Source organism: Schistocerca gregaria, chromosome 2, assembly GCF_023897955.1.
Source record: "Schistocerca gregaria isolate iqSchGreg1 chromosome 2, iqSchGreg1.2, whole genome shotgun sequence".
NCBI classification, from domain to species: Eukaryota; Metazoa; Arthropoda; class Insecta; order Orthoptera; family Acrididae; genus Schistocerca; species Schistocerca gregaria.
The window spans coordinates 515,080,773-515,224,951 of NC_064921.1; positions in this window are offsets into that span (position 1 = coordinate 515,080,773).

Below are 144,179 nucleotides of genomic sequence, written 5' to 3' on the forward strand. Positions count from 1 at the left end.
TGAACAGCATCTTCTGGTGGGGAATGATATGACAGGCTGTAGAGGAGCCAGGAAAGAAGAATATCGAAGATTTTGAGATGTCCTGTTGTAGGACGATGTTGAAAATTAGATGGACTGATAACGTGGGTAGCGAGGAGGTTCTCTGCAGAATCGACGAGAAAAGAAGTAGGTAGGAAACACCGACAAGAAGGAATGAAAGGATGATAGGATATTTCTTAAGACATCAGGGAACTGTAGAGAGTAATAGCTGCAGACGAAAACCGAGTTTCGAATAAATCTGCGGCTCGTCGTCTAATGTTTAGGGTCACTGCCTTCGGATGGTGTTGTCCTCGGTTCGATTCCCTGTCCGGTCGAATAACTTTCCCACACGAATACTGGTTCTTTTTAATTGACATTGTCATATCATCTCATATTCATCACAACGACCTCCATCTCACTGAAGTGCCGCAAAAAAAAAAAAAAAAAAAAAAAAACCTTAAGAGAACAGTTCCAATAACCCTAGGTGCACTGTGCCGTCCAGTAGCTCGATACATTCATTTTCTGAGTCGAAGAGGTTGTCTAAGGAGAGGAGGCCGCCATGGTCGGCATCAAAATAGGCAGAAAACTGATTAAAAAAAATGAAAAATAAAAATCTGAAAAGATCATCCGTAGCGTTTCTAAGGTTTTTAAATTCGTTCTGCCTGCCGAGGAAGATTATTACTAAAATGAGGCTACAATTTCCTTCCGTATGCATGGAAATCAATACGATTAACTTGAAACTATACCTAATGACCGGTCAATTAAAAGAGCTTCCGTACTCTGTTAACTGCTGTGCGCAAACTGCTGTAAATTTAAAACGTTTCGCAGTTTTCCAACTAAGGAAGAGAAATCTGAATGAAGACTAAACATCTTGCAAATCTGCAGAAAGTAAAGACGTAGGGGGTATTTTTTGACAGTGTTTTTATTCTCTTGTTCCTCTTTGTTCATATACTGTCCACGGTGTTCCATTTACTTAATTAATTTAGGGTAATTAAGAAAAGTGCGCCTTTGTCATCTATTTAATGAAATACATCCCTGTCAAACAACAAGTCAGGCATACAATTACACTCCATTATTTGATTTGAATATGTTGAAGCATAGTTCTACTTGCTTCGTTCAGTGCCATATTAATACTGAATATTGAATGCGATGTGAAACTAAAAATTTGGTGAGCGTCGTTTGTAATTTAAAAATAGTTTGTCAATGACGCAGTTGCCATAAATCACAGTTATTGCGAGATATGAGGTGCTCTAATATTTAGTTTCGTTATGAAAAGTTAATTATTGGTACCTGGCTTTGACCACACTCACATAAAATGTTACATGCTTCATTAAGCGTAAAATATTAGCGGCATTAATTGCAGAAACGGTTAGAGTTCGGATAAAATACGCAGACTTAACGAAGCGGAATGATGTCAAACGGATTGATCATAAAAGTTTAATTGCATGAAAAACATATACTGCTATGGAAACAACTACGCAGCTTTATAAAATTTATTATTCGCCTTCAAATAACCACGTTACTCATGCAATAATATATCCAGGCATTATTCCTAATTGAACATGTTTTACTGTTAAGTGCTTACTTCCGTTTTTTTCATATTTTACATCTAAGCACAGTATTATTCTAAACACTAAGGTACACCAGCACTTGGGGAATAAGTATTGAAAACATTAGGTTAATTCCTCATTGACATCCTAGATCATGTCATGGGTGTGATTTGACCGCTTTCGAAGCGTTTTGTATGTATCTACGATTTGTGTCCAACTTGGATGAGTGATAGTAAACCCGAATCTCAAGCAATCAACGTCTTCCATCACCTTGCCATTTAAAAAATGATGGTCAGTTTTCTTTCAGTTATTTTACTTCTGCTGCCCAAATAATTACTCAGTTACATTTTACTTAATATGGCTTCAAAGTACAAAATAATCTCTAATGTTTATAGTCAAGCTTCGATACCTCACTGTCGCATGCTTAACTACATACTTTCACTTCAAATAATAACAACACACAATTTCTTTTTTAACAAGTGATATAACTCTACTGTTCTGTGGATGTTAATAATTCTCAAGCATTTGTGTCAGTCTTAACTTCACAGAGTTCACCATAGGAGATCAAAACCGAATATGGAATAGAAATTTGTGAACAAATAACTAGTTAATAAATAACTCAAAGCGTAACGTTGGTGTTTTTTCTGCATGTATTCTAATCTTTCTCTACAGTTTTTGCGCTGTGCATCTCCCTCTAGTACCATGGAAGTCAATCCCTCATGTGTTAACAGATATCCTGTCATCCTGCCGCTTCTCCTGACCAATGTCTTTCTCTCCGACTCTGTGCAGAAACTCCTCATTCCTTCCTTTATCAGTCCACGTAATTTTCAACATTCGTCTGTAGCACCACATCTCAAATGCATCGATTCTGTTCTGTTCCGGTTTTCCCACATTCCATGTTTCACTACCATACAATGCTGTACGCCAGACGTTCATTATCAGAACTTTCTTCCTCAGATTAAAGCTGTTATTTGTTATTAGTAGACTTCCCTTGGTCAGAAATGCCCTTTGCCATTGTTAGTCCGCTTTTGATGTCCTCGTTGCTCCGTCCGCCATTTCTTTATTTTGCTGCCTACGTTGCAGAACTCTACTTATCTTCGTCTTTCTTCGATTTACTGTCAATCCATACTCCTTACTCATTAGACTGTTCACTCCGTTCAGCAGATTATGTAATCCTTCTTCACTTTCACTGAGGATAGCAATTAGCCAATCGTAGCTCTGATATCCTCTGACCTCGAATTTTCATTCCACTCCTGAACCTTTCTTTTATTTCAGTCATTACGTCCTCGAAGTACAGATTGAAGAGTAGGGGTGAAAGACTACATCCTTGCCTTACACCCTTTTTAATACGAGCACTACATTCTTGTTCGCCCACTCTTATTACAACCTCTTGGTTGTATACATATTGTATATGACCCGTCTCTCCTTACAGCTCACCCCTATTTTTCTCAGAATTTCGAACGCCTTGTAGCATTTTACATTGTCGAGCGCTTTTTCCAAGTCGACAAATCCAATGAACGTGTCTTGATTTTTCTTTAGTCTTGCTTCCATTTTTAACCACAACCTCAGAATTGCCGCTCTCGTACCCTTACAATTCCTACACCCAAACTGATCGTCTTCTAGCGCATTCTCAATTTTCTTTTCAATTAATTTGTGTATTATTCTTGTAATCAACATGGCTGCATGAGCTGTTAAGCTGATTGTGCGATAATTCTCGTACTTGTTACCTCTTGCCGTCTTCGGAATTGTGTGGATGATGCTTTTCCGAAAGTCAGATGGTATGTCGCCAGACTCATACATTCTACACATCAACATGAATAGTCGTTTTCTGGCCACTTCCCCAATGATTTTAGAAATTATGATGGAATGTTATCCATCCCTTCTGCCTTATTTGATCTAAGGTCCTACAAATCAGTTTTATATTCTGACACTAATACTTGATCCCCTATCTCTTCTAAATCGACCCCTATTTCTTCTTCTATCACATCAGGCAAATCTTCCCCTCATAGAGGTTTTAAATGTATTTTTTTCCCCTATCCGCTCTCTCCTCTTAATTTAACAGTGGAATTCCCGTTGCACTCTTAATGTTATTACCCCTGCTTCTAATGTCACCGAAGGTTGTTTTGACTTTCCTGCATGCTAAGGCTGTCCTTCCGACAGTCATTTGTTTTTCGATGTCTTCACATTTTTCCTGCAGCAATTTTGTCTTAGCTTCCCTGCACTTCCTAATTATTTCTCTATTCCTGAGTTTCCAGCACATTTTTGTACTTCCTCCTTTCATCGATCAATTGAAGTCTTTCTTCTGTCACCCATAGTTTCTTCACAGTTACCTTCTTTGTACCTATGTTTTCCTTCCCAACTTCTGTGATGGCCCATTTTAGAGATGTTCATTCCTCTTCAACTGTAATGCCTACTCAGCTATTCCTTATTGTTGTATCTATAGCCTTAGAGAACTTCAACCGTATCTCGCGATTCCCTAGTACTTCCGTATCTCACTTACTTGCATATTGATTCTTCCTGACTAATGTCTTGAACTTCAGCCTACTGTTCATCACTACTACATTGTGATCTGAGCCTATATCTTCTCCTGGGTATGCCTTACAATCCAGTACCTGATTTTGGACTTTCTGTCTGACCATGAGGTAATCTTACTGGAATCTTCCCGTATCACCCGGCGTTTTCCAAGTATACCTCCTTGTCTTGTGTTTCTTGAACAGAGTATTCGCTATTACTATCTGAAACTTGTTACAGAACTCAATTAGTCTTTCTCCTGCCTCATTCCTTGTCCCAAACCCATATTTTTCTGTAACTTTTCTTCTACTCCTTCTCCTACAACGGCATTCCTGTCTCCCATGACTATTAGAGTTTCACTTCCCTTTACATACTGTATTACCTTTTCAATATCCTCATACACTTTCTCTACCTGTTCATCTTCAGCTTGCGACGTCGGCACGTATACCTGAACTATCGTTGTCGGTGTTGGTTTGCTGTCGATTCTGATAGTAACAAACCTATCACTGAACTGTTCACAGTAACACACTATCTGTCTTACCTTCCTAGTCATAACGAGTCCTACTCTCGTCATACCATTTTTTATTGGTGTTGATATTACCCTATACTCATCTGACCAGAAATCCTTCGTTTCACTTCATTTCACTGACTCCTATTATATCTAGATTGAGCCTTTGCATTTTCCTTTTCACAATTTCTAGTTTCCCTACCACGTTCAGGCTTCTACGCCCCGACTCGTAGAACGTTATCCTTCCGTTGATTATTTTGTCTTTTTCTCGTGGTAACCTCCCCCTTTGCAGTCCGCTCCGGAAATCCGAATGGGGGACTATTCCAGAACCTTTGGCAATGGAGAGATCATCATGATACTTCTTCTATTACACAGGCGACATGTCCTGTGGATACACGTTTCGTTTCTTTAATGCAATGGTTTCCATTGCCTTCTGCATCCTCATGCCGTTGTTCATTGTCTATTCTTCCGCCTTTAGGGGCAGTTTCCGACCCCTAGGACAAGAGAGTGCCCTGAACCTCCGTCCGCTCCTCTGCCCTCTTTGACAAGGCTGTTGGCAGAATGATGGGTGACTTCTTATGCCGGAAGTCTCCGGCCGCAAATGCTGATTATTAATCAAAATATAAGCAGCAGCAGGATTCCAACCTGGAACCGAAGGTGTTTTGACTGTGAATCAAAGACGCTACATCCTTTTTTTATTATCAGAGTGACTTAGTTCTATCATGAAACTGCTGTAGACCATAGTCGAATCATCATGTAATGTAAACTGCAAATGGGAGAAAAAATTACTTACGATCTCAAAATAATAGTAGAAGGAGAAAGGAAAAAAACCGAGAACCTAGCCGAAAAACAACCAACAAGCTGTCATGATTTTTATCTATATATACAATTTTTTAGATTTTTAATTTTTTGTTTTTGTTGAATTTTGGTTTATTGTGTATATTAGTTTTTATACGAGTATATAGTCCGAAAGCAAAAAGACAAACGAAGCAGATTATATTCTAAATAGCAAACTAAGAAAATGTCAATATGATTTCAAGGAGTGCATACGCCCACGTTTATACATACTTCATCTATTCACATTGTACAATAGAACTGGAGCGACACTGACTCAAAACACTGAACAAAACGAACAGGTAAACTGGGAGAGAACAAGTCGAAGCAAATCACATGGGAAACATACAGAACAAGGAAAACACATATTTTCAGAGCAATGAAATTAACAAACACATTGCCTACAGTAAAAAATTCAACATGTTAGCGAAGAGGTCTCGATATCGAGGCATTCCCAAGCATATCCAATAGGCAGTGGTCATGTACTGCATGAAGTTCATTTGATCTTGCCCCTCGCCTTCTACAACATAATGAACAAAGTGCCCCAGTAACCACATAACGGTATGGATTTTCGACCGTGAAAAATAGAAGAATCTGGTGGCAATATGATGTCCGTAACGTACAAAGTCTCAGAAGATGCAGTAAGGAAGACTAATTGCGTCCTAATCCAAGACCAATTTGTCATACGGCCTCCACAAGTAAAGCTATGTCGAATCGTATCTGTAGACGTACAACGACTACATAAATCTGTGTCGCTAAGACCAATACGGAAAAATCGCTCGTTCGTTGGATTCAAGTTACTGAGTACCTTATACCAAGAGGACGCGACGCGCATCGGCAAAATAGGAACACCGATAAGGCACGAAACTGTCGCCCAGTTTGTTTGCGGCGATACTCTTTCAACGAGGTTCGGGCAAGGTACTGCTTTCCAACGAGTTTAGGAGTTACATGGTGAGGACGGGTCTCCATAAAATGTCAGCCCCTAAATAGCTCACCGCAAGATAAAAGTCGCGAATGTGTTTTAACTTACAATTTATGCGACCAACATCAAAAGCGGGTTCAAGACTAACAGGACAGACACAGAGAAATAAACGAGACATGAATGTGTGAGTTTCTTGAGTTATCACAACAGTACGTCGCACATATAGCATCTACGTCATCCTTGGTATATCAGCCAGGCCCGTTCCCCAAAGGAAGGAGGCTTCGTGGTCACCTCATACCATTAGCGAAATATGTGGCTTTTCCATTAGAAACGACGAGACAGTTGCTGTAGTTTCTTCGCCATCAGCGAGGGAAGCGGGCAAACTTTGGCCACGTAATAAGCTTTGCGTAAGACGCATGTATCCAGTATTCGAACTTTCTGGAGCAGAGTAAGAGAACGCCTTTCGCGTTCTAGTATCGCTCCCTGTATTTTGTCCGCAACAAACTTCCAGTTGAGCGTCGCCATTTTGAGTGGACAGTGATCAATGATGATACTGAGAGGCGTATGCCGATCCACCACAGTACCCCATGGAACAACAGCGTCATCAAAACTTCGCAAATTAAGAAGCTTGCATTTACCTTCATTAAGTGGAGCAACTGAATTCCGACAATAATCGTCGATTACAGCCATCATTCGAGGTATTTCCGCAGAACTGCGGAGTAGAACCATGACGTCATCCGCGTACGCCCGAACAGCTATCGTCCCTCCGGAAAGAGTCCAACCTTTTAGTTGGGATGCCAACATCCGAAGCAGGGGCTCCAGAGATAACACAAACAGAGTCATTGACAGCGGGGCTTCCTTGAGGCACTCCCCGACGGATATTTATAGGGGGCGTCAGTTGGCCATTAACAACCACCGAAGCTGAAATACCCGTAAATCGATTTGAGAGCACTAGCAGTGTGTCAACAGTAAAACCAACAGCCTCCAGAACCGAAGCAAAAAGTCGAGGTTAAAACTATCAAATGCCTTTCCAACGTCTAGGAAAGCAAGGGCACAAGGGACGGACATGACAGCAACAACCGAAACCACTTCACGATACTCGACTGCAGGAGTAAGAATGGTACTACTAGGTATGCAGCTATGATCTTTTTAGTCGGCATCCTGCTATCAATTGCTCCCGTCACAGTCTTATTATCAAATGTGAACAAAGTAATTGGCCGATAACTATCAGGAGAAGCTGCTTCATAGCGTTTCCAGATTAAAATAATTTTTCCCACTTTCAGCGAGGTTGGAACCACTCTACCCTGTAACACGTCGTTCAAAAGAGTAGTAAAGGTAGCACCCAACAGCGTCCAGAAGCGGACGTAAAATTCCTTGGGAAGTTCATCTGCACCCAGAGACTTGAGAAGGCGATCCCACAATTTATCTGTAGACTTCCTCAGGCTGAAATGCAGCTAACAGCGTTTCATTATGCTCAGTTGTAATTGTTGTATCCAAGATGCTGGCTAGTGAGTAACAAGGGGTTGTACTGACATCATCGACGTCGTAGATGTCTACATAGTATTGTTGTAAGACACGCATTATATCGGCTTGCTTCCATACGATACGTCCACTATATGTTGTGAGAGAATGTATACAAGCGCCTCGGCGACGTGTCTGATGCCAAAGCAAATGATGTAAGGAAGTCACTTCTTCCGTCATTAATGGTCGTGGTTTGGATCGCATTTTCCACCCTTCTTGTATTCTTTTCAAGGTCATGAATTTTGCCTTCACATGCCTGACATCCGCTATCCGCGTGATCCGCAGCATCATAAAGTTCACAAAGGATGGAATAATAATATACGTAGGATTTCCGAAAGTCTCGCGCTTTGGCAGCACAAAAAAGCATCGAAATTTGCCTGAACCTCTGGTTTGCCAGCTGTGTCCAGCAGTCAAGGACAGAAGAGCACTTCCCAGAGGACCGTAGAGTTCGCACCCACACGGCTCGCATCACGTCATCGAGAGAGGGCTCAGCTAGGTGAGCGAAGTTTAACACCATGGAATGCGAAACGATTTAACTGGTTGCAGTTCTAGATTTGGGATTGTAGTCACAGCACGGTCACCCGTAAAGGAAGATGGGATGACTTCAACATTAAGAATGCAATCACGCAGGTAGTCTGACAAGTAAACCTATGAAACCGATTACTAGAAGCGGCTACTGGAAGTCGCAGTAAAGTGAGTAAATTTACAAAGGCTGGGTATTTACATATCCACACGTGTTTTAGGCGTAAGGAGCGGACCAAATTATGTATTTCACGACAGAAATTAAATTTTGGAAATTGATATGCAGGACGCAACACACAGTTAAAATCACCACCCAACAGAATACTCAGAGGACTCTTACGTAACATATAAACCATCCACTGCGCGACCAGAGCCAGAAGGATCAAGATAATATTATAAAGTTGACAACCTATGCCCCTGCCAGAATCCAAGATTTCCACCTCAGCGATATGGATGCATTCGCGAAGTAATAAGGGGATATCCACAGAATATTCGGGTGCTACATTAAAGATCACATGAAAACCAAGTAAGGAGAAATGCCTAAAGAACACATCCTGTAAGAAGACTATATCCGCACATGAATCATAAATGAACTGACGAAGTGTAGCCAATCGCAATTTTGATTCCACACTATTAATGTTTAAGGAAACGAACGTGTAGGCTTGGGTCGTTGATCACAGCTTTACAGGGATGTACGGAACGTCCGAATAGAATTAGGTAGACAGCTGAGAGTCAAGGTCCATTGCGGAATCCACAGAGGAATCCGACATCGGGGGACAAGAAGCCACGTCAACGCAACTGTTTTCCTTAGATGTCTTTCGTGCCACAACACAGTCAGGTTGTAAACGCCGTTTCTGTCGGCTAGAAGGCATGGCGGCCTCTGCAGACGGAGGTGTGGGAGGGGTCATAGGCACAGCTTCCTGCCCTTCAGAATTAGGGTCATATAATGCAGTTCCAGTAACTAAGACGGAAGCATTCTCTTGAACTGCCAGTGCAACAGGTGATAATTGGTCGCTAATTTTATTCTCCTTGGTAGTTACTGTTGAGCCGTGCTGCAGCTCGCATTGGTGCTGTTTTTAGGTTTCTGTCCTCTGTTGGAGACCAGACCGTTTCGTTTAGCTGACATGGTTGCGGTTGTTTGTCTTCTTCTCGTGTTAACTGGCGCCACTTGGTTTCGCAAGCGTTGCCTGTCCACTAGTGGCACCAGCGGCAGTTATCGACAAGTAGTAAATGTGGCCCCATCTTTACAGTGACGTTGTTCTTCTGGATCGTGGCATTTTGCAGTTCGGTTGGGGACTCAGGAGGAGCCTGGTCCGCGCAGTGCAGGAACACGCCGGGACCGCTGGCGGCGAGCATTGACTGCCAGATCGAAGGCCTGTGGTCACGAAGGTGCACGGCCTCGTAGCAAACCGGATCCTGCAAGCTTTAAGTTGAGTGCATTTGGATTCAAGTAGAAAAACCTCGACGATTGCGAGATCTTGCGATTCTCTAGTGATTGGGCCCGTGTTGCTGCTTGTAGTGTTGCCAAGGTGAAGACCAACGAGTGGAGTGCTTGCGGAAGGCGGATCTGATTAGCTTTCCTGGACTTTTAATTAATATTTATTGCGTTCAGTTTGTTACTATTTGTTACGTTCAACCAGCGATATTTTTCCTGGCTCATGTCCGCTAAAGCCCTAGTTACCTGCCCTGTTGGTTAGTGTATGTAATGGCAGTGTACGCTTTCTCGGCCTGCCACTGCTGTCCAGTTAGGCGCGTAGTTTTGACATCTTTCTTGATTGTAGGTGGGCTCGCGAATCTTATTCTCTGGTGGTAGTGATTCCTTTCTCGTTCTGGGCGCTCTAAGCACAGTATTCTGTGGGCGGAGTCCAGACTGCCGGTTCCAGCTTTGGCGTGTTTTTACATCTTTGCATCTGGTTTATTGGACATCAGGTACCCTCAGCAAGATTAACGTTAGTTATTCGCTAGACTGCCACTAGTCTGAGTTACCATTCTGTGAAGCGAATGCAACTTTTGGCTGCCTATCTCGTCGCTCGCAAAAGTGTTTTTTTGCCGGAGCTGCTCAGATGTCGATTCCTCGTGCACCGTCTGTGACTGGCCTCTGTGTTTTATTATTGTATTTGCTGTTTTATTGTATGTTTCTAATTTTTTTTATATAATTTCCATTATTGGTGTTACAGCAGGTTTAAATGGTTGTGCTACCAGGTTCATCATCACTATGTCCTACCCATTTGGTGATCAGTTGCCTGTCTTTTTAAATTAACGTCTGCTATGGCATTTTTTTTACAGTATGTTTGTTAAATTTTTTATACATGCCGTTCTTAGCATTAAAGGCCGTCAATTGTGACTGTGATTACTTGCCTTAAAATTCTAATTGGGATAACATTGGCTTGTTTTTGAAACATTATTTGCTGTGTCTATATTTTATGCTTATTTGCTAAATTGTAATGCACTGAAAGCACTATTAATTACACAGTTGTTTATTCCTTCATTAATAACGAGTTATATATTGATTTATTGTTGAGTCTGGAATAAACATGTTAAAATAAATGTGATTAATTGCTAAAGGGAACCAATAGTAGCTGATTACGGCTATATCTACAATCGTAACCGAATTCTGCCTTCCTTGACCAACTGTAGTCGACAAATTCAAGAAACCATCGGCGGCTGAAGACGAAGTAGCAGGAGGACATTGTATCGTCTCAGACTGTAATGGAGGACACGAAGACGAAGAGGGGAGCTCCACTCCCTCTCCGACACAGGCAGCTCAGAAGGAGCCACTACGCGAACAGGAGGGATGCTGGAGATAACTTCTTCCCCACTCCCTGTACTACGTACGGGAGGTATCGTGGCATCGAGAGAAGCAAGGGACACAGTCTCTGCCGAAAAGGTTGGTGCAGAAGACACAGCCAAATCCTCACCATCACCATCCTGAGTGTGACATCTCTTGTTTATCACTGTTACAGGTTCTCTCCTGGGGGCAATGGGATTCTGAACCTGTCGCGGAAAAATGGTTCAAACGGCTCTGAGCACTATGCTACTTAACTTTTGAGGTCATCAGTCGCCTAGAACTTAGAACTACTTAAACCTAACTAACCTAATGACATCACACACATCAATGCCCGAGGCTCCAGACTGTAGCGCCTAGAACCGCACGGCCACTCTGGCCGGCTATCGCGTAAGTAAAGGCGGAAAATCATTGACACGATTATCAGAACTGACTGTATGTTCATAATGATGCGAAGCAGAGGAAGATCCGACGGTGGGAAGGGAAGAAACAAGATCAGCAACCGTAAATTTGTTACGCTGGACTAATGGCGGCTTTAATACAAAAACCCTCCGCGGGCAATTAGGCCGAACGTGTCCACTTTCATTACGTAGGAAGCAGGTTCCCTCTTAACTAGTCTACATGACACAAACGCGGTAACCACACAGTTGTAAACGTGATGGAATATTGCGTTTGGCATGCATTTCCACGGAACGAATCCCACTATAACACTGTAATCTGTGTTGAGTAGACCAAAGTTAGCGACGGACGTTTTTCACGTTGTGATAAGGAGTAAGTATGTCCTTCAAAAAGTTGTCATCACCTTCTGGAAAGAGGTTGAACACTCGAAGTTTAGTACATTCGATTTCAGCATCTGCGAATGACACCATACTGATGGAATTATCGCGATGCTGGAACGGGACTTGAGAACCATGTGGCGGCAGTAATCTTTCAACGTGCAGGGGATCCACAAATTTCACGTAAAGCACGTACTCGTCTGCATCAAAATAAGCGGTGATCACAGTTCGCACGAATTGTATCGACAAGCCAATCGTGGATTTCTAGAGACCTGTGCTGCACGTGTCGCGATGTTTTATAGTAAGTACAGCACACAGTACATTTTTGTGGAATACGCGTGGAAATTGTGGTAACCATATCGGAGCGGCCGACGCCGCTGCAAGTAGACGAACGCAAACAGACAGTAAGGTGGAGCGTAGGCGTTACGACTCACTCGGCAGACAGAACAACACTAACGAGGGAAAGTTCACACAAGCGACGCTGCGACAAGTGAAATAAACAAGAACCTTCCCGCTCGTCGCTCGAAGCGGAACTGCATAGGCCACGGGTGCTGGTTGTAGACCACCTGTACTAGTATACAGTGTTAATTAACTGCAGGGGCGCTTATGGTAAGGTCCCAGAAACATTCTTGCTTATAAATGTAAACAGTGCCCAGATAGCACAGGGAATAGATATATGGCTGGTACCAGGTACTACTAAGAATGAAAATCGAATTTGAGACTGTAATGTAGAAAGATAGGCTGAACGTTGGTTGCGGAGACATGTTTACAGCCGTGATAAATATTTTGTTCCTTAATTAGCATTTTTTTTAAATCACGTGTCATGGAAGCCTTTTTGTCAGTATTTATATTAACAAATTCCTTCAACCAGAAGCGATGACTGAGCAGGTGACTCTTCCCAGTATTAGCTCCAACATGGGACATTACTGGTTCCAAAATGTTGAACACAAGCATACAAACGTGCGTGCATTGTGTTTTACTGGTACCGGACATCAGTTTGTGGGATGGGATTCCATGCCCGTTGCATTTGGTCGATCCCCACAGGGACGGTTAACGCTGTTTGTGAATGACACTGGAGTTGTCGTCCAATGGTGTCCAATATGTGCTCGAATGGAGACACTTCTAGTGACCGAGCCAACCAAGGCAACATGTCAACATTCTGTAGAGCATTTTCAGTTACATCGGCAGTATGTGGGTGAGTGTTATCCTGTTGGAAATAATCCCTCGGAATGCTGTTCATGAATGGCTACATAATTGATCGAATCACCAGACTGATATACAAATTTGTAGTCATGATGTATAAGATAACCACTTGAATCCTCCTGCCGTTATTCGGAATTGCACCCCAGACCATAATTTCAGGTGTAGGTCCAGTCTGTCTAGCAGACAGACAATTTGGCTGCATGCTCTTAACTGGCCTTCTTGTAACCAACGCACGGTCATCACTGGCACTTCCTTTCACCAGAAAACACAATAGACGTCCACCATGCCCTCCAATGAGCCCTCGCATGACATTGTGGAAGTCGCAAATGTTGGTGGGGTAGGGTCTGTGAAACGCAAACTACAGGACATCTGGCGCGGAGCTGTCCTTGAAGTAATCGATTTGTAGCACTTTGTTGTGTCACTTTTGTCTCAACAGCTGCTCAAATTTATGCTTCAGTTGCGGTATGATGCGCCGGAGTGAAACGCTAAACACGTTGGGCTTACCTCTCCCTAGTGCCATGTGGTCGTTCGAAGCACAGTCTTCTTGCGACCCCACTTTCTTGTGTCCACCACTGCCAGCAACCATGTACAGTGGCTACATTTCTGCCAAGTCTTTCTGCAGTATCGCAGAGGGAACACCCAGTTTCTCCTGGCGCTATTCTACGACCTCGTCCAAACTAAGTGAGGTGTTGATAATGGCCGGCCGGTGTGACCGAGCGGCTCTAGGCGCTTCAGTCTGGAACCGCGCGACCGCTACGGTCGCAGGTTCGAATCCTGCCTCGGGCATGGAAGTGTGTGATGTCCTTAGGTTAGTTAGGTTTAAGTGGATGTAAGTTCTAGGGGACTGATGACCTCAGATGTTAAGTCCCATTGTGCTCAGAGCCATTTTTTGTTTTTGCTGATAATGGCGTCTTTGGCGCCTTGAAGGCATTCTTGACTAACATCAACTCACCACGTCCAATCTCAAACGAAACTAACGCGTTACTTACAGCGCCAGTCCTACGCTACTAGTATGAAATTTGATTAGACATCAACTTCCACATGCAAAAACACGCCTACCAACTTTCATTTATGTCGCATATCTCCTTCTTGGTGTTGGATCTTTTTTTCCATCCGTGTACGCAGATTTGGGTTACGCCTTCAAATCTATCGCCGTCCTGGTCTCACGTAGGGAATTCAGTACCATTATGTTTATAATACTCTTTAATATTATTCAGTTGTGATTTACTTGCACATTCAAGATGTTTTCCTCTTGCATGCCAGAACCACCGTACAAAGAGATTACTCTAGTTACTTTGAACATTATCAGCTGTATCCACTACAAGAGGTAAGTGGAGCAGCCCATGTAATGGATCAAGCACATGAACATAAACTTGCAAACACGGAGCCCTACTAGGAGCTTTTGCAGTATCTCTTTCTTGAAATGCAGCGTACACAGCCTACATTAACTTCTGGGTATATTTATGAAATCACTCAACAACTGAGGTACCCCAGAATATCAAACCATTATTACCCCGTAAATGTACAATGGACTGCATAACATAACACTACACTTAATTGCAGGATACTGTATATCATTTAAAATTTTGTAAAGTTCACTTCTGAAACGAGTGGGTACATAGGAAGAGTATCTGATGAGGATACCTGACTGTATTAGCGACGTGGGGATATGATATCCTGTAGCCAAGTGCACCTCAAATCACAGAGGATTGTAATGATGTGTGACATTCCTTATCTTCTTTATCACTCACAAAATAGGCTGAGTGGTTGCTGGTAGCCGGTAATCGAGCTTTATAAAAACTACAGTGACCTCATCGATATGTCGGCAGCCCAGGCGTCTGTGATGCCCATGATTATCTAGGAGTGTTGATTGCGCAGGTGACAGGACGACGTTTACTAGGGTTCGACCACTGATGATATCATCAGAGGGGGCATTTTCGGCCAAAAAGACCCAAGCATGTGTGTATAGGTGATGAAGGCAGTGCTGCAGTATTGAAAATACGACCCAGGAGCAAAATCGTCCGTAAGTTCGCATTTGCGGGAAACGGGTCAATATATCATCGGTATCCAGAACAACATGTGGGTGTTACACTATGAAAGTAAGGGCAACCCATTAATTTTTAGGGAGAGGTTGAAATCTTCGGAGTTCTAAAGAAATCCCCTCCCTCCTCACTTAATGACAAGACTGATCTGAGGCACAATGGACTTTTAGAACATTTTTGATTACTTAAACAGATAGCCTTATCCCTATAGCTTACTTGTTAGTAGGTTCCGTCCAATATATTTTTATGCGTACTCCGGGCCTTACGCATTCAGAGCCACTACATTTATTACTTTATTGACGACTCCATGGAGTGCTGTGTGCACCACGATCATATATGTTATATTAAAAGGAAGGTCAGCGTTGGTTGTAGTGTTCATGTTTTCTTGATAGGAGAATCGATTTTCGACCACATTATGATCATCTTTGGTGCTGTACACATTAAACTCAGACACTGGCGATTTTGATCGCTTCTCAGTTTTGGGTATTGATAACTTGCAACCAGTGTCTGAGTTTAATGTGTACAGCACCGAAGATGATCACTATGTGATGGAAAATCGATTCTGCTATCAATAAAACATCAATATTACAACCAACGCTGACCTTCCTTTTAATACATTTATTACTCTTATGGTTTTAACTAACTGCCCATTTTTTATATTGGCCACCTAGTAAGGTATCAGAATTTAAACAAAAATAGACATAAGGAATGGTTTATCAAATGTTCAGCATCCTCCACTCTTCACTCCTTGTACACGTCATCCGGCCTTGGCGATTCTCGCGCCACTGCGTAAGCGCTTTCCGGGTTTCGGCCAGTCAGCCAGGCCGTGTCCGCTGCCGCGCGGCTCCTCTCAGCTTGCACGTCATGTTATGATATGTTTACATGACCCAAACTCAACTGTTTGTTCATGCTCATCTTCCGCTCTTCGTCGTTCGTGTTTATGGGAGTTGTATCAGCATCGTATTTTATTTTTATTTTCTAGGTCATTTCTGCTACCATCATTTAAAAAAATTTTAAATAAAAATTTTAAATTTTAACTACCGCTTTCTCCAGATGACTATATTTTGGACGTGAATGGTAGGGAGTGGCTACAGAGCAATGTTCAACGTTACTATGTTATAAATAGCGTATGTCAGTACTTTCTTATTTTATTAAAAAACGTGGCTATTTAAAAGTTTAATTTACACCTCAGAATTGGGGGATCGAATAGTTTATATGAGCTCTTATTATATTATGTTTTGTACAGATTGCCTGAGGATGCACAGATAAGTGGTGCGAAACCAGACGCAGATTTAATAAAAATCATTCATACGGTCAATGCGGAATTTTCCGTGAAAAATATGAAAAATAAATACACACAATCAGAGGGAGAGAGAGAAATTCAGCCTTTGCTTGATGAGTCAAGGATGTAAATTCTCCCTCGAGCTTCTCTTCTAGCATACACAAAAAATCGTCAGTGCCGTCAGGAAGCAGGCTCTGATTGAAGTCATCGTCTAACGCAGAGCCCTGTGATGCTGTACACAGGCTCACCCGAATGTAGCAGCCCATTGCAATATGTATGTATTATGTCTGCCTCACATAAAAAGAAAACCAACCACACTCGTATACCTGCACGTCCATATGCATGCACTTACCATCATCATCGCCAAATGAGAATCGTTAACTGTGGATGGTCATCTTCATCATCATCATATTCAACAATACTAAAAAAGTCAATCAAAAAGTACATCAGAGAACAAAACACACACACACACACACACACACACACACACACACACACACACAGCCGGCCGCGATGGTCTCGCGGTTCTAGGCGCATAGTCAGGAACCGTGCGACTGCTACGGTCGCAGATTCGAATCCTGCCTCGGGCATGGATGTGTGTGATGTCCTTAGGTTAGTTAGGTTTAAGTAGTTCTAAGTTCTAGGGGACTGATGACCACAGCAGTTGAGTCCCATAGTGCTCAGAGCCATTTGAACCATTTTTTTGAACACATACACACACACACACACAACAATTGGCACTTACGCTTGAATTGGCACTTACTTCCCCTGAAACATATTTCATTAAAATTTTAAGTTTATCATTGCCAAACAGAGATGTTGAAGAAACGCGGCTGTGTAAGCCCCCACTAATTCCTTATTGCTTAATGTAAATTTGTAAATGTGTATTTCTTTTCGTGTCTCAACCACCTTCCTTTCCACATTCTCTCAATTTCCATATATAACCTATGCTTAGGTAGAAGCCGTGATCATATGTGTTTAAATCTACAGGTGTGGGAAGCACAAGTTTCTTTGTGTGATCTGTGCTGTACAATGTCGATTTCAATAGTTTTTTTCCTAAGTCAAGTCTAGAAAATTTGTTACTTCACGAATCAGAACATTTCCCACATTTTCGCAATAGACGATTTGAGATACCCAGTCCCCACTACCTTAAAAAAATGGTCTCCGGAACACAATGCCTGTGCTTGGCATTTTAAAACAGTATTCGGGTTCTAGATACTGTAGTTGCAACATCTGATGTTCCTTCGGAACATACCTTAAGATGACTTTATTTCTGGTGATTGAGTATGAGCAAACAATTTTCTCCGGTTCTTAAAGCATTCGGAATGGCTTTGTTCCGTTTTAATTTTCGTGAGGAATGTGCGGAACTTTGGCTTTCTTGACGCCAGAGGTGACAGTGAGCCCTTCTGTAATGGTCTCTGTTTCGATTGACTGGCAGATGAGTTCAGTAAGTAATTCAACACTCTTTTGTTTCGAAAGCCGGCTGGTTTTATTGAGCATTCAAATAAACCATATTATTCCCGAATGTTTTGGTTACAAAACCCTATTTTTCAACACAATCTCCGTTCAATGCGACGGTCATACGTCGCCTTATTAGGAGGGCCTGTATACCAGTATGGTGCCACTCTACTAGTCGACATTGGAATCAACGTGTTAATGCATCAGTAACCTCTCCATCATCCATGCACTGCTTCCACGCAGAGTGCATCCTTCATTGGGCCAAACAGGGGGAAGTCGGATAATGCGAGATTGGGGCTGTGGGGAGGATGAGGAAGGACTGTCCAGTGGCGTTTTGTGAGCTGCTCTGGGCTGTGATGACTTGTGCGAGGCGTTGCATAGTCATGGAGAAAGAAAATTCCGTTTGCATTTTTTTGGCTATAAACACGCTGAAGGCGGTTCTTCGATATCCTGAGAGTAGCAAGACGCACTGCACGGTTTATCACTGAACCATGACGGAGGACGTCAAACAGAATAACCCCATCGGAGCCTCATAAAACCATCGCCATGACTGAGGGTGCAGCTTTCAGCTGTTTCCTTGGGGGAAAGTAGTGTAGCTCCATTCCAGGGATTACTCTTTTTTTTCCCAAAGCTATGAACCCCTGTTTCATCGCCTGTGACGATGTTCGACAGAAAATTTTCACGGTCAGCCTTGTAGCGCGCAAGCAATTCCGCACAGTCGGTCCTTCGTTGCACCTTGTGCTCCTGTGTTAGGCGGCGATCGGCGATGTAACCAGCGGGCACACACCTTCCAGTACACCAAGTGGTGGACGGGTGTTTCAGCACCACCAGCAGCGACGGTTGTGTGGCGAAGTGTTGATTGTGATCTGTCAGTTACCTCGAATGAGAGAGTCCGCACATTGCAACATTACATGTGTGACAACTGTGTGCGGCTGGGCGGCATGTGGGAGATAGGAAAGGTATGTGCGACCTTGATGGAATGATTACTGACTCCTCTCCCAACGACTTCCGGTGCTTTTTTCACTGCCAGGTCTCTGTAGACATTCTGTAAGAGCCTATGAATATCAGCGACGTTCTGCTTTTCCGTTAAAAGGCTTTCCTCATAAGCGTCTTCCAACCAAACTGAGTGCCTATGGAATATCGCCTCAGGTGTGCGACTGGATTCGTGATTTCCGGACAGAAAGCTCACAGTTCGTAGTAATAGACGGAAAGTCATCGAGCGAAACAGAAATAATATCCGGCGCTCCCCAAGTAAGTGCTATAGGCCCTCTATTGTTCCTGATCTATATTAACGACATAGTAGACAATCTCGTAGCCGTCTTACATTGTTTGCAGATGATGGTGTCATTTACAGTCTTGTAGAGTCATCAGATGACCAAAACGAATTGCAAACCGATTTAGATAAGATATCTTTATGCCACTCAGAGAGCCAATTCACCCTGAATAAATAAAAGTGTGAAGTTATTCACGTGAGTACTAAAAGAAATCCGCTAAATTTCGATTACGCGATAAGTCACACAAATGTGATGGCTGTAAATTCAACTAAATACTTAGAGATAACAATTAGAAATACCCTAAATTGGAACGATCACAAAGATAATGTTATGGATACAGCCAACCAAAAGCTGCGATTCATTGGCAGAACACTTAAAAGGTGTAACAGGTCCACTAAAGAGACTGCTTGCACCACACTTGTCCGCCATATTCCGGACTATTGCTGTGCAGTGTGGGATCCGCATCAGATAGGATTGATGGATGACATCGAAAAAGTACAAAGAAGGGCAGCTCGTTTTGTATTATCGTGAAGTAGGGGAGACAGTGCCACAGACATGATACGTGAACTGGAGGGGCAATCATTAAAACAAAGGCGTTTTTCGTTGCGACGGGATCCTCTCATGAAATTTCAATCACCAGTTTTCTCCGCCGATTGCGAAAACATTCTGTTGGCACCAACCTAAATAGGGAGAAATGATCATCACGATAAAATAAGAGAAATCAGGACTCGCACAGAAAAATTTAAGGGCTCGTTTTTTCCGCGCGCCGTTCGAGAGCAGAACGGTAGAGAGACAGCATGAAGGTGGTTCATTAAACCATCTGGCAGGCATTTCATTGTGAATAGCAGAGTAATCACGTAGATGTAGATGTAAAAGGAACTCAGTGACAGTTCTCTACTTATAATGCACCTCCGCTACATATGCCATTTTGAAGGGATATATAACACCACCATCTACATGGATTTCGTAAACCATGTCCCAAAACAAATTCCTCATTTCTTTCAAATGAAAGTGGCCGAGAAACTAAACGTGTGGCGTTACTTATTGAATGCCCCTCGCACATTCCGTGCTTAGCTTGATCATGGTGTACTACATTGAAATTGCCAAAGTTGTGTTTTAATCGGAATAATTTCGATGTTCTGCACAGTTTTAAGTTCGTTGACCTGTGCGAAGTATAACAGTTCCTTTGCCGCTTTTATTATGCTCTTATTGCCTTCAGCAATGTATTGCATCTACGATGGTGATTAATATTAAAAGCGCGAAAGTTTCATAAATTTGATGGATTTGTTAGGTGGCTGTAGTGCTCCTTAAGGCTCAGACAGTGATGGACATGTGTCAGAGTGAATCTACAACGCAGGAGAAGGCAGTCGTGTCCAAAACAAGATGGCCTGTTAACGTGGTCAGCGGGTACCATAATTGAGCAGAGATCTGTTGTGCCTTTATTGTACAGTTAAGGTGTCAAATCAATCGATTTTTATCACAGAATGACAATACAGCATGTTGATTCGTGTTTGACGTTGCAGCAAGTGTACGAGTGTTGTCGGAAGTTTAAAGGCGGTGTAACTTTTGTCAAGCATGTCCAAAGACAAGGCCAGGCCCACCGCGTTGTGACGTACGGGAACATTTGAGTTATTGGAGGAATTTGTAAAGGTCAGCAGTCGCATAACTCTGAACGAAACAGCCACAAGTTTGAAGATTACTATTGGCCTAGCCAGAATACTGTTCACAGTGTACAGCACTTTAATAAGGTGTCTGCAAGATGGGTGCTACGTCACGGGCGAACTGGAAGACCTTCGCGTCGGTGACTGTGAAGAACTTTGCGTTTACAGGTCGAAGGTGGGACATTTCTGGTAGAAACTGTTCCAGGCCATGAGACGTGGGTCCACTCTAACCAACAGAAACGAAAAGGTCAAGCAAGGAATGGCCCACAGCTCACCACTGAAACCAAAAAATTCTACAGTCAGCTGTCTACAGGAAAAATCATGCTCACTCTCTTCCAGTATGCAAGTGGACACATTTCGGAGCATTACACGGAGAGGGGAGTGATGGTAACCAACACATCTTATTGAGACATGCTGAAAAGTCCACTTTTCCCTGCAATGAGGAGTAAACGACCAGGACATCCAACTTCAGTATTGCTACAGCACAACAACGCATGACTGCGTACAGTCCGTAAGACAGTTGAAACTATCCAGGGAATAAAATCTGAATGTCTGGTATATACTCCTTGTCCACCAGACTTCGCTCCTAGTGACTTTTATCTGTCCAGAGTACTCAAAGAGTTAGTGGGAAGCAGGTATTTCGGAAGTGACGAAGAGATGAAAACCGCAGTACACGACTAGTTACGCACATGACCAACAGAAATCTTTCATCCTGGTATGTATGCAATTCCTAAGTGGTTGAATACGTGCATTCATCGTCAGGAAGACTATTTCTAAAATTGACATATACGTTTTTTGTTATTTGTCACAATTAAAAATATCATAGCGCTTTTAATATTTTCATTTGAATCACCCTCGTGATAATTCTACTGTGCGTATCAGCTCCCTTAACTTGGAATTTTATTCTAGCACTTTGAGGCACGAATTTCTGTGCAGCTTCACAGTCAAGTATGGGTGAAATTATGAAATTACAAGTGCAAACTATTCAACAGTGCAAGACATTTAATGTGATACAGAACAAACTTCATCTCGTGTAATAATTCTTGATTAGTTTGACAAATATCGATTTTACGAACTTCAATGTGAAAGACCTGATTCAGACCTTGCGACCTATACAGCTCATAGTTATAATGGTCGTAGAATGTGATGTTTCCTTCACCTATTGAATACTGTTCTGCTTAGAAAAATAATTTAATGCAGGATTACTATCCTTTTCCATGCAACCGCCACTTTTCCTCCTACCCCGTCTCAAACGTTCTAAGCTGGTTTCTTCCTTACAATTTTCGTTCCACAAACAACCATTATAAGTAAAAGACTGTAATTTCACTAGTGGTCACTATTAATTGAATTTTTAATGTGTTTTACTGTTCACTATAGTAAATTGTCAGTCTCAGTGAGGAGTGCACTTTCAGAATATTTTCAACTCACATAATGTTTTCCCACTTCCTGAAATTAATCCTTCCAAAATACTAACGGAAAAAACATTCAGGTGCAGTGTGAAACAGTTCTTCTACATTCAAGTAATACATTCCATGTCAATATGCAGTCGGACTTGATCACTGGGAGCATTTCCATTGCACCATTTCTTTTACCAGGGTTTCTCACAACTCAGTTCCAGACATGCTAAAACAGGACATGTTTGTCGTATTTATTTACCAATACTGCAATGACGTTCTATTACCCTCATCATTAACACAAGGCCATTTGCAGTGAATGTTGCCAGTGCTACTGCTGTTGCTAGAGTGTTTCATGATGCTCATGACTCTAACGATGAAACGAACAGACTGAACTAATGTAGCGAATGCTGGGCCACCTTATACAATCCTGGCCAGGAGAGTGATGAACTCCGAGATAATTTAGACTTAATCACAATGCAATTTTACATATCTTGATGCATTTCACTTCTCTTAAGTGTTCCCTCGGTGTGATGAGTGTGGATATTGTCGAGGTAGCTCATCCCTTGTCTGTGAAGGCGATAAGTACATCTTGAATATCAACAGTCCATACACATCGAGGAAGCCATGAATGTCAATTATAATGTCTGTAGTTTGAGGAGCCATAGTGAAATAGTTAAGATGTGATAACACACTAATTAATGTATGGACTCCCTGCAGAATTATGATAAGTGATAAATGATGAAATCATTGAGTATTAAGCCTAACGCTGCTGTGTTTGCTGGTAAGTTTCCAGACGGTTGAAATTCAATATGGATTTCATTTTAACACCGCTATTAACGTATTGACGCCCTGCAGAATTATGATAAGTGATAAATGATGCAATCATGGAGTATTAAGTCTAACGTTGCTGTGTTTGCTGATAAGTTTCCAGACGGTTGAAATTCAATATGGACTTCAAATGATTCACTGTTCACACTCAGTTGAAGGTAACTCCTTAAAATTCTTTGGACCAGGCAAAAAGCCCCGATTGTCTTCAGCCTTATAATCAGGTGGCTGAAAGTTTGCACACAGCCCAAGAGGAAGCTGTAGACTTTATCAAACCATTGTTGTCGTAAATTCTCATATTAGTAGAATTCTAAATTAGTTTATCCCTTGTTAAATTACGGTTGTCAAATTATTTTGGTCATACTTCATATTGGCTTTCCTATCAGTTTGAAATGCAAGTACAATGAATGAAAGTGCTTTTAGTTGAACCCATGTTTTAATATTCGACGGTTGTTGATATGTGTTTGGAAATGGAGGATATTCACACGGCTCCTACGATCTGAAACTTGAAGCAATTGAATACCAAAACCAGGTTTTATTACAAGTTTTAGGCTTTCTTCATCAGTTACAAATTAATTTGTCAAATAAGAACTTATTCTCATCAGGACAGGAACCTCCACCTCGGATATACGCTTTTCCACACTATAATGAGTTCTCGCTTTACGTTAACTAGAAGTGTTTCACGTCATGTCAATCACCCATCAGCATGTTGAGAGGTATGCATGCACGATACTGTTTGTATACATCTGTTGATTTTGGTTTCTCCATAAACCTTCCTCCATTTTCTACAGAGCTCAAGTCTGATTGTGATTCAGAAACATTTGTTTTTAAGGCTGATGTGTTAACTACATCACGAATACATCATATGCAAGATTAAACCTTGCTGTGTGACCTTCAACAGCCTTTTTCACAAATTTCCCTCTCAAATATAGAAACTTCTTGCTTGGAGTGGCTGAAGAATATTGGCACTGGATCACAATCCAAATCTCACCATTGTTATCGAATGTTGGTAGAGCAAAAGGTTTTCTTGGGAAGTAGCCCTGACAAGTGATGACAAGTGATTTGTTCATAGTAATTAACTGAGGCAGTTATGTTTAGTGACAACATTGTACTTACATGGCTTTAAGAGCAAATATTTAAGGATTTGACTTTCGTTTGTTGTTAATACATCGATCTTCCATCGTAATGTGACACGCTGTTGATTGCGTGTGCTGGTTTATGTACGCTTCACATGTAACCATATGACGACTTCTTCATGAGACATCTGTGCTGGTGCACAATATTCAACGTAAATGATATAATTTCTGAAAATTCACTGGGAGGCAAATAGCGTTTCTTGGTGTTTCTACAATTTTATAACGTGCCCCCCCATAGGGAAGAATCTTTAGATTTTGTGACTCAATTTACCATTGAGGCAAAAATTCATTGCAATAAAGCACTCAACTCAATTTGTGCTAACCGGTAGTATATCCACTTACTGAACTGACCAATAAAACGTATTCTGACCTTCTGCTAAAATTTAATCTTTTGATAAACCTATTACTGATACTTTTGAATTTTCCTGTGTAAACTCTATTATCTGCTTAGTTGTTGTTATTTATGTATTAAGCTTACTCACGATCATGCTTGTTTTAAAAATGCATTTAAATGATCTATGCCATTTGTACTGTGGGGTATTTGCACAACTCTGGCACATGCAGTTTACAGTTCTATGTGACGATATTTGGGATACTGTTGTATGTCTTCAGCCATTCAATGCAATATTCCAAATCCTTTTGCTAAATTCGATTCATGGAAAGTAATTTGCGCATAGTACTAATGATTGCTCATTGTAGTTTTTATATCTTCTTCATAACTCTCAGTATGAACAAGGGACATAAACGTCCACAGACGTATGTATTGAACTTCTGTAGCATTTAAAATTGTTGAATAACTGGTTCGTTGGTTCTTGTTGCTGGTAAACAAGAAGTATAATTGTTCTGATAGCCGTAATTCGCTGGATGAATCACATTAATAGACGCTATTTTTTAACCTATGCCATCCAGTGAGTCCAAGGTCCTCCCTAAATGTCTAAATGTACAATGCCACCTTCGTTAGATATCCACATCGTCTTATATACTGTATTTCAAATAAATACTGATAAAAACCATAGGAAATCTTTGAATGGAGAACTTTTTGACAAATTTAAGCATATCAATAGCGGCAAGTGATCTGTTGGGCAGTACAGCTAGTAGTTTTTCCTATGAACCATGCAGATCCTTACCTGTGTGTTTTAAGAAATAATTCATTCCCAAAAACCATACATTCCATGAACCTAGTATGTCTTCCTGTTCCGTCGAGATGCTTTGGGTGTTAAACATTTTTACCCATGCTCTGGTGATAGTTACATCGCCACCTGTGAAAGAGCTAATTGCTGAACGTCCTTCCAGTGTGAGAATTATGAATGGGAAGAATCCAGCAGACATTCTGGATTGTGGTGCGTCTCAAAGCAGTTTCATCAGTTTTCCTTTCTGAGACTCTCTTAGTTACCACTAATAGTATCTGAATGATTTGTAAACAGGTTTCTTTCTGCTTATTCTTCTTGTTCTTCTTCTTCATCATCATCATAATCATCATCATCTTTTTCTTTTTCATGTTCAGCAGGCGATAAGCTGCATTCATAACTCGGCCGAAATTTAGCCCAACACCCAACGTAAATTTTGCACACATCACTCTCAATTAGAAATGCCGCTATACACTGAACTACGTCGATATTCCTTCTCGAAAAAAAGAAAGGAAGAAGGAACCTCCACGAAGGAATTATGCAAATCGGTCACAAATTGACATTCATATAGGTATCGATGGGAAATGCAAAATTTGTCTCAAAGCTCTGAAATTTCAGAAATGATTTCATTTGAATGAGCTGTTTTCCTGGCTGTGACAAGTGCTGTGAGCAGTTATAATCGTTGAATTTTTTCTTTGAGGTAATTTCAGTTGATGTATTGTGATAATCGATTCTTAATTTTTTTTTATTCTGAATGTCGATAATTCCGTTGCAGTGTATAACCTACATCTTTGGCTTAATAATATTTTTGCATTTTGAAGTGCTGGAGCTTTTTGTTCCTATTCCGTTCTGTTTCTTATATACTTAAGTCATATTTAGTATTTGACCATACATTTCTGTATCTTTTGAATGTTGGGCTCCATAAGGTTCCCTTTCTGTGCAGCGACCTTGGAATATAAAATTATAAAGAATGTAGCAACCAGTGCTGGAAACATAATTTATCTTGTTGCATTTTTCTAACCGATACATGCCATACGTAGAAGAACTGTCCTTGGCAGTTTTCTGTCATGAAGTCATTCAGTGAAACTCTGTCTAGTTTTGAACTTCTCATGAATATCGGATTCATTAAACCAAGAGTTCTTTCACACTATCTATCACTGATATAAGCATATTTGATTGAAACTGTAATCTGTGTACACAATCATATATTGTGTTTCACCTGTAGATTATTTGTAGCCCACTATCCAGAAATACCCTCGGAAAATGAATCTAAAATCGCCGGCTTTAAACCAAGTTGATGGTCCCTCTTGATTGTCTTAAATTTTGAATGACCACCTCAGTTTTACATGTACCGTCCTTGAATCTACAGACAACAGAAGAATAACTAATCAGTAAGTGCTCAACAAAATACAAAATCTTACTTTATCAAGCCAACATCAAACATCAGATACTCCAAAATGTACCTGAATCTATCGGTCACAATAGTAGCCTACCAAACTGTCAAAAAATTTGCTTGCTATGACAAAAAACAAAATAGTTGTTTGGTGTAAACCGTGCTATTGACAAAGCCACAAAGTTACTGTTGACAGTGGGCGTTTGGTACGTTTGGCACTTTTGAATAAAATATATACACCCACACTATATTAATAATTATTTTTATTTTCTGGTAATACTGTTCTTTGAGATTATTAATATATGTGGTTCGTCAAGGTTAAAACATTATAATAATGTTGTAAAATACTTGTGATTTTAAAGACAGACGGTGTACAAATTTGTGGTGGAGCTCTGGGCCCGTCTTTATCGTGCCTTACTTCCACTGTCATAGCTGTTTTGGTGCAGCGCTGTGAGCGGACCATTGTGGGCAGAGGGCAGCACTGGAGGGGTCCACCTCTGATATCAAGCAGAGCACGTATCACCCATCTATCGTACCATACGCCTGCAGTCACATTCAGATGCAACAATGACACCTTACTAAATGGTCATGAATATTAAAATAGACAATGTTATTCAATTCTCTCTGTTTGCTCTGAGAGCTTGTGCGATTCCTGAATGTAGTTTCGAAGGTCTCCCACTTTTCCCCTATGTACTCTTTACTACAGTCATTGCAATTGACCCTGTACACGCCTGACTCGTGAAACGTATTCCTGCTACTAAGAAGTTTATGGTAGAGCTGGATTTTTTTCCTTATGTACTCTTTACTACAATCATTGCAATTGACCCTGTACACAACTGACTCGTGAAACGTATTCCTGCTACTAAAACGTTTATAGTAGAGCTGGAATTTCAACATGTTATTTGTACTACTTTTATATCTGCTTTATGAAAACATCTTTCAATTTTATCAGAAGTCTGACCATTCGAAGACATATATTTTGTTGTTGCTATTCCCAGCTGCAATGTGACTTTCTTTCACGCATTTTCTTAACTAAATATTAAATTTCTCTGTGTCCGTGCTCCTGCACCAATTCGCCACGGCCTCTTCCTTCAAAACACTCACTTATTTTTCTGCTTCCTGCTGGTTTATCGGCAGCCTTCATAATCTGTACACCATGACATTGAAATGCGTCCACTTTTATTGTTTAGGGTGAAACGATCGCTCATTAATAACAATATCTGTACATGTGTGTTTTCTAAATGTGCTAAATTCATATATTTATTTCTCAATGTTATATTCAAGCAGTTTATTTTGCTATTCACTTACAAGTCTATAATTAATTTGATCTTGGATTTTATACTTAAGGCAAATGAGCTAGGCCACTTGTCTATGATTTTTTTAATTTTTCACCTTTTTGTAGTTAGTACAATGCGGCTATTTTGAATTTCCGGCCACTCTTTGAGTATCCTGCTACTTTATACATAGAACTACCCTATAATGTCAAAGGGGCGAGGGAGGGGGGAGGGGGGGGGGGTAGTCATCGATGACAAAGTGGGAGGGGAAATCTGTTAACAATGTTGACTGCACTTCTATCAGCACAACCCCACTACGTATCACTTCATGACTGCAGAACCAACCACTCGAAGCTGTCAGGTCAATAAAATATCAAGGAGAAAGTGAACGCACATTTTAAAGTAGATCCGCCATATAAAACTAATAGCAGTTAAAGCAAACCTAGAGTCAGTGGTAGAATCGTTAGGAGACGTTGTACATTCACAAAGGATTTACACTTATCTTATAACACCCTCCTTAGATCAATACCTGAATATTTCTCATCAGTCTGTGATCCGTACCAGATAGGATTGTTAGAGGAAATAGAGAAGATGTAAAGATGAGTAGAGCATTCGTTGCAGGTTCATTTAATTAGGGCAGAAACGCCAAACAGACGTTCAGTAAACTCAAGTGGTAGACGATGCAAGATAGATATGCCGCATTGCGGTGTGATTTACAGTTAAAATTCAGACTATAAATTCCTAGAAGAGTCAACCAATTGCTTCTTCACATTCTTGCTGCGAACCTTTCGCAAGTGGAACCGGGAAGGAGGGTGATGGTGCTGCACAAAGTACCCTCTACTGCACACCGTATGGTTGATTGCTGAGTACAGAGGTAGATGCTGAATTTCCATTGTGGCTATTACCCGAAGAATTTTAACTTACTGACTAGCCTATCGTTAAGAAGAGAGAAGTAGGTATTTTCGATCTGCCAGTTCTGAAGTGCCACGTTCCAAGTACATACCTCGATGTTATGTACTAAACTCCTCTCAAAATGAGCAAATGAAAGAGAATGTTGAACAAAGATGTTGTTAGCAGACAAGGTTGAACTGAATACCGAACTGTAAAATTGTTTTACCAGGCACTCATTACGCTTAGTCGATTTACAGGGACTCAGATCAGGAGACTTCGTACTCTAAGACTATATTATACATGGTGGAGTTTTAACAATTGACCACATTCACTGTCTGGAACCGAAAGAGTACAGCATGAATGTGGCTTCTGAAGTTGGTAGGACGGACAACACTTCACCAGTTGTAACGGAGAGGGAAATTCACGAATGCACTGTTCCATTGGAAGGGGAATCCGTACTGTAATATTAGGACAGTTAGAATTGATCCCACTGAGGAAAAAGGGTAACTACCTGTAGTCCTGATAATGGAAACATGGTTTTCGTTGAAACTTCCTGACATATTAATACTGTGTGCCGGACCGAGACTCGAACAAGAGACCTTTGCCTTTCGCAGGCAAGTGCTCTACCGACTGAGCGCACAGTTTTAATCCAAGTTTCATATCAGCGCACACTCCGCTGCAAAGTGAAAATTCCTTTCTGGAGGGCTTTCCTTATTATAATAGTGCAAAACACATAGACTTTCAAAGCCGATTAATATTCATTTTCTTACTATAAAATGTTTTCGTAGAATGTTACAAGCTAGTGTAATCGTAAGTAAATATCTGTGTAGTAAACACGAGGAAGTTTTTACAGCTAAGAGACATGCTGTTTATAAGGGACAAAGTCTAGAGTCACATTAAGGGTTACTGACATTTGAATACATTAGCCGAAGCCAGAAAATAAATATTCATTTAAACATGAAATCAATGGAACAAATACTACTTTCTTAAAGCTGATTTTTATGCCACCTTATACACAGTGTCCACTACGGAAAAAGTTTCGTTTTGAGAGAAATTAATTAATTTCAGTAACTAAGCTTATTTTTTGTTCCGCTTTTGGAAATAGTAACACAAGCTTGGGCAACACAATTGCCATTTTTGTATTTCACTTTATTTGTTACGATTCGGCCGTTCTATGAGATTAGCCGATTGATGGTATCAAAGCATGCCTCATGAAAACTATATTTGACTAGCAATTTTTACACTATTCTCAGAGGATGTCGTGGTTACAGTTGTGTATTCAGTAACGTTTTAATTTTTTAACAGTTTATACCGTCTATGTCAATGTGGACTAATTGGAAATCAATTCCTCTGCAGTTATTTTTCTGTGGCGTACGCCTTTGCTGTCGATAAAAACATCACGATAGGGCTGGCTCTGAGCACTATGGGACTCAACTGCTGTGGTCACCAGTCCCCTAGAACTTAGAAATACTTAAACCTAACTAACCTACGGACATCACACACATCCATGCCCGAGGCCGGATTCGAGCCTCCGACCGTAGCAGTCGCACGGTACCGGACTGCGCGCCTAGAACCGCGAGACCACCGCGGCCGGCCTCACGATAGGGAAGGAAAGGGAGGGAGAGTAGAGTTTATCGTCACGTCGACCTGCATTTGCCTGGGGCGATTTGGGGAAGTCACGGATAAACTAAATCTGGATGTACAGACGGAGATTTGAACAGTCGTCCTCCGGAATGTGAGTCCAGGGTAGTAACCACTGCGCCACCCCGCTCGGTAAAAGGAAGGATAGCTGCCTGACCCGTCTGCCGGTGAATGGTGTCAACACTGATCCGTGCTTATTCTTATCTGAGCCGTTTTTGTCTATAAACAAGTGCGGAAAATTGCCTAGACACCATTTTCAGACTGCACAGTGTATCAGATCAACCGCCGTTAATTGGTGGCACGATTTCGATCCAGTTCGTTTCCCTCTCTGCCTGGCAGACCAGAGAGCTATGCGTTAAGTTATAGGACAAGGTCGCCATAAACCACTTTCACAAGCGGCATTATAATGACCGCGACACGAACGAGGCTCTGCACGGTGCGATATACCTGTAGGTTAATTAGTTGTTTCAGATGCTGACCTCCCTTCAGATTCTCTCCCCTTCTCACTTCCTCATCCCACACTCCAGGGAGGAGGTTACGTATGAGTGGGAGGATTCCTTATAGCGGAAATTAAAATAAATAGCTGTTACCGTCGTACAGCGGAGTGCGCGCCGTTCCACGTGAGCGCGTAATGACTGCTCTCGCGGCTTTCTAGGAGTTGTGGCAGCAGTAAACAGCCTTTCCCGCCTCTTACGTACTTAGGGCGCATCCCACCACTCGTCCTTCCTCGGGCTGTCACATGTGCTTCAATTTGCTGCCGTAGAGAGGCGGCGGCCGCGCACATCCGATAATGGAGAGCTGGGTGCGTAATTAGTGGGTCGCCGCGGCGCGAGTACCGTTCCGTGTTTCGCGTTACCCTGACGAGATTACAGTGGCTGGGCGGCTGCACCACTGTACGACTGCTGCCCTCCGCTCTGCTACGCGTCGACGCGATGTATGTGAAGCCGTCGTGACATTTACCGTCGGACAGCACAGTAAAATTTGCTTCTGCCCGCTCCTAGCACCCATTAACAATAGTCACTCGCTCATTAGCTGGTCTGCTGGAACAGCGCAGCGTGCAAAATTTCAGGACATTCTTATGCCGTCAACCTCCAGCAGACTTTATGTGCTTCGACGACAGTGCAACGACCCTCCATTACGCGATAATGGAGATAGGCTCTTCGGCGAAGTATGGACCGTAGGAAAAAAATATGTTCACTCACTAGCCCTTTATCTGCATTCGCACCTGCGCATATTAAAATTCCGTAATGCATTTTCACCACTAGGTAGCCGGAGCTCTGGCGGTAGGACGCTGAAGAAGAGAAACGGAGATGTCAGTGCTTCACTAGCTTCCGCCCTTCCCGGTGCAGTTTCACTAGTATGACGAATCTGAGGACGTTGGCACTACATTTTCTCCCTACTCGTCGACTCGCTCCCTCAAGCGTGCCGAAGTGTGAACATATCCGTTACTTGGTACAGGAACTGCGTGTATTATCTTACTGTTCGAAAGTAGTATTGGCTGTAGGGATAAAATGGCTTCTAATGAAGCCACATTTTGTGGACTGCGGAGGGTGTGAGAGGAATATTAAGTGACACAGTGTGTAACCTGCAATTGTGCTGCACAAGAGGAGGAAGGACGTCTGGAAAAAGTTCGAAGCTAAGGTCCACACCTCAGACGAAAAACTTATAAAGCTCGACCACTGCAAATAAAAAGGTTTTATTATTTTATTACACGTTCATCGTGAGAAAGTATATGTTCCCTGGCAAAAGAAAAGAGAGCACTGAACAACGTCATTCTTGCCTGTACGTCAAAAAGGCGTTTTATTTGTGTGTTATTTTGGTGAATGGCAACTTGCGTTCACATGCCAATAAAGACTTGTATGGTTTACAATTCATTTCTGTAGTTTTTTCGAAGACTGCAGGAAAATTATTTTAATATTTAATCGCCCCTTACAGAACATATGTCATGCACATGTTATGTTTTCTTCTACAGTAATGTTTCAAATGTGCGTGCATGTCAACGTAAATTTACACACCTCTGAACAGAGATTAAATCTTAAGATCAATTTACAGCAGTTTTTGAAACAATTTTATACATATAGATACGTATGAACATACTTCCATGCATACATGGGCGCGTATAAATACATATCTGCATATATTGATAAGCCAAAACATTATGACCACTGCCCACAGGGACGCTGAATGCCGCCTGGCGGCGTTCCGGGCACGTGACGCAGTAACAAATGTATCTAAGTGGAGCAGACACTGACTGGGGATCACACTAGCGAAGATGTGGGGCGAAGATATTGGCTACAAATGGGAAAATCCATGGAGGTAAGCGACATTGCTAAAGGTAGGTTATTATTACGTACAGCCCGTGAACGAGCATCTCGAAAACGGCGAAGCTGGTCGAATGTTCACGTCCTACTGCCGTGAGCATCTAAAAAAAGAGGTAGAAGGATAATGAAACTACCACTAGGCTTTAAATGGTTGGACGTCCACGACTCTTCAAAGAACATGAGGTTCGGAGGCATGTCTGTTTTGCAACGAGGGATAGATGCTAATCTATGGCATGTCTGCCAAAAGAGCCCAATGCTGGTGCGCACCAACTGTTTCGGAACACAAAGTTCATCGTACAGTGTTGAACATGGCGTTCTGCTGCAGACCACTCCTACATGTTCACATATTGACCGAACTACAGAGTCACTAAAGATTACTGGGGGCAGGAGGCCTTAGGGAGTCGACTGTCCATCAATGGAAACGTGTCGGCTCTTCGCGTGAATCACATTTGTGCTACACTAAGTCTATGGTCGTCTCCACAAACGCCGTTATCAAGGTGAAAGGCGGCTCGAAACGCGCTGCGCGCCACGGACTTAGGCTGGTGGTTGCCGTATTATGCTATGGGAGACATTTTTCTGCGCTTGCATGGGACCTGTGATAGTAATCGAAGACACACTGTCAGCTGCGAACCACTCACATCCCTTTACGCTGAATGCCTTCCCCGACAGTGATGTCATCTTTCAGCAGAATAACTGTCAGCTTCTGGAAGCGAGAACAGTGCTACAGTGGTTTGAGAAGCTCCCTAGGGAAGTCACGTTGCCGTCTCCGTGACTTGTGCGTAGACATCTAATGCCACATACCTCCACAAACCTACCAACAAACTGACCGATACCTTATACGCCGAATCGGTGATGTATTTCGTTCTATAGGCAGAAAAACAAGCTATTAAGCCGGTGGTCATAATGTTTTGGCTCACAAGTGTATATTTGTGGGTGGATGTTGACATGTACACGCGCGAAAACACACTCACTCACACACACACACACACCCACACACACACACACACACACACACACACACACACACACACACATGGGGGTTCTGGAACAAGAGTAAATCACCATGGCTATATGGTAACAAACCCAATTATTCCTGGGCTGGAGTCTAGTGCTTAACCTTCATAGTTCCACAATCACCGAACAGAAGCTGTCTCCAGTTATTTAAAAGCAGAATTACATTCCGTCAGAATATCGATCCCTTAGTTACAGCTAGTGTAGTGGTGACTCCATTTCTTAATGTTAAATTTATTGCTATCTCTGGATAACTTTACATGCAAACATTCCCTCAAAGAAAAAAAAAATGAGTTAGTACTCAATTACAGCCACGTTCCTTACATACTGAGGAACAGTTTACTAGAAAGAGATAAACTGTTGTTCGTTTGAAATGAAGACATTGAAATATCTCGAAAATTACGCATGAATATCCAGTGGCACTTTGACCTCACCTTCATGCTGCGATGGTAGGACAAACCAGTATTGCATAACTTCTCATTGGAAACGCCATGCGTAACGTTTTATTCCTACGACATATCGAACAGAGGACTACTGGACGAGCCACGGTTTCCGTGGCTCGAGGCGAACGCTACTCTACTTTTCCATTTAGAGTAAGTGCCTAGACATAGCAGCACAAACTTCAACACACTTCTGCTAAAGAGACTGCCTATACGACGCTTGTCTGTTCTCTCTCTGACTATTGCCCCGTGGTCTGGCAAATTCAAATGGTTCAGATCGCTCTGAGCACTATGGGACTTAACCTCTGAGGTCATCAGTCCCCTAGAACTTAGAACTACTTAAACCTAACTAACTTAAGGACCTCACACACATCCATGCCCGAGGCTTCCCACCGTAGCGGTTGCGAGATTCCAGACTATAGTAGCTAGGACCGCTCTGCCACCTCGGCCGGCGTGGTCTGGCATCAGTACCTCATAGGATTAACGGAGTACATAGAGAAAGTTCAAAGAAGAGCAGCACGTTTTTTATAATCGCGAAACAGTGGAGAGTGTTACTGACATGATACAGGATTTGGGGTGAACATCATTACAACAAAGGCGTTTCCGGTTGCGGCGGAATCTTCTCGCGAAATTTCAGTCATCAACTTTCTCTTCCAAATGTGAAAATATTTTGCTATCGCCGACCTACATAGGGAGAAACAATCATCCTAATAAAATAAGGGAAACCAGAAATCGCACGCAGAAATATAGGTGTTCGTTTCTTCCGGGAACTGTTCGAGAGCGGAACCACGCGATCGAAGGGCGCCTTGCCTCGGTGCGCGCGGCTCCCCCACTCCCAAGCGGAGGTTCGAGTCATCCCTCGGGCATGGGTACGTTTTGTCCTTAGCGTAAGTGCGTAAGTTACTTTAAGTTAGATTAAGTAGTGTGTAAGCCTAGGGACCGATGACCTCAGCAGTTTGGTCCTATACGAACTTACCATAAATTTCAAAAATATCTTTGGTCGAGAGTGGAAGAATAGAGAACTACTGTGAAGGTGGTTCGATGAACCTTCTGCCAGGTACTTAAGTGTGATTTGGAGGGTATCCATGAAGACACTTTGTGATCCGTTTTTCAAACGACCGTACGCAGGACAGATGCAAACCTGTGGGTATATCAGCAAAGGCGTTTCTAATGAGATCGACCATGTCTTCAAGGCCTGTTGGCACTTGCCGCTACGCCTTATCATTTAATATCCCCACAGAAAAAAATCCAGCCACCTAGTGGGACAATTAATAGAGCCACTTCAGTCGATCCACCGTCTAATACCTCCCGTACTTCAATTGCCTAACGCGCTAGGAAACCGCATACGTTGTCGAACGTCCAGGGCCACATCCTGCAGTAGTACCGGTAGTTCCTATTCCAAAAACGTTCGATATCTGCGTCTATTCAACGTGCCGTCTATAAAATACGGACCAATGAGATTTTTCCTCATGATGCCACACCATACGTTAAACAACCAAGGACGTTGATGGTCAACTCGCCGTAACCAGTTGGCTGAAACCAGACGTAAACAGTAATGAAATCCTAAACTCTGATTGGAATGTATACCGCAGAGATAGGCTGGACAGTGAAGGGGGAGGCGTGTTTATAGTGATAAGAAGTGCAATAGTATCGAAGGAAATTGACGGAGATTCGAATTGTGAAATGATTTGGGTGAAGGTCACGGTTAAAGCAGGCTCAGACATGGTAATTGGATGTCTCTATAGGCCCCCGGGCTCAGCAGCTGTTGTGGCTCAGCACCTGAAGAATAATTTGGAGAATATTTCGAGTAGATTTCCCCACCATGTTACAGTTCTGGGTGGAGATTTTAATTTGCCGGATATAGACTGGGAGACTCAAACGTTCATAACGGGTGGCAGGGACAAAGAATCCAGTGAAATATTTTTAAGTGCTTTATCTGAAAACTACCTTGAGCAGTTAAACAGAAAACCGACTCGTGGCGATAATATATTAGACCTTCTGGTGACAAACAGACCCGAACTATTTGAATCAGTTAATGCAGAACAGGGAATCAGCGATCATAAAGCGGTTACTGCGTCGATGATTTCAGCCGTAAATAGAAATATTAAAAAAGGTAGGAAGATTTTTCTGTTTAGCAAAAGTGACAAAAAGCAGATTACAGAGCACCTGACGGCTCAACACAAAAGTTTTGTCTCAAGTGCAGATAGTGTTGAGGATCAGTGGACAAAGTTCAAAACCATGGTACAATATGCGTTAGATGAGTATGTGCCAAGCAAGATCGTAAGAGATGGAAAAGAGCCACCGTGGTACAACAACCGAGTTAGAAAACTGCTGCGGAAGCAAAGGGAACTTCACAGCAAACATAAACATAGCCAAAGCCTTGCAGACAAACAAAAATTACGCGAAGCGAAATGTAGTGTGAGGAGGGCTATGCGAGAGGCTTTCAATGAATTCGAAAGTAACGTTCTATGTACTGACTTGGCAGAAAATCCTAAGAAATTTTGGTCCTATGTCAAAGCGGTAGGTGGATCAAAACAAAATGTCCAGACACTCTGTGACCAAAATGGTACTGAAACAGAGGATGACAGACTAAAGGCCGAATTACTAAATGTCTTCTTCCAAAGCTGTTTCACAGAGGAAGACTGCACTGTGCTTCCTTCTCTAGATTGTCGCACAGTTGACAAAATGGTAGATATCGAAGTAGACGACAGAGGGGTAGAGAAACAATTAAAATCGCTCAAAAGAGGAAAGGCCGCTGGTCCTGATGGGATACCAGTTCGATTTTACACAGAGTACGCGAAGGAACTTGCCCCCCTTCTTGCAGCGGTGTACCGTAGGTCTCTAGAAGAGCGAAGCGTTCCAAAGGATTGGAAAAGGGCACAGGTCATCCCCGTTCTCAAGAAGGGACGTCGAACAGATGTGCAGAACTATAGACCTATATCTCTAACGTCGATCAGTTGTAGAATTTTGGAACACGTATTATGTTCGAGTATAATGTCTTTTCTGGAGACTAGAAATCTACTCTGTAGGAATCAGCATGGGTTTCGAAAAAGACGATCGTGTGAAACCCAGCTCGCGCTATTCGTCCACGAGACTCAGAGGGCCTTAGACACGGGTTCACAGGTAGATGCCGTGTTTCTTGACTTCCGCAAGGCGTTTGATACAGTTCCCCATAGTCGTTTAATGAAGAAAGTAAGAGCATACGGACTATCAGATCAATTGTGTGATTGGATTGAGGAGTTCCTAGATAACAGAACGCAGCACGTCATTCTCAATGGAGAGAAGTCTTCCGAAGTAAGAGTGATTTCAGGAGTGCCGCAGGGGAGTGTCATAGGACCGTTGCTATTCACAATATACATAAATGACCTGGTGGATGACATCGGAAGTTCACTGAGGCTTTTTGCAGATGATGCTGTGGTGTATCGAGAGGTTGCAACAATGGAAAATTGTACTGAAATGCAGGAGGAACTGCAGCGAATTGACGCATGGTGCACGGAATGGCAATTGAATCTCAATGTAGCGAAGTGTAATGTGATGCGAATACATAGAAAGATAGGTCCCTTATCATTTAGCTACAAAATAGCAGGTCAGCAACTGGAAGCAGTTAATTCCATAAATTATCTGGGAGTACGCATTAGGAGTGATTTAAAATGGAATGATCATATAAAGTTGATCGTCGGTAAAGCAGATGCCAGACTGAGATTCATTGGAAGAATCCTAAGGAAATGCAATCCGACAACAAAGGAAGTAGGTTACAGTACGCTTGTTCGCCCAATGCTTGAATACTGCTCAGCAGTGTGGGATCCGCACCAGGTAGGGTTGATAGAAGAGATAGAGAAGATCCAACGGAGAGCAGCGCGCTTCGTTACAGGATCATTTAGTAATTGCGAAAGCGTTATGGAGATGATAGATAAACTCCAGTGGAAGACTCTGCAGGAGAGACGCTCAGTAGCTCGGTACGGGCTTTTGTTGAAGTTTCGAGAACATACCTTCACCGAAGAGTCAAGCAGTATATTGCTCCCTCCTAAGTATATCTCGCGAAGAGACCATGAGGATAAAATCAGAGAGATTAGAGCCCACACAGAAGCATACCGACAATCCTTCTTTCCACGTACAATACGAGACTGGAATAGAAGGGAGAACTGATAGAGGTACTCAGGGTACCCTCCGCCACACACCGTCAGGTGGCTTGCGGAGTACGGATGTAGATGTAGATGTAGATTGTTTGCACTCCAGTAATGCATATTATGCCAGCTAACGCTACCATGTTTTGTTTATCCATATTGCCCGCCGGAGTGGCCGAGCGCTTCTAGGCGCTAAGGTCTGGAACCGCGCGACCGCTACGGTCGCAGGCTCGAATCCTGTCTTGGGCATTGATGTGTATGATGTCATTAGGTTAGTTAGGTTTAAATAGTTCTGAGTTCTAGGGGACTGATTAATGCAAGCGGACGACATTCGTGGTACTGATAATGCCCTTTAACCAAAAAGTAATTATTAATGCGTACAGCCATATATATTCCCGTAGAAACCGTCACCGGATCTGGGTTTTACACGTAAAGGAACTATTGCAGTTGCTAAAAGCGGTTAAATTTGTTTATTTGCAACACATAAGTTCTTTGGACCCTAAACTGGTGAAGTGTAATGACGTCTTGTCCAAGGAAACCATTTCAGCTTCAGGTTGACCAGTGGATGATATCGGAAGTTCACTGAGGCTTTTTGCAGATGATGCTGTGGTGTATCGAGAGGTTGCAACAATGGAAAATTGTACTGAAATGCAGGAGGATCTGCAGCGAATTGACGCATGGTGCACGGAATGGCAATTGAATCTCAATGTAGACAAGTGTAATGTGATGCGAATACATAGAAAGATAGGTCCCTTATCATTTAGCTACAAAATAGCAGGTCAGCAACTGGAAGCAGTTAATTCCATAAATTATCTGGGAGTACTCATTAGGAGGGATTTAAAATGGAATGATCATATAAATTTGATCGTCAGTAAAGCAGATGACAGACTGAGATTCATTGGAAGAATCCTAAGGAAATGCAATCCGACAACAAAGGAAGTAGGTTACAGTACGCTTGTTCGCCCACTGCTTGAATACTGCTCAGCAGTGTGGGATCCGCACCAGGTAGGGTTGATAGAAGAGATAGAGAGGATCCAACGGAGAGCAGCGCGCTTCGTTACAGGATCATTTAGTAATTGCGAAAGCGTTACGGAGATGATAGATAAACTCCAGTGGAAGACTCTGCAGGAGAGACGCTCAGTAGCTCGGTACGGGCTTTTGTTAAAGTTTCGAGAGCATACCTTCACCGAAGAGTCAAGCAGTATATTGCTCCCTCCTACGTATATCTCGCGAAGAGACCATGAGGATAAAATCAGAGAGATTAGAGCCCACACAGAAGCATACCGACAATCCTTCTTTCCACGTACAATACGAGACTGGAATAGAAGGGAGAACCGATAGAGGTACTCAGGGTACCCTCCGCCACACACCGTCAGGTGGCTTGCGGAGTATGGATGTAGATGTAGATGTACCCTGAATGACTTTTCTCTTACAAATCCGTGAATGTTACTATCAAGTCTTTCACTAGCTTTCCATTAATTTTTGCATGTTGTGTTCACTGCCTAAATGTATCTCACATCTTCGTACAAGCACTTTGTGTACCGGCATGTTCTAGTCCTTTGGTAAAAGATGTCAAGACTCTGTTTAGTTGCCCTCTTAAGGACAGCCGAATCGATCCATCTCCTCCATGTTAATTTTAGCAAATATCAGAAACATTTTTTCTAAAACCATTAAACATATTGCTCTGAAATTTGGACTACGTGTTCAGTGAATATATCTCTACAAAGTTATAATGCCATGTTAAGAAATATTTATTGGTTATTGTTTTACATTTTTATAAACAGATGCTTATTTTTTCCTCAAAAATCAGGCACTTTTTCTTCTATAACTCTTGATTTATACAATATTTTTTTACAATCTGTTTTAAAAATGAAGGAAAACAGGTAAACAATATTGTGTATAAATTTTATTGATATACTGTAAGCAGTTTTTGAGAAAATGTTCCTCAAAGATGAAAATTTTAAAGTTGGGGAAATGGCTTCCAAAGTTTTTTAATAGATCCCTGCCCCATATGAAATGTCTCTGAGCACTATTGGACTGAACATATGAGGTCATCAGTCCCCTAGAACTTAGAACTACTTAAACCTTACTAACCTAAGGACATCACACACATCCATGCCCGAGGCAGGATTCGAACCTGCTACAGTAGCAGTCACGCGGTTCCAGACTGAAGCGCCTAGAACAGCTCGGCCACACCGGCTGGCTGCCCCATATGATGGATTATCAGCATCCTCTTGTTTTTCCAGTGTTAGTTTCCTTTTCACTGGTCTTTTCTTCCCTTTTGCTGCATGTTATAGGCTTTTGTCTCTTCTTCCTGCACCTCTTAGTCTTTCTTCATCAATTAGGCCCATAGTGGAATGATATTGTGTCCTAGCTGGAAACGTAAACGTTTCAGCACATCACATTTGGTAATGTTTCCTTCACTGTATGTTGCCACTGCATCATACACTCCCAAATGCAACGTTTTATCTGTACAAACACTCTTTTGGGAATCCTAATCGAAGTTAAATTATTACATTTTCATTTGGATTTTGTATTTTCCCTTGTAAAAACGTTTCCAGTAAACTTGACTGTGATAAATCTCAGTTTATGGGCTTAATTACATCAATTACAGCATTTGGCAAACTCTTTTTATGAGCATAGTCCTTTCCTGATTGGTACTTACACCATGAGTCGTCACTTTTTGGGGCACAGTGCATGTTGTAGGTGCTCATTTGTTGATGCAGTAAAAAATAATGCCCATACTGCTCTCCTCATATGATCAATGCTTCTTGTATTTTGCCTAGTTGCACACCCATAATACCTCTGCTTTATCTGTCAATCTACCTCTTCCTCCAAGGGTCTTACCGTCACTAAGCTTCAGGTATCCTGTCTGCTTTAGTTTGCGCAAGCGAGCCCCCGTGAACTTCTGCACATGTCCCATGCACTCCTATTTTTTAATGTGAATTTCACAGCCATAAGATTTGAGTTTCTCTACAGGTTTATATTCCTTAGAATCACCATCGCCTACATAGTTCGTGTATCGTACATTGTACCACTCCCGTGATCTGGAAAAAATTGCAAAAGCAAAACGAGGATAACGGAATGTAGTCAAATTAAATCGGGTGATGGTGAGGAAATTACATTAGGAAATGAGACACTTAAAGTAGTAAATGAGTTTTGCTATTTAGGGAGTAAAATAACTGATGATGGTCGAAGTACAGAGGATATAAAATGTAGACTGGCAATGGCAAGGACAGCGTTTCTGAAGAAGAGAAATTTGTCAACATCGAGTATAGATTTAAGTGTCAGGAAGTCGTTTCTGAAAGTATTTGTATGGAGTGTAGCCATGTATGGAAGTGAAACATGGACGATAAATAGTTTGGAGAAGAAGCGAATAGAAGCTTTCGAAATGTGGTGCTACAGAAGATGCTGAAGATTAGACGGGTAGATCACATAACTAATGAGGAAGTATTGAATCGGATTGAGGAGAGAAGTTTGTGGCACAACTTGACAAAAAGAAGGGGCCAGTTGGTAGGACATGCTTTGAGGCATCAAGGTATCACAAATTTAGCATTGGAGGGCAGTGTGCAGGGTAAAAATTGTAGAGGGAGACCAAGAGATGAATACACTAAACAGATTCAGAAGGATGTAGGTTGCAGTAGGTACTGGGAGATGAAGAAGCTTGCACAGGATAGAGTAGCATGGAGAGCTGCATCAAACCAGTCTCAGGACAGAAGACCACAACAACAACAACCACTCCTGTGATCTGGAAAAATTTGCTTTCACTCCCTCTACTTCTATCTCTCCACTCGTGCTGTGAAAATTTGCTTCGCAACTTTCATTATGTTCGTCCTTGGTACTGCCATTACATCTACAATGTTTTGAGAGAATATCAACATCAATGACTTTGCAACTGTCTCCACTGGTAGCTGTCACAACTCCATTTAGAGATTTATGACCTCTATGTTGCCATGATCCATCTAAAACGACTGTTAAATTTCTACAATTCCCATATCTGTCACAGCTTCTTCATCTGCTTTCTTCATTGTTGCTTGATCAATATCTTAAGCAGAAGATCCCACCAATTCATTATAAAATCCAAACTTGGTTGGTGGTTTTTGGCAAGTTCATAATTCCACATAACATTGTCCCTGCAGCACTGCCCTTAACCAATGCAACGCAAGCCATACATTAGCCTAACATTTATATCACATTCATTTCGAGCAGTCGGTGAAGCAGTCGCAGCAGCATCTCCCTGCGAAACCACAAAAAATTTATTCTTCCACTCATTGTGCCTTTCCTTAAACACTCTACTGCTGAAACGGGGCATATCGATATCCACAAATCAAATAGGTAAATGAGGTACGAGCAAAATTCGTCAAATATGCAAAACTGAACAGCTAAACAGCACAAAGCAAACTCCACAAGTCACCACACACGGTATAGCTTTTACGTTTACCGATATGAACAGTCACTTGTCACAGACAACGTTGGAAATCAAAACACTGCCTAAATCCCCAAAGATATTCTGCTTGCAGCCAGCGCACGGCGCCAACAGAGGTGACACACCAAGTCACTAGAACCGTTTACGCTGCGCGTCAACTTTGCAGCGATAAAAAACACCCTTAGAATTCACTCAGAAAGGTGAAACTTGATGTGTTTTATTCAGAACACTCCCAATAATTTTATAATTAAAAAAAAAAAACAAAAAACGTTAATTTTGTCATTTTCATCGTTCCGGCTCTCCTTAAGGTTCATACTTTTCAGATGCCCATGGAGAAGAATTCTCTTGCGTACATAAGCTGTAACGTTCTCCTTGTATTTGCGAATCTCTGCTTGTCTAAATAACACAAAGCAAACTCCACAAGTCAACACACACGGTATAGCTTTTACGTTCACCGATATGAACAGTCACTTGTCACAGACAACGTTGGAAATCAACTTACAGATTCCTATTAAAATAAATGTTTGTGAACAATAACTGCAAAAGCAGAGGTGACGGGCAGATCTGAAAATATGATGCGTATAATGTAAACCAGTTCCTAAAATTGTCCAGCAGTGCAGAATTCTAGAACGCAGCTGATACCTGACGAAGAACTCCTCGGTGATAAGACAGACTGGAGTAGACACTGAAGGACATCCCCAAACTCATCAACTGCGAAATTTGTTACATAGCTGACGCCATATGCATGTTGCAAAATAGAGTACAAGATATGTTATGCAAATCATTAAGAAACCTTTATGCAGGGTGGATTGAAGAAGGCAGTGGAAGTCATCAGTCACGCCCTTTTAAAGTGAGTTATTTGATTCGTTTGAAGCGATCTGCGTATGATGTTGAGAACTTCGATCAGGACGGAGGGATGAGGATTTGAACAGAAGTATCGGAGTACCATTTAGGTGTTTTAATCACTCCACCAGCTTGCTTGCTACCAGAAATGAAACAACAAATAATAGTATTTTGTGTGTACAGACGACACAGCGATTAAAAATTTGTACCAACGCCGGGAATCGACCCTAGTTCTGTCGCTTATTAGTAAGGTGCGTTAGTCACAAAGCCAAGTAGACAGAGTGGTTCACTTAAGTGCATGGATTACGCTGGCATGCCTCAGTTTTCGATCAATGTTCTCACTGCCACCTACGTGTGCTTTAAATTCCCCTTTACATATGCAGGAGACCTGGGTTCGATTCATGGCCTTGGTACAAATTTTCACTCACCTCTTCAGTCCATGTACATAAAATCATATCCGTATGAGACGAGTAAAATCTTTGAAATTGTTTTATTTCAGTCATAGTATTGGGCTGCAATATTTGTAAGACTAAATTATGATGTTTGTCAGGAATGCAGTCTCTCTGTTACTCTAAAACACACTGAGGAAGATATAAACGAATATGTAAGTACATGTATTAAACGAATAACTGTACAAATAGAAAACACAAAGATACTTACATCTTCAGATGATATAGTAGTGTTAGCCGAATGTCAAAACAGTCTCCAGAAGGCCATAGAGTTATGAACAATTTATTTTCAGAAAGATACAAGAATAAATAAGGTAATAATCGAAGTCATTACATGTAATGAAGTCTAAATAATATCGAAACTAAATGATAATAGAGAGAACGTTAAGCATGTCACCAGTTATAAGTATCTGCGTAGTAGGTCATGCCATGAGATTAAATGCAAAACTTCACAAGCTAACACGTTATACAACAAGAAGAAGCTAATAGGATACAAAAATATTAATTTTAGCCCTCGGGAACAGTATTAGAAACTTGTGTCTGGAGCGTTTCCCTTTGTGGCTCGTACATACGGATGGTAGGAGAGTCTGCAGCTTTGGTGCTGGAGAGGAGTGGTAAAGTTTTCATGGAGAGAGAGAATGACCAATGTGTAGAAGAGAAAATGTCCTTGTGAAAGACTGTCAGTGAATGGAAGGACGGACAGGTTCGACAACTACACAGACACTGCCAAGTCATTGTGAAACTGATACAAGGAAAAGTGCCGGGAAAAAATTCACGACGATTACCAAGTGTTCAGTACATGAGGAAGAAAGCAACATCTGCAATTGACAACATACTCTGAAATGAAGAGACTGGATGAGTAAGAACAGTTGCTCCCGACCAATCTACGGACTGAGAAAGAACGTTAGTAAAATCTTATGGCTCAATTGGCTGAAAAATTGCTTGAAAATTATGTTAGATTTCAAAAGGCAAAGAACCTCTCTGTTTTAAAAATAGGGTACTTTTTTCTGAGAATGATTTGGCACTCGAAAAGCTGACAGAAGTGCGAACCGGTAGAACTGTTAGTCAGATGAAGTTCCCTGTGACTTCATCATACACCCACAAGTAAAACATGTGTGTCTGAAAATGCGCTGAGAGCACTGAAGAGAGTATGCAACCGTAGTTGAATACTGTTCAGACTTGTAATTCAGGAATGTAGCCTACGAACTAAATAAATTTTGTCTACGTGGAATCTAGTTCATAAAACGACATTTGGATTTCAGCATTAAGTCTTTCAAAGGCGAAACCAAAACAAGTTCAACTGTTCCTCTGTGTAGTTTTCTACATTCCCATCTCTGTGGAAGACCACAATGCTACGATACTATTCTTGGAATCTTAGTGTGATCGCTTTACTATGTCTGTGCAAAATTTTAAATTTACTTTTACTGTTTCACTTTCTAATACAAATCAGTATCATGTATTTCCTCGTGATTTATAACACATGTAGACGACCGAATGGAATAACCTGAAAGTCAATACAAAAAGTAATAACGAATCGAGATCAGAAACAGACAATCTCATATTCGCTAGAAAGGTATGGGAACAGCGCAATAGCCCCACATTTCTTTCTCAGTTAGATATCAATGATCGAGTTGATAAATACTGACTACGTCTGATCCGATAATGATTTATCTTCTATGTAAGTGCCTAACGTAGTTGATTCAGGAGGCATGTGGAATGACAGAGAAAGGGAGGGAGAAAGCTGTACTACATCCACAGCCGAAACAAAAATATTTTATGTGCATCTGCGATACTGGCTGTCTCATTTTGATTCAGATTATTCTTTTCTTTTGTCTTTTCAGCTAACAAAAAGTTTCGGCTCCGTAGGTATATTTCAGTCCGTGTTATAGCCCCCAACACAAATATGTCAGTTCAGTGGGTTATGCCACACACACGAAAATGGACATGAGATCGAAACTGTGCAGTTTTGGAAAGGATAGGTGTTCTCATTAAAAATTCAACAACCAACCTATGGTTATATTCCTGCGATAGTTATTATAACAATCGTGTCTTTACCTTGCCACCTGATTCTGTCCTTTTGGGGAACCTTTACAATATTCGTCTACACTGATGCAGGCATTCAAGGGAAAAAGTAGACAAAGTAAAGGCATTCTGCTAACTTGGAAGTAAATTATACACAATGGACGAAGCAAGAAGGACGTAAGAGGCAGACTGTCACAGGCAAACAGTGTGTTCCTGGCAAAAAAATAAAGTCTGAAAATATTAAACAACGCACTTAATTTCAGGAAGAAATTTTTGAGAATCTACGTTTCGACGGATCTACGTTGTACGGGTGTGCAACATGAATTGTGATAAAATAGGAAAGGAAGAGAAGCGTTAGACTGTGGTTCTACAAATGAATGGCGAAAAGTAGGTGGACTCGTAATGAAGGAAATTCTCCGCAGAATCGACTATAACAGGAATGTGGAAAACATAGACTACAAAAACTGACAAGACGTCAGGACATCTGTTCAAGCATTGAGAAGTAACTTCAACAGTAGCTGAGAGAGTTGAGAGAATTAAAACTGAGAGGAAGATAGAGATCCAGATATATTGAGGCCATTGCATGTTAAATGTTAGTTTGTGGCTAAGAGATTGGCTCAGGAGTGGAATTCGTTCTTCACCGATTTACTTTAAATGTTTACACAATACTCCAACGAACATTCGGACGGATGCATAAAAATAGTGGAAAGTCGTTAACAAAGGGATGTGTTGTTTATGGCTCATCGGTTTATATCAGAATACTACTATAGAATCTGAATATGCAATAACAATGAACAAGGCTCAAGATAAGAGAGAGGGGTAGGAGGAGATACACGTAGAAAGTGGGAGGAAGTTAAGGACAGAGAGAGGGAGAGAGAGATCAGATGGAGATGGAGAGATAGGAGGGAGGAGAAGATGGACAGAGAAAGTGCAAGAAGGTACTGGACGGAGAGAGGTTGAAGCAGGAGGAGATGGACAAAGAGAGGGGGAGCAGGAGAAGGACAGAGAAGAGGAGAGAAGGAGATTAGGAGGTATGCTAGAAATATGTCCTTTCCGGTTTCAGTACAACGAAAATCCAGTCCGAGGTTACAGATTTTACGCTTTTTATTCACTCGATGACTGGTTTCGGGCCAAGACCAATTTACAAATTATAGTAACATGGTATTTCCGAAGATAGGAAAACCACGTCTAAAATATGCAACAAACAGTTACAGTGCATACAGTTATCTACGACTAAAAAAAAAGTAAAATTTGCATCTCTGAACTGATTTTTCGTTGTTCTAACTAACAGAAGTTGCTGATCCACACTACTTCAGCATGCTGGAAGTTCGTCATTTCTGTTTTCTATCTTTTCCATTTGACAAGACTGAGTCACAGCAACATGTGACCGGGGCAGCTATAAAAGGAAGCAGGGAGGTCGTACAAGATTTCGGATTCCTCTGCCCTCTCATGCCACACATTTTCCATAACAATTGCGCACCACTTGATTCTAAAACAGTGTGTTGATTTCACAGAGATGTAATACGATACGTTCTCTAAAACACTATATATTTTTAATTTTTAGCAGTGTGACACTTCCTCCCACATGTGTGTTTTCTGGTACTCATTTGTGTGACGTAGAAAAACCTCCATTTGAGTTTCTTCAGCATTAATTCTGTAACACGTAAGACAAATCGTGCTTAACCATTTCAAGCTTAAATGCAATGCGAAACATGTATGAAATCTCTAGACGTCTGAGCGTATCTAAATTCATGACATGACTTGTACGGACACATAAAGTGTTGCGCGTTAGAAGCATGATGGAGTGAACAGCATTTACAACACAGAAATTCCGCGCGCGTTTGCTGGCACGGGAATGTTTACGACATGTGCCACACAATCTTTGCTACCGGACGCGCGGAGTTTCCCCACAGAATACACAACTAAGAGTGCAACTATTGAATGAAGCTGTAATAACTGATAAAGGCTACTCTCAAAAAAGAAGCAAGATGCATTCGTTCTCATTGGGAACACCAACAGTAATAACAGACCTCCTCAAACGGGTAAAACGTTATTTCAGACGAGTAAAAAGTAGTGGCGCGCGCTGTGTATTACAGATTGATAACCTCTTCGAATTTCAGAGAAACGGTGCACGTTGTGTGTACACGATGGACAGCAGCAGGAGGAGAAGGAGGCAGATGGTCAATAAATGTAACAGAGGTGGACTACCGAATGGCCACGCTCTAGTCAAGCATGCAGGAATAGGTCATACATTTTCAGTTATTAAAACAAAAAATAAAATACTAAAACACTGAAGCGACTCTTCAACTTCTGCTGACTTAATTCACAACGAAACCCTCACGGCTGAACGGCGGGATGTCAATGTCCAACGGGCACAATTCTATCAAGTTGCCATCACCAGGAGTACTGACATACTGATAGCTTAAGTATTTTTTTTTGTTGTTGTTTTGTTTTTGTTTTTGCGGGTGTGGCTCGGGCTGTTTGAAGGCATACATAATCGCCCTTTTCAGCAATACTGTACACAAAGATAAAGATAAATTATATTTATTCATTTTCAATCAATATTTGGCGTAATAGTGCAGGACTTCTTAAATTTACCTTCTACATCATAAATACGAGTAAGGCAAATGCCAGATCAGTAATAAATAAATAAAGTTTAAAGTATCCTAGATAATCAGTTCGTCAGCGTCCCTAATGATGGCAAATTGGGCGCTTGACGTAAAATTGTGCCCGTTGATCACTGACATCCGGCCTTTCAACCATGAACTGTTTCGTCAGCTACATTATTATTTGTTCCCGGTACGCCTGTTTAGGTGGGTGGTAACGTGCTTGCCTCCCATGCAAGCGGGCCCGGGGATCTGTCGTGTTGATGTTTTCTCTCATGCTGTCCCACCTAACAGTGCTAATTAGAGGAAGACATCAAACCAGCAGGCACAATGTGCCTGTGGCACCACAAAGAGCATCACATACAGAAATGTGAACTCACAATAAATGTATTGACGCTAGATATAAATTATTGTGCCTGTTGTGCAATTGTTTATCCACAAAAAAGGCGACAAATAGCCATGAAAAACGGTTCGAGGAACAGCAATAAGAGAAAAATGCATAAGAAAAAAAATATACAAACGAAAACCTGTAAAACGACAGTAATGTTAACCAACTGTAGGAATATAATAGCTTAATAGAAAGAAATGTTTAAAAATGTATCGTTGATAATAATTTAAATAAATATATATGATTACAAAAAAAAAAAGGATTCAATTCTCAGCCGTGTTGGAGATTTTCTCCACTCGAGGACTGGGTGCCGTGTTGTTCTCATCATCATTTCATGCTCATCACCGGCGCACAAGTCGCCCAATGTGGTGTCGACTGAGATAAGACTTGCACTTGGCGGCTGAAATTTCCCGGATGGGGCCTCTCGGCCAAAGATGCAATACGCTCATTTCATTTTACACTTGTTCACGAATCAAAAATCTTCTTTTTTTTTTTTTGTTGAGTTATCAGTCTTCTGACTGGTTTGATGCGGCCCACCGCTATTCATATCTTGTGCCAACCTTTTCATCTCAGAGCAGCACTTGCAATCTCCATTCTCAATTATTTGCTGGAAGTATTCCAATCTCTGTCTTCCCTTCAGTTTTGGCCCTCTACAGCGCCCTCTAGTACCGTGGAAGTTATTCCCTGATGTCCTATCATCCTGTCCCTTCTCCTTGTCAGTGTTTCCTCATATTTCTTTCCTCCCCGATTGAGCGCAGAACCTCCTCATACATTACCTTATCAGTTCAGCTAATTTTCAACATACCTCTTTACCACCACATCTCAAATGCTTCGATTTTCTTCTGTTCCGGCTTTCCCACTAACCACACTTTACTACTATACAATGCTGTGCTCCAAACGTATGTTACCAGAAATTTCTTCCTCAAATTAAGGCCTATTTTTAATACAAGTAGACTTCTCTTGGCCAGGAATACCCTCTTTGCCAGTGCTAGTCTTGTCCTTCTTGCTCCGTTCGTCATTGGTTATTTTGCTGCCCAGATAGTAGCATTCCTTAACTTCATTTATTTCGTGACTATCAGTCCTGGTGTTAAGTTTCTCGCTGTTCTTATTTATGCTTCTTCTCAATACTTTCGTCTTTCATCGATTCACTCTCAGTCCACATTCTGCACCCATTAGACTTCATACCATTCAGCACATCATGTAATTCTTCTTCACTTTCAATCAAGATGGCATTATCATCAGCGAATCGTAACATTGATATCTTTTCACCTTCAATTTTAATTCCACTCCTGGGATTTTCTTTTATTTAAATCATTGTTTCTTCGATGTTCAGACTGAACAGTAGGGGCGAAAGACTACATCCTTGTCTTACACCCTTTTTAAGTCGAGCACTTCGTTCTCCGTCGTCCGCTCTTATTATTCCCCCTTCACTCTTGTACATATTATATATAACCCGTCTCTCCCTATAGCTTACCCCTATTTTTCTCAGATTTTTGAACATCTTGCCCCAATTTACATTGTTGAACGCTTTTTCAAGGTCGACAAATCCCACGAACGGGTTTCGATTTTTCTTTAGTCTTGCTTCCGTTGTCAGGGCTACGTCAGAATCGCCTCTTTAGTACCTTTACCTTCTCTAAAGCCAAACTGATTGTCATCTAACACATACTCAGTTCTCTTTTCCGCTCTACCGTATATTATTCTTGTAACAATCATCCATGAACAGTTAAGCTGATTCTGTGATAATTCTCCCCCTTTTCAGCCCTTGCGGTCTTTGGAATTTTGTGGATGATATTTTCCTGAAAAGCAGATGATATTTCGTCAGACACACACACTCTACTCATCAACGCTAATAGTCTCTTTGTTGCTACTTCCCCCAATGATTTTACAAATTTTGATCGAATGTTATCTATCCTTCCTGCCTTATTTTACCTGAAGTCCTCCCAAGCTCTCTTAACTTCTGGTTCTAATACTGGGTCCCCTATCTCTTCTAAATCGACTCCTGTCTCTTCTTCTATGACATCAGACAAATATTCCCCCTCATACGGGCCTTCAATGTTATCTTTCGATCTATTTAACAGTGGAATTCCCTTATCACTAATAATGTTACCAACCTTGTTTTTAATTTCACTGAAGGTTGTTTTGATTTCCCTATGTGCTTAGTCAGTCCTTCGGACAATCATTTCTTTTTCGATTTCTTTATATTTTATTAATTTCACTGAAGGTTGTTTTGATTTCCCTATGTGCTTAGTCAGTCCTTCGGACAATCATTTCTTTTTCGATTTCTTTATATTTTTCATGCAGCCACTTCGTTTTAGCTTCCCTGCACTTCCTTTTCATTTCATTCCTCAGCGACTTGTATTTCTGAATTTCCCTTAACATTTTTAAACTTCCTTCTTTCATCGATCATCTGAAGTATTTCCTCTGTTCCCCGCGGTATCTTGGTTCAAATGGCTCTGAGCACTATGCGACTTAACTTCTGAGGTCATCAGTTGCCTAGAACGTAGTACTAACTAAACCTAACTAACCTAAGGACATCACACACACATCCATCCCCGAGGCAGGATTCAAACCTGCGACCGTAGTGGTTGCTCGGTTCCAGACTGTAGCGCCTAGAACCCCACGGCCACTCCGGCCGCTGCTGTTTCTTCGCAGTTACCTTCATTGTACCTACGTTTTTCTTTGTAACTAATGTGATTACCCTATTTAGAAATGTCCGGTCCTCTGCAACTGCACTGCCTACTGAACTGTTCCTTATTGCTGTATCTATAGTCTTAGATAACTTCAAGCATATCTCTTCACTTCTTAGTATTTCCATATCTTTCTTCCTTGCGTATTGGTTCTTCCTGACTAATTTCTTAAACTTCAGCGTATTCTTCACCATTTCTACATTGTGATCCGAGTCTATATCTGCTCCTGGGTAAGCCTTACAATCCAGTATCTGATTTCGGGATCTCTGTCTGACCATGTTGTAATGTGAAATCTTCCGGTATCACCAGGCGTTTTCCTAGTATACCTCCTCCTCTCGTGATTCCGGAACAGAGTATTCGCTACTACTGGGTGAAATTTATCACAGAATTCAGTTAGTCTCTCTCCTCTCTCATTCCTTGTCCCAAGCCCATAGTCTACTCTAACCTTTACTTCATTCCAGTCCCCCATGACTATTACGTTTTCATCTCTCTTAACGTACTGTATTACTCTTTCAGTATCCTCTCATACTTTCTCTACCCCTTCATCTTCAGCTAGCGACATCGGCATTTATATATGAACTATCGTTGTCGGTGTTGGATTGCTGTCAATTCTGATAAGAACAATACTATCACTGAGACATTCTCTGCCGTATCTTCCTATTCATTACAAACCCGACTCTCGTTATACCATTTTCTGCTGCTTTTGGTATTAGCCTATACTCTTCTGACCAGATATCCTAGTATTCTTTCCATTTCACTTCACTGGCCCCCACTATATTTAGATTGAGCCTTAACATATCCCTTTTCAGATTTACTAGCTTCTCTTCCACGTTCAAGCTTCTGACATTACACGACCAGACTCATAAAACGTTATCCTTTCGGTGGTTATTCAGTCTTTCTCTCATGATCACCTTCCCCTTGGCAGTCGTCTCTCAGAGATGTGAACTGGGTACTATTCCGGAATCTTTTGGCGATAGAGAGATCATATTGACACTTTTTCAGTTATAGGCCACATGTCCTGTGGATACACTTTATGTGTCTTCAATGCAGTGGTTTCCTTTGCCTTTTGCATCCTCATGCTGTTGATCATTGCTGATTCTTCCACCTTTATGGGTGATTTCCCATCACAAGGACAAGAGAGTGCCATGAACCTCGGTACGCTCCTCCGCCCTCTTTGATAAGGCCGTTGGCAGAATGAGGCTGACGTCTTTTGGTGGAAGCCTTCAATAGCCAATTCTGTTTATTAGCCAAAATTGAAGCAGTGGCGGGTTTCAAACCCAGGAGAGAGGCCGTTTAGACTACTAATCAAAGAAGCTACCGACCTTTTTTTCTCATTTTGTTCTTTATTGTTCGTTGCATTTGTTCGGGGCGGACGTCGGATTACACCCGTTGAGGTTCTTCGTTCACCCGTTCACTCCGTTTTTGTTTTATATTACAGAGGGTAGCTAAACCTCTGCCCGAACACGCTGAGTTACCGTGCCGGCATCCCTGGACCAGATCACACTGTTAAACGTATAGAAAAAATGTACCCATTTCAGTTAAAGAGACGTAGTCTCATTTCACTGCGGATATAGGTGCAAACTGTCTGCATCCATCCATCATTTCACACTAAATGATGACACAAAACTGCACAATATGACGCAAGTCAGGAGTACATAAGAAAAAACCTCTAGAGACAAATTTTTTCCTTCAAAAATCTGTTCCAGTTTCAGATAATAACATGGAATTGTTTGTTAAGTTCCTGAAAGTACACGGTTCGAGTGCAACATTGCTGGAACCAGAATATGCAACTTGGGAAAGAGTAAAAGAGGAATCTGGAATCATTTTAAGATTGCCACTGTTGATAAATGTTGTAAATTAAGTAGATAGAAAAATACGCAGTTAAGTCCAGAAAAGAAGAGGACGTAAGATGTTTCTCTATAAGAAGGAACAGGTTCGCAGAATATCTTGCGTGGAACCTACGACTTATGAACATGTAAAACGATGGAGAAGAACGGTTAAAAGTCGTTGTTTCAGACAACAGTTAGAACGTTGCAAAAATATTGTCGAAGATGTCACGTAATGAAAATATTAGCACAGGGTATGGAGACATAAAAGTACGTCTAATACTCTAAGGAAAGGAAACGAAACGGAAAAGCCGTGGGATTTATTTGGTAATGGAACTTCTTGATGTGAAGATGGCATCATGGAGCAAGGAGGAAGGTGCATGGTAAAATGACTTTTGGGGAACTCTTGGTTGTGTAGCTTTACAAACAAAGCATAAATTTTTCAGTATCTAGGCAGAGAGTCTTCAGTGAAATGTAAGCTTATTCTTAGTCAGCAAACCTGATACAGCTTCTAGTCATTCGGTACTGCCTGGCCTTCCAGAGAGTTTACTACGTGGTTCAAAGAAGACCTTACAGAGTCTTTTCTCAGCAAAACAAAGGTGTTACAAGACATAGGCGAACGTTTTTTTAAGGTATCGAAAATGTCGTTAACGAACAGGCAAGAATGAACAGTCTGAGAAACACGGTTCTTTATGGTTGAAGCAGATAGTTGCAGCATATGTTGTACTGATATACAGTTCTGACTGTAAAATAACAAAATTCTTTCTGATGATGTTTAAATACTCTGGCACAACCAGTTACAAGAACAGCGACACTTAAATGACTTAGGTTGTGAGAGCCATAACTGTTGACTATATTGTCTGCAAGAATGTTCAGAATATGGTAACATCACAGCGTATACAATCGAGACCATGTGATAGCCTCTTGGCCCATAGTTACACAACAGTCTCATTTACATCCTGCCGGGTTTGGTAGAAGGGTCAAGTCAATATGGGTGCAATCTGCACTGTTGCCAAATTTATTCAAGGTGGTATTGGTAGATCTGGCAATGTCTCACTGAAGACATTACCGAATAATGTAATGGGTGCCCTTCTGCCTACCCCTTGCCTTTCCCCACCTCTTCGCCGTCCCTCTAATTTCCGCCTCTCCCTCCAACCTCCACCACCACTCCTCCCACCTCTGTACAACACCCTCCCCTCCCTTCCCTTCCCTTCCCTTCCACCCTCTTCCACTTGGGAACCGGTGGAAGAGCTAAGTGTGTGCTGAGCTGTTGATCTGGAAAGATGTCTTTATTTCGTCATTTTTGGGAGGTGTACTGGTTGTCCTCTTGGAAGAATTTTGTGGCTGGAAAAGATCAGCTCTAGTGGAAGCAGATGTGTGTGCACTCAGCTGATGAGATGTTGGTGTCAAAGAGAGGACTTCAGCATGCAGTTGAGGACTCTGTCCACAGCTTTCTATATGGGGTTTGGAAAGAAACGATAATGGAGGAATGCAAGAAGAATACTTCATGTCAAATAATGGTGATGCAGTGCGACGGCCAGAAGATGCATTTCACAACTCACACATACAGTGGCTTGTGGTCGAAGTATTTGCCTCTTTTGAAATGGTTAGTCAGTAAGTCTAAGTGTCTTCCTCCACAACCCCAGGCCCTTTGACGTAGTTCACAATACTACTACCAGAGGGCACTCGAAATTGAGAAATCATGGGTTAACCCCCCCCCCCCCCCCCGCCCCCTCAGCAAATTGGAGGAAACCAATGGAAACATTGCAGATGGTCACTTGATCATAGCATTCACGATATAAGGCAGGCTTGTTAGGTCACTGGTCTCAGTCAGTGAAACGATAACGGCCACATGGGGTAACAATGTTGTCTTTGGCAGTATGGGTTTCAATTATTGAAAGCACACACTAGAACAAATCAGGCAAGTGGAATGTTTTTGTCTGTACTAGTGTCTGTTGGCCTGAATCACTAGTATAGACAGAACACTACCTCTAGCCTGATGTGTTATCATGTGTGCTTTCAATCTTGGAAACAATACTGTTAGACACCATCTATCTCCTCTTTCAGACGGGTGTACATACCTTGGAAGGCCTTTTCCTTTCAAAGATCGTTTCTTACGCTCTGTCCACATCTCGCAAAATCACCTTGTTCTTTCACTGTGCATACTCATTAGACAAGGGTTATCACAAAATGTAAATCAGTTATACGTAAGAACAATAGTGTGAACGTTTCAGAATAGTTTTTTATTATTGTTGTTTATGCTTATTGTTATTTATTAAATCCACATCTCTCTAAGGCGTCTCTCCTCATAAAGTTACGATGACAAGGCACAACACCAACACTTGCCTGCGGCTGGCTTTCCTGTAATCTAATTCCCACTGTGCTTGTTTCTGACGAAATATGGCCGGTTTACGTGACACCCCAGTTGTGTTGTGCCATCACCTCCACTTTGAACGCTCCACATATGAGTACGATAATAATGGTGATGAAGATGAAATATGTAAAATGATGTAACATTATAATAACAGTGATTTATTTATATTGGTGCTTATTGCAGAGCTTTAACTTAACTTACAAGAAACTGCAGTTGAGAGAAATAAGTATTTGAATACCATTCGTGCACAAATTGAGAAGTTGTGATGCGCACGCGATGTGATAGCTACAGCAGCAAAAATCTGTCATAACCCTGACAAAAAATTTACATGCTCTCACCATTTTCCATCTCAGGTGCAACCAAAAATTTATTGAAAGAGAATGACATATTCAATCCTGGTTATTATATCGTATAATCACTGTCATTTATATTATGATGAACTGATTTTGGTCGTGTCCTTTGCAAGTGCATACTCGTAAATTTACACTATCACCCTTTCTGGCATACACAAACGTACATCTGATATTTCAGTATGTAACCGTTGTCCTAGTCAACACGAGTATCACCAACATTCCTAATTCTTCAACGTCTTACAATAACAGTACTGGCATAGTGGCATACGTGCGTAAACGTAAAAAATCAAAATACATCGCACAGCACATTCCGCTACCCACATCGAGCAAAAATCAGCTGACGGTAGTTAAATGATAATGATTGTGTAACAGCTTCGTTGGAAATTGGAATTATCTTTGTCCAGTGTTCGTATTTCGTTTATGTTGTATTTCCTAGTCTAGTAGAAGGTAAATGGCTTCATCAACTTCCTGACGTTTGTCAATCGTACCTGTGAGCTCTAAAACCATTTTGGCTCTTTTGTCGGCAGGAAATGCAAGTCCGTCCACAAGGGAAAAAACCGAAAAGTATCCTGAACTTTTCTGAAAAACCTTGTCAATTTCTCACGTTTTGTGTTACGTTATACTTTATATTCCGAAAGTTAGGTGAGAAATTGAGAAATGGTTGTATTTAAAAATGTAAATGATTTTCATGAAATATTTGTTTGAGGGGCCAGTGTTGGGTGTATGTGTGGAGTGGAGTGGGAGGTATGGGATAGTTGCAACTCACAAACCTCTTTTTGTATCTATACCTGATGGCTGGAAGAACACCATCACTGGGTGCTCAGGGTATGGAAAAATGTCACGTATACTGACTGTAGACGTTTGTACGGTAGAATCCAAAACCACGCGATACGATTACACTAAGTGATGTAGATGTCACGTATGTCCGTTTCTCGGGAGACAGGGGAGCGGGTGCCACGCATAATCCCCTCTTCTTGGGTCTGTGCCTGACGGCCGGAAAAACACCGCCATTGAGCACTTAAGGCATGGAAGAAAGTCACGTCGACTGGCTGTAGCCGTTTGTATGGCTGCGTCAGAAACCACATAACGCGATTTTACTAAAATGTTCGTTTCTGGACGTAAGGGGGAGGATGGTACTCATAACGACTTCATTCAGGATCTGTGCCTGATGGCTAGAAGAACACTAAAATTCGACGATTAAAGCAAGGGATTAGGCCACCTGTACGAATGAAAACCACATAACGCGATTTGTTTCCGGTGCGAGGGGGAAAGAGTGCCACAGGTAACCCCCTTCCATGGATTTGTTTCTCATGGTTGGAATAACACCACAACCGGGCACTTAAAGCACTCGGAAAGGTCACTTGTCTAACTGCACTCTTTTGTATAGCTATGTCCAAAACAGTATGACGCGAGTCAGAATAGCTCCAGGAGCACTCCTGGAACCTTACTATACATATTTGGTCCTCCGGGTCACTCTAGCGTCATGTGCGTGCTCTAGCTCCAGCTTCGAGTACTTTCCACCAGCTGTTGCTGGGGCTTGAACGATGTTGGATGTCTCTCCCCAGTTCTTTCCGTGTTTCGCGGAGTTCATGCCACAATGTTGCGCGTCTCCCTCCATGATGAAAGAGGATGATTATTATAGTGATGAGTACATGCCCGAGGCAGGTTTTGTATGTTGACAGTTACTACAGATTCACACGCATAAATAATTCTGTTTCGGTAGTCATTTACGAAATAGTGACTAATCTCTCTGTATCAGTCAATGATTCACGTTCTGTCCACAGCCAGAATCCACAGCTCATTTCACAACACATCAAATATACACATCGTCGTAAACCTAGAGAGAAGAGGCCGGCGGTAATCCGCCTGTATGCACTTTCACGCTGGCGTCTGTGGAGCGAATGCAGCTGCCGGTCTGTGGTCGGTCAGCGCTGCGACAATTTACCTCGGACCCCGTCGTGTGGCAGAGGTACTCGTGACGTCTCCTGATGGAGCCTCTGGTGGCAGGCAGTAGTGTTCCCCGCCGAGCTGCGATTGATGGGCTGTTAAATATTTTACGAGTTGTATAACAATAGGGTCCACCTTTATTTTACGTACATCTTCCGTCAATAATATTTGCCACTTACTTGCTTAACTCTGTAGAGACAAACCAAATTGGCATTCTTGAACTAGGAAAGGACGTAGATGCATAGAGCACATCCTTACCTTCAAACAACTGATAATCCACTAAGGCTAAAAGTACAAAAATATGACGTTACTTTCCTGGACTTTAAGAATCCATACGATTCCATCCACAGACTCTTGGTGTCATCCAAGAAGGCACTAGACGAGAACTAATAACGGGAATTCTTACAGGTACAAAGGAAAGAGTCATTTTCAGAGAAGTGCTGTCGGAAGAGTTTGAAATCAAAGACGGAGTTAAACAGGAGAGTGTATTGGCACTAGTTTTGTTCAACATCAAAGAAAGTGATCCGGCAGTGGAGAGTAATAAACGAGGAAATGAGAATAGCAGAGTCGCAGGTATGTGGATGACATAGCGACAGTGGTGGAGAAGAAGATGCAAAGAAATAACACGACAACAGAAGCAAATAGCAAAATGAATGGTACTGAGTATAGGTTACAAAAAGATGAAGACACAGAAAATCACTGGGGAAAGATGAACACCAGAAGGCACCCTACCAGAAATGGACAAATTTAAATTCAAGGGAGAATATATAATAGGGATAAACAGATTCAATGTGGAAATAATATAGATGTTGAAGAAGGTAGTATCTACAGACTCCATGATGAGATACTGCAACGCAACGGTGAGTACTGCGGTGATATATGCGATTGAGACGATAACATTAGGAAGATATGGTAGTTAAAAACTAGAAAAAAATGAGATGAATACTGAGAAAAATGCTGGGGCCTAAAGCAGGTGGTGAGAGATGGATGCGAAGACCATACGATGAAATGTACTGGAGCTTGTGGCACGTATCGGAGACATCTGAATGAAAAGGGAATTATTTGCGAGACATCTAATCGTGATAAATATGGACAGAACAACGAGAACGGGAAAGGACAGAGACGATAAAAATAAGGAACCTATCTGGTTGATGAATTCAGAAAAGACTGATCGGTTTTACAGATCAAGACGGGTAGTTAAAAGAATGCCTTAATATGAACAAAACTGAGGCTTACTCTTATCGTAGCTCACACGAAGCCAGTGCCGTTCACACAGTTCGTGTTGTCAGGTCTGTTTCCAGTAACACAATAACAGAAAGCATACGAGGAAATCGTGGAATTGGTAAAATACGTGAAACGGATTGAAAATTTGTGTGAGACTTAAAAGATTTAATAAGTAAAGCGAAAAAGCACGGTTTTAAAAATTGTAAATGAAGAAAAATAAAGAGGATTAAAACTATCGTAACTTCATTGGCTTTCCATGCTTAATAAGTCTTGAAACTCTCTTCACGTTTGCTGCCGGACCCTAAAATCAACTCTATTCAACATTTCGGCGATACAACTGTTCGCCATCTTGAGGAGTCCCGCTGTTCACAGCGGGACTTAGCAGCAGAAGCAGCGTTCTCCTGAAGATGGCGAACAATTGGATCGTCGAAATGTTGAGTCGAGTTGGTTTTAGGACCCGGCAGCAAACGCTAAGAAACTTTCAAAACAACCGTAGTTGAGGGATACCATGTTATCACCAATAGCAATACCCAGATGAGAAGTTGAAAGAGAAGAAGATCGAGACGTCAGAAAACGAGATTGATCCGATTGTAACGAGCCACTGTACTGTGAAAAATTACCGTAAATTAGGCACTGTATTGTGAAAAATACCCAGATTAAGATATGTTGTTGGATCAGAACCCAGCAGTGACAAATACTAATCCGTTGTCCACGTAAAGAAAAGGAGACAAAGTACTGATAAATCCATAATTTTCTACGAAAATTAAAAATATTCCATATAATCGGGAACCTTTAATAGTAATTTTTATCGGGCAAGGTGACCTCTAAAACATGAATATTACTGATACGACAACACAGACATGGATACTGGGGAAATGAAAGGGCTCATGGACAAAACGCAGAAGGTCAAGAGTGGAAAGTTAGCTGTAGTTCACGTAGAACGTAGAAGTGCAAAGTAGTAAATAACTCAGGCTGAGAAAGAAAGAAAGGTGAATTGCTAGACAAACAGTTTGAAACATGAGCGCCAAAATCACAGAAATGATCTAACGGGATCTTCATAATGCCTACAAAAAGTGTTTGGACATTAGGTAAGTAGAATGAAAAATTTAACAGATTTTACTTACATTATCTGCCCATTTAAATTTGGTTTACAACTGGCGTAGAATGAAAATATAGAAAGATAGAGACTAGTTGTAAAGTTTCCAACTAGGTAACCATACTGTTAACTCGAAAATTTTATCTATAAAGCACTAATTTATTTCGTTAGTTAGGCGACTTCCTCGAAATATTCCTAACATTTTCGTCAACTGTACTTTATTGGCTTCCAAGTCGTCTCCATTCGGTCATCTCAACAGTAATGTCGATACGAAAGTGACGAGAACACAACACTCAGTCCCTATCGGAGAAAATCCCCGATACATCCGGGAATCGAACCCGAGCCCCCGTCGTTTAGCAGTTCTCTGCAATAACCGCTCTGCTGCTGGGACGGACAGTTAGCCATTTTCCCGTCGGATGTGCATCCGAGTCCGAAGGAACATCGCATCGCTCTTCTCAACAACACAGACACTGTAATGTCGTACTTATCCGCCGATGTCACGTAGCGACTTTCGATTACAATGTTATCTCTTTTACGGGAATCACAAAATGTGTGTACGAGTACAGGTGTGACGCCGGATCAACGATGTGTGGAAGTTTGGGTGTGGCTGTGAGTCGTGTGCGGGCAGACAAAGCGGTGTCAAGAGGGTTGGCTGCTCTCATTAGTGAAAACCTGAGTGAAGCGTCCAGCGGTGAACACTAACGCTCGGGTAAAGCAAAAATCTGGTTTCGAGTCCCGGTCCGGCACAAATTTTCATTGTCGTCATTTCCTTATGCAGCTCATGGTTGTTCGTATTCGCAACTGCGAATAAAAATGGTTCAAATGGCTCTGAGTACTATGGCACTCAACTTCTGAGGTCATTAGTCCCCTAGAACTTAGAACTAGTTAAACCTAACTATCGTAATGACATCACACACACACCCATGCCCGAGGCAGGATTCGAATCTGCGACCGCAGTGGTCTCGCGGTTCCAGACTGCAGCGCCTAGAAAGGCACAGCCGCTTCGGCCGGCACTGCGAATACATTTCACATATTGAAAAAAGTTTTAAGCAAGGGAGACTACAAAAAAGGTCATATATTTTGTTTTGTAGTTAGCGCTTGCAACTATTTTATTCATTATTTTCAAGCAATGACTCGAGAGCTGCTGAAAAAAGGAACATGGTGGTTCTATAGTTATTGGCATTTGTAGCGGACTTTTTAAGCAAAATATTTCCCGTATTTGGTGCCCCATAGCTTGCTGATTCTATCGAATATCATATATCATGTTGCAGCACCGATCAGCTGCCATAAAACCCTGCATTGTTATTACTAGTTCCGGATGTTACTAATCATCGCCTTAAACAACTATCTAAATAAAAAAAAGTGCTATTACTAGTAGCTGCCTACCAGCTTCGAAAGGCAGAGGATGCTTGCATGAACTTTCTTCTGTTACCTGTAATCTCTGTACCAACATTTGAGATATGTTTCTTTACAATGATATGTATCTCTGCTCTTGCAGTAACCGTCCCTAATGTCCTCCTCGTTGACGTAATGCTAAACTTAGAGAGAATGGTGAACAAGTAGTTACGACCCTCCGTTCGCAATGGAAAAGAGCATAAATTCCCCTAGTCTCTTACAGCATTTCAGTGGTTTTCTTTCTACAGCTGAGGTCAGTTTTAAGATGAATTCAACAACTGAGTATTTCGCTCTCATTCACGTCCTGCTGAGAAAGTTGGGCCTCTAACAACCTTAACGTCGATGCCGCGTTGAAAAGCTTCGCTTTCCTCACCAGCCTCACTTATCCATGGTAATGAACAATGACGGCGTGATTTACTCCCACCAGTGGCAGCTACGTTACTGTGCAAACCACAAGGTAGGAACGGCGAATTTACGGCGAGAGCTAAATTTAGATCAAATTCTCTCGTAGTTTGTGCCAGAATCTGCGTATCCACTCCCTGCCGATCCCGCCTGCCATCCCCCCTACACTGGTCCCGGGCGCTGCCATTCGCACGCCGCTACAGGAAGTCGGCTGTGGAAAGTTTTAATTGGACGCGTAATTTGGTTTTATTCCTCACCCCTGCGCGGGCCGCATTCCCGTCGGTCGGTGTGAAATACGCGCCGCCGGGCACGTTGCGGCACGCGGGGACCAAAAATCCCCGCTGTGGGTGCGAATGCACCCCAAGCAGACAAACCGCGATGGGCTGTTGCGCCGAAGCGCATCGTCTACACCAAGTTACAACATTTTAAAATATACTATTACAATAACATATAGTTGTTGTTGTTGTGGTCTTCGGTCCTGAGACTGGTTTGATGCAGCTCTCCATGCTACCCTACCATACCGTCAGTAGTTCAAATGGAATGTTGTCTACTCCCGGGGCCTTGTTTCGGCTCAGGTCTTTCAGTGCACTGTCAAACTCTTCACGCAGTATCGTATCTTCCATTTCATCTTCATCTACATCCTTCCATTTCTATTTCCTCAAGTACATCGCCCTTGTATGGACCCTCAGTATACTCCTTCCACTTTTCTGCATATAGAACTGGTGAAAAAATGAAGAAAAATGGAATCACAGTTGCTCACAAAACAGACAACACGCACCAAACGGGTTATAGAATACGGCAGAACGCCAGAATATTTGCTCGTCGTATAAAAGAAATTATTAGTCGTCTTCTTAATGATACAGGTTACATCTGAATGATGGAAAAATAATTTTCTCTTACGTCATTGAAGTCTTCACTGTTTACTGATTATATATATAAACATCTGCTTTACCTCGGTGCCGGTAGTTCCGGATCCTCTACAGAAAATTGGAATACCGATCAACATAAGGATCATTTCTGGTCTTTTTATTTCTTATGAAAACCACACACTGCACGTTGTATCACCATACAGCAAGACCCTCAAGAATGGTGATCCACACCTCTAATAACCAGTAGCACGTCCTCTTTCGTTTTTCCATGTCTGTATTCGTCGTGGCATACTATCCACAAGTTCATCGAGGCACTGTTGGTCCAGATTCTCCTACTCCTCAACGGTGATTCGGCGTAGATCCCTCAGAGTGGTTGGTGGGTCACGTCGTCCATAAACAGCCCTTGCCGCTCAATCCCAGGCATATCCAATAGGGTTCATGTCTAGATAACATGCCGGCCACACTAATTGTGCGATGTCGTTGTCCAGAAGGAAGTCATTCACAAGATGTGCACGATAAGGGCGCGAATTGTCGTCCATGAAGACGAATGCCTCGCCAATAAGCTGCCGATATGGTTGCACTATCTGTCGGAGGATGTCATTCACGTATCGTACAGCCGCTACGGGGCCTTCCATGACCACCAGTGGTGTACGCTGGCTCCACATAACGCCACTCCAAAACAGCAGTGAACCTCCACCTTGCTGCATGCGCTGGACAGTGTGTGTACGGCGTTCAGAGCCTGAACGGCTTGCCTCCAAACACGCCTCCGACGATTGTCTGGTTGAAGCATATGGGAAGAGAACTTGATGTCAACCCTGAGCGGTCCATTCGGCATGTTGTTGGGCCCATCTGTACCACGCTGCTTGATGTCGTGGTTGCAAAGATGGTCCTCGCCATTGACATCGGGAGTGAAATTGCACATCGTGCAGGCTATTGCACACAGTTTGAGTCGTAACACGACGTCCTGTGGCTGCACGAAAAGTTTTATTCAACATGGTGGCGTTGCTGTCAGGTTTCCTGCGAGTTAGAATCCGTATGTAGCCGTCATTCATTGCAGTACTAGCCTTTGGGTGGTCTGAGCGAATATGTCATCGATAGTTCCTGTCTCTCTGTATCTCCTCCATCGCTTTGGTTCACTCCGAGACGCTTGGCCATTTCCCTTGTTGAGAACCGTTCCTGGCACTAAGTAACAATGCGTAAACGATCGAACAGCGGTACTGACCGTCTACATGGCTGAACTACAGACAACACGAGCCGTGTACCTCCTTCGTGGTCGAAAGACTGGAACTGTTCCAAGTCGGACTCCTTCCGTCTAATAGGCGCTGCTCATGCATAGTTATTTACATCTTTGGGCACGTTTAGTGACATCTCTGAACAGTCAAAGCGACTGTGTCCGTGACACAATATCCACAGTCAAAGCCTATCTTGAGGAGTTCTGGGAATCTGGGTGATGAAAAACTTCTTTTAGGGTTTAAAGTGAAACATGAACATGATTGCTACACACTACAAGGGGCGTTCAGTGAGTGATGGAACACAATCTTTTATCGGCCTGTTTCGTCTAGAAAAACGCGGAATTTATCGTGGGACCTCATGGAATATTTCCCTTTTGGTCCTACAGTTCCATGAATTTCAGATTAGTATACGTAACGTTCAAAATTGCGTCTATAACGGCGATGGTTTCGAAGCAGAAAGCTGACATTGAGTCCCTTTTGACGGCGGAAAACAAGAGCGCCGTATATACTGTTAGGTACTTGCAGAATTTAAAATTTCAGAAAACATTCTGTAACATCCTTATCTCTACGGATCTCACTCCGCCCGAAGCCTCTAGCAGCCATAATGGCAGGGGAAGCCTGAAAATGATCTGAGTGAGTAACCGAAATCGGTTGCTAACGAATAGAAATCTGAAAACGCTATCGGGATTGTTTTTATTTGCATTTTTAGCCTTCAGAGTCTCTTTGGAGACCTGGTAGAGAACCAAAGTACGGTGAGTCGTTGGGGCGAGGCGTCTGTCATCGTCGTAACAAGGTCGCACAAGCCTGTTCGATTTCCCGCTTCTCGGTCAGCCACACACAGCTGTGACTCCTGGAATCTTGGAAGGTGCAGACACTCTCATTCAAGGTGATCGACGGGCCACAACCAAATACCTACATCCATAACTGGACGTCTCTGTTGGCAGTGCTGACACACTTGTCCATCTGTTGGGGTATTCAAAGGCGTGTGTCCTCTGGGTTCCTGGTCGCCTAACAGAAGATCATAAACAGCAACGAAGGACCATCTTGCGAAGTTGCTTGTAGATTACATTTTTTTGCCGAAAATCTTCACGGGCGATGTAACACGGGTTCCTTACCGACGCAAAGCCACCCCACCTCCGAAGAAAAAGTTCAATACCATATGCTCACTCATTGAGACGGTTCTCTGAGCCGCTGAAGGGTCTGTTCTTTTCGATGCCCACTGCGACAGTCAACTGTGAAGTGTATTTTGTTACCTCCAGGAATCTGAAGAAACGAGATCAGTGTGTTTGTTGCGACAAAAATGCAGGTGAACTTCTCGTTATCCATGGCATCGCAAGGCCTCACACAAGTCTGCGAACCCGAGAGAGGTTCTCAGAATGTCCTTGAACTGTTGCTCCTCATCCACCGTACAGCCCTGATATCGCACCTTCCGACTTCCATTGGCCTGTCCTAGCGAAGGGTGCTCTCCGCAGGAAGCAGTATGTGACTGACGCGGAGGTTGTTGATGCATCAAGGCGATGGCTCAGACGTCGACAGTGAAGTGGTGCCTTAGGGCCATAATGGCTCTCTCGGAGAGAGGGCGTAAGGCGAAAGCATTGAACGGAGATTTTGATGAAATATAGGTTTTTGTAGCCAAACAATTGGGGAATAGTATGGCGCTTTGGAATACTGAATAAAACCAACCTGCTATCAGGAAGACAACATGTTGCATTACTTACTGAACGCCTGTCGTATACTGAATGGCTCTGTTGTTAGCAGTGGAAAGGCAAAGTCGATGAGAAAACTGTTATTGCATGAAACATTTTGGTACGTGGTGTGCTTTATTCATATCAGTTGATAGTTCCAGAATAAGCCACGAAATGACAGCTCTGTCTGTAATTTTAGAGCCGCGCGACCGCTACGGTCGTAGGTTCGAATCCTGCCTCGGGCATGGATGTGTGTGTTGTCCTTAGGTTAGTTAGGTTTAAGTAGTTCTAAATTCTAGTAGACTGATGACCTCAGAAGTTAAGTCCCATAGTGCTCAGAGCCATTTCAACATTTTTTTTGTAATTTCAGATTCTGACGAATGGCAACATTTCAGTACGCGTTCATGCTACCACTTGTAAGTGCTTAAGTCTGGCTGCAAGTAGTAGTAACGTGTGTGATGTTCGTGCCAGGATAATGCTTTTCAGGGGCGATGTGTACAAATTTTATAATGATGCACATAACTACGACTGAGATAATGATCCGGAGTTTGTTCGTGAATGCAAACGTGCTTCAAAAATTGTTGCTAATCTAGGAAATGTTAATAATCATTTAAGCCTGTAAACAATGTGAAATTGTGTCCTTTACGGTTGTTTAAGTACTTTTATGTTGCAGTGTGATGGGAGATACCTCGAGGGGCATCTTTAACACTGTTTATACGCTGTAGTAAAGGGACAATGAAATTAATTTTATAGTGTGCTGAATCTTGCATAATTTTTGTGGCTGTTTCACTGCGTTGTTACAGAAATTGGTAACGCAAATATTAGTATCATAAACGGAAACAACTGGAATTTTTTAAAGTTGTACTTTTGATAGATCTCACAGCGGAAAGTCAATACGAATCGATGTTAGGTGCACTCATTTTGGAGGTAATCAGTGTTAAGTACCCACTGGCGCATTTCTAAGAATAACATTCTCGACAGAATATACGATTTTAAAAATATTCCCTTACCATATAAATATTTGGAACCAATATTTACCTGAATTAAATAAGCACAATCGAGCAATATTTTGTTTATGAGATTTTATTGAAACTTCACTGTGCAATGTCTTAAAACAACCAGGTTGTACTTATCATTGTTTACATCCGTGCTCTTCAGTTTTAGAGTTAGGGTCGTGTAAGCTGCCATGTCCTGTTTACTTTAATTACAGAAAAGCATTAGTATTTTTCAAAACACTTTATTCCAGTGATTCTGTTTGAGACATATTTTTTACATTGGCGATATTACTGGCTTCCAATATCGCTAAATGATCGTCTTTGCTTTCTGATAAAGTGTTTTCTTAACGTTCTACTGAACGTTTTTTGCCTAAGCGCTACAGACGTGTAGATATTCGTTTGTGTGCAGTTCTCTATATCAAGGATAGCTGGACTGAAAGCGTTAAGAAGTTTCGGCTAAAAATGTGGATCTAATACAAAGAGCAATTTCTTTCCTGTGACAGACTACTGATACAGGAAGCTGAAGCTTTCGCTCTTCATGTAACCAAAGAAAGAAAAAGTTCAAAAAAGGATGTCAAGAGGGAGCTTGAGGACGAGGAAATGCAGCCGAATGAGGACTATGCTTCAGGATTATTCAGAGGCTGATTTTAGTGGCCTCGTATCCCCAATCATAATATCCTGCAAATTATAGATAAATAAAATATCCTACAAATTAAAATATAACGTATAATACTATGTACTGTGGTTAATAAATAATAGTTCCACCGCACCAGTCACACCATACTGTAACGCACCTGGTGTAGTTATTAATGTCATTCCTTCTTTATTTCTGCAGCTATTGGACTACCTGATTAAATTATGGGAGGTTTACATAGAGAACTCGCTTCGTTACGAAATAAAGCTTACTACGCGCCTAATACGAATACACGTCTCTTATACTCTTCAAATATCAAAGTCATTCATCTGAAAAATGGAATTTTTTTTTTAAGAGTAACAGTATAACTCAAATTACACAGTGCATAAGCTCATCCAGTCTCGTTTCACAGATGTCGTTTCTTACGCTTTTTTCTCGTTTACACTGCAGTAACCATTGCTACGTTACGTTTCCACATTAATGACACAGGTAATTGCTGATCACAGGAGCCTCTTCGTTTACGTTCTACTGCCAACATGTTTCTCCACGACAATTACTGGTTCTCAAACACGACACTGTATCAACCATGAATCTCTTAATTACTCCCGCAATCCTTTCCGTGAAATAAGTTAAAAAATGGTTCAAATGGCTCTGAGCACTATGGGACTCAACATCTGAGGTCATCAGTCTCCTAGAACCTAGAACTACTTAAACCTAACTAACCTAAGGACATCACAGACATCCATGCATGAGGCAGGATTCGAACCTGCGACCGTTGTGGTCGCGCGGTTCCAGACTGAAGCACCTAGAACCGCTCGGCCACATCGGCGGGCGTGAATAAGTGAATTACTAAAATTTTTTTTTCCACAAAAGCTACGTAACATTTTCTACCGCATTCTTTCCGCTACTGACTCTCAACACAACTGTGCGCGACCACTCAGAACAAAAGGCGAACACCATTCTTCCGCACACGCCAACACCAGTTGCCAATTCTCCAAAACGAAATAAGCTAGTTGTGTTCAAAAAAAGACAGAAAAAAGGTAGTCTGTTATTCAATTTCACTTTAGCTATAATTATACTGCGCAAGGTTTTTAAGTATGGAGGGGAGGGAGAAGGAGGGCATAGAAAATGCAGAAAGATAGCAGAAATTGTTAGATGACCCCAAATCTATGAAGAACAATTTGATCAAATTTTGTGCAAAAACAAGCCGAAATATGATCAATGATAATATTATTTTAATGGATTTGCTTTTTACTTCGAAATCAAGTTCTTGAAATATAGTTAACTCTGGTTTACTTATACCAGGTATATTATTCAGTTTAAAATAATTTTAGGAGATAGTTGTTCCACAGGATTTTGGATTATATGTTAAATGCATCTGCAACATTTGATTTCGAAGCCTTTAATATCTGGAGAGAAAACGTATATATATTCAAAAATGTATAGCTTCCAGAAAGCACAAAAACTCTCGTGCAACGCATTAGGGAAATGATATCTGGATGCGCCTGTACTTCGAATGCAGATATGAAATATTAAGATTTTATTTCTACAATATGCAACAAAACATCAGTCCACATTCAAAACGTCGACATTTTAATGCAAAAATGTGTTTAAATAAACATGTTGATTACAGTTTCTTTAGCATAACTTTGTTTTACTCGCAATAAAAATATAAATAATGTCTCTGCTAGGTACTTACGGGACAAACTTCACAGTGTCTGCACTGTCTGAAAGAGCAGACACCACGCATTTATACAATTAATGAAATTGTTTGCGAGGTGGACACACAAATCCCGGGGTACTGAAATGTAATAGGAAGTCTAGTCTTTAATGTGTTTGAGCGTATACCATATCAACGTACCGGGAGAAAGCCACAGGTTGCCGAAACACGATCTCCTAGGAGCCACGCAACGAGAACCAAATCAACGCGACTTTCCAGAAACAACCACGGCCTGGTGTGAAGGCCAACTCATGAAGCCACTGCCACGGTCCATGGCGGTCGGCTCGGTGACAGGTGGCAGCCACATCGGCCCTGCCAGGCGCGGGTAGCGCACATCTGCTTGATTCCGCCCTATCAGGTGACCACAAACACACTGTGACATATTTCTCTACTGACTCCATTCTTAATCCTAGAGCGGGTGCGTGGCGTAATTAGTAGACAGCCAAAGATTAGGTGCCTTTATGTTACAAAGGTACACATATATGAGCAGAATTAGGGTTTAATTTTAATTTGACTATACAACGATAAAATAAACTTACGTTATAGGACCCAAATCACTGTTTCATTAACCAATATTAACATAAACATTCATTACGTCACTCTATTCACGCTTAAAAGTGTCATCCTATACTAATGACCCACCCAAAGCATTAAACAACGCAGCTATTCGAACTCCATCCAGCCGCTTATTCTATTGCCAATGGTCTCATAGACAACTGCCTCAATCTGGAATTGCGCTGTTAGCTCTGGATCAGGATGGTTTTCCTGCATGAATAGTAAAATTTTTCCTGCGTAGCTTGCCGCTTATTTTATATTACTGGTGCTCACTTGGGCGTATGACAGCACCATTTATCACAGTGTCAGCTGGTGCAATAATGGAGGAACAAGTACAGGCTCGCAATTGTAATTCGATCTCGATTAGACAATGGCTGCCAATTCTACCACACTGCGTCAAAGATTCATGTCTCCAATTTAGATACTCTTCAATATAGAACCATTCGTACCTGTCTTACCGGCCGCGGTGCTCTAGCGGTTCTAGGAGCGCAGTCCGGAACCGAGCGACTGCTACGGTCGCAGGTTCGAATCCTGCCTCGGGCATGGATGTGTGTGATGTCCTTCGGGTAGTTAGGTTTAAGTAGTTCTAAGTTCTAGGGGACTGATAACCACAGTAGTTTAGTCCCATAGTGCTCAGAGCCATTTGAACCATTTTTGTACCTGTCTTGGAGCCATGCGATGGACGCCCACCAACGCCCTTTTAATAGAAGCAGAGGACATGCCCTTGAGCATATGGAGCCAAATGTTATCGGACAAATTCTACATTCAAAGCATGGCCATTATGGACAGTTCCATCTATCAAAGTAGAGACTGCATTTATCGACTGTGGATTGCATCCGACAGAAGGAATAAAGTGCCAGCCGTTTGTGCCAGCTTTGACACTTGATCACCTGTCATACATTCTATACTGCGTTCAGCGCATCTACCTGTTTTTGAATATGATTTTCAAATGCTCTGCTCCCAGATCGCAGTCCATTGTTTTAAGTACGACCTGGCTGGACAGTACTAATGTCAACGTTGGCTTCAATCGTGTCGTTCAAGCACAATGGCCGGGTTTTCTCTGTGTTTGTAACGATGGCTCCAAAATTCCGCAAGAAGAGAGTGTACAGGATGCGCTTTTTTGTGCCCTCAGATCCAGATCCGCAAAACCTTCAAACTGCCTACGAGCATTTTTATTTTTACGGTGGAGACAGTGGCAGTTTCGGAAGCACTTGAGCTTGTCTCTAGCACCTCCTTCCCCAAGATATTGATAGTATCTGGCTCGCAATGCGTTCTTAAAAACATTCAGTACAGTCGATGGAACAAAACAACCAACAGTTATATCTTGGATGTGATATCTGAATATATTCGCAGCACACGCACGGGCCGGACGATCCATTTGTTGTGGGGTACCTTCCCACTCTGGTATCCTCTATAATGATGAAGTTGATGCATTAGCCAAACAAGCGACAACCTTAGGCACCGTCCTGGATCTGCACCTTCCTTATACAGACTACTTACGTGAAGTCAAGGATCACGCAAGAATAGAATGGCAGGAAATGTGGAACGTTTCTCAACAGACAAAAGGCGTTTATTACGCAGTGCTACAACCGCGGATTCCTTCACAACCGTGGTTCATGAGGACACATCAGGACCGATCCACGATTTCCACCACCATAAGACTCCGCTTCAATCATGCCTCTTTCCCAAAACATCTACATCGAATCAACATTTACAGTTCACCAGCATGTGAGTGTGGTCCTGAGTCGGAAGCTGATGTCAACCACATCTTATTTATGTGCCCCAAGTTTGACCGTGAAAAGGTTGGTCTTTCTGAAGACATTGCTGAGTATGGGCTACCATCTTCCTTAATCAGCTTCTTCTCTTTTGTATACTAAAGACGTTCATCTATATAAAGTGTTAGTTAACTTCATCAAGACTACTGGTTACAATCTGCAGGTTTTAATGGTGTACATAAACTATAAATATGCCTATCTGATGAAGATATTTCAGAATTGGTCTGAATTGTAATCCAAGACACTTTTAATTATTTTCCAATTCAATTCAATTATTAAAACATTATGTACAAAACTGTAACAGTTAAGCTTTTTATTCTTGTAAATATGCATTTCTTTATTTGTTTATTCAATTATGTGTACACTGTCACTATGTGTTGCCGATGGCTAAATTGAGTACACACTCAACGGCCAAATAAAAGTATAAAAAAACCGACAATGGAACGGTGCGAATGGTTCAAATGGGTCTCAGCACTATGGGACTTAACTTCTGAGGTCATCAGTCCCCTATAATTTAGAACTACTTAAGCCTAACTAACCTAAGGACATCACACACATCCATGCCCGAGGCTGGATTCGAACCTGCGACCGTAGCGGTCGGAACGCTACAAGACAATGCTATATGTGGTTGGCGCACTTTGTACCTAGACGCGGCAACACGGGTACTGACCGGCAGTGGAAGTCGCTCAACAGACTGGGGATCGCCGCCTACGCAGCGTACCTCGAGCTGTCAGCCGTTCAACGCAACGCTGCGCTTCGGCGTGGCCTCACGAAGTACTGTCACCAAGACTGTGGTATCCACTGACTTGTTACTGTGTGTATTCTTGAACAGAACGAAGAAGTATGGCTTTATGTTCCCAATAATAAATGTTTTGTTCCTGGTCTAACTTGGAGTAAATTTTTGCTTTGCCCGCATCTCGTGGTCGTGCGGTAGCGTTCTCGCTTCCCACGCCCGGGTTCCCGGGTTCGATTCCCGGCGGGGTCAGGAATTTTCTCTGCCTCGTGATGGCTGGGTGTTGTGTGATGTCCTTAGGTTAGTTAGGTTTAAGGGGACTGATGACGATAGCTGTTAAGTCCCATAGTGCTCAGAGCCATTTTGAACCATTTTTCTTGCTTTCGATCCTTGAACTGTCCACTTCAGTCTCATCAGTAACCATGGAAAGCAACGAAAGGCAACGTAATGTTTCACATGTTAGTGGCAGAAAAGACAATAAGAAATGAGGTAAACTTTGACTTGGATGCTTGTCACCTAATCGATTTACAGATGGTTGCAGTAAACACAGGAATAAGTCCTCGAAGAACTTCACGCTTAATTTCATTTCTTCCTCGATCACGGTATGCTGGGAAATTTTCAGATAAACAAAATCCCCTTTCATACCTGTATCCACGTTACATTGCCGTCTTCGTTCAGTTACCTGTACGTAAAATCGTGGTCCCAAACTAGTTCTAAGGTGTCTCGTCTCATTGATGTCTGTGGTGGGTGTGGTGGTGAGTGCTGTCGGAACGCTGGCACGTGTGCCCTGGCAATCTCTTAAGCCAGGGGCCACGGAAGCGCCAGCACCAGGCGCTGCTTTTTAGGAGATGCGGCCGCAAGCGGAGTGCAAATGTTGACACTCGGCAGGCCGCCAGCGAGGGCCATCAAATCTGCCCGCTTCACGTTGGTCCATCACAAATCACCGTGGTGGCGCTGGGAGGAAGGGCGGTTAGTGTGTAACGTCCCGACAAAGGCAAGGACATTCAAGGCGGACAAGGACAATGGATAAAATCAACAGTATATTTTTCAAGAAAGCTGTGCCAACATTCTTAATCGCTTTAGGGTAATCACAGAGCTTGACAGCTAGACGGATATTTGCGCTCAATTCCTCCCTATTAAGAAGTCAGTAGCTCCACTCCTCGATGATGGTGTGACCAAGACACTGTGAGTGGGTTCCAAACATCTTTTACTCACTCTGCGAACTGAACAATAAAATCAAATCTTCTAACATAAGACCGTTAAATAGTTCAAGTTCGCAGTGGAACTGACTGGGCAAGAGGCGCGATAAATCAATGTTAATCACTACCTCTCAAAACTCAAGCAGACCGAACATAATCAGTCGATACATTCCCGGCTGCAACATACTAACAGGAATTCCTTACAGATGAATGCAAAAACTGCTAGAAGCCGACCTCGGGGAAGATAAGTTTGGATTCCGTAGAAATGTTCGAACACGTGAGGCAATACTTATCCTACGACTTATCTTAGAAAATAGATTAAGGAAAGGCAAACGTACGTTTCTACCATTTGCAGACTTAAAGAAAGCTTTTGACAGTGTTGACTGGAATACTGTATTTCAAATTCTGAAGGTGGCATGGGTAAAATAGAGGGAGCGAAAGGCTATTTACAATTTGTACGGAAACAAGATGGTAGTTATAAGAGTCGAGGGACATGAAAGGAAAGCAGTGGTTGGGAAGGGAGTGAGACAGAGTTTAGCCTATCCCCGATGTTATTCAGTCTGTATATGGAGCAAGCAGTAAAGGAAACAAAAGAATAATTTGGAGCAGGAATTAAAATCCATGGAGAAGAATTTAAAACTTTGAGGTTCGCCGATGACATTGTAATTCTGTCAGAGACAGTAAAGGACTTGGAAGAGCAGTTGAAGGAAATAGACAGTGTCTTGAAAGGAGGATATAAGATAAACATCAACAAAAGCAAAACGATGATAATGGAATGTAGTCTAATTAAGTCGGGTGTTGCTGCGGGAATTAGATTTGGAAATGAGACGCTTAAAGTAGTAAAGGAGTTTTGCTATTTGGGGAGCAAAATAACTGATTATGATCGAAGTGTAGAAGATAAAAAATGTAGACTGGCAAAGGCAAGGAAAGTGTTTCTGAAGAAGAGAAATTTGTTAACATCGAGTATAGATCTAAGTGTCAGGAAGTCATTTCTGAAAGTATTTGTATGGAGAGTAGCCATATATGGAAGTGAAACATGGACGATAAATAGTTTAGACAAGAAGAGAATAGAAGCTTTAGAAATGTGGTGCTACAGAAGAATTCTGAAGATTAGATGGGTAATCACATAACTAATGAGGAGGTATTGAATAGGATTGGAGAGAAGAGAAATTTGTGGCACAACTTGACGAGAAGAAGGGATCGGTTGGTAGAGCATATTCTGAGGCATCAAGGAATCACCAATTTAGTATTGGAGGGCATCGTGGAGTGTAAAAATCGTAGAAGGAGACCAAGAGATGAATACACTAAACAGATTCGGGCGGATGTAGGTTGCAGTAGGTAATGGGAGATGAAGAAGCTTGCACCGAATAGAGTAGCATGGAGAGCTGCATCAAACCAGTCTCTGGGCTGATGGCCGCACACACACACACACACACACACACACACACACACACACACACACACACATTCCCTTACAACATTTGCACTATATTCATTGAAATAAAATGAATTAATTATATGAAGGTGAAATTAAAAACAAAAACATGAAATGATGTACGTTAAATCCGTACATACAAATGCTACAGCTCCAAAAGTAACGAATATGTCGTGGCAACTGAGAATTTTTGCAAGACCCGTGTTCAAGGTGGAACTCCTGGCTACCACAAGCAGTCGCCTTGAACAGTTAGGCTGTCTACACTGCACTCAAGAACGACTTGTGTTTTCCTTCTGCTTTTTCCAACAACCAGCATCCACCATCAAAGGAACGAATATGAATGGAAGAATATGACTTAATCTGCCATATGAACCAGCTCCTGTTACAACATTTTCATTGAAATGAAGCAGCAGGGATGAAATTAGTGAAAGTGTTATGACGTGAAATAATATCAGAAAATCCGTTGAGAGAGTTGATTTCCAATGTGAAAGAATAGGCTACAAGTTCGGGCTAGATTTTTTGTCAAGCACAAATTTCCAGCTGTAGTGGCATACTCATTGCGTCACTTTATGTTTGGCATGTCGCCTGACGTAATTCCAGTGATTTTCAATGGAGTTCAAATCCAAGCTCGCGGGATGGTCCAGATTTGTGTTTACTTCTCAAGATTCTTCTTGCGTCGGGCGTGGAGAATGACGGTGAATGTCAAACGCAAGATTCCGAGCAGCAGGAGTCAACCGTCCTGATACCCAGTGCCACCTCATCCACCTCCAAGGGACATTCGGAAGTGTCAATAAACGATCGTGATGGAACTTAGCGACGTCCAACAAACTTTGTCATTAGTTTTTATGTGAATAATCCGAAAAAAAACCGACACAATTAGCGTTTTGTTCCTTCAACCATACCAATTCATATCCTTGATGTTGAATATTCAACACATTAATGGATATGTAAATTGTTCAGATGCCTGAAGCTGCTTTATACATGAGAATTCGTTTCTTTAAATACTGGGGGAATCAGTGTTACTTGTTTATCAGAACTGATTACTCTTACCACGCTAGCACCTAAGTGACAGGAAAGTGCAGTGTTGTGTAATCAGTGAGAAGGGAAGAAGTACAAATGAAAAGTTAGGTAAGCAGAGACAACTCAATTTAATTACGAATAATATAGCTGCAAGTCTATCGAACATCACTGTTAAAGCTTTTGTTTTTGACACAGTATTTATACGTAATGTAAGTTGGTCCTCCACCTCCGCCAACTACATTTTAGAATTTCGTTGCCAGAATGAATATTTTGATCCCAGGTTGGTATTGGGAGAGGCGAAACAGAGGATGTGAACTGACAGGATTTTAGGAATCGTGATTAGCACATCTCAAGTTGGTAGTCGCTCTATGTTGTATGATTAATTTTAAAAAATTAAAAAAAACACTAGACCTCTTTTTTAGAAGACTGGAAGTTCCACACATAAAATAGGTAAGAATTTTCATTGCAAATTAGTAATGAAATCACGCCAGTGGTAGGTCGATACTACATCGAAGTGTCACGTCTTCCCTGTTAGAATTGCTCTAAAATAAATTAATAGTATAATAAATAATGAAATTGACATATAGCCTGGTTAACCGAGAGTAAAACATCACGTCAGTAACTTAAAATAAGTCAGTATACTGTGAAACTGCTACAAGTACAGCCCACGATGTTCACATGTCAAAAGCGGAAGAGAGGAACACAAGTAGAAACAGCCGGGCTTCTCCTAGTTGCTCTCAAAAAATTTGATGGTTTCATCTTCTTTGATTACACGGATAATACAAATATTAAAATCGACTCTTCGATAGCGATCTTTACACAAATGTATCACACAAAACAATTTTTTTAGGAAAGTGTTATTACAACGCCCCCTGACTGACTACGATACAATTCGTTGCTTCCTTGTTAGCAGTCATCCAACGTTTACGCATTGGGAAGTAAAATTAACGTGTACATTTTTTTTTCTTTTCAATAAAAGCAGTTTCATTAAATGTTAAGTTTAATAATGGGGAAGCCCTTGGCACTGACTTGTCCTTTATGAACATGACATATGAGCGACACACAGTTCTGTGGTTCTCAGAAGTTCCGCATTCGTTTGCTGGACACGGGCTTCACGATCCCTGTTCCTGAAAGCACCACCAGTCTACTGTCACCGTAAGCTCTGGGCATGCTTCAGCGACCACCATGTGGTGCAGCGGTGCAATATCGTGCGTCACAAGGAACGGGGCTCTTGCCTTGACCTACCGGATAGCGAAGATGGTAAAAAAAGCAAACAAAAAACAAAAAGAACACTCTCAAGGTGTGCTGCGAGGTGATGAGATGCATGGCTGTTGAGCTGGAACAGTCGTTAGCGGGAAACCTCTGGGGAACCTGTCGCACCTCAGCTGTGTAAGGTTTACCTAGGCATCTGGGGTTCTGTCTAGGTGCGAATGTATTACCCTACCTGCTCGTGGGACCATGATAGACCCCTCGAAGTAGTTTTGGATTTAGTAACAGAATGTACGCTGTAGCATAGACTGTGTTTTTGATAGGTAAGAGACGAGGGGGAACCCTTGAGAAAGTCATCTCTTTCTCATTCAAAAGCATTGCTGTTACTTTAAAATCAGTCGAGCGGTTACGAAATGGGATACTATTGGCCGAAGCCTCTAATTCACAGCAAGCAACAACCCTGCAGAGAGCGAAATGTCTTGAGAAGTATGCCGTTGACACTGAGCTCCACATTGCGTTGATTTACGGCAAAGGTGTGACATGCAAAGATCTGGTGGACATTCCCTAAGAAAAACTGGAAGTTAAGTGCCTCTAAGAAGGATAGTTGATGTGCAGAATATCATGAAAAGGGTGGATGGCGATCTTGTCAAATCTGACTCCTTTATCCCGACTTTCAGCAACACAAAATTTCAGAGAACGTTAAGGTAGGTTTCCATCAACTCCGCGTGCACTCTCGGGTATCAGGGAGAAGTCAACTGCAGCAAATGTTGTGAAGCTGTTCATCTCCCTTGAAGTATATGAATCGCTCTGGGGCTCATTCTGTCTGCAGCCAGGGCTACAGCGTACATTTCGAAGAACGAAAGATAGAATATCATAAGATCACAAATCTTATTCCTTATAATGATGCCAAAAAGGTGTATAAAGCTATGCTGCTGCTAACGATCGCCACGTCCTTTGCTTCAGTAATTAAACACCCAGTGCAGAAAGCCGATGCTGCTGGTCAAATGGAGGCTGCTAGTGTCAGCACTAATAACTGCGTTTTTCACTGCACTTATCCTGCTGCAGTCATTTCGAAGGCTGTCCCTTTCGCCATAACTTCAGAAAAGGCCGGAGTAGTTGATATTGTGGAACTTCCTGCCTCTTCACAGCCCGTATTGCCAATACCACTTCCAAAGTTGTAGCTCCGAAGCCACCTCAGTAAAAATATTTAAAAAAGAAGTCGAAGGCGAAGAATAGCTCACTTAGGGAGATGGCAAGTACGCAGCCCGATGATGTCGTCGTCATCCTCTAACTTTTCTCTTTAACCTTCTTCAGAGGCGATGGACCGTGATGTAGACAGGATCTATAATCTCGCCCCAAGACTGAGTCTCCATCCATTGTGGGCTCCCCTCTCTGGTAGGAAATCAATACAAAAGTGTTAACCCCATGACTGATGACTCTCATCCTACAGTGGAACATTAACAGGTTCAGAACACTTGTGGAGGAAATGAAACTCCTGGCACAGGAGCACCCTCTGTGCTAGTGTCTGCAGGAAATGCATTTTAAAGCATCTATTGCTCCTTCCGTCACAAGGATGACCTGACTGTGGAAACGGCCAGAGGGGTGGGGAGGAGGGGGGCTCGCTGTGTTTGTCAGTAACGCATACCATTCCTCTGCTCTCTCTCTGGCTATTAATCTGCAATCAGTTGCCATTGAAATTCACATGGTCGGAGGATCACTGTTCGTTGACTGTATCTACTTCCACAGGATGCAGTTGACTCTAAGGCTGTCAAAGATCTTCTAGGACGTCTCCCCTGACCGTTTCTCCTACTGGGACACGTCAGTGTCCATCATTTTTTGTGGTGCTCGACCTCTACTTGGCCTTCTCGTTGAATTTTGGAGAGCCTCATGACATCTCATGAGCTGTGCACCCTCAACACATGTGTTCCCACCCATTTCTGTACTATTACTGGGACATTCTGAGTCATCGACCTCTCTTTCTGCTCTCCAGCCTTCATAGACTCTGCTGAGTGAGAATTCATTGAAGACCTTCCTTCCAATGACCATTCCCACTTCGCATTCACCTATTGGATGGATCATTACCTAAACAGCCACGAAAATGGATGGTCAGCACTGGACACTGTACAGTCATCTGGCTGTTTTTGAACGTTGCTACTGTGTCCAGTAATGGGTGGACCACATTGCACGAGTGATTCATTATGCTGCTGAGTTATCGATCCAAAAGTCGTCCAGTAATCTTAGGAGGCAACCTGTACCTTTGCCAACAACCTAACAGCAGAAAACCTCACAGCATTTCAGGTCTAAGGTCTGTTCCACTTGTCCTACCAACGTATGGGAAACCATGAGGAGGATTTCTAGTAAACAGCAGCAGTGCTGAAAGAAGACTGTCTCCAAATAGCGCCTGGAGATATTAATCAGACGCTGGCCGAGAATTTTGCAAAAAGTACTGACAATGCCAACCACTATCCGACGTTTCGTCACTACCATGCGACTGTGGAGAGGGGCAAGCTTGACTTCAGATGCAACATTCAGAGTCTTACAGTTACTCTTTCCCCACGTAAGGGCTAGAACTGTTGTTGTCTGTAACTCGTGATTTTGCAGCTGGTCACGATCAAATCTGTGCTGCATGCTTTATCGTTCGCTGGCACTGTCATTGGAAATCCTCCTAGAATACTTCATTTCGAAATGGCAGACGTGTCACTTCCCCAGCTTGTGGATAGCGGCAATTTTGATAGCTCTCCTCAAACCAGTAAAGGACTGCACGTGTCAAAGTAGTTACTAGAGTATCACCTTAATGAGCTGTGTAGGAAAGACTAGAGCAAATGGTTAACCGTCTTGTCTCTCGTCGTTAGAGACCAGGCAACACCTTTGACACTCTGGGTGTGGATTCCGGAGATTTTGATCCACTGTCGACAATCTGGCCCTGCTATAGGTGGCTATTCAGTAGGTTTTCATAGGTACATTTCGTGATGTCAGTAAGGTGTAGGATACTACTTGGAGACAAAGTATTCTCGCATAGCAGCGTCAATGGGGTTTCGTGGCCATCTCCCCAATTCCATATGGCCTTTCTTATCTAAACGATATTTTAGTTCGCAAGTTGGTGACACACTGTTTCAGATCGATATCAGGAGGAGAATGCTGTCCCTCAAGGCAGTGTTTCCATAGCCATAAACAGTATCACGTGTTCTATAAGGAGACCTTACAATGCTCTTTATTTGTGGACGATTTTGCTGTTTTCTTTTCTCCCTCCAGTGTTGCAACAGCAATTCGTCGAGATTAGAGGAACAGGCTGCAAAGGTGGATTTTCAGTGTTCTGCAGGTAAGCGGGTATGTGTTCGTTTTAAACGTTTACCTGACGTGCGTATGAGGGATACCATTCTACATTTTAAAGATCCAGTGAGATTAATGAGCCTCATTTTTGACTCCAACCTGTCCTGCTTACCACACCGGCGATGTCTGGAAGCCAGAACCCAGAAGGCACTGAATATCTCAAGATACCTTAGCCACGTCTTAGGGAGCAGAGAGGGCGGAATGATCCATTTTTCTAGGCCTTTTATGCGTTCACTGTTAGACTATGGGTGCATAGTGTAGGGATCAGCAAAGCCTTCATATTTGAAGATCATTGTGCTGTGCACCGTAAGTGAATCGGCTGGCCATAGGTGTTCACAGGTTCTGGTGAACCACCACTTACAATCTGATAGCAACTCTTCAAGGTGGATCAGGCATGTAAGTTCCTCGCAGCTCCGGAGTCACCTTTGTACCATACCGTTGCTCGTACACACCTCTGTAATGCCTTTGCTCCAATCATCCACGAGCAACAAGGCTGTTTGGGATCGACATGTGGGATATGCTGGAGTGGAGCAAGTACAACCCCACCTTCAAGATTTTAATCGTCTGCCATCCAGGTTACTGCAGAGGCCCAGAGTAATTTTATATTTGGTACAGCACATGAGAGATTGCACTCCTGCGTGTTTTTAATACGTTATTTTATGACATTTTATATGAGCACCTCACCTCCTCAGCTGTCTTTGTGAATGGGTCAAACCAGTGGGGCTCTATTGACTGCTCTTTGGTTTCCCTGATCGTCTGCTCAAGGTGCAGCTGCCTCTAGACTTTACTGTCTTTGATGCGAAGTTATATGTGGCCTTGAGGGAACTGGAGCAGATGATATGTTCCTCGAGTGCTTAGTTCCTTGTCTGTTCCGATTCTCTCTCCAGTGGTTGTTCCTAGTTCAGAATATCCTGCACTCCCTCCTCTGACTACAATGGCTGTCGAAAGTGCCTTTCTGCAGGTACATGGTTACTGCGGGGAATGAAAGGGCGAATGCAGCAGCCAAGGAGGAGTGTCATGATTCTCAGATATTGCAGTGTGCCGTCCCCTTGCATGCTATCATCTCAGTATTGAGGTAGAAATTCATTCATTGAGAGGAAGACGACTGGCTAGAAGTGAAAGATAATAAGCTGTGTCTCGTGAAGCCCATTACGCGGCTGTGGAGTACATCCTTTGAGGTACGAAGATAAGATGTGATCCACAATCGTCTTCACAAAGACCACAGTCCTCTGATGCATGGCTCCTTGCTTTGGCGAGAGGAACCTCCAATGTGTGGTGCTTGCGGCATGCAGATCGTTGTACACCACGTTTTACAAGACTGTGATTTGTTTTCAGAAGAGAAGGCAGCGGCAGATCAGCCGACAGATATGCCCTCCATTTTGAGTGATGTTAAAATGATTGTGTTGCGGCTTTTAAGATTTTGTGATGCGTGCAACTTGTTTACGAAAATTTTAGGGAGATGGTTTTGGTATCGCGAGTGGTATATGACAAGGCCTCTCTCTCGATGTCGGTTTGTATTTGGTGTGCGTTAAGTGTCGGTCTGCAGCATACCACTGTTGGCCGAGCAACGTGCCGTATCCCAAGCCCCATGCACAATCCCAATACCACTGTGGATGACGCCATACTGCAGCAGGAGAGAGGATTCGAACTGGGCACCCACCAGCATCCCCCCCCCCCCCGCGCTCCAAATCAAGATTGCGGGGACCGCAAATTCTAGGTGGCCTGACGCTCGCCGTAGTTCGCAAGGGTGAAACCGTCAAGAGAGTTGGTAAAGAAGGCAATGTGGACACCAGCTGTGTGCCAAATCGCAAGATTCACAATGATGGCGTGATAATTGAAGGATATCACACAAACACAAAGCCGCCGCCCTCTCATTTCAGTGGTAGATCACTGGTCTCGCAAACCAGCGGTCGTGAGTTCGACCCTCGCAGAAGGCATTCATTCTTTCAACCTTCTCGCTGAGAGCACGGCGGCCGTTTCGACAAGGCTTTCACCGTTGGCCCGAAAGGCAATGATCGTGCCCAGTTGGACGTCAGAAAAATCATTCCGTTTTCGCATTTGAGTACAACTGCTCACCACCAGACGGGTAGGACGGGCTCATGGGTGGTCAGCCAGTCTAATTTCCCTATGTCCCTTTTTCGCTCTTCTATGGTTTTACATCGGTTTTAATCTTAGGTATAGGACATTCCACACTTTCGCAGTTGTCTCCAGATGTATGAGACAGAGTGATCGTGTGGCTCTACGTGAGTGAATGAGCGTCGTTTTATAGATTTCCTCCTCACTATGTGTTACAATTTTATTGATTTTATTCACATTGCTTTGTTTTAATTAGTGTAAGGGCGCTCATAACTTCACCAATGAGCGCCCATATGCTCAAAACAGAGACACAAACACATTTTTGGCGGTGAACGTCGGTTACAAACTCTTGTCGGCTGGCGCACATGGTGAAAATACTGTTTGCAAGTGTGTTGAGAAGTGACGTTGGTCACGGATGGTGACAACAGATGTAGGGTATACCACTAGACACGGCTGCTGTTGTCACCAGTGGGCACAAGGCCGGCTCATACGATCTCTTTGGAACGCTCGCAGATCAAACACACGGTGTTGTCTTCGGTGTTCTCACCCTAGTGTCTGCTCACAAGCGTGCATCAGTGCCGAGCTTTCATGATTCTTCAGACATTTGTACATTGACATAAGTCTTTTAAGGAATAGACTTCTGTGGTCCATAAAGAATTAAAATACACAGAGAAAAATGTTTTTATATTAGATAAATATTCCCGATTCCATTATTTACCATAGATAACAACACAGGATTATAATACTCAAATATTCATTGTTTTATCGTATTTCGTCAATCTGAAGAACTCGGACATTCTTCATGGCAAAAGGGAGAAAGTTCGTTCTTTATTTGGCGAATATACTGCTTATCTAAAAGAATTAAAAGTTGCTCATATCACATGAATACCATGTGTCCATACGCTTTGTTTTCTCGTACGGTTGTTAACGTGTACCTTTCATATCGTCAATAATGTGGACTGCACGGAAGTCTGGCAACAATTACGAGGGTAATCTCAAAAGTAAGGTCTCCTATTTTTTTATAAGTACATAACTCTGTGTGGCAGTTGGTCACACTGTTATGAAGAGTGCTTCACGCGCTGCGTGTAAACATCCACGCGCTGCGCTGAGGCGCTCTCAGTCTTGGCTTGGCAGCGGTTGAGAATGGAGCTCCCGTTGGATGTTACTGACAAGTGCGAATTGCGCGCAGTTATTCGGTTTTTGAACGCAAAGGGCACTGCGCCGATTGAAATCCATCGCCAATCGACGGAAGTGTATGGTGACTCATGCATGGATGTCAAAAATGTTCGTAAGTGGTGTAGAGAGTTTGTACCTGGTCAAACCGAAATTCACGACAAACAAAGGTGTGGGAGACCGTCAATTTCTGAGGAGACAGTGTTGAAGGTTGAGCAAAGCATTCGTAAAGATCGGCGGATCACGCTGGATGATCTCTGCACTTTGGTTCCTGACGTTACCGAAGCACCACTCAGCCGGCCGCGGTGGTCTCGCGGTTCTAGGCGCGCAGTCCGGAACCGTGCGACTGCTACGGTCGCAGGTTCGAATCCTGCCTCGGGCATGGATGTGTGTGATGTCCTTAGGTTAGTTAGGTTTAAGTAGTTCTAAGTTCTAGGGGACTGATGACCACAGCTGTTAGGTCCCATAGTGCTCAGAGCCATTTGAATTTGAAACACCACTCACATAATTTTAACGGAAACATTGAACTACCAGAAGGTGTGCGCAAGATGAGTGCCACGCATGCTGACATGCAGAAACGAGTTGATGCTTCCCACGCATTTCTTCACCGCCTTGCAGCCGAACAGGACAACTTTCTGGACTCAACTGCCAAGGGTGACGAAACCTGGGCATACCACTTTACACCTGAGACCAAGCAACAATCACGCCAGTGACAGCATTCTTCTTCGCCAAAGCCGCAGAAATTCAGGCAAACACAGTCTGGCGGTAAAGTCATAACATCTGTTTTTTGCGATCGGAAAGGGGTATTGTTGGTCGACTTTATGCCCACTGGGACCACAATTAACGCTGACAGGCACTGTGCGACTGAAAAATTGCAAACGGGCGATTCAGAATCAGAGAAGAGGAATTTTGAGCAAGGGCGTTCACATTCTCCATGACAACGCTCACCCACACATCGCTCGGCAAACCGATGCTTCCCTGCAACAGTTTCAGTGGAACATAATCAACCCACCCACCCTATAATCCTGACTTGGCGCCCAGTGACTATCACCTGTTCCCATGGTTAAAAGAACATTTGGCCGGAAAGCGATTCATCACCGACGACGAGAAGAAATAAGAGGTTCATAACTTTCTGAACAGCACGGCCGCGAGCTGTCATGACATGAGCATACAAAAAGTGCCACAACGTCTACAAAAATGCATCGACAGAAATGGTGATTATGTCGAAAAATTGCTAAATGTTCAAGCTGTAAAGTGATCTAAACCATTGTGGAAATAAACAGGTCTACGTACTTATAAAAAATAGGAGACCTTACTTATGGGACTACCCTCGTATATTGTGCTGCTGGCGAGCTGAGGGTCTATTTGTCGCGACCGTTTGACGCTGTACATCGTGTTTACGTGATGTTAAACGTTTGCGGAGAATATTGGTGTTTGAGATGCTTTTTGATTTCCTGTGCATGGCCATCCACCTTCTTGAAGAAAGTAACTTCAGTTCGTTCCCGAGGTAATTGTACACCTTATATCCGGCAAGCATGTTGCCTATCCTAACGTTCGTTTAGTACCCCACTGGGGATCTGGATTCCAAAAGATGCACACATTCTCTAACCCATCACACGACTTGTCACTGTTTATCAGGCTTACACCATTAGTTTTTTCTGTATAAAGAAAACTCTACGTACCACCTTATGTAATTTCTTACTTACTGTGGGCTTTTACACTGAAGAGCCAAAGAAACTGGTATAGGCGAGCGTATTCAAATACAGAGATATGTAAACAGGGAGAATACGGTGTTGCGGTCGGCAATGCCTATATAAGACAATAAGCGTCTGGCACAGTTGTTAGATCGGTTACTGCAGCTACAATGGCAGGTTAGCCAGATTTAAGTGAGCTTGAACGTCGTGTTACCATCGGCCCTCGAGCGATGGGACACCGTATCTCCGAGGTAGCGATGGAGTAGGGATTTCACCAGTGTACTGTGAATGTCAGGAATCTGGTAAAACGTCAAATATCCAACATCGCTGCGGCCGAAAAAAGAACGTGCAAATAAAGGACCAACGACGACGGAAGAGAATCGTTCTACGTGACTGAAGTGCAACCCTTCCGCATGCTGCTGCAGGTTTCAGATGTTGGGCCATCAACAAGGTTCAGCGTCCGAACCATTCAACGGAACCGAATGCCTGCTCGTCTACTTTTGATCACTATACGATACAAAGCTTTACACCTCGCATGGGCCCGCCAACACCGATATTGGACTGTTGATGACTGGAAACATGTTGCCTGGTCGGACGAGACTCGTTTTCAATTGTATCGAGCGGATGGACGTGTACGGGTATGAAGATGACCTCATGAATTCACGGACCCTGCATGTCAGCAGGTGAGCAGGGGCTGTTCAAGGTGGTGGAGGCTCTGTAATGGGACCCGTGAAACGTGTAGATACGACTCTGACAGGTGACTCGCACGTTAGCATCCTGTCTTATCGCCTGCATCCTTTCATATCCATTGTTCATTCCGACGGCCCTAGGAAATTCCAGCAGGACAATGCGACACCCCACACGTCCAGGATTGGTGCACAGTGGCTCCATGAATAATTTGCTGAGTATAAATACTTTCGCTCTCCAGCAAATTCCCCAGACATGAATATTATTGAGCATATCTGGAATGCCTTGCAACGTGCTGTTCAAAAGAGATCTCTATCCTCCCGTACACTTGCGGATTTATGGACAGCCCTGCAGGATTCATGGTGTTAGTTCCCTCCAGCGCTACTTCAGATATTAGTCGAGTCTTTGCCACGTCTTATTGCGGCACTTCTGCCTGCTCACGTGGGCCCTACACGACATTAGGCAGGTGTACCGGTTTATTTATTTCCTGGAAAAGACTGACTTTTTGCTACATGAATAGCAAAAACGTGCAGGAAGGCATCTAGCGAAAACCACTCACGTAAGAGTTGCTATCAGCTTGCAGTCCCCACGTGTCGTAGTGCAGAGCTAGTCCCTATTAGGGTACGTTCCTGACTGTAATCATTCATCACGTGCTCAGGTTGACAAATAAAGCACTAAGGACACTCAACTAATGAAATGTGAAATATAGAGTACCCCGTACTGAAAGACTTTTGAACTGTTTGCTGTAGGAACACACAGCACCAATCCAGACATGAACACGAGATGTAAAGAGGATGATTAATATCACAAATAAACATTGGTTCCACTGAATAATTTACACTCACAGATTATCGGAAATAATGCCAAAGCATTATTAATATATTTTTAACACATAAAAACACTGGGGGAACTGGCTGACACCACCGTGCATACATAAGGTTGGCTGGCGTCACGTGTGCAAACTCACAAACGAAACCGTTAATTTGAATGAACTACACCTGCTAACTGCCGGAAATGATATTAAAGCAAAGCCACGGCAAGCCAGTTTCAGCTTGTGGACATCACATCCTCGTAGCGTCAATAAGCAGCCTGCCGTCATCAGAAAGCCATAGGCTCGATAACGCTGGCCTCTTTGGACTCTAACAGTTTAATGACTAAAGTGATTTCATTACATCTCGTGACCCCTCTGGACTTAGAATTATACTATTCACACTCAACAGTGGTTATGATCCGCGTTGGACATACTACTTCCAAATTTTTCATTTTGTTAAAAACTCAAGAAACAGTTACTCAGCATTCAGATTCGATCAAGAAGATCTTTTTGTTGAATTACAGCATTAGTGAATTTTAAGTGAATAAATAGTTTCGTGTTTCTTAAACTAAAGTGGTGATTATTTTATGTGTATCTCGGAACATTCTCTTATATGTCGTTGTATAACATAGACCCGTGATCTACGCATAGCGTCTGATACTAACATTCAAAACGTTCTAGGTCCCAGGTTCGTACCCAGCCACTGTTTAAATTATAAATAAAAATATCTGCAATGGCGGCCGCAAAATTCCGGCATTAGGAGTAACACTTCCTCTGGCAACGGTCATGTCTAGAAGGGCGGAGAAGTACACAGAAGTTCTGGTCAGTCTTTTGCAATTGGGGTGTGAAACATCCTCTAAAACGTGGAAGAATCAGTAACGATTAACGCCATGAATATGCACAAGGGCAGGGAAACTACTACATGAAAGACTCGTAGTGAGTATCCATAAGAGATGTCAACTATATCTAAAAAAGTGTTATGATGATCTATCCATTGGGGAAAGATTCTTGATTTGTCCCCCATTGGATATCCCGAAAAAGACTATCAAAATGGAGGTGACAATGAGAAAAAGATGGAATAATGAATGAAAGGATAACAGTCGGCAGGTCTGAGCATGGAATGGTTGGTTGATTTGTGGAGAGGGGTGGGATTTGGGGGGGGGGGGGGGGCAAACAGCAAGGCCATCGGTCACATAGGGTTAGGGAAGGATGGGAAAGGAAGTCGGGCATGCCACTTCAAAGGAACCATCCCGTGCATTTACCTGAAGTGATTAAAGGAAACCGCAGCATGGAATGTCAGAGCTTTGAAGTAGTAGAAAAACTAAAAAAATGTGACAAGGAAAGTGCAAAAAAAACTGTCTCTAGATACGATGGGTGCCAGTGAAATGAAATGGAAAAATGGTAAATATTCCTGGTCAAACAAATATAGAGTAATATCAAAATCAGCAGGAAATGGTATAACGGGATTAGTATTCGTTGTGAAGAGGAAGGTAGGGTATAGAGTGTACTAATGTAAACAGTTCAGCCATAGGGTTGTTCTCATCAGATCCGATACCAAATCAACTGGTGGAGAAGATATATGAGGATATCGAACAGGTAATTCAGTATGTGGAGGGAGATGAAAATCTAATACTCATTTGAGACTGGAACGCGGTTGTAGAGGAAGGAATAGATGGATGGGTTACGGGAGACTATGGGCTAGGCAGTAGGAATGAAAGAGGAGAAAGACTAATTGAGTTCTCATACCATTTTGAGATGATGATAACAAATACTCTGTTGATGAATTACATGACGAGGAGGTACGCTGGTAAAAGACCCGCAGATCCGGACAGATTCTAGGTGAATTACATCATGATAAAACGAGATTCCAAAATCAGACATTGGATTGTAATACCCAGGAGCAGTTATAGACTCGCATCATAATTTAGTGATGAGTAAGAGTAGACCGAAGTTTAAGGAGAATCGTCCAGAAGAATCAGTGTGAAAGGAAGTGCAGAGGAATGACACTTGTTCGAATTTCTCTAAGAGTGTGGATGGCGCGATAAGAAATATTAAACCAGACAGTGAAGTTGAAGAGGAACCGACGTCCCTAAAAAGGGCAATCACTGATGTTAGACACACAAACATAGGAACAAGGAAGGTAATTCCGAAGAAACCTTCGGTAACGGAAGACATAATTCAGCTTATCGACGAAAGAAGGAAGTCAGAAAATGTTCAGGATAAGACAGGAATATTACAACATAAATCTTTTAGTAGCAAGGGCAGATGGCTGCAGGAGAAATACGAAAAATCGAAAAGAAGTGATCGTGTGAAGGACTAACTCATTATATAGTAATTACAGGGCGCAAAGACTGGTGATCCCGGTCTCACGCCATCTCTCTCTTCTTCTTTAGCGCCAAAAACTGGGAGTGAAAATTTCATTCACTGGGTTACCGCCAAGTTGAATGCCACCACAAAAGCTTGCGTTAGCGCTCTCGTTTATGGATATAGATCCCACAAATGTAATACGTGGATCTATTAACATACGAGTGAGCTTTCTGGCTGCCCCTACAGATCCGTGGCAGCAGCCCGCAGCACATAGACGTCAAGGTAAGAAGGCACAGCATGGACCAGAGAGGCTCCCGCTGTTCTCATTTTACATGTGACTACGAGATAAGGGGAAGAGTGCTTCGCACTGAGATCCGGCGCTCTGCTGCTTCTAGCTATTAATGTCGGAGTGCGAGCCTCGCTAAGGCGGAGGTAACCGTGGCGAACCCGGACGCGGCGATTTAAGGCAGGTCCCGCTGCCGACTGCGTAAAAGGCCCCACTTATCTGATGGCGCGCCATGAGCGTATTTCTCGGCTGTCGCCAAGATCGTAAGTGCTACCGAGCTTCTGCGCTACTTTTCTCCCTTTTTCCTCGCCCGAAGTCGCTTGCCATTTCTTTGTTTCGGGACTACCTATTTCTCCATCTCGTCTGCCTCATTTTATTGCAACGCCCATCATAGTTTTGGTTTGTTTTAAAAGAATCTGCAAATTAATATGACTTAATTTCTCTACCAGTATACATACATTTCAGAAAAATGACACCCAGATTACTTTAGTATTTCTGGTGTTAATTACTTTTTCTAATTACTCATTAATGTTCTTCATTGTTCATTGAAAGAAGAAATTTGAAACAAATCGGCCAAGGACCTTGAAGTAAGTCGCTCAAGTAGTTTTCGAGATGTCAGGTAACAACTGTATATATACAGAGAGAGAGCAATTGAACTGGAATTCACGATTTCATTTTTAGATGTTTTCCCTCTTCTTCTTCTTCCACAATCTCTTCATCCTCTCAGGAAGTTCTCTCTTCCGTTGGTCTATGCACTTATTACCAGGTTGAAATGTTGTTCTTTGCTCAAACTTCACATTCACGAGTTTACTCCGGTTCTTGCGGTCTTCGTGATTTCCTACGTTGATCTTTTGCGTGTCCCTCTGGATCTCCTTTAGACACTCCGTGCTGCATTTACTCTTTGTTATGATGTCGAGTAATTTCTTCGCTGTTCTGGTGTTCTCCATCCTGTAGATGTGTATAAAATTTAGCTCAGCGTTGCCTGATTTCTTCAGTTATCGTGTTGGCCTTTTGATAGATTTCGTTCTCAGGTCTTTTCATCCAAATACCATTTTTGCTGATTGCTCCGTAAATCTTCCTAAGAATTTTTCGTTCCTGGTTTTCTATTTCCCTAATTTTGGAGTGAAGGCCAATTACTATAGTTGCAGCTGCGTGTGTTGCTTCTGGAAGAATCACAGTTTTCTAATACGTCAATTTTGCGTCTGTAGAAATGCATTCCTTGTTGTAGTAGGCCAATGTTAATTTATATACCTTTCGCTGCTTGCTGATCCTTTTTTTCATTAGCGATTCTGTTTAGTCCTGATCAATGTATAGATTCGCCAAGATACACTCCTGGAAATTGAAATAAGAACACCGTGAATTCATTGTCCCAGGAAGGGGAAACTTTATTGACACATTCCTGGGGTCAGATACATCACATGATCACACTGACAGAACCACAGGCACATAGACACAGGCAACAGAGCATGCACAATGTCGGCACTAGTACAGTGTATATCCACCTTTCGCAGCAATGCAGGCTGCTTTTCTCCCATGGAGACGATCGTAGAGATGCTGGATGTAGTCCTGTGGAACGGCTTGCCATGCCATTTCCACCTGGCGCCTCAGTTGGACCAGCGTTCGTGCTGGACGTGCAGACCGCGTGAGACGACGCTTCATCCAGTCCCAAGCATGCTCAATGGGGGGACAGAACCGGAGATCTTGCTGGCCAGGCTAGTTGACTTACACCTTCTAGAGCACGTTGGGTGGCACGGCATACATGCGGACGTGCATTGTCCTGTTGGAACAGCAAGTTCCCTTGCCGGTCTAGGAATGGTAGAACGATGGGTTCGATGACGGTTTGGATGTACCGTACACTATTCAGTGCCCCTCGACGATCACCAGAGGTGTACGGCCAGTGTAGGAGATCGCTCCCCACACCATGATGCCGGGTGTTGGCCCTGTGTGCCTTGGTCGTATGCAGTCCTGATTGTGGCGCTCACCTGCACGGCGCCAAGCACGCCTACGACCATCATTGGCACCAAGGCAGAAGCGACTCTCATCGCTGAAGACGACACGTCTCCATTCGTCCCTCCATTCACGCCTGTCGCGACACCACTGGAGGCGGGCTGCACGATGTTGGGGCGTGAGCGGAAGACTGCCTAACGGTGTGCGGGACCGTAGCCCAGCTTCATGGAGACGGTTGCGAATGGTCCTCGCCGATACACCAGGAGCAACAGTGTCCCTAATTTGCTGGGAATTGACGGTGCGTTCCCCTACGGCACTGCGTAGGATCCTACGGTCTTGGCGTGCATCCGTGCGTCGCTGCGGTCCGGTCCCAGGTCGACGGGCACGTGCACCTTCCGCCGACCACTGGCGACAACATCGATGTACTGTGGAGACCTCACGCCCCACGTGTTGAGCAATTCGGCGGTACGTCCACCCGGCCTCCCACATGCCCACTATACGCCCTCGCTCAAAGTCCGTCAACTGCACATACGGTTCACGTCCACGCTGTCGCGGCATGCTACCAGTGTTAAAGACTGCGATGGAGCTCCGTATGCCACGGCAAACTGGCTGACACTGACGGCGGCGGTGCACAAATGCTGCGCAGCTAGCGCCATTCGACGGCCAACACCGCGGTTCCTGGTGTGTCCGCTGTGCCGTGCGTGTGATCATTGCTTGTACAGCCCTCTCGCAGTGTCCGGAGCAAGTGTGGTGGGTCTGACACACCGGTGTCAATGTATTCTTTTTTCCATTTCCAGGAGTGTATTTAAAGTCACTGACTTATGTGATGTTACCGTGTTTCGTGATTAGCGGGGATATATCTTCTGGCCGTCTTTCCATATATTTCTTTTTTTTACGAAATTTGAAATCCAGTTTTCTGTGTAATTTCATTAGTAAATCGCTTCTATCCTGTTGTTTGTGATAACAGCAATGTCGTCCACGAAGGCAAGGCATTTTACCTCATTTCGGTTTTCCTTTGTGATTCCAATTTGGACATATTTTTATGAGGTTCCCCTTCTCTGATGATCTTCTCTAGAACAATATCGAAAGGAATCGGCGGTAGTCCGTCCCCTTGCCGCACTCCCGTTCTCATTTCAAAGGCTCCTGACATCTCACCCATGAATTTCACTATGGAAGTTGTTCTTGTAAATGTCTGTTCTATGATTTTTGCGAATCTTTCGCTCGATTCCGAATTCTTCCATGGATTTAAAGAGGGTTTCGCGGTCTATTGAGTAATAAGCTTTCCTGTAATCGATGAAAGTAATTACTGTATTCCTGCATTTTCTCATTTGTAGTATCGTTCTTAGGCTCCAGAGCTGTTCCGCAGGTGATCGCCCTTTTCTGAATCCGTATTGGTATTTACCAAGTAGTGGATACGCCCGGGGTTCTATTCTGTTTAGAAGTACTTTGAACAGCATTTTGTACGCCACTGCGCGCAGGGAGATTCCTCTGTAGTTTTTGATATTGGTCGTGGCACCCTTTTCATGTTACGGGTGGATCAGAGCGCATTTCCAGTCTTCTGATATTTCCTCCGTCTCCCATATGTCTGAGATTAGATGTTGAAGTTTCTATGACAATGTGGGATCGTTCAATGTCCAGAATTGTGCGATAATACCATCTTCTCCTGGTGCTTTGAGCTTCTTGAGCTACTTGATTGTCGCCGTAATTTCTGCGAGATCTGCTGCTTTTGAGTCCGTGTGTGTGAATACCGGTGGTGTGAAGTCAAGTGTTTCATGTAGTGGATCATAGTTAACAAGGGAGCAGAAATTCTGGATTAATATCTCGCAGTTGTTTTTTAAGGTGGTTTCGGACGAGCCATCGGTTCTTTTGAAGTACAGACTGGACGTTTGGTATCCCTGCAGGTATTCTCTAAGCGTCTTGTAGAAATTCTTTGTATTATTTTTGCTGAAATCGTGTTTGATGTCACAGAGTCTATTGTTGTCATATCCTCGATTTTCTTTTCGAATCACCTTTGCATTCTCTTTTAGAGTTCTAAGAAAGTTGTCCCAGGTTTCTCGGTTTTGTGGCTGTTGAATGTTTTCCAGACATTCGGTTGTCCATTACCTGATAGCAGACTGCGTTTCACCAGAGGTGTTTTCTGGTGTGAGGGTGTTGTCCTGGTTTCGTGGCTTCCTGAAGTTTTCTTGTTATTTTCTTCCAGCCTGTCGATTTTTTCTGATTATTTTGTTTGTTGATTTGTGCTTGTTGTGTTTCAGGTAGTCCGGATTTGGCTTCATGTTTTTGGGTGGATATTTTTTCCTTCTATTGGATTGAAAATTTGTCTTTATTTGTAGGAGATGATGGTCTGATACAAAAGCGCTTTTGTAAGATCTGATATTTAGAATTTCTTTCGTCACGACGTGATCAATTTGGTATTCCACCTGCTTCAGACTGGGCGATCTCCATGTGAGTTTTTGAAATTGGGTGCTCATAACTTTAAGTCCAATGTTCATGCAGAGGTTAATCAGTTTCTCATCATTCTTGTTGGTACGTTTCTGTTTGGTATAAGGGCCTGTTATATCTCTGAGTTTTCTCTCTTTTCCTAGCTGTGCGTTAAATCGCCAAATAGGATTTTCGCATGGTGCCTTGATATTTTGTTGGTTTCTTCTTCCAGAGTTTCCCAGAAATTATCCACGGCTTCAGAATCGGTTTTGTTATGTTGATATGTATGGGCATGTACATTGATTATTGTCTAAACTTTATTACGTAATTTTACTGACAGTAATGGGATTCTGTCGTTGGGAGATCTGAAGTCGATCACTGAGTCAAGTGCTGAGTTGTGTACGACGAATCCGGTTCCCGGGAATGGTAATTTGTCTCTAACTTTTAAGGCAGGTTTGCCCTTGTAGATTCTGAATTTCTCTGTGTTGAAGTCTCTTTCGTCGGTAAACCTGGTTTCTTTGAGTGCGGTGATTTTTATGACAAATTTTTTCCAATGTGTTGGTGAGATATTTTAATTTGATTGTTTTGGTAACAGTGTTACATTAATTGTGCCCGTAAAAGTCTTATGTTTAGCCTTGAGAGTGTTAAGAGTTCTTCAGGAGCTCCTCTTCTTTCCCGCATGGTGTCTTTGATCCCACAGAATCCAATGATCAGGTCGGTCCAGTCTATTGACTGATACTTGAGGAAGTGATTAAATGATCGTCTTTTCCATCATGCGCTCAAGTTGAATTTCATATATATATATATATATATATATATATATATATATATATATATATATATATATATATATATATATATATAGGGTGATTCAAAAATGCATGTAAATATTTTAAGGGTGTATTTGTGAGGTAAATATAAGACAAAAATGTTCTATACAATTTTTGCTATACTTGGCTTATTACAGAGTTATGAACAAAACATGATAATACATTCAATACAACGTAAAGTATTTACTTCCCAGAGTTCACAGTTTAATTACAGTGCATTTGGACTAAAAACGCAAACTGGTAAATAAACGTGACGTAATAAACTAAAACAATTCCTCGCGAATACTGTATTACTTGAGTTCCTGTTGATTGAACTAAATCAATGCAAAATAACTAAGGAAAATACGTGAAGAATTTACAGACTGTACTGTACTGTATTTGCACAAATATTAATGCAATGCATGTTCAAAATGCTGTCCCTGAACTTGCAGACAGACCCGTGCTCGTCGCCTCAATGATCTCTTGCACATTACACAGTCCGTTCAACTCTCCACGAATAATTTCACAACCACCTTCAATTCTTTGTTGTAGCACTTCTCTGCTCGGTACTGCAGAAGAATACACCAATGTCTTTAGTCGGCCCCATAAATAAAAGTCTAAAGGGTTCAGGTCAGGTGATCTGGCTGGCCAAGCAATTGGTCCTCCGCGACCTATCCATCGATGTGGATACGCATCATTGAGGTACGCACTTACGTTGCGGCTGTAATGGGCAGGAGCGCCATCGTGCATAAACCACAAGGTGGCTCGTGTTGCAAGAGGGACATCCTGTAACAATCCAGGCAATTCCCCCTCCAAAAATTCGCGGTAAGCGTGCCCAGTCAGCCTTGGAGGTAGAACATGAGGTCCGAGTAAGTCATTCCCCACAATACCACACCAAATGTTTATGGAGAATTGATGTTGATATCCACGCACAATTCTCGCGCCAGGATTCTCGACAGCCCACTGGTGCATATTATGCGAATTGATTACACTCGCACGAGTAAACATGGCCTCATCTGTGAATAATATCCGCCGAATGAACATTGGATCATTCAAATGACGCTCTTCTAACCACTGGCAGAATTGCTGACGGCGAGGATAGTCTGCAGGTGTCAATTCGTGCACTTTGTGCAGGTGAGATGGATGCAACTGTTGTCTCCGAAGCAGCCGCCATGCAGTAGATTGTGGAAGTCGTACAGCTGCACTAATTTGTCTCGTACTGATGGCTGGATCTTGGTCTACCAGGTCCAAAACATGTTCCTCGACGTTCACTGCATGCTCAAGTGGTCGACCTGAATGTGGCCCAGGACGAATGCCATACTCCCGCATACGTCTGTCCACAGATACAAACGTCTGATGACTTGGTAACCGTCGTCTTGGAAACAGCTCACTGTACCTTCGTCTTGCTGCAAGTGCGTTTCCATCTGCTGCACCATACACAAGGTGCATATCAGCATACTCACTGTTTGAGTACATCATGTGCACGAAACCTTTAGCCTTCCGACGATGAATGAACGACAGGAAGTACGTTTCCGTTACCAACAACATCAGCGCCATCTTCTGTACAGTAGGAGTAAACAGCATTTGCAAACACAAACAAACACTATTCATGCAGTTTCGAATCAACTGTTGGGAGATACAGGTACGTATGTGCATTACGTACCAGAATATGGCATCCTCCTGCTTGCACTGACGTCGTTTTGATACGGACATGACTTTCGTATTTTAACGATAACTCTGGAATGAAACGTTTATGGAAAAACATTTATAGAACGTTTTTGTCTTATATTTACCTCACAAATACACCCTTAAAATATTTACATGCATTTAATCACCCTATATATATATATATATATATATATATATATATATATATATATATATATATACCATTTGAACAGGTGTCAATACGTCATATCTGTGGAATTTCGTTAACAACAATGTAATAATGTAATAGGCTGGTCATAACAAAAGGAGAGAGGGTAGGAAAGAAGCTGTTCGTGGGCTATATATATACCATTTGAACAGGTGTCAATACGTCATATCTGTGCAATTTCGTTAACCTTACAATGTAATAGGCTGGTCATAACAAAAGGATAGAGGTTAGGAAAGAAGCTGTTCGTGGGCTATCCGGCTTGTCAAAGATTGGCGACACTCTGCAAGTCGGAGTTTGGCTCTGGTGGGCACATTTTTTTCCTGGTGTCCGCGGAAATGCACTGACAGATGCTCTGGGCAGGGGCGGTCAAGATTTCGGCTCACGGGCAGTACCCGGGTGCGAGTGTCAAAGCCCTCCGCCTCACTGTACATTTCCCCCACCACCACGCCAAGCAGACCGAGCGCGTGGAGGGGGAAGAAGGGAAAACTGCGAACGGGCCGCATTTAAATGGCAGTGCAATCGCACTGCATTCGACATGCTTTTATATTTCACATCTCTCGATGACAGTGATCACAAACCAAAAGAAATATTTCGTATTATTTAATTACTTTAGGAGCGCTGAAGATATAATATAATTTTTATCTGCCAGCAACTATCGGCAAACAGACCGACGACGCCAACATCTCGTGGTCAGGCGGTAGCGTTTTCGCTTCCCACGCCCGGGTTCCCGGGTTCGATTCCCGGCGGGGTCAGGGATTTTCTCTGCCTTGTGATGGCTGGGTGTTGTGTGATGTCCTTAGGTTAGTTAGGTTTAAGTAGTTCTAAGTTCTAGGGGACTGATGACCATAGATGTTAAGTCCAATAGTGCTCAGAGCCTTTTGAATCGTTTGAAATAGACAGACGCCGATAGTTTCAGAGAGTTTGGTGCTCAAGTTGCCACCTAAGTTCGTGTCAGAATAGGTTTGCAAAATTATTGTTATTTATTTCACACACTCTTGGCATAATCTTCCGTAGTCCTCAGCCTATCTTTCCCATGATTACAATTTTGCTTTTTTGCTGTACGTTGAGCACTGTATTCTACACATTCCACGTACATATATGTTTCTTCTTTGAGCGTGTGAGGCGTTTGTCGCTATATGAGGCCGTGAGGTGCGGGACAGTTTCGCCGAGAGAGTCCACCGCGGAAATTGTTGCTGACTATTGATTCATTTAACAGCTGCGACTTCAGTGATATAGGAAGAACTGTTACTTCACTTAAGTTATGAGTCTCATCTTATAAGTGACGTAGCGTCTGTTTCCAATAAGATGGATTGCTAATTGCTTCAGACACAAGCCAAGAGAATAAGCATACGGAAGTTTCATTTATGAGTCACAAACGAAATGAACAAGTTAAAACAAGGAAATAATTTAAATAATGTTTTGTATACTTTCAACGTTCCGTTTTCGTATTTTTAAACAGTAAAAGAAGTTATACTGTAATACTCTTGTGGCTCTCGTGGTCTGGTGGCCAGAGTTGCTGCCTCTGGATCAGGAGGTCCCTGGTTCGATTCCCGACCGGGATGGGAATTTTCTCCGTCTGGGGACTGGGTGTTTCTGTTTTCCTCATCATTTCATTGTTATCATCATTCGTGACAGTGGCTAAATTGGAATGAGTAAAGAAATAGGACTGTGTGAAAAGCTGGAACTTTGTATGGGCGCTGATGACCGGGCAGCTGAGCGCACAACAAAACCAATCATCATCACCACGTCAAGTTAATTGTAATGTATAATGTTTTTGAGAAGTCCTAACGCTGACAGCACAACTCATTACTCCATTCTCGCCCAGATTACCCCATCTGTAAGGCTCCATTTTGCAATGTCGAGCTCAGGGTCTGTAAAACGAAATGTACGTATCAAGCTCGAAATCCGGAAACTGAAGCTGGGACGCCGAATTCCGAAATCTCAACACCGAAGCTAATTTATCGTTAAAGGATCCAGTGTCCAAACCGCAAAATTTTTAATAATATTTTTATGTACTTCCGTCCGCATAGTGTTACTGCAAGGAATCTACGTCACTGCTACTACTCTTAGAGTCCCAAACTTTTGACTTTGATTAACACCAGATATAATGTCAATAAGAGAGTAATAATACAAAATAATTATTCAACTAAATTTGCTTTCTTAGACAGAAAGCAGCAGCGAACACAATTGCTAAGTGTATTATTTATTATAGTCAAAACTCGCGGAATATTTCTTTGGTTATACAGGTTTAGAGTGGACAGTTATTTTCAGTAACCCACGAATTGATCATTGGGTTAAGATTGAATCGTCATAATTGATCACAATCTGATACGTTGGATTCTTAGAATGCATGATGATGGTCAAAAAGTCTTAGGCCATACTCTTTCCATAGCTCAGGGACCATTGGAAATAATTGTCAGGACTGTATGATTTTATTGTAAGAATCTTCACAGTTAAAAAGTGCGCCCGTGCTACTCTATGCCTAACACGGCAAAACTTTGAAGCACTTCGTCTTTAAATCTGTTCTTTATCAGGCTCTAGGCTAGAAGAGAAAGAGTATGTGAACTTTCAAGGTCGAAAAAAAGTCCTCTCCTGTATTGGAACCTTTTCAAAGAAAGCGCCACATACCGTCAGTGAGCTACGAATTCTGTTTTCCTGTTAATATGGCGGTAATTAATGTGTCGAACTGGAGAGAGTAGTACCTTAGTGCCGTCCTATGCTGCTAGAAGATGATGATACCTACTAGTCTGAGAATGCTTTCACAACTTATTGTTTAACATCAGTTACGCCAATCGACAGTATACCTAGTAAACATGAAAGTAATACAATAAATTCCTTTTTTTTGTACCCGGTGAGATTTTCTCAGTTATTATGAAGTTTTCCTCTTATTTCAAATCTTCAATTTTCATTTTCAAACTTAAGTTATGGGAGGATGAATAAATAACTTTTCTTGCGACTATTTACTATCGATAGCTTTATTTGATTATTTAATCATATGAGAATCTCATTTCCGTCGTTGTATTAGAAATGTGGCGTCCGTAGTCATATTAATAAAATAGGTCGCTTAGGAGAGCAGAATGACTTCGAACGTGAACATTGCATACAGTATTGAAATGTGCTTGTCCTTTAGGTATCGAAGTCCTCTGCGTGAAAGTACTAAGTAGATAGCTACTGATTTTTTGAGATACAATAAGGACAGTGTACTTTTGTTCAAATTTAGTTCTTGGGGCACGACACGTTTCCTAACTCACCTTTTCAGTTACATCAAAAAGGTCAAATTTCAAATTTTTCCCCTTTTGGAATAATTTAAGCGTACGCCTATGGATACTTGAGTCAACGAAAGCAGAGTTACAGAAGTTCTTAGATGTCACTGGATATCCCTTGTTAGCATCGTTATCCTCGAGCATGGAAGTTCTTAGATATCACAAAGTACCTCTTGTTTGTTCTATGTTATTCTTGGGGAACGCTGATGTTAGCTGACGTCGCTCGGCAAATTTGTTTTCAGATGGCACCAGCAAAAGAGAAAGTGAATGCTTTAAGCAGCTTTACTTCACACAAGAATCCGGGGAGTTCGTCCATGTGGTTAACATTTAGGGTGCAGATGCGGGATGTTTGATAAGCTGATGTTTTTACAACTCCTGGCGACTCCGACAGTCCTCGAAACTCCGGAGAGCATGTAACCACAGAAACACGCAGGTGGAAACCAAATGAAATGCAAATAAAGTTCTCGCTGTATCGGACTTCTTAATGAGATCGTGGCGGACATTAATTACACTTTAAATTAGCACCATAAAAACACAAGGGCGTGCTGGAGTAGGGGAGAAGGGCACAGGGGAAGGAGACTGCGTTCCACGGCTTGCAATAAAATACGAATTAAATGTAAGGAAAAACCATGGCTGCCGATCCAGCGTTCCTGGAAAACACACATAACCGGGCAAGGAGTGGTATTCGCAGTGTGGTCGCCACCTCTTCCCCACTGCTATTCATCTACAGCTGCATTTCGGACCAGGCAGTAGCAAAACTACGGGTCTGTAATAGTTTAGTGAGGTATACTGAAAGCATAATTTGGTAGAAATCTCAGAAGAGAAACAGAATTAATTTTCGGACCTTATTATTAAGAAACAAACGAATAAATAAAGTTTCCTATCCAAGCGAAATTCAAAGGCAGTGCCAGAGTGAGGAAAAATATGTAATGCAATTGAACGAGGGTGAAAAGAAAGTTGGTGTAGCTTATACATATTAGTCGATGGGATAGAGGGAATGTATATTATAGAGATTTGTGTCAACATGAAATAAAATACGGAGAAATTTGTAAACGCATTCGTATAAATGAATAAAATAGGAACTGGCTTGGTGAAGAAGATAAAAGTGAAAACAGTAATAATGTACGACAATGAAAACGTGGAGTATCAGAAGCGACAAAGTCGAATGACAGTGGAAAGTGCGACACAAGCTGACAGAAAGACAATTCTGTCCGAGGCGTTTTTTCGCGTTTCTGGTCGTTGCTGAGGAAACACGTCGACGGAAAAAAACGCAGCACCAACAAATATTTAATGTAGAGCAATGAAATTTCTGGAATATATTAGTCTAGGCAACATATTTAAGTGATTAACATTCCAAGATCACAGGTTAATGCAAGAGCGAGATAAGCCATTGCAAATGTGAAACTCTGGTACATGTGTCACTCTGTAGAGCTTGTTCGGTTACAAAAGTAGTATGTGAGCGATCGTTATCCTGTTGGGAAGCGCCCCTTAGAATGCTGCTAATGAAAGTCAGCACAGCAGGTCGAAACACCGGACTGATGTACTATCTTAAAGAAAGAGTGCGTGGGGTAACGGCCAGAGTGCTCCCACTGTCATACGAAATCGCGTCCCACACCATAGCTCCAAGTGCTGGTCCAGTGTGTCTAGCAGACAGACAGGTCAAACGCATGTCCTCAACTGACCTTCTAACAGAAGCAGAACCAGCTTTCTCCAGAAAACACAACCGACCTTCACACTGCCCTCCAGTGAGCTCTTTCACTTGACACACAAAGACGAAACTTAAGAGCCAATCAAATGTAAGCTATACGGCGTCTGGATCGGAGCTGCCCTTGAAGTAACAGATTTGTAATAGTTTGTTGTATCACTGTGATCCTAACTGCTCTCAAACTGCTGCAGCAGATGCAGCCGTCCGTAATCCGATCTTCTTGCGACCGTACATTCTCATGATCACCCCTGCCAGCTATCATGTACTGTGGATACATTCTTCTTAAGTCTTTCTGCAATATGGTAGAAAGAACATCCAGCTCCTCGTAGCCTTGTTACACGACCTCGTTCAGACTGTGTGAGGTGTTGATAGTGGCGTCTTTGTCGTCCTAAAGGCATCCTTGACTAACATCAAGACACCACGTCCAACGTCAACGGTAACTAACGATTACGACCGTTATTGCGTGTATACGAGGGCTATTCGGAAAGTAAGGAACGATAGGTCGCGAAATGGAAACCACAGTGAATATCAAAACTGTTTTATTCGCAACGGTTAGCTACAACTTCCAGCTACGTATCTTCACAGTCGCCGATCCGACTTAGACGTATGCCGTAGCGTTGTACCAACTTTCCAATACCCTCATTATAGAAGGCAGCATCTAGTGCTTTCCGCCAGTTCTCTACGCTGGCCTACAGCTCACTGTCTGCGCCAAAATGTTATCTTCATAGCCAGCGGTTGATCTGAGCAGAGACGAAACTCAGAGGGACACAATTACGGGCAGTATTGTGGGTAATCAAATATTTCCAATTGAAAACGATGCTACATCATCTTCATTGCCCTGCAGTATGCGGCTGAGAATTGTCTTGAAATAGAAAAAGCACTACAGTTATCTAATGTTGGTTGCATAGCTTCAGCCGAAATTTCTCACCAGGCCCTCGTACTTGGCGGGAGACACTATTGTTCTAGGTATCTTTACGTGCTTCCTGTGTGCTCAGAACTAAAAAGAACAACGTAATGCGATCAACAGGTATACTAGAGATACTGCCCAACACACCTGTGCAAAACGTCATCGGATTTTCACTGTGGTTTCGATTTCGTGACCGATCGTTCCTTCCTTTCCGAATAACCCTCGTATAAAGCAAGCCTAATTTGTACCCTCGTAGTGTCGTTACTAGTACCAGTCTTATGTGACTGGCGTAAAATGTGAATGGACGTTATCTTTCAGATGTTGAAACGGGCCTATCAACTCTCTTTTTGTCGCACTCCTTCTTAGCGTTTTTGTCCATCATTGGACATAGCTGGTGGCGTGGAGCAGGTTACAGGCTAATTTGTACACCTGCGTGAGCGCGTCTGGCATTTGCTGCAGGGCATCATTTTCTAGAGCCATTCATGTACAATCAGTGCCTGCAGTTTGGTAACACACAGAATTATTGGTATAGACGATAGAGCATAATAATGTACCTCCCAGATGTTTAGACGAGGAGTTAATTTTACAACGCTATACTTTAACTCCCATAAATGTTTTTCTGCCATTCCTATTGCACTGAGCTCCTTGCCGTTTATCTCTAAGTCTCTCGCTTCCTCTCCCTAGTTATTTTCCCTCCGTTTCTCCCTCCCAGTCCAACCTCTGTTGGTATCTCCCTTCCATTCATCCTCTCTCTTCGAGAATCCTGCTTGAATTAGTCTCTAATTTCTTCACTCCATTTTTCTCATCTTATGCACTCACGCAGCATCATCGCCTCCGTCACAACCTCATCACCGCTCTCTCTCCCTTCTCCATCTCTCTCGCTCTCTTTTCCCCTCCATCTGTACCTCCCTCCCTTCCTCCCGCTCAATCACTGTCGCATCTATCTATCTACTTTACTGTCCCACCCTACTGCAACTTTTATGCTTTATGTTGTTGTTTATCCTACTAGATTATTCCTAAGCGGCATTCCTGAGATATTTTTCCATGTCTGTAGTGTTCCTGTTTAAGTGCTGAAAAATATAGCAGTTGTCATCGCTTCTTGGTTCCACCAGAAATACTAACCACCAGGCACTGACTTCATGAAACTTATTTTTGGTTTTTGTTTTACAAGCCAGATCTCTATGCTCCAATGTTGCCTTCAGATTCATTAAAGAATTACATCTACATGTATATACATACTCCGCAATCCACCATACGGTGCGTGGCGGAGGGTACCTCGTACCAAAACTAAAATCTTCTCTCCCTGTTCCACTCCCAAACAGAACGAGGGAAAAATGACTGCCTACATACCTCAGTACGAGCCCTAATCTCTCTTATCTTTGTGGTCTTTCCGCGAAATATAAGTTGGTAGCAGTAAAATTGTACTGCAGTCAGCCTCAAATGCTGGTTCTCTGAATTTCCTCAGTAGCGATTCACGAAAGGAACGCCTCCTTTCCTCCAGAGACTTCCACCCGAGTTCCTGAAGCATTTCCGTAACACTCGCGTGATGATCGAGCCTACCAGTAACAAATCTGGCAGCCAGCCTCTGAATTGCTTCTATGTCCTCCCTCAATCCAACTGATAGGGATGCCAAACGCTCGAGCAGTACTCAAGAATAGGTCGTATTAGTATTTTATAAGCGGTCTCCTTTACACATGAACCACATCTTCCCAAAATTCTACCAATGAACCGAAGAAGACTATCCGCCTTCCCCACAACTGCCATTACATGCTTGTCCCACTTCATACCGCTCTGCATTGTTACTCCCAAATATTTAATCGACGTGACTGTGTCAAGCGCTACACTACTAATGGAGTATTCAAACATTACGGGATTCTTTTTCCTATTCATCTGCATTAATTTACATTTATCTATATTTAGAGTTATCTGTCATTCTTTACACCAATCACAAATCCTGTCCAAGTTATCTTGTATCCTCCTACAGTCACTCAACGACACCTTCCCGTGCACTACAGCATCATCAGCAAACAGCCGCACATTGTTATCCAGCCTATTCAAAAGATCATTTATGTACGTAGAAAACCTACCACACTTCCCTGCGGCACTCCAGATGATACCCTCACCTCCGATGAACACTTACCATCGAGGACAACGTACTGGGTTCTTCGAGCCACTCACATATTTGGTCACCAATCCCATATGCTCGTACCTTATTTAGTAGTCTGCAGTGGGGCACCGAGTCAAACGCTTTCCGGAAATCAAGGAATATGGCATCCGGCTCATACCCTTCATCCATGTTTCGCAAGATATCATGCGAAAAAAGGGCGAGTTGCGTTTCGCAGGAGCGATGCTTTCTAAAGCCGTGCTGATGCATGGACAGCAACTTCTCTGTCTCAAGGAAATTCATTATACTCGAACTGAGAATATGTTCGGGAATCCTGCAACAAACCGATGTTAAGGATATTGGTCTGTAATTTTGAGGATCCGTCCTTCTACCCTTCTTATATACAGGCGTCACCTGGGCTTTTTTTCCAGTCGCTCGGGACTTGGCGCTGAGCAAGAGATTCGCGATAAATGCAAGCTACGTAAGGAGGCAATGCAGTAGAGTACCGAATTGGAATCCCATCAGTACCTGGCGATTTATTTATTTCCAACCCAGTCAGCTGCTTCACAACCCCAGGGATGTCTATCACTACGTCCTCCATGTGGGAATCTGTACGAGACTCAAGAGGCAGTATGTTTGTACGATCCTCCTGCGTGAAAGATTTCTGAAATGCCCACGATCTGTCTTGTGCCGCGAGTGCAACTGTCTTTGCTTCCTGAGCATTCTCCGAATTGCGCTGTTGAACCACGGTGGGTCCTTTCCGTCCGTAACCCACTTTTTCGGCACATACTTCTCCAACGCGTGATTTACAATGTCTTTAAAATTTGCCCATAATTCTTCCACGTCCATCGTACTGGAAGTAAATGAAGTCGATTCATTTACTAAGTGGGATGCTAACAACTGGTTATCTGCTCTTTCTAGTAAGAATACTCTCCTAGCCTTCTTGACCGACTTTTTAACTTTCGTAACCATAGTCGTAATGACTGCATCATGATCACTAATCCCTGTCTCAACACTGACACCGTCGATGAGGTCTGGTCTGTTCGTAGCTACCAGATCTAAAATATTTCCATTACGCGTTGGCTGTCGATTTAGCTGCTCAAGACAGTTTTCGGATAATGTGTTCAAAAGTAATTCACGCGACGGTTTGTCTGTACCACCTGTAATGAATCCATAGACATCCCAGTCTATACTAGGTAGGGGTACTACTGCGATGCAGAGTATAGACTCCCTTTGAATGATTCTAGAACTGTCACCGTGGAACCTGGTGGCCGGTAATAACACCCAACAATTAACTTTATTTCTCTTAGCCCTGTTAAACGTGTCCAGATAACTTCACAATCACACTCTACTTCGACCACAGTAGACACAATATTTTTGTCAAGTGCAATGAAGACACCACCACCTACGGTGTCTAATCTGTCTTTCCGATACACGTTCCAACCCTCACTAAATATTTCAGATTTTCCTATCTCGGAGTTCAGCCAGGTCTCAGTCCGGAGAATAATTTGCGCGCCACATGCTTCCTGGAGGGCAGTAAATTCAGGAACTTTATTCTGAACACTGAAAATTTACTGCTAATATCTTGATAATTGAAGTTTCGTTACACTGAGCGCGTTCTGATTTCCCTGCCTGCACGTCGACTGGTGAGTGTTCATCAGGACACCTCGTACTACTGCCTAGTCCAAAAAGAAAAAAAAAACAAAAACGTGTGCACGCCACAAGTACTCTGCTACCCGAGTAGCCGCTTCCTTTGCGTAGTGCACCTCTGACCTATCTATGGGCGTCCTACAATTCCCCAGCCAACAGCATAAGTCTAAAAATCTGCAGCCAAGACCGTCACAAAGTCGACAAAGCCTTTGGTTGAGACCCTCCACTCGGCTCCAAACCGAAGGACCCCGATCCACTCTGGGAACGATGCTGCAAATAGAGAGCTCTGCTTGCACCCCGCGGGCGAGGCCACCGGTCTTCACCAAATCCGCCAGCCGCTCATACGAACTGAAGATCGCCTCATAACCCAAGCGACAGGCATCATTGTTGCCGACGTGAGCAACTACTTGCAGACGACTGCACTACGTACGCTCGATAGCCGCAGGCAAGGCCGCCTCCCCATCTTGGATGAGGGCCCCCGGCAGACAAACCGAGTGCACGTTGGAATTCTTTCCAGCCCTGTACGCTATTTCCCTAAGGGGCTCCATCACCCGCCTAACGTTGGAGCTCCCAATAACCAGCAAGCCTTTGCCCCCGTGTGCCTGCTCGAGCCCTGCTGAAGGAGCGGTCACCTGCCCACTGACAGGATGAACAGGCGAGGCTAGCCGGCCAGACTCCACATTGACCTTCCGCCTCGAGCGACGTGAAAGCGTTGCAGTCCGCCACTCACCCTGAGGTGAGGGCGGCCCCAACGCGCCGGGAACACTAGAAGGTGCCTCCGCGGGTGTCAGCGGGGGTGTCTCAAAGGAAGAGCCAGACCCTCCGCCGTCGGTGCACCTCGAGGCAGCAGCCTGAAGGCGGCTGACCGTGGCCAACAGCACGCTCAGCTGCTCGCGAACCGCGGCCAGTTCCTGCTACGCCCGCACACAGCACGCACACACGCTATCCATCCTACTGCTAATATCTGGACGTATAGAGTTGCGACAAATAAAACAGGAATATGCGTTTGCACAGTTGCGTCACCAGCGCCAGATTGAGCTGCGATATATGAACAATTACTTACGAACCAAGCAATCAAATGACCACGACTACGCCACTATACAGATATTACAATGCAATCCTACCCCTGTCTTAGTACAAATGACAACCGCCTACGCGATGTTACACTCTACCGTTATTAAAATTAGATACTACCCATTACTAATTCGAAAATACGCAAAGATCCGAAAAATTTCACCACGCAAGCACACAAACATACAAAGTAATTTGGATTAAACCTGGGGAACTAATACGAAAAACTGAATATACGACTAGTTTCTGCTAGTGTCGCTCGCACACGTCACTCTGCAATCACAGATGAAACTGCACTGGCCTCTGCTGCTAACTGACTCTACGAAATAAACAGAAAGCACTGTCTGTCCAAAACAAACAACTGACTAACAACTCCGCGAATTTTTACTTTACAGCTGTCAATAATCAATATAACTCCTCTCAAATACGATAATTCGCAAGGATTTTATGTAATTATATATGCAAGAGCACAAACACTCGGAAAGAAATTAAGAATCAAACTACAAATAAATGTGAAAGGTAAATATACGACTCGATGCTGCACTGCTGCTGCACTACCGCTGCACCGTCAATTGTCAGAATTCCTATGATCTTTCACACTGACAGTATTGTCTTCTCCATAGTTGCAGCTGTGGAACAGGATTTTGGTTCAAATGGCTCTGAGCACTATGGGACTTAACATCTGAGGTCATCAGTCGCCTGGAACTTAGAATTAATTAAACCTAACTAACCACCGAGCGAGGTGGCGCAGTGGTTAGACACTGGACTCGCATTCGGAAGGACGACGGTTCAATCCCGCGTCCGGCCATCCCGATTTAGGTTTTCCGTGATTTCCCTAAATCGCTCCAGGCAAATGCCGGGATGGTTCCTTTCAAAGGGCACGGCCGACTTCCTTCCCCGTCCTTCCCTAATCCGATGAGACCGATGACCTCGCTGTCTGGTCTCCTTCCCCAAAACAAACCAACCTAACTAACCAGAGGACATCACACACATCCATGCGCGAGGCAGGATTCGAACCTGCGACCATAGTGGTCGCTCGGTTCCAGACTGTAGCGCCTAGAACCGCACCCCAACTCCGGCCGGCGAACAGGATTTTGTCGACTGTTTCGATTGCTGTTTTGCTACTGGAGTGCAGTGGTGAATCCTTATTTCATTCATTGTCCTTACACCTATGAAGAAAATCACTTTAGTTTTACGAAAAGATGCCAGCCACTGTTTGCAAATAGCTCTGTGAATTTTAAAATGATGCACAATGAGCAAGTGTGGAACCCATTTTACACAACGGTTCGCCGTTTGGCGTTTATCATGGAGCATGTAGCCGATGCTTTCTTTTGAAATCCCGACAGTGCTGGCAGTTTCATGCAAAACACTCCCAGAATCGTATCGTGCTCTTTCCCGAAGATTTTTGCTGCGGTTACACTTCTCAGACGTCCTTGAAGTAGACAACCTACGATGCTTTTCGGTCTTCGCTTAAGTTCGGCATCAAATTATTTTACTATAAAAACTGAAAAGAGCCACCGTACACATTTGTAAGTCTACAACGAGTTTTGGTTCGCGGTAGAACTTTTTTTTAAGAAAAAAGCTTTATCACTGTGGGGTACCATATTTTCTTCACTTCGAAGAATTCAGGCACCGATCCATGTTGAGCTGGCTACAGTCACCTACTGGACGAAATAACTTTGAATTTCAGTCAAAATCTGTTGAGAGTTTTGTCAACCTTGCGGCTGCTGCACTCCGAGGGCAACAGCTAGACATTCTGAGACCATCTACAAACTCTTCAGCTTGATGCTGTGGAGTTCGCAGAGGGGTGGTGCTCACAATAATGCTGCTCAGAATTAGAATTGTGGAGAGAATGCAGGTCTTGTGATCACTAGAAGGAGCACCTTTCAGCAGTGTGGTCTGGTTCATGGCACAACAGAGGTGTTGCCGACTCGGCTGAGGTGTGTGTGTGTGTGTGTGTGTGTGTGTGTGTGTGTGTGTGTGTGTGAGAGAGAGAGAGAGAGAGAGAGAGAGAAGGCGAATGAATTCCGAATAGCTTGGCGGAAGTTGCCGACGATGATCAATACTAACACGTCTGATGACAGGCCAATGCTTACTCCCAGCGAAACTGCAACTGCAACTTCGATGCACTTTCTTTACTCGTCCTTAAGTCTCGCACTTAGCAGTGATGTAGCAAATCGCTTTATTACAGTGCTTGAAAGTTGCTAAGGAAGACGTAATAGAGGTGTAGTGCATATACTCTACAACGAAAAATGGAACAGATTTCACCACATGGGAAAACAGCGTAACAAACATATACAACGCTCCTGTCTAACAGAGGTTAGACTTCCAACATAAAGATCGATACCAGACTGTTAATAAAGAGTGTGCTTTCCTCAGACAATAACTCACATTTCGTATCTCTTATTCATACTGGCTGCCAAAATGTTGAGGAGTCCTTGGGGAATACCGTTTAAATTTCTTGCACTGATCGTGGAAGGGTTTTCGTTGAGAATCACGTCTGCGAAGAACATCTTAGATATGCTTTATAGCGTTTAGATCCGGGGAGCACGCAGGCCATTCCATACGTACAGTATCTTCACTTTCCAGTAGGTCCGACACCTCAGCAATCGTGTGTAATACTGCTGTGCCGTAACGGTACCTCGGGCAAGGATATTGTGCGCAATTCCTGCCCACACCATCCCATGCCTAGGCCGTACCGATAACGTTCATGAATATTCCGTGGTTTGTAACGTGTTCCCCTCTCCACACTAACTGGTGGCCAGAATCATTTGTCACAGTGAAGCCGAGATTCATCGGAGAGCATCACGCTGACCCAGGCCAACATGCTCCCTACACTAACTAAATCTTTCTCGACTATGGCGTGATTGAAGTGGAATGCTTTTAACGAGCTTTCGAGCATACAAACCATCCTGATTTTTTCTCAGCTTAATGGTTCTGGCAGACACAAGTGTACCGACATCTGTTGCAAGGTCTGCAGCGGTATGCCTAGTGATAAGACGTCTGTTCTTTTTACGTCACTAGGGCGACTTATCTAATCCTCTTGTGGTTGGCAGGAGAGCCAGCACAGGGTTACTAAAGGAGGCCGAAATGCACGCGTTTTAGCTCACGCAGGCTGGAGCGAGGTCTGGAACATGACAAGAGAATTACACTCCTGGAAATGGAAAAAAGAACACATTGACACCGGTGTGTCAGACCCACCATACTTGCTCCGGACACTGCAAGAGGGCTGTACAAGCAATGATCGCACGCACGGCACAGCGGACACACCAGGAACCGCGGTGTTGGCCGTCGAATGGCGCTAGCTGCGCAGCATTTGTGCACCGCCGCCGTCAGTGTCAGCCAGTTTGCCGTGGCATACGGAGCTCCATCGCAGTCTTTAACACTGGTAGCGTGCCGCGACAGCGTGGACGTGAACCATATGTGCAGTTGACGGACTTTGAGCGAGGGCGTATAGTGGGCATGCGAGAGGCCGGGTGGACGTACCGCTGAATTGCTCAACACGTGGGGCGTGATGTCTCCACAGTACATCGATGTTGTCGCCAGTGGTCGGCGGAAGGTGCACGTGCCCGTCGACCTGGGACCGGACCGCAGCGACGCACGGATGCACGTCAAGACCGTAGGATCCTACGCAGTGCCGCGGGGGACCGCACCGCCACTTCCCAGCAAATTAGGGACACTGTTGCTCCTGGTGTATCGGCGAGGACCATTCGCAACCGTTTCCATGAAGCTGGGCTACGGTCCCGCACACCGTTAGGCCGTCTTCCGCTCACGCCCCAACAACGTGCAGCCCGCCTCCAGTGGTGTCGCGACAGGCGTGAATGGAGGAACGAATGGAGACGTGTCGTCTTCAGCGATGAGAGTCGCTTCTGCCTTGGTGCCAATGATGGTCGTATGCGTGTTTGGCACCGTGCAGGTGGTCGCCACAATCAGGACTGCATACGACCGAGGCACACAGGGCCAACACCCGGCATCATGGTGTGGGGAGCGATCTGCTACACTGGCCGTACACCTCTGGTGATCGTCGAGGGGACACTGAATAGTGCACGGTACATCCAAACCGTTATCGAACCCATCGTTCTACCATTCCTAGACCGGTAAGGGAACTTGCTGTTCCAACAGGACAATGCACGTCCGCATGTATCCCGTGCCACCCAACGTGTTCTAGAAGGTGTAAGTCAACTACCCTGGCCAGCAAGATCTCCGATCTGTCCCCCATTGAGCATGTTTGGGACTGGATGAAGCGTCGTCTCACGCGGTCTGCAAGTCCAGCACGAACGCTGGTCCAACTGAGGCGCCAGGTGGAAATGGCATGGCAAGCCGTTCCACAGGACTACATCCAGCATCTCTACGATCGTCTCCATGGGAGAATAGCAGCCTGCATTGCTGCGAAAGGTGGATATACACTGTACTAGTGCCGACATTGTGCATGCTCTGTTGCCTGTGTCTATGTGCCTGTGGTTCTGTCAGTGTGATCATGTGATGTATCTGACCCCAGGAATGTGTCAATAAAGTTTCCCCTTCCTGGGACAATGAATTCACGGTGTTCTTATTTCAATTTCCAAGAGTGCAGAATTGAGAAAAACGGACGTAGCTGGTGGAATACTTAACTTCAATCCATTAATGACGAACGTCGCTCTGGACGGTAAATGATGCACAATATCAATCATCATCATTTAAGACAGCACAGCCCCCTTATAAAATTCCTCCTTGAATCCCTATTCAGTGCTAACATTGGTGCCTCTTCTGATGTGAAACCTATTACTTCAAAATCATCCTTAACCGAATCCAGGTACCTTCCTTCTCCTTGGTCTGCTCCGACTCCTCCTACCCTCTACTGCTGAACCCATGAGTCTCTTGGGTAACCTTGCTTCTCCCATGTGTGTAACATGACCCCACCATCTAAGCCTGTTCATCCTGACTGCTACTTCCATAGAATTCATTCCCAGTTTTTCTTTGATTTCCTCATTGTGGACACCCTCCTGTCATTGTTCCCATCTACTAGTACCTGCAATCATCCTAGCTACTTTCATATCCGTAAACTCAACCTTGTTGATAAGGTAACCTGAATCCACCCAGCTTTCGCTCCCATACAACAAAGTTGGTCGAAAGATTGAACGGTGCACAGATAACTTAGTCTTGGTACTGACTTCCTTCTTGCAGAAGAGAGTAGATCGTAGCTGAGCGCTCAATACATTAGCTTTGCTACACCTCGCTTCCAGTTCTTTCACTATGTTGCCATCCTGTGAGAATATGCATCCTAAGTACTTGAAACCGTCCACCTGTTCTAACTTTGTTCCTCCTATTTGGCACTCAATCCGTTTATATTTCTTTCCCACTGTCATTACTTTCGTTTTGGAGATGCTGAACTTCATACCATAGTCCTTACATTTCTGATCTACCTCTGAAATATTACTTTGCAAGCTTTCAATCAAATCTGCCATCAACTAAGTCATCCCCATATGCAAGACTGTTTATTTTGTGTTCACATATCTTGATCTCACCCAGCCAGTCTATTCTTTTCAACATATGACCCATAAGTAATAGGAACACAGTGGAGACAGGTTGCAGCCTTGTCTTACCCCTGAAACTATACATGATACTTGCTGTCCGCACCCTCGGCAGGCATCCTCAATTTTATAAATGGCACCTGTACTATGGAAGACGCCGGTGGCCATTTGCAGCAACAAGCATCAATACTCACTAAAGTTTTATTCGGTGGTTTTGATCAAATTAAAATTAGAATATTATTATAATGAAGTTTTAATACCACCTTACAGAGTTTATTAAATGAAATATGTCCATGAGTGGGACATAGACAGGTGATTAACAGAAATACGCATGCCAAATATTCTGTGAAATGATAAGGGAATATGGTTTGGCTGGGAGAAGTCACTGTAACATATTTATATAATAACAGAATCACATTTATTCACTAAACAGTACCATCTCAAATATTCCCTCTCACTTATCACTGAATAGAATGATACAAATAGTATAATATCTAAGTAAACTTAGTTAAACATCCGGCAAACATGTGCCGTGTATCGACAATGACTACCGCCTGCACATTTCAATCATCATTTAGCCACACACACACACACACACACACACACACACACACACACACACACACACACACTAACATTCTCACTATTCATTTTATCTAACAGATAAAGGAGGAAGGTTCCCATACACCAAGTGGGACAACATTGGGAGAGAGCACATGGTTCCAACTGTAACTTTAGTTCGGGCAAGTCCCGTCTTCACGTTCAACTAACTCTGCGAGTTTTACTGGATTTATGAAGGAACAGTTGAATCACACGCGTGAATTTGCGTAGAAGATCCAGGTCGATCGCGAAATGTGATTCCGTCGAGCTGAAGCTTCTCACCAAGAAATGCACGGGGTCTGCGGACCACGTGTTACCAATCTCTCCACAATCAGTAGTCAATAAACACATTTAAATAAAATACACTTTGCATATATACTTCACACTCACACTGAAATGCAAATTGAGATATTCTGAGTATTACGCGGCAATGAGCGCATGTTCACTCCCAAGTGCAGTGAACACAATTTCTCATGAAATTACTTGGCAAAAGAAATGATCTCCCTATCTCTCCTAACCGAGATGATTCTAGGAAATACCATAGTGGCTTTCCTCAGCAGGGAAGCTGCTTCCAATTTCAAAGTGAACATGGAATTCTAAATCTTCGCTAACTATCGGAGCGATAGAGCAGAGCGTGCTTACTCACCCAGGTCTTCCCAGCAACAGCCCCGATACCGTCTCCCTCGTCCGGGTCCACACATCGTGGCCGCAAGGACTCAGAGATACCGCACATGGTTATTTGCCAACCTAACGAGCGCTAATGACGCGCGTGGAGCTTATGCCTCTCTGGTCCAGTGCAGCCGCGCTCTACTAGATTCGAGGTTGGATACACTTCCACTATGCCTATAGCACACCCACCGCCGACATCTCACGCATACCTCATCATACGTTCGCATTCACACTTTGCAGACAATTTCCACGTCTAATATTAAAATGATCGTCTATATTTAACTAAACCTATCTTACTAATTATCATCAGGCTCTTCCCTGAGTGTTGGAAGGGCACTCAGGTGTCTTGAGTTGTGGGGTCGAGCCATGTAGCGGCTTACATGGAGCCGTTACATAACCCTCCCCTTTTGACGGAAAAATGGGCAGCAAGTATTCTTGCTTTTTGAAGGGCACTTTCAAGCATTTTTTTATATTTTTTTAACCTAGTGGTCGGAGGTGTGTCATTTATCTATCTGATTCTTTACTGAGTTTGTTACACATCCTCCTCATCTGTTCCATAGAACATACTATTCAAATTAAAAACTCAGACTACAAAATGTAACATTCAGAACCCTCACACATGGTTATCTCCTTCTGAGAGCATTATACAGCTATTAACACATAAGCATATGGGCCTATGCCCCTCTTAAACATCATTGAACAATATACAATTTTGCATTAATATTTCAATTGAACACAAATTTTACCTTTCATCTTGGCCAAGCATCCGTTTTTACAATGTAACATGAGTGAAAACTAAGTTTTTCGGTAAACATAATCAGTTCTTATATGCTAGACATTTATATCTTTGTGGGCACTTAAATTATTAAAGTCCTGTGTCCCATTTTGAAATATTTCACAAGATCTATCAAAACACATAAAATCTTGAATTGCACAATTTAAACAAATTATATAATGAATTGAATTTCATACAACATATAGATAAGTTGGTATTAAGCTTGTGGGCATTTAAATTCTTAGCGTCTTTTCGCATTTGTATCCCACTTTGAAACATTTGCGAAGCATAGAAAACATACAAAATCTATTAGTTAGAGAAATTTTAAGTAATTCCCATTACATCTTTAAGCAATTTCTTTCGTTCACTTCTAGATTGACGTGTTAAAGAATTTTTTTTCTCTTTCCCTATTTACTTTATTAACTAGCCATAATATATGCAAAATCAGTTCTGCTGAAAAGTAAGCACACGCGCTACATATTGAATGTACGTGGCACTTTCAAAAACCTTGCGCTTCACTATTGGATCGGGGTACTTGGAGGACTACAGTTTTGGGCTACTTGGAGGACAAGGGAGGAAGTTATTCTGCAGGTGTCAGCGACTGCAGGCTCTCCGTCGATCATGCCGGCCGCCTCCTTGCATCAGGCCGCTCCCTCGCCTTTGTCAGCTCCCCAGGACCCATGTTGCCTCGCGTTGATGGCTGCCTCAGGACGTGGTCAGGTGGGCGTCGACCTCGACCTCCAGAGCAGAATAGGATGCCCCCAGCAGTGCCGCATCGTGAGCGCCCGGACCCGTCTGGCTACCTCTCGTCGATATGTGAGCATATCCGCAATTATTGCCGACAGCCACACTCCTGACGTCACCCCCTCGGTAACGTCACTCGCCTCTCTCTTCCGTCTGCAGTCCCGGCATGTCCGACTCAAGTGGTGAGTTTGAATCGGTACTGCGGACGTTGTAGGTGTGGTGGTGTCGTTGTTGACACGCCGCCACTGGCGCCACGCCCCTGGCGCGCCCCGGTTCTCCTTCCTTGATCTGCTGCACCGCGACGCCTGACCTGGATACGCCAAGCTCGCCTCTTGCGGTTGCTGCAGTTTCCATCCCGGATTTGTTTGTGACGATGTCTACCAGGCGTGGCAGCGCGTCACCTCACCGGTCGTCCATAAGGACTGCCCGTTACCATCTGCTGCTGTGCGGCGCCCTCAGAGTTGGGGGCGTGTCACCTGCTGGCGCGGGCGCTCGACATATGTAGGTCACCGCCGCTCCCTGTTCGTCTGTTTCGTGATTGCGGCCGGCTCCTTGGGTAGCCACCGCGTTGTTCCTGCATGTGGGAGGCCCGGTAATCGCCTCCGGCGCGTGTTGACACAGTCGCGGACAACGGCCGTCGCTTAGGGAATCCCAAGTGCCGTGCGCTCGCTCGACGTCTAGCCGCTAATTGCTTGCATCGGCGACCCGGTCTCCTCGGCTGCATTTTCCCCTGGTTGCTAATATAAACTCAGGGAGGCTTGGCTATACCGATACATTTCAGACAAATTTTCCATCACAGTCCCCTACTGTTCTCAGCAATCCATAAGGTCTTCCTACATTACTCAGATTCTATTTATCTCTCTCCTCCTACTGTGCCTTATGGACGTTATCCTTCCAATGATACTTTAACATGGCTTTTAATTTAGCTGCCTTTTCGTACATGAATCATTATCCTATCAATTTACAACAAGTTTTCATTCTTATTTGATCCCTCAGTGGCTTTATAATAGGGATATTTTAATCAACATTAATCTACGATATTTTCTTTACTGATGGACAAGAAATTGATGGAACTAGAATTTCATTTGTTTTAGATTATGATCTATAGTATTCTTAAGACTAACTTATCACACTTCCACGTCCTTCAGTCATTCATTTCTCACTCTTTTCACATAAGTGCAACATACACACATAGGCACTCTTTACTAGCTACTTAGCAAGCATTCCTTGTGACGTCACACATTTCGCATCTACAGTTTCTCATTTAGGACAACCTTCCCCTCTAATTTACAGTACAGGCGCTACTGTAACAGGTATACCAGAGAATTAACTACAAAACATGCACTATTGTAACAACTACGACACCTATAACTAACAACCAAAACATGCCTTATAGTAACAAAAACCTACACACACAATTAGCGCTACTCCCACTACAACCGGTTTCTACGATAACTTACACCCTTTTTCCTTTATACACCTCATTTGAGGTTTTTGCATCGTTCCTCTTCATTCTGGTTACCGCTCCTTCCTGTAACACAACTTCTGGATACGGATTAATCTTTCTCCTTACATATTTATCTCCTTCTTGAGTAATTTCGTCCTTACTCTCCTTACTTTCATGTGGAACTTGTCTGCTCATTGATCACATGGTACATATTATTGCTCGGAATACAATTTATCCTAATACATTTTACACACAACATATACAATTTACTCTAAATCTATTTTACCTATATTCTATTGTTCCACAGTTTTTATTCAATGAGGGGTTTCGCGTTTGATACGTGATGGAGCCCTCTCGATTTTCTCGACCTCAGTGTCTGTACTTCTATTGCGTTCGGATGAGGGATACGGCACACACGGTACGGACCATTGTACAGGCTTAGGAACTTCTTGCAGACTCCCTTACCTCTGTTTGACAGTTTGTGTGACCGAACCCACACCTTCTGTCCAATGAAGAATTTTATGTTTCTCGTTTTCTTTTGGTACGCCTTTTGCCTCCGGTCTGCCGCACTCTTGATATTCTCCAGCGCGAGATCAACGACCTCCTTGTGTCTTGGTTGTCTCTCCTTTGGCCAAGGTATGACTTCCCTGATTCGATTAGGAGGCTCCTTATTCTTTAGCACTAACACTGGTGGCAACATCGTGGAGGCATTTGGCAATTCATTTAAGATCTCCTGAAAAGCCTTTCGGTGTATGTCCCACGTGTTATGCTTCCTATAAAAGTACAGCCTGCACAGCCGCCCTAATTCCTTCATTATTCTCTCAGCGGGGTTAGACGAAGGGTGGAACAAGGATATAAAATTCGGCTTTATTTTCCACCCCCACAACATCCGCAGCCAATGCTTAGATCGGAATTGCGTTCCGTTATCCGATATCACTCGTTTCACCGTCCCGACCTCGTGCACGAAATGGTTCGCGAATGCCGCCGCCACCGTTTTCCTCGTTGTTTTCCTCAGCGGAGTAAAGCAAACGAACTTCGACGTCAATTCCACAGCTACAAGAATGAACGCGTAGCCAGATTTCGTTTGAGTTATTGGCCCGAACAAGTTCACCGCGGCGACCTCTCTCAACCTGCTGGGAATGATCGGGTACATCGGTGCAGCAAAAGATGTGGTAGGCGGTTTCGTCCTTTGGCATGGTTTACACACTCTAATTACCCGCTGTATCCTTTTTAGCATGTTATTGAAGTAACAGGCCTCTCGTAACTTCTGGAAGCACTTCCGTGCTCCGAAGTGTCCGTAACTTAGGTGTATTTACCACAGTAGCTTATTTATTAGCCCCTCAGGTATTACCACCAACCATCGCGGATCTTCTATGCTCCGTTTCCGGAAAAGGATTCCGTTCTCTATTCGGTAGTACTGCCGAATAGCAGCTTGGGAGCTGTCCTTCCACTTCTCTTTCACCTCCTTTAGTATCGGGTCCTTCTCTTATTCGCGCCCGACATTCCTTAGTGACATCGTCACAAAGTTTTCGAACGTAACGTTTTTGAGGTAGAAAATACTGAAATTGTTCTCGCCCGGGTCACCGTCTATGCCGTGTTCTAGGCCTGTCGGAGCCCGTCACAACGCATCTACTATCAGGTTTTTTTCTCCTGGAATGTATTTAATTGTGAAATCGAACTCCTGTAGATACAGCGCCCAGCGACCTAACGTGCCGTGCGCCAACTTTGCCGACATCAGAAATAGCAATGCCCGATGGTCGATGAACACTTTAGTATTTCTCCCGTACAGGAAGTACCGAAATTTGCTAAACGCAAAGACAACAGCGAGTCCCTCGAGTTCCGTCACCGAGTAATTCCTCTCTGCCCTCGACAGAACTCTACTTGCGAAAGATATGGGCTTCCATGTCAAAATATCCTTCTCGTCTTCCCCTTGGAAGAGAACCGCTCCGAGGCCGTTTAACGAGCTATCCGTCATCATAAAATTCCCTACTTAAATCTGGATGCGCGAGAATCGGTGCATTCACCAATGTTTTCTTTAACCTCATGAACTCATTCTGTGCTTGCTCGTCCCAGTACCAGATCTTGTTCTTGCCAGTAAGTGCGCAAAGACTTGACGTGGACAGCATACTTAGGTTTACAAATCTCTTTAAGAAATTCGCGACTCCTAAGAATCCTCTTAGTTGTCGCTTAGTCGTGGGTCTTGGGAACTCCGGAATTGCCTTGATTTTGTCCGGGCCCGTTTGTATCCCGTCCGCCGAAACTATATGTCCCAGGAACTTTATCTTCTGGCGCCCTAACTGCGACTTTTCCAGGTTTACGGTTATTCCTGCTCTTTCGAAGGCGTCTAATAATCGATTTAATACTTCATTATGTTGCTCCCAGGAACTTTCCGAGATTAATACGTCGTCGACGTAGACCGTAATTCTTTCACGCAGGTCTTCCGGAAGGATGCTGTTCAAGCCTCGTATGAACGCCACCGCCGAAACATTCAAACCGAACGGCAGCCTTTTGAATTGGTAGCAGTTACCGTAGCACAAAATCGCGGTATACTGCCTACACTCTTGATGCAACACGAGTTGCCAGTAACTAGCTCGCAGGTCTATGGAGGATAACACCTTCACTTCATGAAACCGTTGCAATAATTGCTCCATGCTTTCCGGTCTGTCTGTTTCTGCCTTTATTACCGTATTTATTTGCCGAGAATCCAGCACCAACCTCACCGATCCGTCCCTTTTCGGTACTACTAGGAGTGGTGAGTTGTATGTACTCACGGCTCGTTCTATAACGTCTTGTTCTAACATCTTCGCAATCTCCTTCCTGACCTTTTCTTTATGCGCTAGTGGAATCGGGTATGGCCTGACGAGGAAACTTTTATGTTCTCGTATTTGGAATTTGTACTCGAAGTTCCTTATCGCACCCGGTGCGCCTGAGAATATTTTCTCATGGTTCCTCAGAACTTCTAATAATCGTACACGGGCATCCTCTGGCATGTCTCCAACACTGCGCATGCTTTCCTCAATTATTCGCTCGAAGAGCTCATCCTTTCCACGCGTGGAGGACGGTAAACTCACGCTATTTACACAGTTTATGACGATCTCCGGCTCAGGGCGCAATTCCGGGTAAGTGAGAATTCGTAGGCAGCTAGTTTCCACTCCGTCCCGTAGGACCCAATTATTGCACTTTAATTCTGCGGGGTTTCCATCCCTGTTCAGAGACATGATGCCTCCACCCAGGTCTACAATTGCACGGTGAGCGCTCATAAAATCCATCCCGAGAATAATTTCTGTGTTCATTAGGGGCACAATGAGGAAGTTTGCCTCGAACTCTTCGCCCTGGCATTGGAACGTAATCCTAGTCTGCCACTTGACTTCTACACTTTTCCCGTATATCGCTCCCTTCACCTTTGTACCTCGCAACGGCAAAGTTCCCGTCTCCTCGCATTTCTGGAATGCGGCCTCACTAACGATCGAAACCGGGCTTCCCGAGTCGACTATGCAGTCCAGTGAAATTCCTTTCACCGAGATCGCAATTACTGGGCTGACGGCCGAAATCCGGTTATCCGTCTGCTCCTCCAGTAATGTTTCCCTAATGTCGTCCTGACCAATGTACCTTCTCTCGCGGTTGTTCGTTATCGGGGGTCGACTAAGATTGTCTCCCTCGATTGACACAGGTCATTATGTTTGATTTCTTCCTGCTTCTGGAGCATTCCTCCGTGGATCGGCCGATCTGATTTCTACGTCGTTGGTGATATTTTCCCTTCCCTTTTTCCCTGTGGCCTGTTCGCTTCCTTCACCCCTATTTTGTGGTGAATTCGCACGATTCCCGTGGTTGTTCCTACCTTTATCCCGGTTATCGTGCCCGTCGTGCTGGCCATTGTGTCACTGGGCTTTGTAGTAGCCATGCTTGTTACCATTTTTCCAATCCGCCTTGTGTGGCTGGAAACTGGTATTCGCATATTCCGCTACATGTGAGCTTGTACGCTTCCACGTCTTACTGCGGCCGCGACTCACTCCCCTATTTCTTCCTACGTGCTCTCCTCCTGCAGTCTGTACCCTTTCCGGTATACATTGTCCTATATCATTCCCCAATTCTTGTAGGAGTAATTTAAACGACTCTAAATCGTCCTTACAACGCCCGGCTAATATGAAATGGCGAAGCTGCGCTGGAAGCTTCATTATACACAGCCTTATCAATTCGCCTGGACTGTAAGGGTTGTACAAGAATTGGTTATTCTGCAACATGTTTTCAAACAGTCTTGCAGGACTCGTGAAGCCGGATTGACCAAGACTCGGCAGCATCATTATCTGATGTTTCACCCGATCTTGCGCGGCTTCGGACCAATATGCCGAGAGAAATTCACGCTGAAATTCCTTCACCGTTTTACAGTTTCTCGCTATGGCTCTCATCCGTACTGCGGGTTCAGCCTCAAGATGCCCGCACATGAACTCGATTTTATACTCATCCTGCCAACTGGGTGGAAGACAGAATTGGTACTGCTCCAAGAAAGCCCGTGGGTGGATTCCGTTCACAGAATTTCTAAAGACTTCGAACTTCCGTACGGAGAGAGAGTGCTTATAGTCGAAGCCTTCCACTTGCCTCCGATATGGATCTGCGCACGGTTTTAGGTGTCATTCTCGACACCTCCCGACATTTCTGCGTTCGCCAGCCTCCTCGTAATCATCCTCGTGTCCGGAATCGAGTCCCTCGCTTTCGCACGCGCCCTTGCGCACATGGTCCTCCCTCTCGACACCGCGAGTGAGGAGATTTTCCACGTGGGCCATGCGTTCACATATGTCATTGGAACTATCCGTTGCCGCCTATTGACTTCGCATTGGCCTTCTTGAAATTTCCGCAATGCCTGTATCTCCTCGTTATCCCTCGAGTTCAGAATTACAGCACTCTCGCTTCCCTCTGCTATTGTTAAGTCCGCAACCTTCTCCACGAGTTTTACTAACTCCTCCTTTACTTTCTTTGTCTCCTCGCTATTTAATGTGTTAACCGTATCTATCTTTTCCTCAAGATCCACAATTGCCCTACTGTTTTCGTGAACCTTCTCTTGCGTTGCTTCTACTGCTTTTACTCGAGCTATTACCTTTTTCTTTTCGGTAATGCATCGTTCCCTTAAAGTTTGGAGCCCCTTTTCTAGTTTTTCTCCGCGGGTTTTCATTTCGATCCTAATTTTTTTTGTTCCTTTTCGAGGACGTTTAGTTTACTGCCAACCACTTCGAATTACTCATTGACGTCCTTTCGAACAACTTCGATTTCGGACATCATGCCCTCGAATTTCGCTTCCTGCCTTTTCTTATATTCTTCCTGACTTATTATATTCTTCTAATCTGAAATTCTTTTCCATCATTTTGACCAATTCGGCCATCCACGTGTTACTATTTGTGTCTGCATTGGTAGGCGCATTTTGGCTACTCGTTGCATTCTCTAATTCATCTGCGCTCGCGCTCGGGTCCGAAGTCCAGCTATTTGGTGTGGAATTGGCCTGCTCATTTTCCAAGTTCAACATTGCCGTAGCGCCGTTGAAATCTTGGTAATTCCCGTTGCCTGCCTCGTCTCTCTCCGCGGCTACCTGATTGAGGATAATTTCCTCCTCGCCCGGCCGGTTTTACCTAGCAACGCTCCTCGAGAGAGCACGTGTCTCCATTCTGGACACTAGGCTTACGTTTCGGGCTAAGTGCCTCAATAACGGCTTCGCTCGCGGAAAACAGACTTCCTACTTTCGCTGCACGAATCGCAACAAATTCTTGTAGCTTAACGTAAGTTAATTTCACCCGCAACGTAGTACATTTATTTGGTCACACGCTACCTGACACATTTATTTAGTCACACGCAGCCTAACACGTTTGAAATTCCCCCAAAATACATGGATAAATACACACAAGAAAATTACCCCCAAAATCACACAAATAAAATCACAAGCAACGCAGTCCATTCAACGCCGTATTCTCAACGCGGGTTCTATTCACAAATAGGAATTGTGAATCCTGTGAATTTTGTTAACACATCCTAGCAATCTCCCATCATCACAAAGGGTTCCTAAACTGAACGAGATCCTGGCAGGGTCGCCATTATGCATCATACTTGCTTTCCGCCCCCTCGGCAGGCATCCTCAATTTTATAAATGGCACCTGTACTATAGAAGACGCCGGCGGCCATTTGCAGCAACAAGCATCAATACTCACTAAAGTTTTATTCGGTGGTTTTGATCAAGTTAGAATTAGAATATTATTATAATGAAGTTTTAATACCACCTTACAGAGTTTATTAAATGAAATATGCCCATGAGTGGGACATAGACAGGTGATTAACTGAAATACGCATGCCAAACATTCTGTGAAATGATCAGGGAATATGGTGTGGCTGGGAGAAGTCACTGTGACATATTTATATAATAACACAATCACATTTATTCACTAAACGGTACCGTCTCAAATATTCCCTCTCACTTATCACTTAATGCTGGCGTGATACAAATAGTATAATATCTAAGTAAACTTAGTTAAACATCCGGCAAACATGTGCCGTGTATCGACAATGACTACCGCCTGCACATTTCAATCATCATTTAGCCACACACACACACACACACACACACACACACACACACACACACTAACATTCACTCTATTCATTTTATCTAACAGATAAAAGAGGAAGGTTCCCATACACCAAGTGGGACAACATTGGGAGAGAGCACATGGTTCCAACTGTAACTTTAGTTCGGGCAAGTCCCGTCTTCACGTTCAACTAACTCTGCGAGTTTTACTGGATATCATGAAGGAACAGTTGAATCACACGCGTGAATTTGCGTAGAAGATCCAGCTCGATCGCGAAATGTAATTCCGTCGAGCTGAAGCTTCTCACCAAGAAATGCACGGGGTCTGCGGACCACGTGTTACCAATCTCTCCACAATCAGTAGTCAATAAACACATTTAAATAAAATACACCTTGCATATATACTTCACACTCACACTGAAATGCAAATTGAGATATTCTGAGTATTACTCGGCAATGAGCGCATGTTCACTCCCAAGTGCAGTGAACACAATTTCTCATGAAATTACTTGGCAAAAGAAATGATCTCCCTATTTCTCATAACCGAGATGATTCTAGGAAATACCATAGTGGCTTTCCTCAGCAGGGAAGCTGCTTCCAATTTCAAAGTGAACATGGAATTCTAAATCTTCGCTAACTATCGGAGCGATAGAGCAGAGTGTGCTTACTCACCCAGGTCTTCCCAGCAACAACCCCGATACTGTCTCCCTCGTCCGGGTCCACACATCGTGGCCGCAAGGACTCAGAGATACCGAACATTGTTATTTGCCAACCTAACGAGCGCTAGTGACGCGCGTGGAGCTTATGCCTCTCTGGTCCAGTGCAGCTGCGCTCTACTAGATTCGAGGTTGGATACACTTCCACTATGACTATAGCACACCCACCGCCGACATCTCACGTATACCTCATCATACGTTCGCATTCACACTTTGCAGACAATTACCATGTCTAATATTAAAATGATCGTCTATATTTAACTGAACCTATCTTACTAATTATCATCAGGCTCTTCGCTGAGCGTCGAAAGGGCAATCAGGTGTCTTGAGTTGTGGGGTCGAGCCATGTAGCGGGTTACATGGAGCCGTTACAACTACTCTGAACCATGAACTCAATTTACCGTCAACTTTAACTGCTGCCTGACTATCCATGTAAAGGCCTTTAATTGCTTGCAAATGTTTGCCTCCTATTCCATAATCTCGTAGAACAGACAATAACTTCGTCCTAGGAACCCGGCCATATGCCTTTTCTAGATCTATAAAGCATAGATACAATTCCCGATTCCTCTCATAACACTTCTCCATTATTTGCTGTAAGCCAAAGATCTGGTCCTGACAACCTCTAAGAGACCTAAACCCACACTGATTTTCATCCAATTGGTCCTCAACTAATACTCGCACTTTCCTTTCGACAATACCTGAGAAGATTTTACCCACAACACTGATTAAAGAGATACCTCTGTAGTTGTTACAATCTTTTCTGTTTCCATGTTTAAAGATTGGTGTGATTACTGATGGAACCTGTCCCGACTCCCAGGCCATTTCAATTATTCTGTGTAGCCATTTAAGACCTGACATTCCACTGTATTTGATGAGTTCCGACTTAATTTCATCCACCCCAGCTGCTTTATTGCACTGCGATCTATTGACCATTTTCTGCACTTCCCCAAATGTGATACTATTTGCATCATCATTCCTATCCCATTCTACCTCGAAATCTGAAACATTGCTGATCGTATTTTGACCTACATTGAGCAACTCTTCAAAATATTCCCTCCATCTGCCCAAGGCATCCACAGGATTCACCAGCAGTTTTCCTGACCTGTCGAAAATACTTGTCATTTCCTTCTTACCTCCCTTTCAAAGACTGCTAATTATACTCCAGAATGGTTTTCCAGCAGCTTGACCCATAGTCTCCAACCTGTTTCCAAAGTCTTCCCAAGATTTCTTCTTGGATGCTGCAATATCTTTTTGGTTTTGTTTCTTTCTTCAACGTAACTTTCTCTGTCTACCTGAGTATATACCCATTTTTGATACGCCTTCTTTTTCCTTTTAGAGGCTGCCTTGACTGTGTCATTCCACCAAGCTGTTTGCTTCATCCTACTTTTACACGCTACTGTTCCAAGACATTCTTTAGCCACTTCTAGTACTGTGTCCCTGTACCTTGTCCATTCCTTTTCCAATGACTGTAATTGACTACATTCAACTAACTGGTCCCTTTTGGATATCGCTGTTATGTAGTTGTGCCTGATTTCCTTATCCTGAAGTTTCTTCACTCTTATGCTCCTACATATTAACCTGACCTCCTGCACTTTTGGCCTCACAATCCCAATTTCACTGCAGATTAAATAATGATCAGTGGCATCAAAGAATCCCCTGAATAAACGTGTGTCCCTCACAGCCTTTCTGAATTCCTGATCTGTTATTATATAGTCAATGACTGATCTGGTTCCCCTGCCTTCCCAAGTATACCGATGAATGTTCTTATGTTTAAAAAAGAGTTTGTGATTACTAAGCCCATACTGGCACAGAAATCCAAGAGTTGTTTCCCGTTCCTGTTGGCCTCCATATCCTCTCCAAATTTATCCATAACCCTTTCATACCCTTCTGTTCGATTTCCAATCCCGGTATTAAAATCACCCATGAGCAGAACACTGTCCTTGTCCTATACTCTAACAACTACATCACTGAGTGCCTCATAAAAACTACCCATCTTATCTTGATCTGTCCCTTCATAATGCGAATATACTGTCACAATCCTAATTTTCGTGCTAGACACTGTAAAATCTATCCACATCAGTCGATCGTTTACATACCTTACTGTAACTACGCTGGGTTCCATTTATTTCCTGATGTAAAGCACTACACCCCATTGTGCTAATCCTGCTTTGACTCCTGACAGGTAGACCTTGTATTCTCCCACTTGCTATTCTTTCTCACCCCATACCCGAATGTCACTAACAGCTAAAAGGTCCAGCCCCATCTTACTTGCAGCCTCTGCCAGCTCTATCTTCTTCCCAGAGTAGGCCCCATTGGTATTAGTAGCTCCCATCTCATTACCATTTGTTAGCCAAGTCGTATCTTAGGAGTCCCTGGTTTGTCAGTTAGAGGTGGGACTCCGTCACCTCAAAAGGTCCGAGGCAATTTGCTCTGATTGTTGCCAGCATCCTATTTAAAGTATCGGGGAAGCAGGTTGCTAGACTTACTTGCCCCGAATCCCATTGTGTTTCACCCCTAACGGTTGAGCGACTAACCAGTGGATTTGGTAGTCTTTGCCGTATGAGCACAAAGGTGACCACGACTCAGAATATGGCTGAGATGCCCAGCCTTATTCATAAGTAACTGGTATCCCGACTGTCGGGGCAATTACTTGGCCACTCATACGTGGCCCGTGGTTCATGAACTAGGACATGACTACAGGAACCCACACCATGAACCAATAATAACTCATAATGGCGCCTTGCTAGGTCGTAGCAAATGACGTAGCTGAAGGCTATGCTAACTATCGTCTCGGCAAATGAGAGCGTATTTTGTGAGTGAACCATCGCTAGCAAAGTTGGCTGTACAACTGGGGCGAGTGCTAGGAAGTCTCTCTAGACCTGCCGTGTGGCGGCGCTCGGTCTGCAATCACTGATAGTGGCGACACGCGGGTCCGACGTATACTACCGGACCGCGGCCGATTTAAATGCTACCACCTAGCAAGTGTGGTGTCTGGCGGTGACACCACATTCCTCCCCCGCAAATCGGCGTACGGTTGTGGCATAAGGCTTCCGCCCGCCGTGGGGAGGACCCCATGTTGACGTATGCGACGAGGTGGGGAGCCTGACAACAGGCGAGGCTGTGCCACCCGCACCCTGCCATTCGGACCGCGGGGAGCTAGGAAACGCCTGAAAACCTGCTCCAGGGTGCACGCCAACATGCGGTGTATGCGCCCGTAAAGAGACAGGAACGGCCGAAGGGTCGACCTCCATCGAGCCGGGAAACCCGACGGGTGAAGACGACATATGGTCCGGAGCGGGCAAGAGCTCCATGTCGGAGGACAACTGGTCACGGGAAGCGATCGGCGGCGCGTGACCCAGGGAGGCGCCCGGCGGTTGCAGCGTCTTGTCCACTGCGGGCGTCGCCGGCGGAAGAAAAGGCGGCGGAAGCGGCGGCGCGTCGCCATGGGGCAAAATGGAAGGCAGCGTCGGTAACACCTGGGGCTGAGGCGAGCCAGTAGATGGGTCCCCGGGGCGCTGACCGGACTGCACCGTCGCTGAAAGCAGACGGCGAGCGGCAGATCCCGAGCGACGACAGAGGCGCACCTGATTGAGATGCCGACGCACCTCACCAGAGGCCCCCAAAACCAGAAACATAGCGCTTCCGAGGCAGCGAAGAATGCGTCCTTCGAGCCAACGCCGTGAACCTCGATAGTGGCGATAGTAGACAACGTCGCCTGGAGCAAAAGCAGGTGGTTGCCGCTGTACAGTAACATGATGCGGCGGATGTAGCAAAGACATCAAGGTTCGATGATGACGACCGTGGAGCAACTCAGCCGGCGAGCGACCATCTCGGGGCTGAGAGTGATACGAGGACAAAAAGAGCAATAACGCGTCCTCCCGAGAATGCGACTCTTTCAACTTCAACATTTGTGATTTGAAAGTCCTGACCAATCGTTCAGCGGCACCGTTTGACTGCGGCGAACAAAAGGAAAATTACTGAATGAATCTACCATAACCAACCATCGAGAATTCCAGAATGGACCAGCAAAATCGACGTGTAAGCGTTGCCAAGGGGAAGTGGCTTTTGGCCATGCAAAGAATTTCCGCGGTGGTGCTGATTGTTGTTCGGCACACACCATGCAAGAAGAGCACATATTCGTAATCGCGGCATCGATTCCGAACCAAGAGCAGTGCTGACGAGCAAGTTGTTTCGTTCTCACTATACCCCAATGTACTTGGTGGAGAAGCTGTAAGACAGAGGACTGTAACGAACGTGGTACCACGACCCTGGACTGATCATTATCAGAACGCAACAGCAAAATACCACGTCGTACAAAAAGTCTCTCCTTGTCAGCAAAAAATCGGCGAACCAACGGGTCCTCGATCCGTGACTTTGACAAGGGCCATTGCGTAGCAACAAAACGCAGAACGGGAGCAAGGACTGGGTCGGCAGCTGTGGCCTTAGCTACACGACGAAAGTCAAACGGAAACGATTCGACCACGTCATCGGTTTCCGCATCAATGAACATGCAAGCAAGTTCGGAGGAATCGAATGCCCTATCCTCAGCAACAGGCAAGCGGGTCAACGCATCGGCGTTTCCGTGCTGAGCAGTGGACCAATACAAGATAGTGTAGCGGTACTGCGAGAGGAAAATAGATCAGCGAATGAATTTCTGCGCTGTACCTGGAGGTACAGGCTTGGTCGGATGAAAAAGCGATGTTAAAGGTTTGTGGTCTGTGATTATGGTAAAGTGACGACCATACAAGAAATCATGAAACTTTGTAACACCAAATACGAGAGCCAATGCTTCTTTCTCGATCTGTGAATAATTTCTTTGCGCAGACGAGAGAAATTTGGACGCAAAGGCAATAGGGCGATCGTGCGATCCATCTTTGTGCACAAGCACAGCACCGATCCCGAAATCCGAGGCATCGACCATAAAAAAGGGGCTTCTGGGGATCGAATGGCGTAAGGCAAGTATTGGAAAGCAACGCCGATTTCAACTGGCGAAAGGCGCGTTTGCATTCCGTTGTCCAGACGAAAGGAACACCTTTACGGCGTAAGCGATGAAGCGGAGCTGAAATGGAAGAGGCATGCGGAATATATCTGTTATAATACGTACTTGTTCCCAGCACACTCTGTAGCTGATTCAAATTCTGCGGCGAAGGCAAGTCTTGTATGGCACGAAGGTGCGTGGGACTGGGATATATGCCTTGGGCATTGAGTACATGTCCCAAGTATGGCAAGTCCCGAGCAAAAAACACACATTTGTCCTTTCGCAAGCGAAGACCATTTTGTCGCAAGACCAGAAATAATGTTCGGAGTTTGGCCAAATGTTCTTCTTCGGTCTTTCCAGAGATCACAATATCGTCCAGATAATTTGCTGCAGTAGGGACCGACGCACAAACAGTTTGTAGATATTGCTGAAACAATGCAGGGGCGGATGCGCACCCGAATGGCAGTCGTTTGAATTGATACAACCCAAGATGCGTGTTAACCACCAAAACGCGCTGAGATTCTTCGTCCACCGGTATTTGCAAGTACGCATCTGCTAGGTCCAACTTCGAAAAATATTTACCCGGGCACAGTTTATCAAAAAGATCTTCCGGGCGGGGTAAAGGAGAAGTTGCAATCACGAGTTGTGGATTCACTGTTGCCTGGAAGTCCACACAAAGTTTCCATTTGCCGGAAGGTTTTCGCAAAATTACTAAGGGTGATGCCCAGAGAGAAGCCTGCACACGTTCAATCACACCTAGTGATTCCAAATAGTGTTATGTTTCTGCGACCTCATCACGCAATGCGTGGGGAACTTTGCGCGCTCTGAAAATTTCGGTTGCGCGTTTACTTTCAGTTCCAAATGTGCTTTATAGTTCTTAGAGCAACCGAGGCCCGGTGCAAAAATGTCTGCAAATTCTTCACATAGATGAGAAACACTGTCTGAAGGCACAGTCTGGTTCACTGATAGGATCTGATTTACTATAGACAAGTTACACAACTGAAATAAATCGAAACCAAACAAGTTCACTGCAGAAGAAGAACGAAGGACATAAAATGACACAAGTTTTGTTTGTCCTTTGTATGTTGCAAGAAGGCTGCACTGTCCTAACACAGGGATACGTTGACCTGAATAACTACGTAACTTAACAGAATGAGATTTTCACTCTGCAGCGGAGTCTGCGCTAATATGAAACTTCCTGGCAAATTAAAACTGTGCGCCCGACCGAGACTCGAACTCGGGACCTTTGCCTTTCGCGGGCAAGTGCTCTACCATCTGAGCTACTGAAGCACGACTCACGGCCGGAACTCACAGCTTTACTTCTGCCAGAACCTCGTCTCCTACCTTCCAAACTTTACAGAAGCTCTCCTGCGAACCTTGCAGAACTAGCACTCCTGAAAGAAAGGATATTGCGGAGACATGGCTTAGCCAGGACAGCAGGTTTGGAAGGTAGGAGACGAGGTACTGGCGGAAGTAAAGCTGTGAATACCGGGCGTGAGTCGTGCTTCGGTAGCTCAGATGGTGGAGCACTTGCTCGCGAAAGGCAAAGGTCCCGAGTTCGAGTCTCGGTAGGGCACACAGTTTTGGTCTGCCAGGAAGTTACGTAACTTAACATTTGCGGCACGCAACGGAGGTGTGCCCAGCCGTTTGTAAGTGTCCTGATTGATCAGTGAAACTGCAGCTCCTGTATCGAGCTGGAATGGTATCACTTTGCCGTTAATGTCCAAGTCCACAAAAAGTTTATTGTCCTGCTGACGACAAGAGCGACTGTCTCGTGCAACGTGAACTGACACTGGTACATAATCACTTGTGACTTGACGAGAGTTCCGGCGATGTCGACGCACTCTATGTTTGGGACTAACACAGTCATTGTTAGAGAGAATGGCACTGGGCGGAGTGGAATGAACTACATGAATTTCCATGGGCGAAGTTTCGCGAGTCTGAGTATCCTTAGTTCGATTCCTATTCCGGCCCGAAGCAAAGGGCCTGGAACGGTTTTGAGTTTCCGATCTGAGCTTTCTCTGGCAAACACTCTGAACATGTCCTCTTTTATTACAATAAAACCAAATAGCTTGTCGTGACGGGCAATTCTCACGCGAATGTTTAGTAGCACACCGCGGGCATGATTTGATCACTGCATTTTCTTGCCTGTGCGGCACACGTGGCTGAGGGCCTGGTGGCTGCTGCGCGGCCGGGCGCAAGGGCTGTTTACTGCTCGGTGCAGCTCGCCCGGCGGGCCAGTTTACCTGACACACAGCTGGCGAAGGTTCAAATGATTCCTGAGCAAAGTCAAGTGTGTCCTGCCGATCTAATATGTCCATCACTTGAAGGGAGGGATTTGCTAGTTTCAAAATCTGTTTCCTTATACGAACATCAGAAACGTTCTGTCCGTTTAGTCTGACCTGCCCTACGTTTCGTACGAAAGAAGGTATACCGTGTTGCAACTACATTGACTGATTCTTTGAAATATGCATCTAATGCAGACAAAATTTCTTCGTAGGACAGAGTTGCTACGTCGCGTCGGGGAAATAATTTGACTATCATACGGTACGTGGTCACCCCTACTGACGATAACAAAAAAGGCTGCTGCTCGTTACCTAGAATTCTGTAGGCGGCGAGATGGAATCCAAATCAAATTGGCGTAACCACTCCGTCCAGCTTTCCAGTGCAGCATCAAAAGGTCGAAAAGTGGGTGCAACAGCGTGTTGTGGCTGCGTTAGCGGTGAAGCGGCTGCTGCCGCATCGTTTTGTATAGCACGTTGACCCAGGACGAGCTGTCCAAGACCATCCAGTAAGGCCTGAGTCTGCTGATTCTGTAAGCGATAAAATTCGGAGAGTATATCTGGAGATTGTGGCGAAGCCATTACACAAGTAAATCAGGGCAATATCGATAAGAACACTTTTACTTTCGTCGCCAATGATGTGGTTGGCAGGAGAGCCAACACAGGGTTACTAAAGGAGGCCGAAATGCACGCGTTTTAGCTCACGCAGGCTGGCGCGAGGTCTGGAACATGACAAGGGAATTAGAATTGAGAAAAACGGACGTAGCTAGTGGAATACTTAACTTTAATCCATTAATGACGAACGTCGCTCTGTACGGTACATGATGCACAGTATCAATAATAACTGATAATGGCGCCTTGCTAGGTCGTAGCAAATGACGTAGCTGAAGGCTATGCTAACTATCGTTTCGGCAAATGAGAGCGCATTTTGTGAGTGAACCATCACTAGCAAAGTCGGCTGTACAACTGGGGCGAGTGCTAGGAAGTCTCTCTAGACCTGCCGTGTGGCGGCGCTCGGTTTGCAATCACTGATAGTGGCGACACGCGGGTCCGACGTATACTACCGGACCGCGGCCGATTTAAAGGCTACCACCTAGCAAGTGTGGTGTCTGGCGGTGACACCACAAATCCCTTGCGGTATGATAGTCTGTCGACGACCACAAGCATGCTTTCACATAGCATTTTCGCCTCTAGTGGCATTTCTTCTGAGATGAGAGTTCTGGACACATCCGCTACTGCGTTCGTCCACGATCGTAAGACCTCAAATGATGTCTTGCAGACATGCTATGGTACCGCACGGAATGTGGCCTTAATCGGTTCCACCAGAACCTTCGTACTGCTTGAAAACCACCCAATGCATACAGGGTATTCCTGCACAGGCTGCGCTACAGTTAACACGTCCCACTGTACATTTTCTTGTCTATGACTGGCCGGGTGTTTCGTAGCAATTGTCAGTTACTCCATAGCATCTGGCAGTTGTTCCTTAGCAAGTGTCAGTCATTTCTTAGCAACAGTCGGGCAGTGTACATTGGCCGATTTGAAGAGCCAGGACTCGGTGACTGCTCGGCCACGCAAAGCCGAGTGAAGCAACAGCTGGGTGAGGGCAGCGAGCCGCTTGGAAAGCGGGTGAAAGGATACGGATGCCGCTCACCCTTCTTTTGCCACGCGTATGCAGTGCTCTAGTCTGGTCTTCCAGAGACGTGCTTTCACCCTACACCCTCCCCGTCCTCCACTCCCCGCTGCGGCCGTTTTAATTAGTGTCCACCGGATCCGGCGGTGGGCGGGGCCCTGATTGAAGGTTTAATAATAGATCAGCGCGTGCGACCGCCTCATTACGCCCCTTGGCTGTATCGGTTGTTGTGGTTGTGTGCAACCTGAGGAGGGAGACGGCCGTCTGATGCCCTAAGGCTGCTCTCACAGAGCCCAATAAGCGCCGCCGTTTACTTTCTGATTGCCAGGGTTAACCACAAATTCTTGTGATGAATCTACCTGAGGAAGACATGAAGTTCGCTGGTAATACTGGAGGTCTCCTGTGTTTCGTGTCTCTTCATAATCGCCATCATCGTATCCTTCTTTCTCTTAATCATAGGATTTTAGGATTTTCAAACTTTGACATAATCGGGCCCTGTGATGGCACTTTCCTCTATATATTGCGTCTTCTACGTAAGAAGAACAAAGATAAGATTTCCCTTGTTTATGTCTTATTCAACCAATTCATGTCACTCTGAACTCATCAGAAGGAATGTTCCAACTACGAGGGTTATTCGGAAAGTAAGGAACGATTGGTGGCGAAATGGAAACCACAGTGCAAATCAAATCTTTTGCACATGTGTGTTGGTCGGTGTCTCTAGTATGCCCGTCGATCTCGTAACGCCGTTCTTTTTGGTTCTGACCACACACGGGGCACATAAAGATACCTAGAACAATAAAATCTCCCGCAAAGTACGAGGGCCTGGTGAGAAATTTCGTCTGAAACTATGCAACCAACATTACATAACTGTTGTGCGGTTTTTTCTTCAATACAATTCTCAGCCGCATTCTGCAGGGGCAATAAAGATGCTACTGCATCGTTTTCAGTTGGAAATGTTTGATTACCCACAATACAGCCGGTAATTGTCTCCCTCTGAGTTTCATCTCTGCTCACATGAACCGCTGGCAATGAAAACAACTTTCTGGCACAGATGACGAGCTGTAGGCCAACGTAGAGAATTGGCGTAAAGCATTGGTGGCTGCCTTCTATAAAGAAGGTATTGGAAAGCTGGTACAACGCTTCGACAAACGTCTAAGTCGGATCGGTGACTATGGAGATAAGTAGCTGGAAGCTGTAACTGACTTTTGCAAATAAAACAATTTTGATTTTCACTGTGGTTCCCATTTCGCGACCTATCGTTCCCTACTTTCCGAATAGCCCTCGTATTTAGAATTTATAAAAGGCCACCAATGACCACACGAGTAACAGAAAAAAAGTTTCCACCATTATGGCGTCGAATACCGCCTCTATCCCTGACAGTAGCATCAGTTTAGCGAAGAAGGGCGCCCATATATATTTAAAGGTATGCCATATCACTTTCAAGCTTCTTACAGATAGCTAGATCCGTAGAAACACAAAATTAAAATGATGTTGACTGAGAAGCGCCAGCTGTTACTGCAGATAGTCCCAAACACTGTGTATGTGTTTTGGGTCAGTGGATGTGCAGTAGTGAGCATGAATGGTCGACAAGAAAGCCCCGTGTTGTCATATTGGAAATGGGAGACTCCGCAACACGGTCATCATGAGAATGAGGAAAGAAGGGTAAGAATTGGCCACCGACAATGTTGAAACAATTATCGACGGTTTATGTTCGCGGTCACATGAATGAATGGCTTCAAATCATGGTACGATCAACACCCCGAAAATACAGCGCAGCTACCTGCGGCCAGAGCTACGACTTCCATATACTGTCGGTTAAACGGCCCATTAGCGATGTGACTGTGCTTACGCACAAAACAGCTCCTTTCTGCCATTCTATCACGTCTCTGTATCGACTTATATTCCTGCGCAGATTCCTTACAAGCGAGTGGCGCTTACACACCACTTAGACAGAAGTGGAGGATCACATAGCAACTAGGTACCAGTTCATATCATCTACAGCGCTGCAGACCAAGTAGTATGGTGTTTTAAAGGGGTGACCAATTGCAGACTATTTTAGTTGTGAACGCCAGATGCAAAAAGCTCCATGTATTGGATGATTTGTAAAAGAATCGCACTCACTACAGTTTGTCTGCACAAACTGAGAGTTTTACGTGCCTGTTAATATGGTATTTGCCTTACGGTAACAGAAGGAAGTTCAGTTTGTGATATTCGTCGACACATAGTTACCTTTACCATAGTAAGCATTGGTACATCCCACAAGTGCACTGATATAAGGTAACGGTCGGTATGCATGTGTAATAGCTGGTGGCTGTAGTGAAACATCTACTACTGCCAGTGACTTACTTTTCGTTCCAGGTATTTACTCTTTCAGTTATCAAATCACAAGGCATCTGTCATTACTATAGCAGCTTCCCACATTATTAAGGATGTTCTCTAGGCGGGGGAAATATTAATTTTGGAATAATTCTTCGTGGGAACCAGACACTTAGTTCTCTGCTGGAAGTGTTTCAACTTTCGAATTGGCTCTTGTCGGCTGGAGATTTAGCAGTTCCCGTTTGTTTTCGCCAGTGCTGACTCCCTGACACAGTACAGCCCCCGTGCACTGCTCAGTACTGACCGCTTACAACTGACTGGCCCATGCACGTCTGTTGGTTGCTTCCTCCATAGCTACAGCGCCGACATCGCTTATACGCCTGGAATAAAAACGGTTTCGGAACTTTTACGATGGGCGGTGTATAATTTTCACTTACTTTTGTTAATATTCATTTTATCTCAGGTGTGATGTATCTTAGTGACTGTGTGAAGAGTAAATTATGTGTGAACAACAACAACAACAAACAGAAACGTAACACTTGGCAACATATATCCTAATGCTTTGATCATTAATTTTGAGGCTGAGGCCATAATTGATAATACATGAGGCAGGAAGAGTAGAAGTAACAGAAACGTTTGCACTACAGCTCACATCAAAGGAAAAATGCAAACGTGAGTGTGTGCTAGTCGGCTGCAAGAGCAACTTTTGTGAATTGACCTTATAACATTTGGGACATTAGCTGGCGTCGAAAGTGTTCAGTCCTGTCACGACAACACTATACAAATTCTCACTTGCTGCCGAAGGAGTGGCCTTGTAGTATTGTTTGATAAAATTCCTGGACATGGGTTCCAGCCAGATTGTCCCTGAAGATATCCTTAACAAGCTCTCAAAGTTTGTCTCTGTAGTTTTGTTTTAACCTGTAGAAAAAAAGTCATCAGTTCAACGAAGTAAGGTAAGATGTTTAAAAGAAATGGAAAAAGAGTAACAAACAAACTGAATGACAACGCCTTCGGGTAAAAACAAACTCTTTCTGGATGAAGTGTCGTACGATCACGCAGAATATCTCGTTGTGAACATCTCTCATAGTCCAACTATATTCAAAGTAGCGTTACAGTTCCCATGTGAAACTGATTCATTCCATTTTGTACAATGTTGATGAAGAGTACACAGTGTCCACAATAATTTTTACTTTCCAATTTCCATTCTCATTCGGGTTCCTCATCTTATACTCTGAATTGTAAATATGAGGAAGTAATACCATTTCTTCCTTTCTCTCTGTCATTCGAATAGCATCGTGAGCTTTCGAAGGTTTAAGGTAATGTGCTTAGATGTTCAAACCTTACCGACTGAAACTTGGCGTTTGAGTGATGCTCTGGCAGTGACTAAACAAATCCGTAGCAAAGTGGGCTGCTTGTTTAAACAACTTATCCTCTACCTTTCCCGTTAGTCAAACCTCGACCCTCTTTGAAGCGATATGTTTCAAAACCACTAAACTACTAGTAGTCTCAACGTCCTGAAGAAAACTGTTGCAAGGATGGTCGAAAGATCGGTTTTACAGTTGTACTAGCGGATACGGCAATGACTCTCAGTTGCTAAATCTGTATAGGAACTCGATATACGTCCTAATCTAGGATATCCCTGGGAAAAGTGTCATGATGCAAATTTTGGCTCCTCGTTGCGATTTCATCCATTTTGAAATTATAATAAATCTCGTAAAAGATGAATGAAAATGAGTCCTTTGTTTTCTCTTTGTTTTTATTGGTTTACGGTTTTTTTAACTTCTGTACATAATACACTAACAAAACTTTCGAACATACAACATTTTTCATTGTTTGGATACACTATGGTAAGAGTATGAGCTGGCATTCTGAACTACCAGTTCGCGAATGATGCATAACTGACCATGCGAAAGATACTGATCGCGAATTAGTTCCCACGTAAATGAATTTCTGCCCTGGAGACTTGTTCATTCGCACAGAAGAAGACCACTTGATTGCGAACTGAAGTCTCTTAAAATGAGCGGGTAAATCGGTTGGTAGCGTTGGTAGACGGGGTGCGAGAGCGGCATCTCAAGCTGCTGAACTTCTAAGAGGACTGAAACTTCAATGACATTGCCGCTAATATTCGTAATCTGCAAGCGGACACACCACAAAAACTCGGATAATAGAGATAGTGCAGAAGTGTTCCGGGACAGCCGAATTCAAGTCTCAAAGAGTCTGTTACAGTTAAAATCATTGCGAGAAAGAAAACGAAACCGGACACAGTTTTCCCGCGATAGACAGAGGTCCAGAGTCCGAGTCTCGGTCCGGCACACAGTTTTAATCTACCAGAAAGTTTCATATCAGCGCCCACTCCGCTGCAGAGTGAATATCTCATTCAATATTTCCCTTGTGACAATCGGCTTTGATAGGAACGTGTACATTATCGTTTAAAAAACCAAATAGTCAATTTCTGTGCAAATTTTCATTACAGTATAGTGTAAGAGTTTTAGATATATTGTTCAGCACTTGTCAAGATTTTTTATTGGCAATAATAACTAAAAGACACAGCATTGCCCAACTATTTATTTTTATAGGTTTGTACCAGAAACGAATGCAAAAAATGAATTTCATCTACAATGTAATATCGAAAAGTTTCACTTCCACGTATGAATGAAATGTACACAACAGTCCTACAAAGTATTTGTTGAGGTCTTCAATCCGAAGACCGGTTCATGCAGCTCTCCATGCTATTCTATCCTGTGCGATTGTCTTCATCTCCAAATAACTGCTGCAGTCTACGTCCTTCTGGATCTGCTTACTGAATTGGTCTCTTGATCTACCTCTACAATTTTTATCCCCCACACTTCCCTCAGATACTGAATTAGTGATCCTCTGATGTCTTATAATGTGTCCCACCAACCGTTCCCTTCTTCTAGTCAGGTTACGCCATAAACATTTTTTTCTCATCATTTCTATTCAGCACCTCCTCATTAGTTATCTACCCATCTAATGTTCAGCATTTTTCTGTAGCACCACATTTATAAAGCTTCTATTCCCTTCTTGTCTAAACTTCGTACCGTTCACGTTTCACTTCCATACATGGATACACTCCAGACAAAGACCTTCAGAAAATACTTCCTAAAATATAAATCTATATACTTTTAACAAATTTCCTTTCTTCAGAAACGCTTTTCGTGCCAGTACGAGCCTACATTTTACGAGTATATCCTCTTTACTTGGGCCATTATCAGTCCAACTAACAAAACACATCTACTGCTGATTTGCTGTCTCTCACAGAATTACAGTGTCATCGGCAAACTCTCAAATTTTTATTTCTGTTCTCCGAACATTAATCCCCTTTACTGCTTTCCCAGTGTACAGAATGAATAACATCGGGGATACGCTACAATCTAGTCTCTTTCCCTTTCCAACCACAGCTTCCCTTTCATGCTCTCGCTTCTTCTAACTGCAATTGGGTTTCTGTAAAAGTTGTAAATTGCCTTTCGTTCCTTGTATTTACTGCTGCTAAAGTCATAATTTGAAAAAGAGTATTCCAGTCAACATTGTCAAAAACTTTCACTAAGTCTACAAATGTTGTAAGCGTAGGTTTGCCTTTCGTCAACCTATCCTCTAAAGTGAATCGTGGGGTCTGTATTGCCTCGATGTTCCTACACTTCTCCGAAATCTAACTGATCTTCCCAGAGGTGGGCTTCTCACAGTTTTTCCAGTCTTCTGTATGGAATTATTGTTAGTTCTTTGCAACCATGACTTATTAAACTGATAGGTCGACAGTTTTCACACCTGTCGCACGTGCTTTCTTTGCTATTGCAACTATTGCATTCTTCTTGAAGTCTGAGGGTATTTCTCCTGTTTCCTACATCTTGCTCAGCAGATGGAATAATTTTGGCAGTCTCTCCCAAGGCAATCAGTAGATCTGACTGAACGTCGTCTACTGCCGGGGTCTTGTTTTGACTTAGGTCTTTCAGGCTTTGCAAATTCTTCTCTCACTATCACATCTCTCATCTCATCCTCATCTACGCCCTCTTCCCTTTGTACAATATTTCTATCAAGTTAATCTCCTTTGTAAGACTGCTTTTCCAACTGAACTCTTGATATCCATACAACTCCTTCTCTTTTCTCCAAAGATCTCTTTAATTTCCCTGTAGGCGGTATCTATCTTTCCCCTAGTGAAATATGCTTCTAAATCCTTACATTTGTCCTCTGGCCATTCCTGCTTAGCCATTTTGCACTTCCTGTCAATCTTAATTTTTGGACCTTTGTATTCCCTTCCACATTTTCATTTGCTCTGTTTTTAAATTTTCTCCTTTCATCACTTAAATCCAATACCTCCTGTGTTATCCAAGGCTTCATACTAGGTGAGGTATTCTTACCTATTTGATCCTGTGCTGCCTTCATTATTTCCCCTCTTAAAGCTATCCTTTCGTCTTCTGCTGTGTTCCTTTTCCCTGTTCAAGTCATGGGTTGCTTAACGCTCACACTGATAATTACAACAACCTTTTAACGTATCCAGGTCCTATCTCCTTAATTTTCTACGTTTTTGCAATTACTTCAGTTGCAATCTACAGTTCATAACCAGTAAACTGTCCCTGGAAATGTCTTACAATTTAAAATCTAGTTCCCGGATCTCTGTCTTACCATTACATAATCAGTCTGAAACAGCCCGTTGTAACCACGTTTCTTCCACATATGCTACCTGTTGTCATGACTCTTGAATCAGGTGTTAGCCATGATTAAATTATGTTCTTTGAAACATTCTACCAGGCGCATTACTCTTTCATTCCTTACCCCCCCCCCCCCTCCCCCCAGTTCGTATGCACTTTATACTTTTCCTTCTCTTCCTTTTCCTACTCTCGACTTCCAGTCCATCTTCATAATTAAATTTTCTGTTTCCCTTAACTATATGAATAATTTCTTTTATGTCTTCACACATTTCTTCTGTCTCTTCATCATTTACTGAACTAACTGGCATATAAACTTATACTGATGTAGTGGGTGTGGGATTCATGTCTTCTTGCCTAGAATAATGCGTTCACTTTGCTGTTCTTAGCAGCTTACCCACATTCCTATTTTCTTATTCATTAATAAACCTACTTCCTCTATTTGTTTTTCATTTATAACCCTTTATTTACATGACCAGAAGTCCCGTTCCTTCTGCCACCGCATTGTCTAATATCAACCTGCCCAGTTCCCTTTCTAAATTTTGTAACCTGCCTGTGCAATTAAGACAGCTAGCATTCCACGCTCCGACCCATATAACGCCCGTTTTGTTTCTTCTGATAACATCCTCCAGTGTAGTCCCCACCCGGAGATTCTCATCTTTGTTTGATATTTAATAAGTATCGTCTGTGGCGGTTTCAGTACTCGCCGACACAGATATTATCTAAAAAAAAATTAGTACATAATTCTATACAAGAACAAAACATGACACACAATGTTTTCTCTCTATTACATAATATGTCTTTTACTAAGAGACGTTACAATGCCCCCTGGCAGCAATCGACTAACGTTAAGAATGTTCGGCAATATGCTGCCACTAACGTCCGTTTTGTCATTGTTTGTCACCTTATTTGCAATATTCACTATTCACTTGTTTGCTCTTTTGCACTATAGTTTTAATTACACTCTTTATGGTTTTCTCACACTTTGTGAGGTGACCGTAAACCTAGTCCCAGGGTAATTACAGTTTTCTGGCTCCCCCATTCGGGCTATGTACGGTCAGGAAACCTGGGAAAACTGCGCCTGGTTTATCGTAAAACTCAGTCTGATTGTTCATCAAAAAAGGTTGTAATTTATCAAATGTTCACAGATAACAAAGGTTATTTATGACAAAATGTTAAACTTTTAGTCCCCTTGTTGAAAGTGTACCTTCTACACTCTTTCACATTCGTGGTAACATTTGTGTTGCTTGTCACGCTGAAAGTCAATCATTAAACAGTTTTATAGTAGTGTAATGGATTGTCTGTACACTTACTCACGAGAAATGTTCTACCATGGTATGCCATTCGTGTCAGTTTGTTTCACTAATATGACGAAAACATATAACATATATCATCGAACAAGCCGGCCGCGGTGGTCTCGCGGTTCTAGGCGCGCAGTCCGGAACCGTGCGACTGCTACGGTCGCAGGTTCGAATCCTGACTCGGGCATGGATGTGTGTGATGTCCTTAGGTTAGTTAGGTTTAAGTAGTTCTAAGTTCTAGGGGATTGATGACCACAGCAGTTGAGTCCCATAGTGCTCAGAGCCATTTGAACGAGCCATATCATCGAACAAATGAATAATCTGAGTTTATACACAGTAAATTAAAAAAAAAAGTTTGTCACGTAATTTCGTGTCCAATAACTCATTTTCATATTAGGACATTAACAGCGTGGTTGGTAATGTTCGGTTGAATGTCGACAATGTCGTACGGAGCGGGCGGCGCGAATCAACAATATCGGCGTGTTGCAGTTGTTTCCCCGGAACCGCGACCGGCTGGCTGGCGGCACGGCACCCGTCTCTGCTTCTCCGCATGGCTCCCCGTCACAACGCATGAAACAAATATTCCACAACGGTGTACTGTCTTTAAGGATACAGATTATTAGCTGTGGAAGAAAATGCAACCTGATTAAAAGCGTTTATTGTTCAGTAGGCCGTCGTTTCGCTGGTATGCACAGGATGTTTTGGTGTGATAACTGGTTTCTTGTGACTTCACAAGTGAATCGCACTGTGACACTGGTATTTAGGGTTCGTCACACGCACGTTGTACTACACACTTTCATTTGTTCTCACGGTCGATGCGCTGCCAGTGCTTCTCTCAACACGCGAAAATGTTTCGGTTCACACACACTAAATGTTTCCGTTGAGCGATGTTTGTTTGAATCGGCTTCGAACGGATCACTAACTACCGTTTTTACACACAGTAAATTTATTGTTCGTTGAGCTCTGCACTATGGCTTCTTTGTAATTATTTAAAGGTGTGTGATTTTTGGTACATAGTTTTCGTTTCCATTTTCGGTGTAGCTTGCCAGGTTATCACCCATCTAGCAAATAGATTTTACCATGTGCATGACAGCTGGACTTGGGCATACTTCATTTAGTATTAGTATTTTTTTTAATGATCTGTCCTACAGGACTACAGTGTAGTTTCCGCGTTGATTGACTTGATTCGCGTGCGGCGTAATTAATATTCAAGGACGTGTACCAAGTACACAGGCTTCAATTGAAGCATCGATACATACCAAGCGTAGGTTACACGGAACGGGTTTGTCTTTGATTGAGTTCTGCTCCAGTGTCGTTCTCAGATCACTATTGGCAGTAACGTTACATCACATAATTGTGTCGTACTACAAAGCCATTTTTTTGTCCAGTAGAGACTCTCTCTCACGGTTCCTTAATTCTAACACAATTACACCTGTTACATTACTATATGAAATCTCATCATTAATTGTACTTACTTACTACAAATGAAAAATGATTCAAGAAATTATTGATTGCTTTGTCAACAAAAAGATCGTTCATTGCTTGATGAGAATATAGTATTTTAATGACACTAATTGTCTGTAAACAAAGTTTTCAATTAGCATGCTATTGCCCAGTTTGTTGATTCTACTTTCATGCTATGCTTATCTATTAAATGTCTTGCTCTATCAAATTTTAAATACACATAAATTCTTTCTTAAAGCTAACATACTAATACTCTTAAACACAATTGAAATCTTCTTACTGCTATTATTTACATCTGACAGGTCACTGAATAAATAATTTCACTATCCCACTCTAACATCTTTCGAATCTCTTTAGCCACTACTTCCCTCCTCGACCAAGGGATGGAGTAAGATGCGCGACAGTACGTTTTGTGGGGCATCACCTCTATGTGATAGTGGTACCCCTTGATTATTCCTGGTCGGTCGGTAAATACCATGGTACACTCCTGGACATGGAAAAAAGAACAGATTGACACCGGTGTGTCAGACCCACCATACTTGCTCCGGACACTGCGAGAGGGCTGTACAAGCAATGATCACACGCACGGCACAGCGGACACACCAGGAACCGCGGTGTTGGCCGTCGAATGGCGCTAGCTGCGCAGCATTTGTGCACCGCCGCCGTCAGTGTCAGCCAGTTTGCCGTGGCATACGGAGCTCCATCGCAGTCTTTAACACTGGTAGCATGCCGCGACAGCGTGGACGTGAACCGTATGTACAGTTGACGGACTTTGAGCGAGGGCGTATAGTGGGCATGCGGGAGGCCGGGTGGACGTACCGCCGAATTACTCAACACGTGGGGCGTGAGGTCTCCACA